The sequence below is a fragment of the Notolepis coatsorum genome (assembly GCF_963971535.1).
Source record: "Notolepis coatsorum genome assembly, chromosome: 2".
Classification (NCBI taxonomy): domain Eukaryota; kingdom Metazoa; phylum Chordata; class Actinopteri; order Aulopiformes; family Paralepididae; genus Notolepis; species Notolepis coatsorum.
Genome location: NC_140166.1, coordinates 28610274 through 28754452, shown reverse-complemented (window position 1 = coordinate 28754452; position 144179 = coordinate 28610274). Strand labels below are relative to the sequence as shown.

Genomic DNA, 144179 nt, shown 5'->3' with positions numbered 1-144179 from the left:
AACTCACCATTCCGGTGCAAAGAACAATCTTGTGGTCAGACTCCACGACAGTACTCACATGGATCCGGTCTGATTCGTGCAGATACAAGGTCTTCGTGGGAGTCAGAGTCACAGAGATTCAAGATTTAACAGAAGTAGCAAGCTGGAGGTATGTGGACACAAAACACAACCCAGCTGACGTCATCACCCGGGGAATGTCCCTGGATGACCTCACCCGTCACAACCTATACAGTGACGGGCCAGAGTTCCTCAAGCTCCCGGAAGAAGAGTGGCCTACACCCACCCCACGGGAAGCGAGTAAAGAGGAGGCCGAAAACAAGAAATCTATGTTCTGTGGATTGAACACACTCGTCTCCACAGACCCCGACATAGACGATTGCCTCACCCTAGAGAGTGCGCAGCTAAAGACATTCCTGTGGCACCACCCAGAGGTTCAGCTCACTACTGACATTACAGCAGCTGACTACGAAGAAGCAGAACTTCTTCTACTACAACGAGCCCAGAGAGACTCGTTCCCCTATGAGCTAGACTGTCTACAGGGAACAAAGCCCGTCCCATCAGACAGCAGACTGCTCCACCTAGCCCCCGAGAGCGACGCCCATGGTCTCATCAGAGTGGGTGGTCGTCTGCGGAGAGCTCCAGACTTACCGGATGACGTCAAGTACCCGATAGTCTTAAACAGCCGACACAAGGTCACAGAGCTGATCATAAAGAAATACGACGAGGATGTGCATCACGCCGGGGCAGAGAGAGTCTTCGCGGAGATCAGACGTCGTTATTGGATACTGCAAGGGAGAGAAGCAGTGCGGCGCTTCCAGCGAACCTGTCTAGACTGTCGTAAGTGGCGAGCGCAGCCCAGTATACCCCGGATGGCTGACCTACCTCCCTGTCGCCTCCGACTCGGCGACAAGCCTTTTCACTCCACCGGTATGGACTGTTTCGGCCCGCTGTATATAAAGAAAGGAAGAGGAACCGAGAAGCGGTGGGGTATTGTATTCAAATGCATGACCACCCGAGCGATGCATATAGAACTCCTTCCAACCATGAGCACAGACTCATTCCTTATGGCCTTCCGAAGATTCACATCGCGGAAATGCAAACCGTCTATATTATTGTCTGATCACGGGACAAACTTCAAAGGCGGAGAAAGAGAGCTGAGAGAGAGCTTCCAAGCTATGGGCCCAGAACTTAAGACCCACCTCGCTCCATCCCAGATTGACTTCCAGTTTAATCCCCCGAACGCACCTCACTTCGGTGGAACTTGGGAACGAGAAGTACGTTCAATAAAGACAGCCCTGTACGCCGTGCTTGGGGCCCAGACCGTGGCGGAAGAAGTCCTAATGACAGTCCTCACGGAGATCGAGGGAGTATTGAACTCAAAGCCCCTCGGTTACGTCTCAAGTGATGTAGCAGATGTCGACCCAGTCACCCCCAACACACTCTTGATGGGGCGGCTGGACCCCGCGCTACCACAGACAATGTACAGGCCTGAAGAAGCGAACGGCCGAAGAATGTGGAGGTACAGTCAAGTATTGGCTGACAAGTTTTGGAACAGCTTCCTACTCCACTATCTACCGTCTCTACAGACCCGCCAGAAATGGGTGAAAGAGAGAGACAATTTGACAGAAGGAACAGTCGTCATGATTATCGACCAGTCACTACCCCGAGCTATGTGGCCGGCTGGCCGCGTAAGCAAAGTGATCACCGGTGCCGACGGAAAGGTCCGAGCAGCCGAAGTGCTCGTCCAAGGACGGATCTACACCCGACCCGTGGCGAGGCTAATAGAACTGCCAAGGCTCCCCGATACTATCGATGACGACCATGACCCCATGACTTTGTGAACTGCCCGACCCCTCACAACAGACATTGAGTAGTGGACAGTGCAGTTAATCTGTCTCTGCTTAGCTAATTAGGTGGGACTAATTAGGAGGCGGCTGTTACAAAGGATCAGATTAAACCGAATATATATATTTATTGATTGATATATATTGCATAGTATTTGTATATCGTTTGATATCCCTTGTATATTCCTTGTACATATACACGGAATGTCCCTTTAGCCTAGTACAGACCATAATATTTCATTCTCCTATTGGACGGCGGTCCACAGGCGCCAGAGCCATGCCTCCGGAGTCAGGTTCAAAGTCACCGTCAAGACATGTCTGTACATGCCCGGCCTTGCCCAGGGATACGAGACAGAAATGAGGTTGGCACTAGATTGTTCGCCGTGCATATAAATATGGCGCAGGTGAATACAGAAGTAGAGTTACCCAATAAGTTGAAGCCTCACCCACGATACTCCGTGCGGTGAAGTATGGCCTGTTTGGCCCCAAAATAGAGCATTGAGACCGCGTGCGAATTAATAACTGAATTGTCAGAGTTTGGCGCTATACCGTCGAGTGCGACATATTTCTATTAAGTCAGTAATAGTCTATTTGTGTATAGTGTATCGTGCGGCTAAAGTTCTACAGTGACCAGCATCACCAACGCTTCCTCGTACCAGCTAGAGTGCTTATCCAGGCTGGGCTGCTTTCATGGCGCTTTCACCCGAGGAGACCTAGACGAGAACCGTGTGGACATGTACACTGGATTAATCTACCCGACGACTACATAGCCCTTTGCGGCTGGATTATATTTGTTTTGGTCCTGTGATTTATGGAGCGGAGAATCGCCGACGCCTACACGTGTTGGATTTACCCTGTGAGGAGACCAGTCGAGTCTGCGCCTCAGAGAGCCTGAGGCCGGCTAGCTTTCTTCACTGTGGAGCTACAGTCTACGGAGAACAGCTGTATTCGTCTGTGGATCAAGAGACTATTGCACCGTCTCCTGTACTTGGAGTCTCCTTAGTCATCGTTGACCAGACTCTCTACTACCGACAGATCCTCTACCCCTGCTGGCTTACAACCGGGGGGACCCTTCCAGTATCTCCCGCTATATATTACTAGTGTACCATAGATATAATTCCCTAAGATTCAGGTTGTATAATTACCTCCTGCGTAACCAGAGAATGGACATTCATTATTGATTTGCCTACGCATATTCCTTTGCCTTATAAGCGCATCCAAAGTATAATAGAGAAGTATATTATGTACCTTTTGCTGCAATAAATACTTGATTATACCTTTGTGTGGAACCGATTCAATGTGGGAAGTGTTCATCATATTTATATATCATGTACTGTATGGCCAGTAATTAAAGTACATAAAGCGGTAGTGGTTTAATGATACCATACTTATCAATACAGTCAGGGAATTGTACCCCTCAGTTACACCGTGACAATTAAAACTCTTGATTTGACTTAACTTGACTTGTACCTAGCTGAACTTCTCCATGTTTCCACCCCAGTTAGAGCACCGAGGTCATCAAATAAATTACTTTTAGATGTCCCAAGGTCTAGGCAAAAAACAAAAGGTAACCGAGCATTTGCAGTGGCTGCCCCTAAATTATGGAACAGTCTTCCACTGCAAATTAGATCTGCTCAGACCCTAGACAATTTTATGGCTCAGCTAAAGACTCACTTATTCTCCTTGGCGTTTTGAGGCTTAGTAAGCCATATATCTCTGGTCGTGTCGTGATTGTTTTTAATGTATTGCAGCTTCTGACTTTGTGTACATACTGTATTTGAAATGTTTTGTATTTCTTAGTATTTTATATTGTTTTAATATAATACAGCTTACAATACATGTGTGTATTGTATTTTGTATATATAGTCTTTTTTGCGTTTCTCAGTTTTGTATTATATTTTTAGTCATTTTCTATGTGCTATATTGTGAAGCACTTTGTTACAACTTCGGTTGGTTTTAAATGTGCTATATAAATAAAGTTGACCTTGACCTAAATTACTAGCTATCTTGGGTAGGCTTGGGACACACTGCTTTGAGACAGGATGGAGGGAAATATACATGTGTGTATTATGGGTATGTATATTATAGAGGTAGAAATATGTAGGTATATTTGTGTAGGTGGGAATGCTTTGGAGGACGGACCCAATCTCAAGGTTATTTATTTTTAAGTGTTTATTTTGTCTGTACTGTCATATTGTATTGCTGTTGGCAATAAAGTAAAAAGAAATTAAAAAAAGAAGATAAAAGAATAATAAATATGCTACCCTCTCTTTCCTATAGCGATAGCCATGCTGAATCAGTGCAGCTTGGGTGGGAGGCAGGTTCTCGAGGGACCTGGTACCATTAGAGAAAAGATGATGTCTGGCTTCATCTACTCGGCTGGAGCCACAGCTCTTGCTGTACATGATGATGACCATATGCTCCAGTCAGGGGCGTAGCTGTAGATTCTGGGCCCCATGAAAGAATGTATTTGTAGGCCCCCAGTGAATGCGAGTGCGCATAAGCGTGCAAGCAAAACATTTTTTGGCCATTTATTTATTGATGAAAACGCATAATATGGTTTTTACCTATACATTCGGATCAGCAGTTCAGCACCTGCACTGTTGGTGGGTGAGCCTAGTAAAGGATGTCGCATTGCGTTCATCTTCAATGAATGGACCAATGCAATAGTCTACCAAAGCCCCCCCCCCTCTCTCTATATATCTCACACACACACACACACACACACACACACACACACACACACACACACACACACACACACACACACACACACACACACACACACACACACACACACACACACACACACACACACACACACACTTCAGAAACAAACATAGTATCAATGAGAGCATCAATAAATATACCTGAGTGATGTCTAGTAAAAAAACAAAAAATTTAAAAATATTCTGGCCCCCCCCCCCCCCCCCCCCTGGGCCCTTGCAATCATCCTAAGCTCCCCCCCCCCAGCTACGCCCCTGGCTCCAGTCTTTGGACATGGACATCTGCGTTGATCTGTTCAGGCTCCAAGGTGAGGGCGACCAGGGTTTCTGTCAGATCCGGTGTTGCCTCCCAAACTGCCCATGCACTTCTTTTCCCATAGCCCAGGAAGGCTGATATTGTATCGCATCCTGTTAGCGTGTGGAAGAGAGGTAAGGCCAGTGACTTCTGGGGACCAAGAGCATTGCAGATCTCGTGAACAGGAATGTCCCGGTAGTCTTTCCACATGCAAAGCCAATACAGAGCTCTGTGAGGCCTAGTGTGACTCAGCATCGACGGGGCACCGGTCGAGAGAGTGAACAGTTTCAAATACCTCGGAGTCCACATATCCGAGGATTTGACATGGACCACACTACATTGACAGTGTAGTGAAGAAGGCACGGCAACGCCTCTACTTCCTTAGGCGCCTAAGGAAGTTCAAAGTGAGTCAGAAGATCCTTAAGAACTTCTACTTGTGCACAATAGAGAGCATCCTGATTGGTAACATCACCTCCTGGTTTGGGAATAGCACCGCACACGACCGCAGCAGACTACAGAGAGTGGCCCGTTCAGCCGAATGCACAATTGGAGGTGGGCTTACCACTCTCCAGGACATTTATAACAAGCGTTGCAGGGCCAAGGCTAAGAGAATAATCAAAGACTCTAGGCACCAAAACAACTGCCTCTTTGAACTGCTGCGGTCAGGCGTCTCATGGCCAGTACAGAGAGACTCAGAAGGAGCTTCTATCCCTAGGCCATCAGGATGCTCAATGACAATGACACTATGTAACAACCCATCAGCTACACTCACTGCACACACATCCACATGTACACACACTCACTTTAAACAAACACTCACCTGGGCGGCTGGGTGGCGCAGCGGACATTGTGCTCGTCACCAACGCAAGAGACACCGGGTTCGACTCCGGCTGTCGGCGTTGCCTCTGGCTTGGGCCAGCCGTCATACTAACTCAATTGGCAGAGTTAGCGGGTGGAAGTCGATGGGTGGTAATCTGGACGTTGTGGACAGCGACTCCTACAGGTCGGTTGGGGACGCCTGCACAGCAGAGACAGGAAATGGCGGGGGTAGTGTGAGCCTCCCACACGTTACACCTCGCCAATGAGAGTCCGCGCTGGCAGGTGAAAAGATGTGACAGGCTGCCTCCACGTGATGCAAGGGTTCTATCCTCCCTACAAACGGCCAGTGGGGGGCATATGCGAGCAACGTTCAAGACAGGGGAGGGGAGAATTGGCACAGTGGAATTGGGATGGGAGAAAAATTTAAAAAGAGGAGAAAAAGTGGATAAAAAAAAACTCACCTTACCACTCACTTTACTCACTTAGACACTTTAACACACTTTATTATCTATTATTAAAGAGATTTGCACTACATTCATAACTCATTTGCACCTTACCCTAAGTTTTGTACCTCATCTCATTTCTGCATTGTACCTCACTGTTACTCATTTTACTCTGTATTGTATATTGTATATATGTATATTGACTGAACATTCCTTTACTTACTTTTTACTTACTTCTTAATAACCCTTGGTTGTAAATGCTGGGTGGCTCCCTCTCATTTTCAAACCTGAAGAATTCTGCCATGTCTGCATCGGGCCGGGACTGAAGGGAAAGGAAAAGAGTCATGTTGTGCTTGTGAACGGCATTCTTTTTTTTTGCGTTTGGCTTTTGGGTCAGGTCAATTGGCAAATGTGTTTGTCCGTGGAATCGTATCCAAAACTGGCTTGGTGACCTTGTCAAGTCGCTCCTCTACATAAGCTGAATGTAGGGCTATACCAACTTCATGAACCCTTGCGAGTGATTCAGCCACTGCTGTTTCCATAATGTCTTGTGTGTCGAGTGCTACAAGGTCATTATTTGGTAGAAATGGATTTCTCCATAACCTCTGTGAAGGATTTGACATCTTTCCTGAACATGACCTGCAAAGCTATGTGCCTCTTCGTGATGAGATGTTGACGATGATGTGCTGCTGTTACACACAGCTTCAAACTCTTGCACCAACCTGGGGGGGGGGGGGGGGGGACTGTACATTGGAGGGGGTTGCGTTAGGACATTTACAGGGACCAGTTTAGACTGATGACACACTGAGACATTTCACTCCATTCTCTGTAGAAGCAGGGCCCGTGAGAGATAGCAAAACCATAACAATAGATAAGGCAAGCCAGGCACAGAGCTCATGATCGGCATTCCGAGCAGAGTGCTAGTAATGTGGTAGATGGGTCAAAAGCGGTTGCTAGGGTGAGGAACCAAAACAAAGCGAGAGAGACAGAAAGATGAGACGGTTTAGGTGCTTTCATATGTGAAATGTAAATACTTTGATTTCAACAGATTTAAATGGGTTCATGGTCTTATTAGTAACATGTTATACAGATCCTCCACCTCATACTCCTTATACTACATCATTATTGGAATTGAATTTTGAAACCTATGGAACCCGTTCTAGTGACTGGCTGGTCCTTAACTCATTCAATGCCAGAGGGCGCTGTTTACTGTTACTGTTGAAAGGCCAGTGCTTTAAAGTATAGGAATACTTGGCAGTGTTTGCAGGGCTAAAACTATATTATATATTATAGCTATGGATATAATAATATTGCCCATTTGACATCGAGTATCTATCGTTCAATTTGTGAAAAAGAAATAATTCTTTCATCCATACATTCCCGTTGTATACCGTGGTGAATATGAGTATAGTTTTAGAGTAATCCTATAATAGGGATGGGAAAAACTCACAAAATTGCTATTCAATAGTCACTGGAAACTATTCGATTACTAATTGAAAATCAAAAAATTAACACATGATTTTGTTTTTACAGTACTTAATGGCGAATGTGAAATAATCAAACAAGCGCGCTAGCTGGCTGCTGTCATTGCTAAATATATATGTGCGAGTCGCATCAGGCTAATGTTATTTCCAGGAAGTATGTATTCCGTAAGTTACATCGTTGATGCTTGAAATGTCTGAGCTTCCACGTTAATGTATGTTTAAAAAAAGAAATTTTATCCACTTTTTCTCCTCTTTATTTCTCTATTTTCCTCCCATCCCAATTTAGTCGTGATGCCAATTCCCCCCTCCCCTTCCTGGTCGTTGTGCGCATGTGCCCCCCACTGGTCGGTCTAGGGAGCTCTGAAGTATATCACATGCTTCCTCCGATACATAGGAGACAGCCAGCAGCCTCTTTTCACCTGGCAGCGAGGACTCTCATTGGTGAAGTGTAACGAGTGGGAGGTCACACTACCATCACCATTTCCCTCCCTCGCTGTGCAGGTGCCCTGACCGACCTGTAGGAGTCGCTGTTTACAACGACCAGATTACCACCCACCGGCTTCCCTCCCGCTGACACTGCCAGTATGACAACCGGCCAAGCCGGAGGCACCGCTGACAGCCGGATTCGATACCAGTGTCTCTGCGGTGGTAGACAGACGCTTAGTCCGCTGTGCTACCCGGCCGCGCCTCGTATGGTTTGGTTTTGACTTAATAGCGAACGTGAGATAATCCTGCTGTCATTGATAACAGCTAACGCTAATGGACCAAGCTAGCATATTTCCGGAAAGAAAAACATTAATTCTGAAAGTTACATCACTGATGCTTGAAATGTGTGAGCTCAGTGAAACAACGTGGCAAACGTACAAAACGTTGCTACCATGTAACATCTCCAGTCTCCAGTGTTGGGACTAACGCGTTACAAAGTAACGCGTTACAGTAACGAAGTTACTTTTGGCGAGTTCTAGTACTCTAACGCATTACTTTTGAAATTCAGTAACGCTACTTACGTTACTGAATGGTTCGTCACTGCGTTATTTGCGTTATATACGGCGTAGATTGATAGCGAGCGGTAGTGATTATTATTATTATTATTATTATCCTCATATCCTCTCTGGCTGCGGGGAAATGCTGTGCTGGGGGCGTGTTTTGTTTACTATTCCTGACTGATAATGGCAGCGCCCAGCGCCCTCGCGTATTTCTCTTTTGTCGAGCGAAAAGAAAATAACGTTTTAGTTATGTCATTTGTGTTTTGGCTCAAAGATACTGGAGTCTAAGTTAACGTTAACTACCAGGACTCATCCAAATCCACTCGCCACCCGCGTAGAATGATACGAGGCGACACACAGTAAATGGGACGGAAAACTATTTCCAACTACTTGGAGAGAGAATAGTACAACATGGAAATGAGATAAAGAAAATGTTGCTGCTGGAATAACGTTACATCTCGACAGACACTGGTGAGGTGAGTGCAGTGATGTGAATGTAAATGAATGGAAACTCAAGTTGATCAACGAATCTCATCAATACTAATCAAACAATATAAATATAGTCCTTTCATGCACAATTGATATCCTAACTATTCTAACGTTGCAATGCACGATTGATATCTTAAACAACGTTGCAAGACGGTTTATTATAATGAAACGCTCCGGCGACAGATATCAAGGCTGTTCAAGCACTTATTTTAAACCTAGAACCTAGACGTGCATGCGCTCAACCTAAACGTGCACGCGCGCAAACTAAACGTGCATGCACGCAACCTACAACGTGCCTGCGCTCAACCTCCCCGAGCAATTAGGCACGGTGCATTTCTTATTACGTCGGGACATTTGTGTTTGTGTCCGATTTGTGTTTGTATCTCTAGACCACATTGCTTAGCAGAGTTCAGTGATGTGAATGGAAACTGTCAAGTTGATCAACCGAGTTTGAGTATCTGCATGGGAGCAATTTTTTTATTCTTCAAGTAACTAAATAGTTACTTTTCACAGTAACGCATTATTTTTGGGTGTAAGTAACTAGTAACGTAACGGAGTTACTTTTGAAATGAGTAACTAGTAAAGTAACTGAGTTACTATTTTTCAGTAACTAGCACAACACTGCCAGTCTCTCTTTCTTCATATTTAAATTCTGTTCTCCCAGCTGTTAATGGACTGTTATTCTATCTGGCTAGCGAGCAGTACCCAGCATGCCGTTCAGCCGTGTAACAGTTAATAGGGTCCCCTCTCAATACATATTGTCGGTGCCGGTAAAAACAAAGGACATTTTTTTTTTTTTTTTTTTTATCAACTTTTTTTTAATCCACTTTCTATTTTGCTCCAATCCCAATTCCACTTTTGCCAATTCTTCCCTCCCCTGTCTTGAACGTTGCTCGCATATGCCCCCCACTGGCCGGTTGTAGGGAGGATAGAAGCCTTGCATCACGTGTCCCCTCCGATACACGAGGAGGCAGCCTGTCACATCTTTTCACCTGCCAGCGCGGACTCTCATTGGCGAGGTGTAACGTGTGGGAGGCTCACACTACCCCCGCCATTTCCTGTCTCTGCTGTGCAGGCGTCCCCAACCGACCTGTAGGAGTCGCTGTCCACAACGTCCAGATTACCACCCATCGACCTCCACCCGCTAACTCTGCCAATTGAGTTAGTATGACGACTGGCCCAAGCCGGAGGCAACGTCGACAGCCGGAGTCGAACCCGGTGTCTCTTGCGTTGGTGATGAGCGCAATATCCGCTGCGCCACCCAGCCGCCCTTTATTTGCATTTTTTATATTCTATTTATTTTTGGGCTTTCTGTATTTTTCACCCATCCCAATTTAGTCGTTATGCCAATTCCCTTCCTGGTCGTTGCGCGCATTGCCCCACTGTTGGCCTGGGGAGGGTGTAGAACTACCACATGCCTCCTCCGATACATGTGGAGTCGCCACTCGCCAGCCACTTCTTTTCACCTGACAGCGAGGAGTTTCTCTGGGGGAACGTAACGCGTGCAGAGGTACACACTATTTCCCCCAGATCCCCTCCCTGCTTAAAAGGCGCCCCGACCAACCAGTAGGAGTCTCAGTTTACGACACGTACCCCACCGGCTTCCCACCCGCTAACACTGCCAATTGTGTTAGTAGGGACGACTGACCAAGCCGGAGGTACCGCTAACAGCTGGATTCGATCCCAGAGTTTCTGCGGTGGTAGGCGAGTGCTTAGTCCACTGCGCTACACAGCCGCTCCATTGAAGGCAACGTTTGTCAGCATGTGTGAGCGCGTGCATTTCTAGTCAGTGACATGAGCTCCAAAGGTGTCTACTGGGAACAACTAACCACCAGCAGGGATGTACAAAGTACCCAGAAATTGTACTTAAGTGAAAGTATGGATGCCGTCTCAAAATCGTACTCAAGTAAAAGTCAGAGTATCTGGCTAAAAACACACTTGAGTAAAAGTCAAAACTTTTCTACTTTTAAATGTACTTAAGTACTAAAAAGTTAAAGTAAAAACCTTTTTTCCCCCGTCCTCTTCATCACTCGTACTATCGTTTGTGGCCATCTTCTGTAGCTTGTCACTCTGACGGTCTATTCTTCTGATAGCAGGTGTTTAATCAAAGATCCCCGCTTTCTAGTCTTGCACAAGGACCAATCGGCATGGGTGGGTTAATTTTCCATTGATGGGGATTTGATTGGCTGTTTTTAAATAAAGTGTGGCCACAGGATTAATAGCGTTAACGAAAGGTTATCCTATAACCTAGTAATATGAATACTGGCAGAGCGTCTCGCTCTTTGCCATTATGAGATATCTCTTATCTCCTAGCACCTACTGTGCTCACGAACAAACAATTGCACTCACATGCACATAACCAGGCCACGCCCCCGGGTCCTACTATATGACACCGGACATGGTCACACTCTACCTTCCTCAGAAAAAGTTTCCAACATTGAAAACCCAACCAAGGGACCTCAGGGCGCTAAGAGCGAGATGCTCTGCCAGTATTCATATAACTAGGTTATAGGATAACCTTTCATTATATTATCATACTGGTCATCGCGTCTCGCACTTTGCCATTATGAGATATGGGACAGAGCAGACGCGTGTACCCCCTGAGGGCCCGTAAGCCCCACTACCAGGGAGGAGGGGAGTCCTGTCCACCCAGCCGTCCTAACGAAGGGGGGGAGGCAGTCAACTCCACCAAAGTGCGAAAAAGGGGGAACCAGAGACCCCTGAAAAATGCACAGCACAGGCGAGACCACGTGTGACACATCACCCCGTGGCACACACCTACACCCCCCTGCTAGCCCACCAAAGGCGGGACGCAGGAGAGGTCCCAGACCTCAGAACCGCCTGGGAGACAGAACCCCCAGTCATGTCCACGAGGGAATGAAGGGACCCGGGGAGGACCAGGAGGCCCAGCACAGATGTCCTCCACCGAGCCCCCCCCTAACAGGGTAGCAGCCCGAGGGGGGACCTGTCCAGCCAACGTGCAGCAAAAGGCAACGCCCCCGCACAACCAATGTGACAGGTGCTGCTTGGACAGCGCCTCACCCGCGCAAGGGCCACCGTAATAAACAAACAGTTGAACGGAAGCCCTGAGAGCCCGAGTCCTGAGGTAAACCCCCAGTGCACGGACAGGACACAACAGGTGAAGGCCCGCCTCCAACTCACTAGCGCGAGGAGGCGGACGAACGCCTGAACCACAATATCCCTGGAGCGAAAGAGCTCCGGATATTCTTTGGCACGAAGACTGGATTAGGCCTCAGAGTCGCACCGCTATCGGCCAAATAGACAGGCACTCAGGCCGCACCGAGAGAGCACACAGCTCACCCACACGTTTAGCGGAGGTGATGGCCAAAAAGAACGCTGTCTTCAAGACAGCAGATCCAATGGCGCCTGCTCAAGAGGCTCAAACGGGGCCTCCGACAACCGGCCCAGGACCAGTTGGAGGTCCCACTCGGAGACAGAGAATGTTCCACAGGCTTGAGATGCAGAGCGCCTAGCAGGAATGTTCCATGAGAGGGTGGCTGATCAATATTGCGCCCCCACACTCGACCATACACCCCCCCCCCCCCCCTCGTAAGCCGCGGTAGAGGACGGAGCGCGCGCGTACCGGGTAGCGTCAACCACAGAATAGTCAAGACGCATCCCCACCAGATTCACACTGTCAGCAGCCAAGCCTAGAGGCTGCCCCAGAACAGGAGGCAGAACAGAGTTCCGCGTGGCTGAGAGAGGGTGACCACGGAACAGGCCATGGCGGGGCTACCAAGAGCTGAATCAGGGCCGGTGACTACACAGCTGAGCTCCGGCCCGGCGCAACCAGGACCAAGTCCCGCGCTCCCAACGTACCCGCCCCAACAGCTGAGCTATCAGGTGTAAGGGGGGGAATGCGTACAGAATCCCGGACGGCCACGGAATCGGTCCCAGACCTGCCAGACTATGTCTGGACGTAGTCCCTACTTGTCAGGGTGAGGACCGCCTCGCGACATCACACCTGCACCGACATTCTCCCTGCCGGGGATGTGGAGAGCCCTCAGGCAGAGCAGATGGAGAATGCCCATAGCCAGAGTCCGACCGCCGCCCGGTGCAGACGGGGGGAGCGCACTCCTCCCTGTCCGACAATATACAACGCTGACGTCGTGTTGTCCGTCCTGACCAAAACATGCTTGGCCACCACAAGGTGGTCGAGCCGTTTGAGGACCAGAAGGACTGCCTTCAATTCCAACACATTGAATGTAGCGCAGACCGGGCAGCATGGTCTTGCCAGCTGCCCCCTACTGTGTTGGCCCGACATGTCACCCCCCCATCCCATGAGGGAGGCGTTGGTGAAGACCGTGACATGTGACAGCCTGCTGCCCACGGGGACCCCGCAGGTGAGGGCACCAGACCCTCCCCAGAAGACGAGGTCCCCCAGTACTGACATGGGAACCTTCAGCCACTTCCACATGTCTCACACCGGGTCCATTTCCATACTGGAAAAAACCCACCTCTGTATCCTCCTCATGAAGAGGAGGCCAAGAGGGACCCCAGCAGCAGGCGCTTCACGGACAGCGCCGTAACCATCCTAGGACGGAACCTCCAGAGCGCGCCGAGGACCCAACCACTCGCCGCCGCTCCGAGAGGGATGCCCATATAGACCTTGAGCTTAGAAAAAGCCCAAGTACTCCACCCGTTGACTGGGAAGGGGAGAACTCTACTTCCAGTCTACAGCAAAACCCAGGCTGGTGAGACACCACCTGCCTGGTATGAGACCTGGCGATCTACCCTGACCGGCCAAAGGACCAGAATGTCGTCCAGGGCAGAATAAAATTTGTAACCCCCGACGATGCAGAGGCCCCAGCGCGGTCTCCACGCACTTGGTGAAGATGCGGGGAGCCAGAGAGTAGCCGAACGGCAGCCTCTGGTACCCGTACGCTAAGCCCTGCAAAGGAAGCGTAGGTAAGCCCTAGGATGGAAGATTGGGATGCGAACACGCATCCTACAGGTCTATGGAGCTGAACCAGTCCCCCACCTGACAGCGTCTAACAGGCGGGAGACGGTCAACATTCTGAACCTTCCATGGGACAGGTCCAGTATGGGTCTGAAACCCCCCCCCCCCCCCCCCCAGATTTCTCAGGCACCAGAGAATACCGGGAGGAAACGCCACGCATCGTGTCCTCCTTTGGGACCACGACGATGGCTTGCTTCGCCAACAGAGATTGGATCTCGTCGGCCAGAGCTGTCACTGCTGTTGACCCTGACAATAGGGTCTGTACCTAACCTGAAAATGGAGGGTGGGGTTGTGCAAACTGCAACACAAGTCCCCGCCTCAGCGTTCTCTCCATCCACCTCGACATATGGCACTGCTGTAGCCATATGTGATGATAATTCCAAGCGCACCCGCCGCCACTTGACGCTGGTCCGCCAGGAACCGTAGATAGGCAGCCCGGTCCCACCCGCTGTGCGTTGCCAACCCTGGACTCGCCAAACGCGCGAGCAGGGCGTCTCGTGGAGCTGGGATATCGCACCCTGACACTACTAACGAGGCAATCGCACCCAAGGGGGGACCCCGACAGAAAGGGCCGGTTTGATACGGGGGAAGCTGACATCACACTGAGTGACAAAAGCTCCCCCACTGAACACCTCCCCGGCATGGATTGCTGAGGAACTGTTCTACAGCTGGACATGCAAGGCGTGAGGTCCCCACACTGTCCCGTCTCCCTGTCTCCCTATGACTTGCTGTCCTGGAGTGTTGACCGGAGTGTTGGACGTCCCGTGACGAAGGCCGGGAGGTTGCGACCCCCTCTGCGTGCCCCCCTGTCTCCGGAGGTCTCGTAGTGGTGACCGGAGTGCCGGATGTCCCGCGATGATGTCGGGGAGTTCGCGACCCTCTCTGCGCCGCCCCTATCTCCCTGTCTCCGGCTGTCCCTGAGCAACGACCGGAGTGTTAAATGTCCCTTGACTAAGACGGGGAGGACGTGACCCTCTTTGCGCCGCCCCTGTGCCTCAAATAGATTCGCTATCAGCTCTATCTTTAATCTTTAAAAATGTTCAGTTGCTATCGCTATTAGCTCTATCTTTAATTTTTCAAAATGTACAGTTGCTATTGCATGCACTCATCTGTGTTCCACTACACACATGAGTGCATGCTTACCAACTGTCCGTCTGCAACACTACTATCACCAACATCTAAGAAGGGAGATCCCCCCTTGAATGGCCCTTCTAAGGTTTCTCTCCTCCACACTGCCTGTGGAGCTTTTTTCCCTATTGTTAGGTTTTAGTGAGTTTTTCCTTACCTTCGCGTGGGGTATGTCTGGGAGTGCTTGCATTCTTTCATTTATTTGCATTCATCTAAAAATGTTTGGACCTTATGGTGTTCTTGTTCTGTTCTTGACTTATTGTTATGTTTTCTTCTTGACTTGTTTAAAGAAGATCTGTACGGCCCATGGGGACATTAACGTGTGTTGTCGGGCCCTATAAATACATTTGATTTGATTTGATTTGATTTGCCCGATAGGTTGGGTTCCACACCGTAGCCCTGCAGTGATATTACTACCACCCAAATCACGCACACCTGACTGACCACCGCCGGTCTTCCGGCCATAGGAAGCACTAACGTGATACCCGGCCTGGCGAGGGCGGGGCTGGGGGAACTTGCGCTGCGACCCCCTGGGCCTCGAGTTCCCCCGCTGACAACCTTCGTCGTTGACAGACACAACACCAGGCTCACCAAACACAGACGCAGAACGTGTGGCGTGGGAGCCGCTTGACAGCACAGCATTCTCACGGACAGACCCAGGCCTAGCCAGCAACTGGGTGTCAGCCCCTGTCCCCATGAGAAGCGAAACGTGGGGCCGCTCGTGCTTCACTGAAGGCACGCGGCCCGCAGCCAAAGGGAGCAAATCAGAGCCTGTATCCCGCTGGTGTTGGGGGGGGGAGTGACCGGAGAGCGAGCTAGACACAGCTAGACGGCAACGGTTTTTTAGGGCGTGCTCATATAATGTAGCCAATCCCTCGGCCGCCAAGGCTGTCGGCCTTGTGATCACCTGTTGTCTTTGTGTCCAGGGTACCTCAGGCAGGGGAAACATGGCCGCTGGTTGGGGGCCTTGCCACAGCCGCTGGCGAGGCCGCGCCCTCACCTCTGGCTGCACGGTGTGAGGCGGTGTGGGGCCTAGGTCAAATACCGCCCGCGCTCCTGCGGAAATACCAAAGTCCCCCCGCGGAGAGGGGAGCCCTGAGGAGGGAAAAAAACATATCTCCTCCTCAAGGGGAGACTGATCCAACCAAAGATGTCTGTAAACAAGCGTTGACAGCATCCTAGCCCTCCCTGCGGTTATAGCTTGCGGCTAGGTCAAAAGCTAATAACCTCAAAACCTTGCGCGATGTTTCAACGTCGGCTGGCCCTAAGGCCCCACCACCGACACCATTTTTAACAGAAAAAACAGCAATTCGAACAATGTTGCTAGTCGCTGCTAATTCTATACCGCAGCACAATTGTTAAGGGGATGCAGACCAGAGAAAAACACCAGTCCCGCACACAATTCATAGATTCACAAAAAGCACACCAGCCCTGGGCCTCAGCCCATCCACCCATGAAAATGGTAAACAAGCCCCCGCTAAACCCCCAACATTAGACACCGATTGACCGTCAGCATGAATGGTTAAGAGGAGGGAAGACCTTTTAGACAGCCATCGGCGGGGAACCAAGAACGGAAACCCAGCATTGTAGCATTAGCATTAGCCGCGCGCACTAGGATAGTTGGGAAAACACCCAACACAGAGTCATGACGACCATGTTTTCCCAAATATCCTGCCCCTCGCGCCAATACATCACACGGCTGTCTCACGAGCAGTATTACTCATGCTAGTATCAATGCCTAACAACGCACGCCTACCTGTGCGCGACGTAGCTCGACTGCTAACCGTTGCGCGATGTCCCTCAGTCCGCTGTCACGAGATGAGGAACCCCAGGATGCGCTGGTAGGATGTGCTGAGAAGATTCCAGGGGCTGGAGAACCTCCGGCGAAAACCCAACATTGTGTAATTTCTTCCTGCGTTTCATAACAACTAGTTCACAGAGTGCACTGCAGCATCCATGTTGGAAACAAAAAAGAGGAAGGTAGAGTGTGACCATGTCCGGTGTCATATAGTAGGACCCGGGGGCGTGGCCTGGTCACATGCATGTGAGTGCAATTGTTTGTTCGTAAGCACAGTAGGTGCTAGGAGATAAGAGATATCTCATGATGGTAAAGAGCGAGACGCGATGACCAGTATGATAATATAACGTTAGTTCAGCCAGACAAATATACTAATTAAAATGGTTGGACCTGCAAGATTTGTACTTTGTACTTTGTAGGTCTGCATTTTAAATGTAAGGAATAAAAAGTTTCTTTAAATTTCTAAAATGTAATTGAGTAAAAGTACAAGTATACAAATAAAAAGTGCTTAGTCCACTGCGCTACCCAGCCGACCAGGAAATCTCTTTTTGAGACAAAACGATATTCGCATACAAAAATGACTATTCAAAAATGCCCATTCTGAGAAGATAATGACCTAATCTGAAATGTGTTATAATAAGCATTTCCTGACAAAACCTTGAGTAAAGTACATTGCTACTGGATACCCAAGGGCGTAGGTGAGCAAACACAAATGCTGTTTTTTGAGCTACAAAGATCAGATGATCCTTTAATGTTTCTTTAATTAACCTCCTGAACTGATGCATTTGGCCTTCATGTGCACTTGCTGCATACAAATCGACAATCGAGATTAAGTTAGCATATAATAATAATAATAATAATAGTAGTCGGTAGGGGTGCACGATATTGATTTTTTGACCCCGATATCGATACCGATAACTTTCTGCTCCTCAAGGTCGATACCGATACTGATAACCGATATATATATATATTTATTGTATTATAATATATTCTTTTTGTATGTATATTCCTGTAGTTTTTACCTAACCAGATTTATCATGACATGAGCGTTACTACTATGAACAAAACAAAGTCAAGAGAACAGTTTTGACTCTTCAAATAAAGTGACTATATTTATTTTTCCAAATAAATATAATTTGAGTCAATCACAAAATTCACAATCCGTCAATGTCATTAACAATGTGTTTCCCTGAACAATAAGTGAATTAAAAACCAACAGGTATTGTGCTTTGTCATTAGGGATGGGTACCATTCACATTTGAACCGATACGGTACCGGTACCGGTACCTGTGAATCGATACCGGTACCCAACGGTACCTTTTTTCGGTACTTTAGTCTCTAAAAATGTAATCTACCTACCGCAGTTGTAAAAAAATAAAAATCCAAATTTCAAATAACCACATTTTTTTATTTTTTATAATTTTTTTTAACCTTCTTTCTCCTATTTTTCTCTGATTTTCTCCCCGTCCCAATTTAGTCGTTGTGCCAATTCCCCCCCTCCCCTACCTGGTTGTTGTTCGCATGTTCTCCTACGAGTCGGTACAAGGGTGTCCTGATGTCGAACGCACGCTTCCTCCGAGACGTGCGCCGTCAAGCCAGTGACGCTCTCTCCACTTGGCAGCGAGGACTCTCATTGGTGGAGTGTAACGTGTGGGAGGGCACGCTATCTCCACCAAGTCCTGCCCCGCTTGCGTCTATGCCAAATACAACGCAGTTCGGTTTCCGGGTTCCTCTGATTGGCCACTAAGCCCACGTGACCGCGGCTAGCACGCCCCCCTTATCGCCCGCTGCCGCGCTGTGAAGCGGAAGAGCCAGCGACGCGACGCGAGGCGGTGGTTTCAGCAGCAGCGGCCGTCTTCTTCCGAGGCGGCTCGTTCTTATTAATCCCTAATGTCATGTATGTGTATGTCATAAATGTCGATATGAATTGAAAATGGGGGACCCTGATGTAAACAAGACGAAAGTCTTTCTCTGGTCTGCATCCCCTTAACAATTTTCATTCATTCATTTCTCCCCCACTACTCCCAAAAGTAACACTAAATAGATAAAGTACAACAACGCCAGACTCAAGAAACTGTGTTCCCATTGGATGTGTTCTCATAAACAATGTTTGTTTACACTGCACACGACACTCGAGGCTGCATGGCATGGGTGTAATCTCGCCTCTATCAAAGAGGTTGCGTTCAGGAATCGACGTTGTGATGTCCTACGGATCTTCCTCTCTAAAAGCCTCCACGCAATACAGCATGTCTTGAATGTTCAGGCAGGAATTCACCGCAAGAAAATGTGTTGCTAATCTTTGTTCAGTACAATATGAGACTCGAACCAGGTGAGAGCTTTTCCCAGTAACACCCAGATGGCCAGAGAGGCGGTTGAGGAGAATGGAGTGAGAGACCGTGTCAAAAGCCACAGACAGATCCAGGAGGATGAGGAGGCTGATGTGACCGGAGTCTGTGGCAATGAGGAGGTCATTGGTGACCTTGGTGAGGGCAGTCTCTGTGCTGTGGTGTTTCCTGAAGTCAGATTGGAAGGGTTCAGAGTGCTCATGGTTGGACAGGTATTGGTGCAGTTGGGCAGCCACTGCTCTTTCCAGGATCTTGTTTAGGAAAGGAAGGTTGGACCAGAAAGCGGACAGTGATGGGTACACAGTACATTTCGCAGAGTAAATTTTACTCAAACTGAGTACATTTTACTCAAACTGATTAAATTTTACTTAGTTTGAGTAAAATGTACTCAGTTTGAGTAAAATTTACTCTGCAAAATTTACTGTGTAGCCTTCGGGATAGGTGTTAGTTGGACAATGCCTAGGCTACTTGTCACTGTCCGCTTCCATTCATTGTGCTAAGCTAGGCTAACGTGCAGCCAGATAGCTTTCTACTGAATGCACAGAGAGGAAACTGGTATCTATCTATTCTAGACGATAAGCGAATTTCCCAAAATGTTGGCGTGTATTTTCTCGCTGGTGTTCAGCTTAATTCTTGTCCCTCTTCACACGTTTGAAATTGAGCTGTAAGATATTATAGAAATACCATGTAGGAATTCCATTTTAGGGTGTATTTTCCAACCTTTAACACATTCAGCACCATACCGACTTTTCTCAGGTTTCGCCGCCATGCGTTGAGCGCCAGAACCCCCGAAAACCCGATAATACTCAGGTTTTCATCGTTTTTTCTTTTATTCGATTTTAATATTCTATACAGTCTCACAGACCTCGGTGTATCATTGAGACTCATTCTGAGACCTCGAGATTGCAATGTCGGCCGAATCCTGCTAGGTGGCAGTATCGCCTACGCTTTGAAACCTTATTTCACACTGTGTGTTACATTTTATATGGTCCGGGCGGAGAATGGGACCCGGGCATGTGAAAGGCTTCATTCAAGCCACTTGAAACGCGCCCAGCACACTTGATGCATAGTTTGTCTATACAATATTCACCACGGGATAACACGCAAACTTATACATGCAAAATTTAACTCTTTTTTACATGTTGGACGAGAGATAGTGACTGTCAAATGAGCCATAGTATTGTCTCCATTATCCATAGCTATAATATAGAATATAGATATAGCTCTGCAAACATCGTGAAAATGACCATCTTTTTAAGCGTGGCCACAGGCAGTGCAGATGGGGAGATAGCGTGGCGCTGAAAGTGTTAAAGTGGCAGTAGGCAACTTCTGTTGAATTAGTAAGAGTGAGTTTACCTGCACAGCAGAAATAGAGCGAGCTCTGCATCACTTTCCCCCAGAATGTCAAAAACACCTGATTGGCCAAAAACAATAGCAATAGCTTCCATCAGTAACCAATCAGGTAGTGTTCCCGGGGTTGCATCAGTAAACCACCACCTCGTCAAAAAGTACACACTGTGCCAAACCACCTGCCGACCAGAGGCTGGGAAATACTTATATTATTTATATATCTTATTCAGCTTAAAGCTGTTGGTGCCTCTGAGAGTCTGTGGAAAACCGTTGTTGGTCTTTGGCAGGTAGATGTCGCTAAATTTAGTTTTACTATCGCTAATCGTTATACATTCCAATTCATATACTTTGGACTTTCATATATTTGGACCATGTCTTTTTTTCATCATCTGAAGAAACTTGAGAAGTTTGAATGGCTTTTCTCATTTAGACATCTTGGAAACTGAGATAACCTAGACTCTTTATTTTGACATCGGTGGACGCCGCCGACAGAAAGTGTAAATAGCGGGCAAGGATTGTGAGAAATGTAGTAAACTGGCACGAGAAATGTAGGAAATTGGTATACGGTGGTACGCTCGATTAAAAGGTGGGGCGTACTGATGTTATACAAGGTGGGGCGTACTGATGTTATATGAGGTGGGGCGTACTGATGTTATACAAGGTGGGGCGTACTGATGTTATATGAGGTGGGGCGTACTGATGTTATACAAGGTGGGGCGTACTGATGTTATATGAGGTGGGGCGTACTGATGTTATACAAGGTGGGGCGTACTGATGTTATATGAGGTGGGGCGGACTGATGTTATACAAGGTGGGGCGTACTGATTGTAACTGAGGGGTACAATTCCCTGACTGTATTGTTAGATATGATATTTAATACCACTACCTCATGTACTTTAACTTCTGGCCACCCAGTACAAGATATAAGTATGATGAACACTTTCCCACCTGATGAAACGAATCCACACAAATGTACCAAATCGAGGGTTTAATACAGCAAAGGGTGTATACAACGATCACTTAATTACATTTATGATTTGAAATATGAAATATGCACTTTTATGGCAAATGAGTATTCGTAGGTAAATCAACATTGAATGTCCAATCTCTGGTTGCGCAGGGAGTAAGTATACAACCTGGAATATTTAGGAAACGATAGCGATGGTACTTAAATGATTATAGCTGGATACACTAAGGGGGGGGGGGGTCCCGCTGGTTGTAAGACAGTAGGAGGGGGGGGTTAGAGAAGCCGCTGGCGGTATCCCATCTGGCCGACGGTGTCTTGGGAGAATCCAAAGTCTTGGACACGGTGCCCACAGAACCTCGGGCCGCAGACAAATACAGCTGGACCCTCTGTGGAACGGTATCTGCCGGTCCACAACGGAGAGACGTGAGGCGACCTCACGTGTAGAGCGCCGTCTCACCTGGAGTCCTCTCCGGGGGGTAATTCCAACACTCCGCAGTGTTGGCCTTTATCCATGGAATAATCAAAGCACACAAAGCATAATCCAAGCCGTGGAAGGCTCGCCGTCGTCCGGGTAGAGTAATCCAATATACAGGTCCAGTCGCTCTTGGCCCGGAGCTCCTCGGATGCAATCACCACTAGGGGTCTGACCAGCCTGGTTAAGCGTCCAGATAACGTCAGGAACGATGGGGGTACTGATAACTTTAGAACTCTAACCGAACGATGCACCATACATAAATAGACTATTATTAGCTTAATAGAATACGTCCAACTCGACGGTATAGTGCCAAACTATGACTATTCAACTATTAATCTACACGATATCTCAATGTCTATTCTGGGCCAAGTAGGCCTTACTACACCGCACGTGCGTCGTGGGGAGGCTTTGCGTCTGTCACTCTGTTGGAGGGTAAAGAACTGGACTAAAAAGAAAGTTCTACTTTACTTGCGCCATATATATATGCGCTATGAACAAATAGTACCATTCGTATTTCGCCCGACATATTACTGCACGGAACCGGGGGTTGCCTCGACATGTTAGGCGGCACGATTGAACTTGGACCTAGGGGTATGGCAACCTGGCGCCAGGTTCTCGTCCAATGGTAGAATGAACTATTATGGGCTGTTTAGTAGAAACGGGGATATTCAATGCATATTGTACAAGGAATATACAGGGGATATCAAACGATATACAAATACAATTAAATATATATATATAAATAAATATACATATTCGGTTTAATCTGATCCTTCACAACAGCCGCCCCCTAATTAGTCCCACCTAATTAGCTAAGCAGAGACAGATTAACCGCACTGTCTACCACTCAAGGTCCGCTGTAAGGGTCAGTCAACTCACAAAGTCATAGGGTCATGGTCATCATCGATAGTATCTGGGAGTCGGGGCAGTTCTATGAGCCTCGCCACGGGACGTGTGTAAGTGCGCCCTTGGACGAGTACTTCAGCTGCTCGGACCTTGCCATTGGCACCGGTGATCACTTTGCTTACGCGGCCAGCCGGCCACATAGCTCTGGGTAGTGACTGGTCAATAATCATGACGACTGTTCCTTCTGTCAAATTGTCTCTCTCTTTTACCCACTTCTGGCGGGTCTGTAGAGACGGTAGGTAGTGAAGTAGGAAGCTGCTCCAAAACTTGTCAGCTAGTACTTGGCTGTACCTCCACATTCTTCGGCCGTTCGCTTCTTCAGGCCTGTACATTGTCTGGGGTAGCGCGGGGTCCAGCCGCCCCATTAGGAGTGTGTTGGGGGTGACTGGGTCGACATCTGCTACATCACTGGAGACGTAACCGAGGGGCTTTGAGTTCAATACTCCCTCGATCTCCGTGAGGACTGTCATTAGGACTTCCTCCGCCACAGTCTGGGCCCCGAGTACGGCGTACAGGGCTGTCTTTATAGAACGTACTTCTCGTTCCCAGGTTCCACCGAAGTGGGGTGCGTTCGGGGGATTAAACTGGAAGTCAATCTGGGCTGGAGCGAGGTGGGTCTTAAGTTCTGGGCCCATAGCTTGGAAGCTCTCTCTCAGCTCTCTTTCTCCGCCTTTGAAGTTGGTCCCGTGATCAGACAACAATGTAGACGGTTTTCCTTTCCGTGATGTGAATCTCCGGAAGGCCATAAGGAATGAGTCTGTGCTCATGGTCGGAAGGAGCTCGATATGTATCGCTCTGGTGGTCATGCATTTGAATACAATACCCCACCGCTTCTCGGTGCCTCTTCCTCTCTTTATATACAACGGGCCAAAGCAGTCCATGCCTGTGGAGTGGAATGGCTTGTCGCCGATTCGGAGGCGACAGGGGGGTAAGTCAGCCATCCGTGGTATGCTGGGCTGCGCGCGCCACTTACGGCAGTCTAGACAGGTTCGCTGGAAGCGCCGTACTGCTTCTCTCCCTTGCAATATCCAATAACGACGTCTGATCTCCGCGAAGACTCTCTCTGCTCCTGCGTGGTGTACATCCTCGTCGTATTTCTTTATGATCAGCTCTGTGACCTTGTGTCGGCTGTTCAAGACGATCGGGTACTTAATGTCATCTGGTAGATCGGGGGCTCTCCGCAGGCGACCACTCACTCTGATGAGATTATGTGCGTCACTCTCTGGTGCCAGGTGAATCAGTCTGCTGTCTGATGGGACGGGGTTTCCTCCCTGTAGACAGTCTAGCTCATCGGGGAACGAGTCTCTCTGGGCTCGTTGTAGTAGAAGAAGTTCTGCTTCTTCGTAGTCAGCTGCTGACATGTCAGTGGTGGACTGAATCTCTGGGTGGTGCCGCAGGAATGTTCTTTGTTGCGCACTCTCTAGGGTAATGCAGTCATCTATGTTGGGGTCTGTGGAGGCGATAGTGCTCAGTCCACAGAACATAGGTTTCTTGTTCTCAGCCTCCTCGTTACTTGCTTCCCTCGGGGTGGGCGTAGGCCAATCTCCTTCCGGGAGCTTGAGGAATGCTGGTCCGTCACTGTAGATGTTGCGACGGGTTAGGTCATCCAGAGACATTCCCCGGGTGATGACGTCAGCTGGGTTGTGTTTGGTGTCCACATACCGCCAGCTTGCTTCTTCTGTTAATTCTTGAATCTCGGTGACTCTGACTCCCACGAAGACTTTGTATCTGCATGAATCAGACTTGATCCATGTGAGTACTGTCGTGGAATCTGACCACAAGATTGTTCTATGCACCGGAATGGTGAGTTCACGTTGGATTAACGTGGCTAGATGCGCTCCTGCGAGGGCTGCGCAGAGTTCTAGACGTGGGATAGATTGTTGCTTACGTGGGGCTATTCTTGAGCGGGCCAGGATGAAAGCAGTGTGTATCTTTCCTCCCATCTCTTGGGCACGCAAATAGGCCACCGATCCGTAGGCTACTTCGGAGGCGTCGCTGAAGACGTGTAGCTCAATCTCGCATGTCTCTGGCCTCACTGTGGATGGGAAGTAGCTGCGGCGTATATTGACACCTGGGAGTGAGCGGAGTTCCGTCTCCCACTCTCTCCATGTTGAGGCAAGGTGTGCGGGTATTGGGTCGTCCCAGCCCTGGTCCTTGTCCCATAGTGCTCGTACAATCATCTTTGCCCTGGTGGTGTAAGGTAGAATACATCCCAACGGGTCATATTGTCTGGCGAGTGTTCTGTACACACTCCGTCTGGTGGTCGGTATCGCCGCCGACCTTCCCTGCTCTGGAGCCAAGGGTTTGTGTCTATAGTGGAGCGAGTCTGTTTTGAAGCGCCAGACTAGTCCTAGTGTCATTTCTTGGGCTTCTCCTGGGATTGTCGCCATCCAGGTCTCGCTGCTGGCAGCCTTGTCCGCGGAGGAGAGGCTGCGCAATACGTGCGGGTCGCTGCTGGCCCACTGCCTGAGATCAAAGCCGCCTTTGATTAGGGAGGCGCGTAACTTGATTAGGAGAGCCTCGGCTTCTTCTTGAGTCGAAACGCTTTGTAAACAGTTGTCCACGTAGAAGCTGTTCTTCACACTGTGTTGGACCTCTTCATCTGCTGCTGGGTCCTCTGTGACGTGTTTCTGTAGTGCAAAGGTAGCACAGCACGGGCTGCATGTGGTTCCGAAGGGGAGTACTTCCCACTGGTAGATGGATGGGTTCTCATCTCCGATCTTCTCTCTCCATAGGAACCGTAGCAGAGGCTTGTCCTCCTCTACTAGTCTCACCTGCAAGAACATCCCTTTGATATCCCCGCTTATAGCCACCTTGTCCTGGCGGAAGCGCAGTAGCACGCCTAGTAGGGAGGGGCCGAGTGTGGGGCCGGGCAAGAGCTCTTTATTCAGATTTTGGGATCCGATCTGGTAGCTGCAGTTAAACACAATGCGATCCTTGTGATGCGGCACGTACCATGATTCGGTCGTCTGATCGGCCTCTTTAATGTCAATCTTTGTTACGTGTCCCGCTGTGATTAGCTTCTCGATCTCAGCTCGGTACACACTCTCTTGAGCGGGGTCTTTGGCTAGGCGCCGCTCTGTGTTCAGTAGATAGCGCTCCGTTGTGTCTTTCTTTGCGTGAAAGGTGGGCATTCCCTCTCTCCTCAGGAGTGGAGTTGCGTATCTCATCACTCCGCCGACTGTGACTCTCTTTGTCCCCTGCTCGAGTAGGTTGATGGCGTAGATGTCTTCTTTAGAGCGAATATCTTTCTTTTCGTTCTTAAAGGGCATTGTCTCTAGGGTCCATAGCCTCTCGACATGCTGCAGGAGAGTGGTGTCTTCTTCTGTCGTTCTGGAGTGGAAGCAGCTAGTGGCTGCTGTTCGGTTGAGAGATTTAGCGAGGGGGCCTTGGAGGGTCCACCCTAGGCGGGTCTCGACTGCTGCAGGACAGCCTCGGGGGCCTGTATGGACCCGGTCAATCGGGACTATGAGTTCTGCATGGTCGGAGCCTATCAACAGGGTCGGGGTAGCGCCGTCTATGAGCGGGATAGGTAATTGGCGCAGGTGCACATATTTATCCATCAACTTGGTGACAGGGTAGGTGTACTGCGATAGTCCTATTTCTTGGCTGGTGAAAGCATTTGTGATCTTGTACCGTCGCTCTGGCTGCCCGTTGGCTGCGATGGTGAAGGAGACATTCTCGCCCTTTATCGTCTTTAAATCTCTTCTTATTGTCCGAATCGTCATTTCGTTCTTGCTCCCCCGCAGTCCCAGCTGGGTCGCAGCGGAGGCGAGCAGAAGGGTCTTCTCTGACCCGTCATCAAGGACGGCGTAAGTGTCCATGACTTTATCTTGGTAGCTCAATGTCACTCGGACTACCTTTAAGAGCACTTGGGCTCCGCTGCTGCTGGCGGGGTCAATGTACATGACACTTGCCTTGGTGCCGCTCCGTGGTGCAGGTATAGGCCGTCTTCCGTTACTATCGTGTAGTATATCTAGATGGGCTCCATCGCACCGGCTGCACCTTTTCTTTAGGCGGCATTCGGCTGCCATGTGGGGCCACGCACATCGATAACAGCGCCGGTTGGACTTTATCCATTGACTCACTTCTTCTGCATTCATCTTTGTGAATGAGTCACATTGTGACAGCCAGTGTTCTTTCTCACAGTAGGGACACGCTATCTTCCACTTCTCTTTTCTCGAGGGGGTGCTGTGACTCTTACTGCTCGGTACTGACTCTGATTGGTGCATGACAGTCACCGATCTTCTTCCATCATTTATTCTCCTGGGTCCCTCTCTGGAGCTTGGCGTGCTCCGCCCGAAGGTGTCCAGTCGTAAGCTGCTGACTTCTCTCGCCAGGAAGTCGGCTAGATCAAGGAGGGATGGCTCGGGGCCGTCGGGATCCCGGTAATCCCTCTGCCGCCTAAAGCGCTCCTGTCTTGCGGGTGGCAGCTTCTCCAAAATCCTCTCGACGTTAGAGTTGGCGTATAGCTCATGCATGCCCTTCTCCCGTTGCGCTCCCAGCATCCCCACCAGGGACTGCACTTTGATTGACAGGTCGTCTAGTGAGCGATTGTCTGTGGCTGGGGGTAGGCGATCAATATGCCTTATCTCCTGGATTACGTAATCCCATATACGTCCATATCTCTGATCCAGCGCTGCAAGGGCCGCTGTGTATGGAGTCGAAGAGGTAGCATAGGCTAGCGCTATATTGTGCGCTCGCGGTACTTTCAGGTGCTTCAGTAATATTGCATACTTGTGGCGTTCATCAGCGACATCCACCATCATTGTCTCTAAGCACATCCGGAGCTCCGTGTACTGTGCTCGACTCTCATAGGCGAAGTCTGGGAATGACGGTGTGGCATTGTATGACGCCGTGGATGGCTGATACATCGGCGAGCGTTGGGGGAGAGACCTCCTGGGCGAGTCCCCTCTTGCGCCTCGCTGTGGGCTGGTACTGGCAGGGTACCATGGCCCGCTGGTCCAGGTACTGTTCCTCGGGGCTGGTCGTGCGTCGTGCTCACCCGTGAATAGAGTCGGGGGTCTGTAGCGCAGCGCCGCGGGGGTATAGCCTGGACTGTATGGGACCTCCTGGTCCGGTGGAGTACTGTGCTGTCGTCGGGCTTGGTTCTCCTCTTCTCCCTCTTCTTCCTCTATCAGATCTTCCAGATCCTGTAATCGTCTATTTAGCTTCTCCGCAGTGTATGCCGTTCCTTCCTTGTAGCTGGGTCTCGCTTGGACCGGTATGGGAAGGGGGTCTGCGGGGGGTCTAGACTCGGTCTGTTGGTCAAGTTCAGGGTCGCTTGCTCGTTGTGGTGACGCTGCTCTTGACTGTTGTCTCGACGAGTTCCTTGAACCCCTGGCGGAGGGAGAGGGAGTTGTCCTTTTTATCAGCTGCTCTATTAGTTGCGCTTGTAGTCTGTCGCGCTCTGCGTCTCTTTGGGCACCGGCAGCGGCACGCTGGGCGTCGGCCCGGTCTCTTGCCATATTCTCTTCTGTCTGGAAGCGTCTCATCTCCAGACGTGTGCGCTGTTCTTCGCTCCGTTGCTGTGCTTGGAGGTGTTCGCGCTCGCTGGTCGCCTGTGCTTGGAGACGTTCGCGCTCGCTAAGCGTCTGTGCTTGGAGCCGATCGCGTTCGGTAGAGGCTGTCAGGCTTACGAGGAACGCCTGTTGTAGTATCCTCTCCGCTTCGCTGGGGGAAGGCGGTTGTGGAGGTGAGCCGCTCCTGCGTGAGCCGCTCCTGGGGGTACTCGTTGGGGAGTCCTGGAGCTCTAGTTCCTCGGCGCTCTCCTCCTCTTCTTCCGTGCAGAGTTCTCTCTCTGTAGGGTTGTCTTCCTCCCGGGGCTGGTCGGGGACTACTTCTTGAGTAGTGGCGGGGGGTAAAGGCATGTCAATTCCCTCCTGGTCCCCACCGTGAGCTTGGTCAGTTACATTAGGACCTACTAGGGCCTCTGTGGTCGGGGAAACCTGGTCGTTAAGGTCAGACATAATTTTACTTTCTACTTTTACCGCGTTTACCGTTTGTCGAAGGCTAGGTAGTTGACTGACAGTGTAAGCCTCTAAGTACTGAGGTGTCTGTCGTCTGCGCCGCGGGCGTTCTAGGTTAGGAGGATCGTTTCGTGGAGTGTTCATCATAGGCCATTTCGATATTAATAACACTATATTAATATTACACTAGTTACCATCCGGCTCGAAGGACCAATTGTAACTGAGGGGTACAATTCCCTGACTGTATTGTTAGATATGATATTTAATACCACTACCTCATGTACTTTAACTTCTGGCCACCCAGTACAAGATATAAGTATGATGAACACTTTCCCACCTGATGAAACGAATCCACACAAATGTACCAAATCGAGGGTTTAATACAGCAAAGGGTGTATACAACGATCACTTAATTACATTTATGATTTGAAATATGAAATATGCACTTTTATGGCAAATGAGTATTCGTAGGTAAATCAACATTGAATGTCCAATCTCTGGTTGCGCAGGGAGTACGTATACAACCTGGAATATTTAGGAAACGATAGCGATGGTACTTAAATGATTATAGCTGGATACACTAAGGGGGGGGGGGGGGTCCCGCTGGTTGTAAGACAGTAGGAGGGGGGGGTTAGAGAAGCCGCTGGCGGTATCCCATCTGGCCGACGGTGTCTTGGGAGAATCCAAAGTCTTGGACACGGTGCCCACAGAACCTCGGGCCGCAGACGAATACAGCTGGACCCTCTGTGGAATGGTATCTGCCGGTCCACAACGGAGAGACGTGAGGCGACCTCACGTGTAGAGCGCCGTCTCACCTGGAGTCCTCTCCGGGGGGTAATTCCAACACTCCGCAGTGTTGGCCTTTATCCATGGAATAATCAAAGCACACAAAGCATAATCCAAGCCGTGGAAGGCTCGCCGTCGTCCGGGTAGAGTAATCCAATATACAGGTCCAGTCGCTCTTGGCCCGGAGCTCCTCGGATGCAATCACCACTAGGGGTCTGACCAGCCTGGTTAAGCGTCCAGATAACGTCAGGAACGATGGGGGTACTGATAACTTTAGAACTCTAACCGAACGATGCACCATACATAAATAGACTATTATTAGCTTAATAGAATACGTCCAACTCGACGGTATAGTGCCAAACTATGACTATTCAACTATTAATCTACACGATATCTCAATGCCTATTCTGGGCCAAGTAGGCCTTACTACACCGCACGTGCGTCGTGGGGAGGCTTTGCGTCTGTCACTCTGTTGGAGGGTAAAGAACTGGACTAAAAAGAAAGTTCTACTTTACTTGCGCCATATATATATGCGCTATGAACAAATAGTACCATTCGTATTTCGCCCGACATATTACTGCGCGGAACCGGGGGTTGCCTCGACATGTTAGGCGGCACGATTGAACTTGGACCTAGGGGTATGGCAACCTGGCGCCAGGTTCTCGTCCAATGGTAGAATGAACTATTATGGGCTGTTTAGTAGAAACGGGGATATTCAATGCATATTGTACAAGGAATATACAGGGGATATCAAACGATATACAAATACAATTAAATATATATATATAAATAAATATACATATTCGGTTTAATCTGATCCTTCACAACACTGATGTTATACAAGGTGGGGCGTACTGATGTTATATGAGGTGGGGCGTACTGATGTTATACAAGGTGGGGCGTACTGATGTATACAAGGTGGGGCGTACTGATGTTATACAAGGCAAGGTGGGGCGTACTGATGTTATACAAGGCAAGGTGGGGCGTACTGATGTTATACAAGGTGGGGCATACTGATGTTATACAAGGTGGGGCGTACTGATGTTATACAACAATATCAGTAAGGCCTGCATCAGGCCTACAGTAGTATAGGCAAGCACTGTAGAACTTGATGCTTGGTAAATACTGCAGGAATATATATATCCAAGTATTATTCAGGATGCTGGGATTCTGATGTGTTTGTTGTTGGGCGAGTGCTCTGTGTAAACTCCTGGTTACTCATGTATCGTATCAGGATATGAAAATGCATATAATCGTCTTCTCCTCCTGACTAAGACCTTACCTGACCTTAACTCATATCCTTCTCCTCCTGACTAAGACCTTACCTGAACTTAACTCATATCCTTCTCCTCCTGACTAAGACCTTACCTGAACTTAACTCATATCCTTCTTCTCCAGACTAAGACCTTACCTGATCATAACTCATATCCTTCTTCTCCAAACTAAGACATTACCTGAACTTAACTCATATCCTTCTCCTCCTGACTAAGACCTTACCTGAACTTAACTCATATCCTTCTTCTCCAGACTAAGACCTTACCTGATCATAACTCATATCCTTCTTCTCCAAACTAAGACATTACCTGACCTTAACTCATATCCTTCTCCTCCCGACTAAGACCTTAACTTAGGTATGAACTCGTATCCATGATATTAATGTATGTAAATACACTCATGTATCTGGTATGGATTTTCTTTCTTTAAAAATGTGTGAATCAAAGGGAAATAACAAACAATTTAATAAATAATAATAATAATAATAATAATAAATTATTATAACAATAATAGTAATAATAATAGTAAATATCATTTCCCCCTCCAGGTCTAAAATGGACGAAGGACTTGAGAACAACCTCACGTATGTGTACGACAACTGGACCTTCTCGAACGCCTCGAGGGAGCACTTCACCCCCAACCAGAACAACATCACCTACGTGGGATTTTACCTGCACCAGCCGGCCATCGCCGCCATCTTCATGGTGTCCTACCTGCTGATCTTCCTGGTGTGCATGGTGGGGAACGGCGTGGTGTGCTTCATCGTGCTGCGGAGCAAGAACATGCACACCGTCACCAACCTGTTCATCCTGAACCTGGCCGTCAGCGACCTGCTGGTCGGGATCTTCTGCATGCCGACCACGCTGCTGGACAACATCACCACGGGTGAGCTGCTGTCTGTGACGCTGTCATGGCAATAATAATAATACAACTTTATTTGTATAGCACCTTTCATACAGAAACTGCAGCTCAAAGTGCTTCACAACAGAGAAAAGACAGGCTTAAAATGAGCACATAAAGTGCAGACATATAAAAATCAAATCTTTTCACATTAGGATCTAACTAACATCCCAACAGGCCACCTTGTTCATGGTTTGATTCAGTTTTAAAAATAGACAATAATAAAAAGAGTAAGATAGAATAGACAGAGTAAAATAGTGCAATAGTGCAATGCAATAAAAAAGTAAATAAAAAAAATTTAAAATGGTTCTGGATTACTGTTTAAAACAGTTTAAAGTTGTCATGGCAATAGGTCGTTGTACTGGGAGACAGGGCTACTAGATTATGGCCAAAATCCTCATCACGGGGCGGCCCGGTGGCGCACCACCTTACATTTTTACATTTAGTCATTTAGCTGACGCTTTTATCCAAAACTACTTACATGTTCTGTACAACACGTCAGCAGGAAGGTTACGGCACGGTGGCTCAGTGGTTACCACTGCTGCCTCACAGCAAGAAGGTCCTGAGTTCGAACCTCTGCAGGGGGACTTTCTGTGTGGGAAGGGTGCGCTTGTAACACAAGACAACATGAGAGCAACACAGTATGTAATTTTATCTTGATTATCTTGTTTTCATGGTCGTAGGAAGACAAAATATGAATTGAAATTGAAAATGGATTAATAGCCCAGCCCTACCAGCATATATATTTATTTTGTTTAATTTACACTTTTTCCTATTCTCACACTAGTGCTCGTTTCTTTATGCTTTCTCTTTTGTTGTTGTTGTTGTTCTTAGCTATTTTCTATTTAAATCTTTCGAAAATGTTGTTATGTATCCCACTTACTACTGCATGTACATATTTGTGTTTTTTATTACATGTATATGTTCATACATACCAAATATTTCGCCGGTTTTATTTTCATTGATTATCCATAGCAACACTACTATCCCCCCTTGAATGGCCCTTCTAAGGTTTCTGTCATGCTTTTTACATAATTGCTAGGTTTTTAGTGAGTTTTTCCTTACCTTTGCTGGGGTATGTCTGGGAGTGTTGTGTTGGATTTCATGATGTTTTTTTTGTTCTTGATTTATTGTGATGCTTCTTCTTGACCTGTTTTAAAGAAGACTTGTCCAGCCCATGGGGACATTAACGTGTGATTGCAGACTTTACAAATACATTTGATTTTAAATCTTATTTGAATGACGAGTCACAGCAAGGACGTTTTTTTGCTTTTGCTGTCGCAGCCCCTGACCTCTGGAACAGCATCCCCACGCCCCCTCCATCGAGTCTTTTAAATCTAAACTCAAAACTCATCTATACTCCCTAGCCTTCCCTGACTCACTCTGACTCTTGCCTGTTTGTTTTGACATGTTGTTCCGTTTCTTTGTTTGTCTGTTGGTTGTTTATATGTTCTGTTTATTTATACTTTAACACATTGGGCGCCAGACCCGAGATATCCCGGGTTAACTCGCCAACGGTTGAGCGCCAGACCAGAGATTTCTCTGGGTTTTGATTAGGGATGTCCGATATTATCGGCCTACCGATATTATCGGCCGATATCGGCATTAAAATGTGATATCGGAAAATATCGGTATCGGTTTTCAATTTAATTTTTTTATATTTCTTTTTTAATTAATTCTTTTTACATTTCTATAACCTTTATTTACCCAGGCAAGCAAGTAAGAACAAATTCTGATTTTATTTATTGTCAAAAGTATGCATAATGTTGTGTTAATTCCACAACAAGAGATATGTAATGTTAATTACCTGAAATTATTCCATTTTGGGGGGGGGGGGATCCTGCATATATCGGTTGATATCGGTTGATATCGGTATCGGAAATTAAGAGTTGGACAATATCGGTATATCGGTATCGGTAAAAAAGCCAATATCGAGCATCCCTAGTTTTGATCCTTTGATCTTTTTCCTCTGATCCCCGTTCTAAATCATCATCTGGATCATTCTAGCCGTCCCTGGCTCGTTTGTATATGTTTGAATTGCAATGCTGATCGACTATCACCAGGTGGCAGTATCGTCTGTGTCTGAACTGGAATGGCTTGGTGTTGATACACAGCCTCCTTTTTTCCCCCTTGGTAGTGGCCCCTCCTCCTGCTTGAACAGAAATTCACATTTATTGCCTCGAAATTCCGTTGCCTAAGCGTATTTTACAATCGAAACGTGTATAGATATATACACTGGTAATCGTGATGGCGATGCGATCACTTGGAATTATAATTTTTTTAATACCTTCTGGCTAAGGTAAGGTATATTCTATGTCTATTTTACCGAATCTGAAACGTGTTTTTCTAACGATCACAGTTCTGTGTTTCACCGGACGTAAAACATGCCCCCTTGATGATTTTGTGAAGGTATACATGTTATATACCTTTGATTTGGGAGTATTTGGGGGTTCAGGGAATCAACCAGAACGGCTTATTGCACATAACGTTTTATCTCGCAATATATGAAAAAAGACTGGATTATCTTGGAAATGCGCGATGTTTAGCGTGTAATAAACTACAAACTACAGTGTGTAGAAACAAACAATTTTTCCATGTTACACTACAAGTAATGTCTGTCAAATTAGCCACACCATTGTCTTCACAGCTATAATACAGAACACACAGAGTGCAATACCGGCCGCATCCTGCTAGGTGGCAGTATCACCCACCCTTTGAAACCTTATTTCACACTGTGTGTCACATCTAATTTCGTCCGGGCGGAGAATTTAGACCAAGCCAAGTAAATCGCTTCATCCGACCACTTCGAAACATGTTCAGCACACTTGAGGCATATCTTGTGCCACTTCATGTCAGGGACCCGATCGACACCAATACTGAAAATCGCGATCAGACAATTGGAATATTCTTTTTGGGATACCTCCTAGTAAAGGTAAGGACTATTATGACATCAATCCTACTTTGATCCAACAATGATTTCACATCGATCGCAACTATCATAACGTACTCCAAAACGTATGCCGTTGCTGACGATCAAAGCATCAAAAAACTACCCCCCCCCCTTTCATGCATTCATGATGAAACATAATACCTATTATATACCTTTGATTTGGAAATAGTAGCGTGTTCAGGCGAGCAACGCGAACGCTTTTAGCTAAATTCACATATCGCTCCATAGCACGGTTACCAGGAATTAGCCAGGATCACTCTTAAACTATACAATATTCACCACGGTATAACACGCAAACGTATACATGAAAAAATTTCTTCTTTTTCACATGTTGAACGAGGGATAGTTAATGTCAAATGGGCCGTAGTATTGTCTCCATAGCTATAATATAGAATACAGATATAGCCAGGCGGTCAGGTGGCGTAGCGGAGATTGCGTTCGTCACCAACGCCGGAGACGCTTCACCAGCTTGGCTGGCCGTTCACACTAATACAATTGGCAGTATTAGAGGGTGGGAAAGCTGGCGGGGTGGGTCCGGGTCGTTGTAAACAGCGACTCCTACAGTTCGGTCGGGCACCTGCTCAGCACGGATAGGATCTAAGGGGGGTAGTGTTATCCTTCCACACGTTACACCCTCTCAGTGAGAGTCCGCGCTGCCAGGTGAAAAGAAGCGGTTGATTGGCTAGACGTGTGTCGGAGGAAGCACGTGATAGCCTCCACTCTCCCAGACCGACTGTGGGGGGTAAGTGCGCAGCGACCAGGAAGGTGATTGGGAATTGGCATAACGACTAACATTGGGATGGGAGAAAATCGGAGGAAAAAGGAGGGGGAAAAAAATCAAAAAAAAAAAAAATATATACAGATATAGCCCTGCAAACACAGCGACACACAGTGAAAATCCCTATCTCTTACAGCGGTGGCGCAATGAGTACAAGGATGGCTTACACGGCTGGCGCTGAAAGTGTTAAGAGCACTTTCTTTTTTATTAGGTACGCGACTCACTGTGAAGCACTTTGGTTGACAAGTGTCATGTTTAAATGTGCTATACAAATACATTTGATTGATTGATTCATCATCTGCATTTGGCAACACGAGTTCCCGATACTGGCGATGTCACGGGACAAATACAGATACCGTTACATCCCTATGAATACAAATGTTATCTATAGCACCTTTAACTGGCTGATGCCTCTGTCATGGACTTATATGTGGACATTTCATTGGTGAGTCTAGGAATATAACCTGTTTTCTGATTGGTCTGTTCTGTTATCAATTGGGACCCATATCTGTGAAGCTGAAGGTCTTGTGAATCAGGAGAGTCCAGTTGCATTCAGGTGTGATGATGCCCTCCCCCACTGCCTTGTAGATGTAAAAACATGGATGCACACCGATTTCCTTAAGTTAAACTGCAATATGAAATCCTTATCACTGGCCCCGAGATCCTTCACCAAACACACTCAAGGCTTCTCCTTCTGGGTCGACGGTTCCACTGTTCCCTTGCTCCAGCTCCTATAATCTTCCTCCAGTGTCTATAACCTTCCTCCAGCTCCTATAACCTTCCTCCAGCTTCTATAACCTTGGTGTACCAGAAAATACCCCCAAAATACCCCAAAATACAGTATTGTATATTTGCATATCTTGTATGTCACAAATGTAACAGTACTGTATATCTGTATGTCATGTATGTCATAAATGTCATGATTAGATTAGATTAGATGATTAGATTAGATTTTTATATCTGTATCTGTATGTCATAAATGTCATTAATGAATTGAAAATGGGGGATCCTGATGTATATTCTGGTATTTTGGGGTATTTTGGGGTAGTTTCTGGTATTTTGGGGTATACTTTGGGGTATTTTGGGGTAGTTTCTGGTAGTTTCTGGTATTTTGGGGTATTTTGGGGTAGTTTCTGGTATTTTGGGGTATACTTTGGGGTATTTTGGGGTATTTTCTGGTATTTCCTGGTATTTTGGGGTATTTTGGGGTAGTTTCTGGTATTTTGGAATATACTTTGGGGTATTTTGGGGTAGTTTCTGGTATTTCCTGGTATTTTGGGGTATTTTGGGGTAGTTTCTGGTATTTTGGGGTATACTTTGGGGTATTTTGGGGTAGTGTCTGGTATTTTCTGGTATTTTCTGGTATTTTGGGGTAGTTTCTGGTATTTTGGGGTATACTTTGGGGTATTTTGGAATAGTTTCTGGTATTTTGGGGTAGTTTCTGGTATTTTGGGGTATACTTTGGGGTGGTTTCTGGTATTTTCTGGTATTTTCTGGTATTTTGGGGTATTTTGGGGTAGTTTCTGGTATTTTGGGGTATACTTTGGGGTCGTTTCTGGTATTTCCTGGTATTTTCTGGTATTTTGGGGTCGTTTCTGGTATTTTGGGGTAGTTTCTGGTATTTTGGGGTATACTTTGGGGTATTTTGGGGTATTTTCTGGTATTTTCTGGTATTTTGGGGTATTTTGGGGTAGTTTCTGGTATTTTGGGGGATACTTTGGGGTATTTTGGGGTAGTGTCTGGTATTTTCTGGTATTTTCTGGTATTTTGGGGTATTTTGGGGTAGTTTCTGGTATTTTGGGGTATACTTTGGGGTATTTTGGGGTAGTTTCTGGTATTTTGGGGTAGTTTCTGGTATTTTGGGGTATACTTTGGGGTATTTTGGGGTAGTTTCTGGTATTTTGTGGTATAATTTGGGGTATTTTGGGGTAGTTTCTGGTATTTTCTGGTATTTTCTGGTATTTTGGGGTATTTTGGGGTAGTTTCTGGTATTTTGGGGTATACTTTGGGGTCGTTTCTGGTATTTTCTGGTATTTTCTGGTATTTTGGGGTATTTTGGGGTAGTTTCTGGTATTTTGGGGTATACTTTGGGGTATTTTGGGGTAGTTTCTGGTATTTTGGGGTATACTTTGGGGTATTTTCTGGTATTTTCTGGTATTTTGGGGTATTTTGGGGTATTTTGGGGTAGTTTCTGGTATTTTGGGGTATACTTTGGGGTATTTTGGGGTCGTTTCTGGTATTTTCTGGTATTTTCTGGTATTTTGGGGTAGTTTCTGGTATTTTGGGGTATACTTTGGGGTCGTTTCTGGTATTTTCTGGTATTTTCTGGTATTTTGGGGTATTTTGGGGTAGTTTCTGGTATTTTGGGGTATACTTTGGGGTATTTTGGGGTCGTTTCTGGTATTTTGGGGTATTTTGGGGTAGTTTCTGGTATTTTGGGGTATACTTTGGGGTATTTTGGGGTCGTTTCTGGTATTTTCTGGTATTTTGGGGTAGTTTTTTGGGGTAGTTTCTGGTATTTTGGGGTATACTTTGGGGTATTTTGGGGTCGTTTCTGGTATTTTGGGGTAGTTTCTGGTATTTTGGGGTATACTTTGGGGTATTTTGGGGTATTTTGGGGTATTTTCTGGTATTTTGGGGTATACTTTGGGGTATTTTGGGGTATTTTCTGGTATTTTGGGGTATTTTGGGGTAGTTTCTGGTATTTTGGGTATACTTTGGGGTATTTTGGGGTAGGTTCTGGTATTTTCTGGTATTTTCTGGTATTTTGGGGTATTTTGGGGTAGTTTCTGGTATTTTGCGGTATACTTTGGGGTATTTTGGGGTATTTTCTGGTATTTTCTGGTATTTTCTGGTACTTTTGGGTGATTAGTAGGACCCATTGCTAGAGATCAATGATTTGTTTTTGTTTTATATTGTTTGTATTTACATGTTCGAAATAATGATTTCAAATCAAATCAAATCATTATATAGCAGCTTTTATCCAAAGCGCTTTCCAATTTGTTCCTCACATTTGACCCATTCACTCACACATTCACACACCGACGGCGGAGGTAACTATGCAAGGTGCCAACCTGCTCATTGGGAGCAGTTAGGGGTTAAGTGTCTTGCTCAAGGACAATTCAACACACTGCCCGGGAGGCTTGTATCCTTTCGGCAAGCAACCCTCCCTTCCGCGTTGCTCTGATTGGCCGAGCGCGCGCATGAGCCGCGATAAGCCCCTCAGCCATTAACTCGAGTTAACCTAATTTATACAAATGGAAGTATTGATTTCGCCGTAACAAATCATTAATCGCTACATTTCTTTACACATATGTTGGATTATGTAATTGGTTTGTCATGACAAACCAATAAAAAATCGCGAATTAACCAGTGGTTATCCTATTATATTAACATAGCTACAACAACACACAGTAACGTTAATATAATTACATGCATCATTGTTTACAATGAACGGTGGGGCTAATCGAAAGGACTGTACACGGATAAGTTAAACTAACCTAAAGTTAGTTGTTCACCAACAATCTACAGACACCAACAAACACGGAACCGGACTGTTATATTAAATTAATTGATTGCTGTTTAACTTGTCCGTGTCCAGTACTTTCGATTAGCCCCACCGTTCATTGTAAACAATGATGCATGTAATTATATTGACGTTAGTGTGTTGTTGTAGATATGTTAATATAATAGGATAACCACCGGTTAATTCGCGATTTTTTATTGGTTTGTCATGACAAACCAATTACATAATCCAACATATGTGTAAATAAACAACATATTCCAGTTAACGGTATATTTTTTTAATGATTTGTTACGGCGAAATCAATACTTCCATTTGTATAAATTAGGTTAACTCGAGTTCTATTTCATTATGGCTGCCGCTCAGCGTCATCTGCACGCACTTCACTTCGTGCACGAGCACTGAATAAAAAAGTCCACAATGTACCTTTACATCCCAACATTCATCTGGCCACACCCCTATCCGCTTACCTTCATAAGCAGGTGTGTGGTCACCTACTCGCCTCCTTCTTCACTTTCACCACAAGGAAGTGCCTTCGGTAGATCCCACACTTGACGAGGTTGTTAGCTGAAGAAAGTTGAGACGTGTTTAAATTTTTTCTTGCTTTTTTCTTCTCTCATATATTTCGAAAGAAAAAAGCATAATGTCTACTTCGGAGGGTCGCGCTCGCAACGCCACTCTTCACCAGCGGTTCTCCATTGCCTCCTCTGTCGTGCATCTTGGAGCGGGGTTGAGGCCTCTCTCGTGGTCGGCAACCACGCCTGGTAGGCGTCCGATGGGTAGTTTGCCTCTCCAAGGAGCTGGTGCACCAGTGCCGTCTCCTGTGCGATGGCCTGGTTCCGGCTCTGGTTCCTCTGCTTCCGGGGAATCGTCCGCTGTTGGGCGGCCGGTTCCTTTGGTTGCGGGGGATTTGAGACACAAACTTTTTGTGTCAGCTCGCTCCTGTCGCAAGATGGTGGCTTGCAGATGCGAACGGCCTGGTTTTGGTGAGTTGCTGGAGCCAGATGAGGATGCGTCGGTCACTACATGCCCGATGGAGACAGAGGACTACATGATAGAGGCGGACGGGTTCTTGTTTGAAGGCTCGGTGGAGACATGTCCCCTGCCTGTCCAGGTAACACTGGAGGGGGGTGAGATGTCTTCTTGGGGTTCCCCGTCCGAAGATGTTGGGTTAGAACCTCCGACTCGGCGGCGGGATGCCCTACTATCAGCCACATCAGAATGTGGCTCCTTGACCAGTAGTATGTGAGGGACGCGGGCTCGGAGGAGGAAAGTATGCAGGGGGAGCTGCATGCTTTGTTTCCCGAGCTCATGGCGGCGGCGGCAGTCGCAAACGGCGTGCCGCAGCCACTGCCTGTTCCTGTCCCTGATGATCTCATAGGTCATCTATGGCAACGTCGCTCGGTGAGAGGACGTTGTCTACCCATTTTTCCCCTCAATGGCGGCCTATGTCCGTCAGGGCCAGGTGGTCTCCCACATCATGGGCCTTACTCCCGCCTACGCGCAAGTCACGCGGGTGGCGGGTTTGGTAAACGGCATGAAGGAGGGCATGCCACGGCTTGATAGGCCGATGGCGGCGCTCCTTTGTCCTGAAGTGGTGTGGGAGCCGTTACGGAAGCCGGGGTCCCCAAGGGAAATCGGCGAGGCGGTTGGCATTTTGGAGCGACCAGTCATTTATCACCGGAACACAATCTCTGGCTGCCGCTTCTAACATCGCGCAGCTGGCGAGATTCATGTCCGGGATATTGACGGGCGGCACGGAGCTGACTGATTTACAGCATGATCAGCTCGCCCAGTCGGCAGGATCCATCCTGCATCTGACTCAGCCGCAGGCTATAGCCGCTGGGAAAGTGCGCGCCCTGGCCACTCTGATCCAGCGCCACCTTTGGCTGGAGCAGGCGCGTGTGCCGGAGAAGAAGAGGACTCCCCTTCTGACGGCACCCCTCTCCGATGCTGGACTATTCGGGTCAGCACTGCAGCTGATGACCTCAACCTGCAGGGAGATGCAGGAGGAACGCTCCGTGCTCCAGCCTCATTTCCCCCCGCCCGATGTTGCCGGTGGAGTCAGACGGCCGCCACGTCGTCAAGGTCCCTCCGCCGTGGGCGCCGCTGCCACCACCGCCACTGCTGGACCTTCAGCGAAGAAGGCCAGGAGGAGAGAGGGCGCCTCCGCCACTGCAGCCGGCCCATCTACGCCTGGAGGCGACGGTAGGGATCGTCGAGACCAGCCGCCGATCATTTACCGTCCCTCCGGAGCTCCACGGGGTGGAAAACCCCGAGCGGCTCGTGGCAGGCGTCGCTAAAGACTTCAGTGACTTTTTCCCTCTGTGGTCCCCCCCTGTTTCCCTTCCCGGCCCCTCTATGATTTTGTTCGAAAATAAAGAGTCCCCTCTAAAGGGGGACTGTATTTTTTGTTAACAAACTGTGTTTATTCACCAAACATATGATGGGGTTGCAACGTGTGAATCTTTCGCTAGTATGGGTTGATAGGAGGGCTAGATGTTACATTCATGTTAGAGCTTAAGCAAGGCCTGCAGCCTACACTCGGTTGAAAAAGGTTTTCTTCTGCTTCGACCTGAATCTCCACATAAAGGTAGAGGTTAGTTGTGTGCTCTGTTGCTTACACAGTGATATTGAGCTGCAACACTATTGTGTTGGTTTGCAGTAATGCTCGTATGAAAACGTACCGCGGCTCAGCCGCTCTCTCTCTCTATCAATTTTTTCTGTGTTACAACATGGATGCGGGTGTCGGATTCACACACACACAACTTGGTCTTGCTATAAACCCTGTTCACAGATGTGTCTGTGGTTAGCGTGCATTGTATTAGCTTGCACTATTCATTAGCATTGCTACTAAAGGTATCATATGGCTATTGTTGTTGTCGTACGCAAGGGTTGGGCTTGTGAGGGGGTGCCGGATAAACCCCTCCTTCCCTCTTCTGATTGGTCAGGGGGTTTATTGGACTCTTTTTTCGTTCAGTCAGGGCCAAGCTGTTAGGTGGCTTGGCAAAGAGGCGGGGGGGGGGGGGGGAGGGTTTCCCAGACTCTGCACCCATCACAGGCGTTTGAGTCTTGGGTTTCCCCCCATCATAGCACACGTCACTAGGCGCGTTGCTATTGGACGATGACTTCCGTGAGTTTAGACCCGTATGTAGGGTCTGTTGTTGTCAAGTTGTCGGGGCAGAGCGTAAGAACTTACTGTTCTACTACGCTCGATATACGCGTAACTTGAGTCGGTTGGTCACATGACTCAATGTTACCGTGACTTTTCAATCTATGGCTCACGTGGGAAGTCTCTCTGAGGAGTTCCGTCTCTCCTATGTGGTGAGAATGACGGGATGTAAAAATGTAAAAAAGAATTACCCTCGGCTGCGTCATGTGGGATTCATGCCAGTCGGTGTTTCTTTCTTTTTTAATAAAAAAATAGTGGAGAATATGAAGCATGACAACCTTCTTGTCGTTCTCCCAGTTGCCTTGAAGGATCAATGTGGGGTCTGGTTAGACTGTCCATTGATATGTTTGGGTCCCGACGCATACATAGTGCTAGGCTCGGGGTGTTTTCTGTTAAGAATCATGCGGGTGGCTAGTACGCCTTGGTTACTTGTTATTAAAACAGCGTTTTTATAAAGCAACTGGGATGGGGGATTTTTTCCTCTTCCGAGAGCCTGTTACTGGGTCTCGACGGATTCTCGTTCATATCTGGGGGATGTTAACGGAATAGATCAGAACATAGGTAGAGGGGTCTCACGCCTTGGGGTGGGCCACCGAGCGCGGTGTAAACAGGACCGTCTGGGTGGCGCCCTCTTTTCATGTTTTAGATCAACACGCATATCTGCCCCTTCTCCTGGAGTAGGCATGTCGGCGTGGTTAGGGCACGGGACTGGTTCTGGTCACGCTGGTCCAGGTCAGTTACCCCGTTGTCCGCCGGGGATGCAGATCTGCTGTTCTGGTACCCTGAGGGACTTGTGCTTTTTTCGGGGGGAAAAATGCCGGGTCGGCCCGGGTGTCACGGGGTTAGGCGTTATGGAGACCCTTTGTTGGGTACATGTTGTACCTGGCACTATTATAAGGGGCTGGTTCTCCTTTCTTTCGCTCCTCTCTCATGCATGGCGAAGAGGGGGCTGTTGGGGTGGTCTTCTGGACCTCCTCTGGTAACCCTGTGTGCTTCCCGAGCCGCCGGGCCCGGTCCGAAGTAATGTTTCGTTGAAACCGTAGGCCTGGGATAACCCTTTTGGAAACTGAAACATTTGTACTGTGGTATAGCTGGTGTATACCCGCAGGTGTGTTTTGGAGTTTGTTCTTGAGGGGTTATAGGAACAACCACCGTCTGTGTACCGAGAGGGTGGTTGATTCCCTGGTGTGTTGGAGCAGAGTCAACTCCCGGGTTACCCGGTTGAGTGTGCCCCTGCACGTTCATGACGTCTGCCAATCGTGTCAGCCTTCTCTGCCTCGACCCCTCTGGGTGGGTTTTTTTTGATGGAGGCTTTGTCATGGTGCTCAACAACGCCAGCATACGCCCCTTCTGCCGGGGGGGCTGTTTTCAGTTGACCCCTTTTGGCGCCTGTCTCGTCCGCAGTGCTCCAGGCTCAGGTCTACAGCCTGCTGCCTGGTTTCCCCGGTGCACTGCCTGCTTCCGTTGGTTAACCTTTTTGAGTGCTTACGGCCATGCTGACTGCCTGTGTTACAGGGTCAGTGTGCCAGGCGGTGTACTATTGGGGGGAAAGGGCCCGCTCTTGGAGGGGCCCTATCCGAATACGCTGGCGATGTGGGGGGCGGTGTCACTAAGTGACTGCCTGGTGGGGTCTTGATGCCTGGCGTCATTGACCTCTCCGGGCGTCATTGGGATCCAGTCCCTTCAGTGGGTCTGGGTCTTCCTTCGCGCTCCGCTGCTACGGCCTTGCCACGGGGTTGGGTTTGCTCTTGACCCCGTGATTTTGGGGGCAGTAACAAGGGTTGTTCCTTCCGTTCGTTCCCTGGTGGCATGCGGGTTGTGCGTGTGCGTAGTCGTGGGGTCAAGCCACGATCTGCTCACCCTGTGCGTTGAGTTGCTTGAGTTCCTCTTTGCACGGTCGGATCCGTCTCCCTCCCGTAAGCCTCCAATAGGGAGGGTATCCTCCATTAGGGAGGGTCGGGGGGCTCGGTCCTCCCCGGTCTGATGGTTGTGGGGGGCCTCAGTGGGGTACATTTGTCGAGCTTCAGGCTCCCGCTCAGCTCCTGTAGTGCAGATGACGCTGAGCGGCAGCCATAATGAAATAGAATGTAAGGTTATGTATAAGTTCTATGAATTATGGTGACGCTCAGCGTCGGACGCCACTGCGGCCCTTGATCTCACCTTGTGGTGAAAGTTTGGGAAGGAGGCGAGTAGGTGACCACACACCTGCTTATGAAGGTAAGCGGATAGGGGTGTGGCCAGACGAATGTTGGGATGTAAAGGTACATTGTGGAATTTTTTATTCAGTGCTCGTGCACGAAGTGAAGTGCGTGCAGATGACGCTGAGCGTCACCATAATTCATAGAACTTGGTTATATACATAACCTTACGTTAATGGCTGAGGGGCTTATCGCGGCTCATGCGCGCGCTCTACCAATCAGAGCAACGCGGAAGGGAGGGTTGCTTGCTGAAAGGATACAAGCACCCGGGAGGAGTGGGAATCAAACCGGGAACCTCCGGATTACCAGATGACTGCTCTACCCCCCCCCCCCACACACACACACACACACACACACAACACAATACAGCACAGCACAGCACGGCACGACATGATACACACAATACGGTGGCACAGTGGTTAGCACTGCTCCCTCACAGCAAGAAGGTCCTTGGTTTGAACTCCGAAGAGTTAACTTAAATAAAACTTTACTATTATTATCATCTCCTCCAGGTGGAAGGAGTATTATATTTGATTAAAGGACTAAAACATGTCCCCTTTAAATAACAAAGATATCAAACAAAACTGTACACTGTGTTGTTCAAAGCTATGCAAGCACAGCGAGTCTATTAATGAGCTATAATTTCAGCACCACTGAGAGCGGACAGCGCACTCACACTCTGCCTTCTGAAAAACACAGATTTGCATGAAACCATTTGATAATGACTCTATTTGCCAGGAAAGTATGAATGATTCTCTCTGGTGGCTCAACATCATAGGCTGTAGTGTACATGAAATAAATATAAAATGTACACAGAAAGGAAATGTTAAAGGGGACATATTGTATAAACACATAATTTAAGTTGTTTGCCAGATTATGTATTCTAGCAGCCTCTATATCTCTCTGGTTCAGTCCTGTTCTCAATGGACTGTTTCTGTGCTTGTAACAAGCAAGCTTCTTTTATCATAGAAATATGATAATTATCGTACATGCAGAAGTGGTGTGCGAGCCTGTATTATATAATGAAATTCAGATCCAACTTTTCAGACTAGACACTGCAGATCAAATATGACTCAATATCCAACAATAGCATTGCAATCTAGGTGTTAAAATTTTTGTCTGAAACATATTTTAGGTTCAATGTTAGGTAGAAGATTTCCGTGTGAGCTGCCGTCTTGTACATGCACATTTATCAAGATATCACACGCGTTATTAACTACGGCAATTCTGAATGGCCGCCCGCTCATTTCAAAAGGGAGGGTTTTCGTCATTTTATGCCTATGTTCATTTTATACAAATTTCTGTGGGGCACTCTGGAATGTGGTCCATGTGTGAAAAGTGCTATATAGATAATTATTCATATTTATTAAGGTGGTCAATCATTTTCACCATCAGCGGTGACTGGTGCGTTCAGGACCTGACCAAAACGGACGTGGTCACTCGTCCGAACGGCTTGTCAAATGACGCTCATCGGGTGTTTCGTCTTGTAACTCGAGAATGGAATCACGCATTAGGTTGAGTGAGGTGACGATCGAAAGGTGGCAAATTCAATTTTCCAACAATGTATTGGTTGACCGGCAAAAACACAGCCCAGAGCCGGAAGATGAGGGCAAAGTACTGCGACGTGTGCGCGTGCGTGTGTGACGCCCCACAGGCGGGCCCGATGCTTAAGTGGCTAAGGGTGTGCCTGGAGCCTATTATATGTTGATTGCGCTGTCAGAGCTTTTACCACAGCAGTCCAACCCCAGGTCTCGCACAATCTTTACTACACATTCCACAAGGCTTATACCCGTGTGGCTATGTATGGGCTCAAATTCGAGGAATCTTTCAACTACTTTTCTCTCAGCACTGACAAATCGGACAACAAATGTGAGCTGGTCTATGTGAGATAGATCTGAACAGGTTAAAAGACGACATAGACAAGAAAAAGCATCTCGACAAACTTTGGTCTATTTGCTAATTCTGAGGTCCTTCTTTCAGTATCATGTATCATATGATTCAGGAGAACCTTTCTTTCTGGCACAGTGTAATGTCACCATCTTGCATTGCCTTTATGTGAACATGTCATATTTGACTCAAATAAAAGAAAATGCCCAATGAAAGATAACTTGAGTCACCAGGGAATATTTGTTTCTTCAACTTGGAAATGTGCATTTACATGTTTTGAACCTCTGCATGAAGTTTGGTAGCAAATGCACTGTTTCAGCCTTTTACTTGGACATTTTCCTTGGTGTTTTCTTTCACCAATCAATGCAAAACTTGTGATTTGTTGGATAACTCCAAAGTAACTCCCAAGTGTCTTTTTCCAAATACACATTTTCTTAGAATAGATCTTTATTTGTCATTGTTGGTACAACGAAATTTGTTAGGAACATCACCACTGGCATACAACATAAGATATAACATGTGCAAAATAATAATGTCAATTATTTGTTGACTTGCAATGGATGAAATAGTGTATAGTGCAGCAATGCAAGTCCGGTTCACAGTTATTGTTGTAATGGAGAAGTGGGAGTTATGTCACCGGGGGTTGGGGGGTGCGAGGGGGGTGGGTTGCGGGGGGGGCAAGTTGATGTTGATCGTTGAGCAGCCTGACAGCCCGTGGATAGAGGCTGTTGGTCAGTCTGCTAGTTCCGGACTGGATGGATCTATACCTTCGACCAGAGGGCAGCAGTTGAAAAAGATGGTGTGCTGGGTGGTACTGGTCCTGTAAGATGTTATTTACACGACGTAGGCAGCGGGAGGTGAAGACTGTGGAGATATCTGGGAGGCTAGCTCCAGTGAGCCTCCTTGCAGCCTTGACCACTCTGTGGAGGGCCTCCTTCTCTGCCTTGGTGCAGCTGGAAAACCACACCAGTAGTCCGTACGTGAGTACACTCTCTACTGCGCAGTGGTAGAAGTTGGCCATCAGTCCCTGTGGGAGTTTAGCCCATTTAAGCTTCCTCAGATAGAAGAGGCGCTGCTGTGCTTTCCCCACAGCAGAGGTAATGTTGATCCCCCAGGACAGGTCATCAGACATTGTCACGCCCAGAAACTTAAATTTTTAAACCCTCTCCACCTCCTCATTTCCAATGAGGAGTGGAGAGTGGCTGAGGTCACCAGTCCTGTGGAAATCGATGATCATCTCCTTGGTCTTCGTGGGGTTGAGAGCAAGGTTATGACCATCGCACCACTCCACTAGTCGCTCAACCTCCCTCCTGTATGAGGTCTAGTGTCTCCTCTGGGAGATGCCTGGCCCCTGAGGGTTAAACTCAGCTCCTTTCATCAACAGGATACGAATAAATAAACAAGTAACAACATGATTTTCTCACTATCCGCAGAGGGTTGGGTACCTCTCCTTCAAAGCGGGGCAAAGTGTCTCAGGTTGGTAATGAGAGTACGGGCTCATCGCAGCACAATGACTACAGGGGGGTCGGGTCCTCCCCCAATCGCTGCTCAGCTTGTACGAGTCATCAGACCCTGGGCCACCGAATCCTCAGAGCTCTCTCCTGCGGACCGTGACATCCAGACCAGAGAGACACGAGAGCAGTCCCCCCAGCTGTAGTTCTCATTAACAGCTGAGCTGAATAGCATTCTCCACCACACACAGCTTATCTTCTTCCCTGTATACAGTCTTTATAGAACTCTTGCTATAATTTTGTTCATATTTCATTTTATTCCACCTTTTTATTTTATTGTTTGTCCGTTAATGTCGCACCGAAAATGACCAAATAAAATTCCTTGTATGGGAAAGCTACTTGGCAATGAAGACCATTCTGATTCTGATTTAGTTTTTGTTACTATTTTTGTAAGTCTTAGTGACAGTATACAATTCCTCTGAGATATCGTATGGTACTTTTGTTTATACAGAGTGTGTGTGTGTGTGTGTGTGTGTGTGGGGGGGGGGGGGGGGGGGGGGGGTAATCTTAATTAACCGTTTTTTCAAAAAGAAATTCCCATTTTGGTCCATAATGTAAAAGAAAAAGCATTTTCAAAATAATCTTTAAAAATTAAAAGGAAACTTGTTTGTTATAGATAGGCCCCACCATACGTATTATCACTAGGGCTGCAACGATTCGGCGACGTCGAAATTCCATCGATTTGCATATTCATGACCGACACATCGTATTTGTTACTTTTGTGCCGTCCTTGCCATGGAAATGGAAAACATTCAAAGTCATAACATGCGCAACGTGCAATTGTAATTTCATGATAGACACAGACCAGCGTGAACCATACATTACGCACAATTGTCATTTAATAATAGACACGGTCCTTCAATAACACGCAATTGTCATTTCATAACAGACACAGACCAGCGCGGAGCTTACATTTTTTTCTTTTTTTGTATCCACTTTTTCTCCTCTTTTTCTATTTTTCTCCCATCCCAATTTTAGCCGTGCCAATTCTCCCCTCCCCTGTCTTGAACGTTGCTCGCATGTGCCCCCCACTGGCCGGTTGTAGGCAGGATAGAAGCCCATCGCATGTCCCCTCCGATACATGTGTAGGCAGCCAGTCGCATCTTTTCACCTGCCAGCGCGGACTCTCATTTGGCGAGGAGTAACGTGTAGGAGGCTCACACTGCCCCCGCCATTTTCCTGTCTCTGCTGTGCAGGCGCCCCAACTGACCTGTAGGAGTCGCTGTTTACAACGTCCAGATTACCACTCATCGACTTCCCACCCGCTAACTCTGCCAATTGAGTTAGTATGACGGCCGGCCCAAGCCAGAGGCAACGCAGACAGCCGGATTCGATACCGGTGTCTCATGCGTTGGTGACGAGCGCAATGTCCGCTGCGCCTCCCCGCCGCCGAGTCGGAGCTTACATTTTAGAAGCTATGACATCTAGCTCTTCAGCCCTGCGTTCGACAGCCATGTGACGACTGCTCTCATGAGTCGCACTGTTTCTATGTGCAGTGAAAACTCTGCGAGCAACGGGTCCAATGCGTCTAACATTGGTATGTTTTGATTTACAAGGCCATTCTTGGTATGGTTCCGATTTATTTATTGTCTCTTTTAATGTTGAATGGTGGAAATTACAATCTCCATTCGAAGGATTTTATGCACTTTGCTGTTCCCAATGTCCGAACAGAAATGGGAAAGAAGCTTTTAGGTTTTCCGCACCTACTGCATGGAACAATCTCCAGTCCGATCTGAAGATTCAAAGCTTGGTAACACTGAATGTATTTAAGGCTATGGTGAAGCCTATTGTAACCACGTTTTCTGTGTGCAAATGTTTTATCTGACCATTTTGTAGTTTTGATCTGTAATGTCTATGTGTGTATGTTGAAACTTTGTGTTGCTGCTATTCTTGGCCAGGTCTCCCTTGTAAAAGAGATCCTGGATCTCAATTGGGACAAACCTGGTTAATTTTTTTTTTTTTTTTTTTTTTTATTAAAAAACATGCTTTGCATCCTCGCTATTCCTTTATGCCCACGTTACGGTAACAACCTTAACTAACGTTAGCTGCTACGATATTGCAATATATTATCTTTTTTCAACTGCAAAATGATGTCCCCAACTGAAAACTTCATTATCTAGTAATAACATTTGTCTATTAACCTCATTCCAATATATATATATATTTTTTAATTAACACTTGTCCTACTATAATTTTCTGCTCTGCCCTGCCTGCTGCGATGCCATCTGAGCCGTTTCTGTGGATTTGTGGATTGGATTTTTGACAGCTGTCACTCACCCCGGCATTACTTGTCTTCCGCCTATCTATCAATGAGTCTGGTGTATTTCACAACACGTTGAATGTGCCGCATTGCGCCATGTTTGTTGTGGTTAGCTTAGCCACCAGTTTGTCTGCTAGCAGCCCTGCTATACCAGCTGTCACCGTTGAAACATTCCTGTTTTTCTATTAGTTTCTCCCTGGACTTTTCCTCTGTACTCCTGCTATGGACTGAAACAATGACTTTCGGCTACTCCCCCTCAGATTTGTACAGTTTACTACCCCGGTAGTAAGCCCCCTCCTGCACTCCTATCACGCCGGGATAGGGATCATTTGTCGGACAATCTACTGTTATTGTAGTCCCTGCCTTACAGTCCCCTTTAACCATAACAACCATGGCACAGACGCTAACCTTAACAACCTCAAACACCTTAGCCAAGTCGGACTCTAGCAGTCTCTCCTCTTCCCAGAAGTTTGCACTCCTCAACACCAGGTAATCACACATCTCCCTTCATCAATGACATACTCTTGGATAATGATTTGGATGTCTCACTGAAGCCTGGGTCTTGCCGTTCTTCACCATGACAACTTTAAGGCGAGTGCTGTCCCCCTCCCTCCTGCTACGTCCCCCTCCCTTGTTTGAATGCCTGGCCTTCAAACGGACTGGCCCTCAATCTTGTGCCTATAGCCATCCTGGTCACACCCTCCTCTGTGTTCATATCAGCTGTTAGACGTGCTCACTTCCAACTCTTCCACCTCATGCATCCTCCTCCTCTGGGACACACACACACACACACGCACACACACACACACACACACACACACACACACACACACACACACACACACACACACACACACACACACACACACACACACACACACACACACACACACACACACACACACACACACACACACACACACAGGCAGCTAGAGAGAGAGTTTGAGTCTTTATGGACAGATAAAATAAAATAAGCTTGTTTCTCAGTCTTTAATAACACATCAATCCCAGGTAAGTGCATACATGTGCGCATGCATGAACTTGCCATATATATGCACGTATGGTTTATATATGCGAGAGCCCTGCATATGCACATTCAAGTTCAAGTTCACATGCAAACCCATGTGTAGGAAAATAAGCAGCTGCCTACCAGTGAGGCTGTAGGCTGCCTTCACTCAAACTAAATAAAATTTTAAAAGCCGTGCAACAGCCAATGGCTGTTCAAGAGGTGATTTGACATGCTAGCTGTCATAGGGGTGTGCAAAAAAGTCGAATTACCAAAAATAACCTGTTGGAGGATTTCAACAAGATAAATGCAACAACAGTCAGTGCAAAATATGAAAAGCGAAGTTTAAAAAAAGAAAATAATAAAACTATTTTGTGCCAATGAAAGTGCTGCCGCGTGGTACGCGTGCCTAGAGTTGCCGACCCCTGCATTATAGCATGGCAGCATTCTGACTGGACACAAAAAGAGCATTTTCTGTGTGTGTGTGTGCGCGCACGCTCTGGTTGGGTTTCAGATCATCCCTGATTAACATACAACCAGCTGAGACCATCAGGTAGTCACTTGCTCTCTTAGCTGAAGTGACCTCTTGGAGGAGCTAGAGGTATAGCCTTTATAGCAGGGAGGCTAAACTCTATTACCAAGGAGTCCAACATGAAAAATAGAGATTGTGGGCAGGACATATAATAATACTTAGGAAATGTGCATTTCCCTGAGCTCACTATCTTAATTGGTAATTTAGTTAAGATTAGCACTAAACAGGTCCTCAGCATCTATTTCTACCGCAGCTTTCACAACTATTTCCACTGTTTTGATTTCAGACTATAATGATGAATTGGCAACAATTCCGTTGATAAAGGAAAATTGGACTCAAACAGTGCCTGAGTGAAAACAGAGGGAGGAGAGATGTTCACAGTGAGAGTACAGAGGAAAAAAAGGAAAAATTAAAAGCTAAATATTGGGTCCTCCTCCAATGGCCCAAGAAAGCAGGGTTAGGCTGTTGACTAAGAATACGATGCAGATAACGCTCCGTGCGTTTGCTTGAAAAGTGGAGACATTTGTATTGCTGGGCAGTGAGACGGAGGTGCGTTTGATTTGTATCACAGGCCAGTAGAAATGAGGCCAGGAGAGGAATTGATAAGAGAATTCAGTCTGGGGGCCGGATGAACACACCAGGTGGGGCGTTGAGTTTGACCATGATGAATTGAAAATGGGGGACCCTGATGGAAACAAGACGAAAGTCTTTCTCAGGTCTGCATCCTCTTAACAATTGTATGTATTGAGCTGTACTGTACTGTACCCATTCTGCAATCTGTTAATAAACTTTTCAATCAATCAATCAATCAAACCATATCTATAGACCACCGCAAGCAACACTTCCGATATTCTGATATTATGGGAGAGAGAGCGGGGGGAGAAAATGAATGAATGTGGATGAGAGCCTTGACATTAAGTGGTTGTAGCTACGGCTCTGGGGGTGCTGGAGACATGATCCAATAGACTTTTTTTTTTTTTATCCACTTTTTCTCCCATTTTTCTATTTTTTTTTTTCTCTCATCCCAATTTTCATAAGTAGCCGAATGCTGCTTTAAATTAACTCTATCCTGGCCCTGCAGTGGTGGAGTGACCTTCCTGCCAGTGGACCAGTGGACCAGTGAAACCAGAAGAAACCAGCTCAGACTAGAAACACACTTAATCAAACTGTAAATAAATGAATACATATATTCCAACAGCCATCAGACTATGCAACGACTCACTGAGCACACAGTGACAGTACAAACTCTGGTAATCTTCCTGGACCTTTTGATTTATGACTTTTTACTGTTACATAAAAATAATCTACATCTATTACTTTACATTTAGTGTATATAACTGTATATATTGGCTGTATATTTTAGAATGTATATACATATTTTAGAATGTATATCCCAGACTGTATTTGTATTCTTATTTGTGATTTTGCCTACTGAATGTTTGTTGTGAGCGATCTGTAGTGTTTCCCTCGGGATCAATAAAGTACATCTATTCTATTCTATACTGTATATATATACACACATACATTATATATATTGTGACAGACTCGGGGGTGTTATGAGCTGTCACCAGATTGGAATGAATAATAATTGTCCGACAGCGAGCGTCGGTACACAGGGATAGATTCTCATACTGTACGTTCCAGGGCTGATCCGGGTGAAGAGACGTCGGGCGAGCATGGGTCAGTTCCAAAGCGGGTTCTCAGACAGTCGGAGGGTCGGGCACACAGCAGGGATCTCGTTCCAAAAACATACATGTCATACACAGCACTTTGTTAGATACAGACCAATCGCTTCTTTTCTCTCTCTCTTCTCTCTCTTCCTCTACTCACTCTCTCTCCTTCCTCCTCTCTCAGGTGTCAACGTAGTTACTCCACTGCAGTCCTGTCTAGCCTTACATCTTCTAGTCTAGTGTGAGCAATTACGCTTTGATTAGGCTCACCTGTTCCCGTCTGGCACAGGTGCGCTGTGTTGGGCTGATACGCTCCGCTCACCAGTGTGTCTCAACGGGTTTCCTAATGGGCATGTTCCCGGCCTTCCAGCAGCTCATGGGCCTCATTCAACAATACTCTCTTATTATGTTTCTTATATTCTTGCTTACCTGTCTGTTAAGAGAACAATAAGAAAAGCCACCGCCACATTCATCAAGCCGTTCTTAACGTCGAAATCTGTGCGTACCCAGGAAATTTGCATGATGAATCCCACTCATTCTTAAACTCAAAAGCGTGTTCGCGCTAAATTCATTTGCATGCAGACACGCCCACAATCTCCTTATAAGGCGAATGAGGCGGGTGTAAAACAGCAGAGTTTCGCCATCTGATCCCTCTCTGATATATTCAACAGGAAGCACTTTGCGATCTCAAAATGACACACACACACACACACACACACACACACACACACACACACACACACACACACACACACACACACACACACACACACACACACACACACACACACACACACACAACACACACACACACACACACACACACACACACACACATGTCTCACGACTTGCGACTCAGTGCATGTGTGTGTGTTCCTGTGGGTCGCTCATCGCATGTGTGTGTGTGTTAATCTGATGACAAATAAAGACGTATACCTGTACTTATACGTATACATACTGTTGTATAGTGCGAAATAAATCGTTCCAGCAAAGTAGGCTTTCAATACTGAACGACTGGCTGCACGCTTGTCAAGAACCAATGGCGGCGTGCAGTATACTGATATATATATGCCGCTGATCCATATGCAATCTCCTTTCAGAGAGAGATGACTGTCACCAGATCTGTCACCTGTCATCTCTCTCTGAAATGTCCGTGACTAAAACTCAGAGTGCGCTCAGAACTTTAGGTGTGGAGCAGAGTTTTGATTGATTGATTGATTGAACATTTTATTAACAGATTGCAGAATTGGTACAATACAGTACAGCTCAATACACACAATTGTTAAGGGGATGCAGACCAGAGAAAGACTTTCGTCTTGTTTACATCAGGGTCCCCCATTTTCAATTCATCATAACATTATGACATACATGACATACAGATAGACAGTACTGCTACATGTGAGAAGAGCATTTATGCAGGTGAACACCAGAAAAGCTGCTGGCCCAGATGGAATAACAGGACGCATACTTAAGTCCTGTGCTAACCAGCTAGCCCCTGTGTTCACCGCCATATTTAATCGATCCCTGGCGGAGTCAGTGGTTCCTGCCTGCTTCAAGATGTCTACCATCATCCCTGTACCAAAGAAACCCTCCCCAACAGGTCTCAATGACTACAGACCGGTGGCACTCACCTCTGTGGCCATGAAATGTTTCGAGAGGCTGATCAAGGATCACATTTGTGCCTCCCTCCCCAGTGATATGGACCCTATGCAATTTGCATACAGGCCAAACAGGTCCACTGATGATGCGGTCTCCCAAGTACTGCACAGCACCCTCTCTCACCTGGACCGACAGAAGGGGGGCTATGTGAGGCTGTTATTCATTGACTACAGCTCAGCGTTCAACACCATAGTCCCCACCAGACTGGTGGACAAGCTGATCGAGCTGGGTCTGAGCTCCGCTCTGAGCGCCTGGATACTGGACTTTCTGAGCGAAAGGCCCCAGGCGGTCAAGGTGGGGGGTCAGACCTCCAACACCATCACCCTGAGCATCGGGTCCCCCCAGGGCTGTGTTCTGAGCCCTCTGCTGTACTCACTATACACACACGACTGTGTGGCCAAGTTCAGCTCCAACTCCATAGTGAAGTTTGCGGACGACACAGTGGTAGTGGGGCTGATCTCGGACAACGACGAGAAGGCCTACCGGGAGGAGGTTGAGGTACTGGAACGCTGGTGCCAGGACAACAGCCTGCTCCTGAACATTGGTAAAACCAAGGAGCTGATCGTGGATTTTAGGAGGAGACAGCAGGAGACACACACACCACTGAGGATAAACGGGGCTACCGTGGACAGGGTGAGCAGCTTCAAGTACCTGGGGGTCCACATCTCAGAGGACCTGACATGGACAACACACATAGACTCAGTCGTAAAAAAAAAGGCGAAGCAGCGCCTCTACCACCTGAGACAGTTAAGGAAGTTCAGAGTATCTGGGAAGATACTCCAGTCCTTCTACTCCGGAGCTGTAGAGAGCATCTTGACTGGAAACATCACTGCCTGGTATGGCAACAGCACGGCACAGGACAAGAAGGCCCTACAGAGAGTGGTGCGCTCAGCCGAGCGTACCACGGGTATTACACTACCAACCCTGCAGGTCCTATACAACAAGAGGTGCAAATCCAGAGCCTGCAGGATAATGAAAGACCCTCACCACCCCAACAACAGCCTGTTCATGCTGCTGCGGTCAGGCAAATGCCTCCGAACACCAGCAACTAGGACAGAGAGACTTCGGCTCAGCTTCTTCCCCCAGGCCATCAGAGCCTTGAACACTGAACTCTCCACACACAAGCACACATGAGCACACACACAACACACACACTGTACACGCTCACACACTAGCAGCCACTTTAACATGAGCACACACACACTCATGCTGCACACGCTCACACTTATGGACACTTTACAGAAGGAAAGGTCACTTTAAGAATAGTATAGCTTGAGATTGTATAATATAGCATTGTATAGCAGTGTACATAAAGACCCAGTGCCTCATCCGTAGCTAACAGTGTACTGCACTACCACAGGACCTAGAATGTCCTACCATGCTCTGTAAATATCTCATGTACAGATACCGATATGCCTACTTTGTTTACTTGTTTATTGCACTATGTCGCTCTATTGGTTGGACTCTTATTATTATTACTTGTATTATGCACATCGTTGCGGGCGAGACCCCCTGCATTTCACTGTATACCTGTATGCTGTGACAAATAAAACTCTTGTATCTTGTACATCTATACAGAGAAGAGAAGAGAGGAGAGGAGAGGTTGTAAATATGCGTTATATGCGTACGGCCTGGGCAGCCAGCATCTGTTCTAACAGCAATATATAATCCATTTCAGAAGCAGAACGCACGCAATAAGTTATAATAATAATAATAATTATTGAAAAGTTCTGCATCGGTTTATAAAGTCGTATTTGGGGGTACTGTATTTGGCGGCAATTGACCAATGGTTTGCTTTCAACCCATGAACTCCTTCCTCTCTCACCATTTTATATATTTATTTTTACTTGAGCTACTAAAACTGTATTGTATTATATTGTTTGTTTTGTAAAGTGTCTTTGAGAATTAGGAAAAGCGCTATATAAATCGTATGTATTATTATTATTATGAATGGTAGGCTTTTTTAAATGTTTCTCATCTGGGTAAGCATTTCTTATTTCGGTAAGAGTGCTCTCTGTTCTTGCCTGAGAAAAAAGCAACAATAAGAAAACGTTGCTGAATCCCAGGTAAGAACAAAGTAAGAGGAAATGCTAGTTAAGAACTAAATCTGTTCTTATATCGCTTCATGCATGAGGCCTGTCTTGTTCATGTTGACAGCTGTGAGGGTCTCTGGTCAAGCAGCTCAATGTCTTGTCTTGTTCATGTTGACAGCTGTGGGGGCTCTGGTCAAGCAGCTCAATGTCTTATCTTGTTCATGTTGACAGCTGTGAGGGTCTCTGGTCAAGCAGCTCAATGTCTTATCTTGTTCATGTTGACAGCTGTGAGGGTCTCTGGTCAAGCAGCTCAATGTCTTGTCTTGTTCATGTTGACAGCGGTGAGGGTCTCTGGTCAAGCAGCTCAATGTCTTGTCTTGTTCATGTTGACAGCTGTGGGGGCTCTGGTCAAGCAGCTCAATGTCTTATCTTGTTCATGTTGACAGCTGTGGGGGCTCTGGTCAAGCAGCTCAATGTCTTATCTTGTTCATGTTGACAGCTGTGGGGGCTCTGGTCAAGCAGCTCAATGTCTTGTCTTGTTCATGTTGACAGCGGTGAGGGTCTCTGGTCAAGCAGCTCAATGTATTGTCTTGTTCATGTTGACAGCTGTGGGGGCTCTGGTCAAGCAGCTCAATGTCTTGTCTTGTTCATGTTGACAGCGGTGAGGGTCTGTGGTCAAGCAGCTCAATGTCTTGTCTTGTTCATGTTGACAGCGGTGAGGGCTCTGGTCAATGTCTTGTCTTCAAGATTCAAGAGGTTTATTTGTCACATACATATTAGGGCATAGGCCTACAGTGAAATGCGGGTGGCCATGCCTGCTTTGATTGTGCAATAATACTAAATAATAAAATAGACATAATAAACAGGTAATAAAATAGACATAAAATAGGCATGATAAAATAGACATGCTAAAGTCCTGTTCAATGTTCTGATGGCCTGGGGGAAGAAGCTGAGCCTTAGTGTCTCTGTTCTTGCTGCATGTGTGCATAGGTGCTCGCCTGACCGCAGCAGCTTGAACAGGCTGTTGTTGGGGTGGTGGGGGTCTTTCATTAGTGTGTTATATAGGACCTGCAGGGGTGGTAGTGCAATACCCGTAGTACGCTCGGCTGAGCGCACCACTCTCTGTAGGGCCTTCCTGTCCTGGGCCGTGCTGTTTCCATACCAGGCAGTGATGTTTCCAGTCAGAATGTCTTGTTCATGTTGACAGCTGTAAGGTCTCTGGTCAAGCAGCTCAATGTCTTGTCTCCTTTTAACAGGATGGCCATTTGGAAGCCTGGTATGCAAGATGAGCGGCATGGTTCAAGGCATCTCCGTGTCCGCATCCGTCTTCACGCTGGTCGCCATTGCTGTTGACAGGTAGATATGGTGATATTTCTTTTTTCCTTTGCACTGCATATTTCATTGCATCTTCCATCATGTAAATCTGCCTGACACCTTCCAGTTAGTAATTTCATACCAACTGCATATTAACACATCAATGAACTCTTTCAACATGTTTCAAGAAATTAATTTTTACAATTTATTTTGAGCGTTAATTAAAAAAAAATCTGCTGAACCGCCTGTACCTGTGATTAATGACAGATGTGTGTGTGATTAATGACAGATGTGTGTGTGTGATTAATAATAATAATAATAATAATAATAATAATAATAATAATAATAATAATAATAATAATAATAATAATAATAATAATAATAATAATAATAATAATTAATAATAATAATAATAATAATAATAATAAATCAAATTTGTATAGCGCCTTTCAGGAAACCCAAGGTCGCTTCACAGTCAAGAGGGCTAGGGAAAGGGGGCAATAGGGGAAAAAGGGGGGGGGGTGAGGGCAGGTAAAGGGATAATGAATCCTAATCTAAACTATCTAATGGGGAAAACGCCTTGGTGAAAAGGTGCGTTTTGAGAGCTGTTTTGAAGGTGTCCAGGGTTGGGGCGATTAATGACAGAGGTGTGTGCGATTAATGTTTCAATCACTGCCTCAGCGAGTCATTTGAATAGCCGTACTTTAGTTAATAATAATATTCTTTAGAAAAAAACATTATAATATGTCAGGGCCACAATTCCCCAGATGTCACTCCGCTCCACACATCCTCCAGATGACGGGATTCATAAGTAATCCTGAGGTTTAATCACTTAGGTTTGTCATCCCACCACGGATGGAGGCTCAATCTGCCCTTACGAAAGTGGCTTTAATCCCCCAGTCTGCTGCTGGCAAAGGGTGCTGTGAAGGGGTGAATAGCGGTTCTCCCCGCTTTGTGCAATAAACAGAGTTGACATCCTGCCGCTTTGTACCCGTTTCCCCCCCACGATTTGGACGTGTGACGTGGCCCTGCATCGTTCCGATGTAAACATTGCCTCACGTGTCTCTCTCCATCTAGCTGTGAGAGGGCAGATGGAGCCCCTTTACACATCAAATAGTCAAAGCCACGTTTGCCATCATCCGCATGGTTAGAATTAGATTAGGTCGGGCATCCCGGAGGAGGGTGAATGTGCTTGCAGTGTCGTGAACGTCTCATGACCTTTCCGTCACATGTCGTTCTATTTTTGTCGGTGTCTGTCTCTGTGTTGTATTTGCGATCGACCCCGCAGCTCCGTCATGGATGGTAGAGGTCCCTCATGCTCGTGTCCAATGAGCCAATGGTATAGGAAGTCAATTAGAAAAACTAATACGACTAGCAAGGCCCTTGTTTTTTTAAAATAATACACCTACAGAGCTGTTCGAGAGGTGTGGAATAACAGTATTGCTTTTCCCCAAAAAAATTGTGATTAATTAATTGATAATTTAAAAAAAACTGTTGTTGTTTACAGGTTGGCTGCATGTATCCCCTCCTTACTTCCCATTTCCCCACATGGAATTCACCTGGTTGGATAAATGACCAATGCTGGTGCTCTAGGGCGATATCTAGAAATCTCCACATTCACCATTTTTCCGTTCGGTTGGCATTGATTGATTGATTGAAAACTTTATTAACAGATTGCAGAATGGGTACAATACAGTACGGCTTAATACAAACAATTGTTAAGGGGATGCAGACCAGAGAAAGACTTTCGTCTTGTTGACATCAGAGTCCCCCATTTTCAATTCATCAAGACATTTATGACATACAAGATATACTGTTTATGAGAAAGAGATCATAAAAAAATATATACATTCGAGGGGGAAGAAACTGTACATTGGAGGGGGTTTGGTGGGGGGGGGGGGGTTTGGACAATCACCGGGGCCAGTTTCGAATGGCAGCCACCCGTAGGTGCTCTTTTGAAGGAGGGTAGGGACATGTTGATTGACGTTTCAAGTCTCTCTGAAACTGTCGAATGGATCCGGTTAATACGATTTATTAACTCAGAATGATCGGCTTACACTGGAGGTCCCCTATGTACAGACCCAACTTGGAAAATCAGCCTTTCATTATAGTACCCTTACTACATGAAACAACCTATAACGCAGGGGAAGTTTAGAGGTTTACTTGCAGGCCTGCCTGCAACAGTCTGTAACTGTTTTTGATATTGTACTTATTTTATGCCTATTCTTAAGTCTGCAGGTTTACATTGCACTACTTTTATTGTCTTTTATACCCATTATGTCTGAAATGTACGCTATTTTTATTTTGTCAATTTGTGTGCTGATTTTATGTTCACTCTGGACTGCGGTCAATGTGTGAAGAGTACTATATAGATAGTTATTAATATATTGTTATATTGTAGAAATGTGTGCAGTGAAATGTCTGTAAAGTCTCGACGACATTGAAAATGAGGGTGACCTCAATTGTAATCTCGAGAATAAATAAAGGTTGATGATGATGATGATAATCTCTACATATTTACACTGAGAATACCGGTGAGATTGAGACTCTACATAGATAACTTTTACAGGTGGCACGGTGGTACAGTGGTCGCCTCACAGCAGGAAGGTGGGTTCGATTCCCGCTTGGGGACCAGGTTGCCAGGTACCCAGGTGGGGTATCACCCAGGCCTTTCTGTGCTGCCAAGGGTGTCCCCTCCAGAAAAAGAGATGAACCCAATGGAAAAACATGCAAAACAGATCGCTAACACTGTCGCACCCTGACGACGACGGACAGGAGCACTCGTCTTTGAGGGGGAAGGTTGATGGGATGGGTTTAAGCGCAGAGAGGATATTTGATCGGCGACCCCAAAAAATTAAGTAAATAAATGCATGCGTGTGTGTGTGCAGGGGCGTGCACAGACAATTTTGGGGGCAAGGGCTCAAGGGGTGGGGGGGGGGGCATGTGGGGTATTTTACAAGTTGATAAGGTAGAATCTTTCGTGGATAATAGTATACATTTCCATCTTCATATTTGAAAAAAAAGGGAGGGGCACTTGGGGCAAAAGGGCAGGAGCTCAAGCCCCCCTTCGGCCCTATCTGTGCACGCCACTGTGTGTGTGTGTGTGTGTGTGTGTGTGTGTGTGTACCTATGTGTGTCAACCATCTCACATGTGTGTGTTCGCTGCATGACAATGTAGCAATGTGTGCTATAAATAAAGACTTCTTCTACATATTTACACTGAGAATACTGGTGATACTGATACCTTTGTACAAGTTGCATAATGTAAACCAGGCTGTAAACAGAGAACACCCACCAAACCAGAACACCACCAGGCTGCTGTCAGGATTGGGGGGGTGTAGGACACACATGCAGACACACAAACGAGGGGAACCACTGGAATCGATGACATAGGGCACTGAAATCGAAACACAAGAACACTGAAATAAATAAAAATGTAAATGGGGAGAAGACCCAAATGAACCACCCCTGCCTAGCAGTTGAAAACAACATGAAATTATATGAAATGAACAAGCATCTGAACACAGGAAACCAGACGCTGCACACCGGACACCAATCAGGTGGCATTCAAGCCCACACACCAATCAGGTGGCATTCAAGCCCACACACCTGCCATGCTGCATGGCACTTAACGTTAGGTTATGACTATAACCAAGTTCTGTTAGTATAGCGACGCTCGGCGTCACTCTCTGCACTGTCCTCGCACACGTGCACACGTACTGAATAAAGACCACAATGTACCTTTAATCCCAATATTTGTCTGACCACACCCCTATCAGCTTACCCATATAAGCAGGGGTGGGGCCACCCACTCGCCTCCTTCCCAAGCTTTCACCACAAGGCGAGATCAAGGGCTGCAGCGGCGTCGGACGCCGAGCGTCGCTATACTAACAGAACTTGGTTATAGTCATAACCTAACGTTCTGTATCGTATTAGCTCTTGCTCGGCGTCACTCTCTGCACAAGGGAGGCCGAGCGAGAGCCATCGGCCGACAAATACACCCCGCTGAAAGCCCCCCACAACCCTCAGAACAGGGAGGGCCGAGCCCCCCCGACCCACCCTAATGGAGGGCACCATCCCTATTGGGGGCTTCACGGGAGGGCGACGGACCCGACCGTGCGAAAAGGCACTCAAGCAACTCAACGCACAGGGTGAGCAGACCGTGGCTTGACCCCACGACTACACACACGCACAACCCGCATGCCACCCGGGAACGAACGGAGGAAACAACCTCGTTACTGCCCCCAGAATCACGGGGTCAAGGGCAAACCCAACCCCGTGGCAAGGCCGTAGCAGCGGAGCGCGAAGGAAGACCCAGACCCACCAAAGGGACTGGACCCCCTGGAACGGGCGCCCGGAGAAGTCCATGATGCCAGCATCAAGACCCCACCAAGTGGGCACTTAGTGACCCCGCCCCCCACATCGCCAGCGTATTCGGACAAAGGCCCCTCAGCCGAGCGGGCCCTGTCCCCCCAATAGTACACCGCCTGGCACACTGACCCTGCAGAACAGGCAGTCAGCATGGCCGTAAGCACACAAAAAAGGTTAACCAACGGAAGCAGGCAGCGCACCGGGGAAAAAACAGGCAACAGGCTGTTAACCCTAGCCTGGAGACTGCGGACGAGACAGGCGCCAGAAGGGACAGCTGAACACAGCCGCCCCGGCGGAAGGGGCGTATGCTGGCGTTGTTGCATGACCAAGCCTCCATTTAAAAAAAAACCACCCAGAGGGGTTGAGGCAGAGAAGGCTGACACGATTGGCAGACGCCATGAACGTGCAGGGGCACCCTCAACCGGTGAACCCGGGAGTTGACACTGCTCCAACACACCAGGGAATCAACCACCTTGGTGTTACCCAATGCGGCGGTTGTTCCTATAAGCCCTCAGGAAAAAACTCCAAAACACACCTGCGAGTATACACCGGCTATAACGCAGTACAAGTGTTTCAGTCTTCAAAAAGGGTTAACCCAGGCCTACGGGTTGACGAAACATTACTTCGGACCGGGCCTGGCGATACGGGAAAACACAGGGTCACCAGAGGAGGTCAAAGACCACCCCAACAGGCCCCTCTTCGCCATGCGTTAGAGAAGAGCGAAAAAGAATGGAGAACCAGCCCCAAGCACACCGTACTAGGTATTCCCAGGCGGTCTCCCAACCAAGTACTAACCAGGACCAACCTGTGTAGCGGCCGAGATCCGACGAGATCGAGCGTGTACAGGTTGGCATGGCCGTAAGCCATTACGACAGTGCTGAGTAAAAAATGTACCCAACCAGGGTCTCCATAGCACTTAACCCTGTGACACCCGGACCGACCTGGCATTTTTCCCCCTGAAAAAAGCCCAAGTCCCTCAGGGTACCAGAACAGCAGATCTGCATCCCCGGCGGACAACGGGTTCAACTGATCCGGACCAGCGTGACCAGAACCAGTCCCGTGCCCTAACCACGCCGACATGCCTACTCCAGGAGAAAGGGCAGATATGCGTGTTGATCTTAACATGAAAAGAAGGCGCCACCCAGACGTTCAGGCGAACCGCGCCCGGTGGCCCACCCCCAGGGCGTGAGACCCCTCTACATATGTTCAGATCCATTCCGTCATCATCCCCCAGACATGAACGAGAATCCGTCGATAACCAACCCAGGTCGTGGGATGTGGTCGTCGGAAGAGGAAAAACCTCCATCCCAGTTGCTTTATAAAAACGCCGTTTTAACCTCAAGCAACCAAGGCGTGCCAGTGCCTGTTTACAGCGAGCTAGCACTATGCGTGCGTCGGGACACACCCACATCAATGAACAGGCTATTTAGACCTGTCATTGAATCCCCAAGGCGCCCAGGGGAACGACAAGAGGGGTGTGACACTTCCTAACTCCAACTCTTTTTTAATAGAAAAGAAGGAAGCAACAACAGTATGTATCCCAGTCTACACAGCCGGGGGTAAAAAAATTTCACATTTTTACATCCCACCACCCTCCCATAGGAAGGAGACGGGAATCCCCAGAGAGACTTCCCACGCAAGCTGTACAGATTGAAAAGAATATATTGCACCTTGAGCCATGTAAAAAATTGGTTTTAGGGCTCTCCGGGGAAGAGGCACTGAACCCATACACACTCAATAATCGAATTGAATCGAATACATACACAATAGAATAGGAGGGTCCACTCACCTTGACAATCTGAGGAGGAGGCTCTGTACTCTGAAGGAGGCTCCCTCACATGGAAGGAGGAGTCCGAACTCACAGAAGGCCCGAATAGGCGCTTGGTGAGGAGGAGCCCTGACCACCCCCCCGAAAACAGATCCATCACATGGACCTGAACAGCACACGGAAGTCCTACCAACAGAGACGCGCACGGTGACGTACTCTATGGCGGGGGAATTTCTGCGGTGCACACGCCCAATATTCCAGGCCGTGGGACCAGGAAACTCCCTCCCCCCCCCCCCCCCCCCCTCACCCCGTAACGTGCCGAACCGCAACGTGACAGGAACCTTGAAGGACAGGGGGTGTACCCCTGAGGCCCTGACCAACAGAAAAAAGGGGGAGAGGAAAGGTTACCAGTTCACCCCTTTACGACCCCACACCCATGATACGATGTAATGACAAAAAGAGAGTATGACACAGTCATAGTCAGCTCTATGAAGCGTTTGACAGCTTCACACAGCGCATGAGCTAACCTGCTATCTGATTTTTACTAAGGAAAAAACACATAATAGAGAGGGCTCTCTAAGAGCCCCGGTCCAAACTTACACATGTGCTTCTGTGGCCAGTCCAACCCAGTTGTAGGTCACATGACACACACAACCCATCATCACCTACAAAAAATGGCAAAAACACTCTACAGAGGAACGCTGTTTTTCATAATGAGAGAATACATAATTCTCGATTAGTATCGGCCACAGGCCTTGCTAAGCACACACGAAAGCGACCAACAATCTTTTCTTTTAGGAAAATAAAGTTACTCCAGCAGATTTAGCACAACCTCAGCAATCAAGCTAAGGGTTACATCGTATCCATACCACACAGTGACACAATGTAGTGCAACAACATGTCCACTCTGATAGGAGGATGAAGAAGTCCCCAGGGAACCGGGGGGAAACACAATCCTCCTACTTTACCCTTAATACGGCCAGTTAAAACAGGAAAACCTGTTAATATGTGAACACTGTTTATTGTCATTACAGGCTGAGAAAAGAATATTCTTTACTCATTTGTCACTAAGCATAGCTTTATAGGTTAGTTAACCCCCTTAGCTGTGAGTACACGGTACATATAAACACACATGATGTTTCTCAACACAACAAACCAGATCATTTTCACATCTGAAACAACAACCCGATTTGCACGGAGAAGCTAAATACCTAGTGACAAGACAATTCACACACAACTCGCGTCGTATCCTAAATGTAGTGCAGTAACACTCGTTTTGGAAAACATCGTTATTTACAAAACATTTAGAAGGGAAAGCCAGACGAAGTGTACAAGGTCTGGTCAGACCTGGCCTACCCGGAGCGTAGATCAATGAAGTGCAGTCTCAAGACACCGTAGAAAACACAGCCGTCCTGTGTTGTTCGATCTGGGCAGCGTCGCCGCTCCAACCCGTCGCTACGGTCCCCTTTGTTGACGCAGGCTTTGCCGTCCTGGCCCAGGGCAGGTTCGACGAACATCCTCTGTCAAAGATGACGTCGTAGTCAAGAGTGTTTAAAACATGTTATAATCAAAGCACGTTCAACAGAGTAGCATTAAGCTAACGGCCGCTCCAACCGTCGGTCGCTACTGCCCCTGCCCGCGAGACGCCGAGCGAACGGCGCACGCGACCGGAGGGGAGCTCGCGGCGGCGCGCGAGGAACCGGAGCCACCCTGCGCTGGGCCTTGGCCGATAGCAGCAAGCTAACATTTCCTAGCGATCACAGCAGGGTAGCGCCGCAGCTAACAGCTGACTGGCTAACAGTAGGCCCAACCTAGGTAGGTCACGCAGTGATCATAGCAGGCTAACGCCGCAGCTAACAGCTGACTGGCTAACCGTAAGCTAAGCAGCTATCACCTGAACTTGTACACAATGATATAACACTCACCCAGACAGGCCGCCGTTCTGAAACCCTCCTCACTTTTTAAGAGAAAAGAGAAACAAGATGTCAACACAGTTTTACAACAGTGATTTTACCAACACCCGACGGAGCCAGCACAATACCAAACTGGCCTGTGTAGCTGACTTGAACACAGATCTTCCGCTATCGAACATCTATGCCCATATCTCCTCGTGAAGGAATACTCTCATTTGGATATGAAAGAAGGGGCTACACGGTGACAGAGAGATATCCACTCATCCAGAAAACACAGGGATCACCAGTGTTAATGGTCGCGTCCCACTAGTTAAAACTATAATGGGCTTCAGACCAAGGTCTTCTGTCGCCTAAGAGGCTGAACAAAGGACCCTAGCCTGGGGCCGGTTTTCATAAACATTGTCAATTAGCCCCCATAGCACTTACAGACAAGTGGAGCCTGCCAGCAAAACATAACTCACCAAAACCTGGAACCCACCGCTTCTCACAACACCGGCGCGTCCTACAGCCCAGCTGTGTCTTTACCGCAACCAGCACACAGCAAGGACTGCAGTTGGAAAAGCATGTAGCGGCGCGAACTCCCAATACGAAAACCGGTGGAGGATTTTTAGAATGATCATCATCTTCCAGACACTCCAGTACGAAGACAATATCGCCGTATTTTCTCGAAAATAGTGAGAGAGAAAATAAAGATATGATGTCAACGTATCCTTGCTTTCCAACTCTTCTCCTACCATCACATCACTTCAAGTGTGGGGATCTACCGAGGCACTTCCTTGTGGTGAAAGCGAGAAGGAGGCGAGTGGGTGGCCCCACCCCTGCTTATATGGGTAAGCTGATAGGGGTGTGGTCAGACAAATATTGGGATTAAAGGTACATTGTGGTCTTTATTCAGTGCGTGTGCACGTGTGCGAGGACAGTGCAGAGAGTGACGCCGAGCGAGAGCTAATACGATACAGAACTGTAGTCAGATCACAAGAGAAAACTCAAAATACATCCAAAGCATGCAAGGATTGATTTATGCAAATCAGCCCGACCAAGTATTGAGTGCATATAGTTTTTCGACATTTCTGTAATACATATTTTGTATTGGTCTTAGGGCTGGGCGATATGACCAAAAACGTTATCGCGATAAAATTATAAAATAATTTTCATATAATTCGATATCGATAATTATCGTCGATATAATGTCTGTCAAGTTTAATTAACTTCTTATGCTGCTGCGAATGTCTCAAGTCGAGTTGATGTCGTCATCAGTCCGCGCACGTTAGCAGCAGCCGACAAGCGGAGTATCTCATGACAATAAATATGACACTAAAACTCTCTTCCGCCACAATATATTGAAACGACGTCCACTGTATAACCCCACACTACTTAAACGTGGCCTCAGAATTCAAAACACACACATACTCGGCACGTAAATATATAAAACAACGCCGTGCAAGCTAATTAGCCTAGCAAGCCTTGTTGTTGAGTCCTATTACCTCTGGGTCTCCTTCCGGATCTCGTTCGCTCTCGGCCATCTCCTTCACTGATTGGTTGTTAGCTGTTGTGCGTATGCACGTCACGTCATCACGTAACGTTGGTTGTTGTTAGTGAGTGTGGTGAGCCGAGGCTGAACGGAGCCAAGCTTGGAAATCGATATATCGAAACTTTGCGACCACGTTTCATGTTTATTTCGAGGAAATAATTTATCGCGATAGTTATCGTTATCGTTTTATCGCCCAGCCCTAATTGGTCTTATGTAATCCAACTTTCTCAGATACTGAATTTTCATCAGCCGTAAGCCATAATCATCAACATTTAAAGGAATAAAGGCTTGCAATATTTCACTGTGTGGATCTATATAATAATGATCTTCACTTCTTGAATAGAATTACTGAAATAAATTACCTTTTCCTCACCATTCTAACTTATTGAGATGCACCTGTATATCCAATTGAAACATGTGCAATTGCAGTGTGCCAAGCATTGCATGATCGCAACCCCCACAAATGAATCACCCCAATTTATTCACAGATGAAACGGATTGCGAGGCGGAGCTGTCCCCCCCCCCCCCCCCCGTTCCCCAGTGCTGCTCCCCCCGTCCACCAGTGCTGCTCCCCCCGTCCACCAGTGCTGCTCCCCCCGTCCACCAGTGCTGCCCCCCCGTTCCCCAGTGCTGCTCCCCCCGTTCCCCAGTGCTGCCCCCCCGTTCCCCAGTGCTGCCCCCCCCGTTCCCCAGTGCTGCCCCCCCCGTTTCCCAGTGCTGCTCCCCCGTTCCCCAGTGCTGCCCCCCCGTTCCCCAGTGCTGCCCCCCCCGTTCCCCAGTGCTGCTCCCCCCGTTCACCAGTGCTGCCCCCCCCGTTCCCCAGTGCTGCTCCCCCCGTTCACCAGTGCTGCCCCCCCCGTTCCCCAGTGCTGCCCCCCCCGTTCACCAGTGCTGCCCCCCCCCGTTCCCCAGTGCTGCCCCCCCGTTCCCCAGTGCTGCCCCAACGTTCCCCAGTGCTGCTCCCCCCGTTCCCCAGTGCTGCCCCCCCCGTTCCCCAGTGCTGCCCCCCCGTTCCCCAGTGCTGCCCCCCCGTTCCCCAGTGCTGCCCCCCCCGTTCCCCAGTGCTGCCCCCCCCGTTCCCCAGTGCTGCCCCCCCCGTTCCCCAGTGCTGCCCCCCCGTTCCCCAGTGCTGCCCCAACGTTCCCCAGTGCTGCCCCCCCCGTTCCCCAGTGCTGCCCCCCCCCGTTCCCCAGTGCTGCTCCCCCCGTTCCCCAGTGCTGCTCCCCCCGTCCACCAGTGCTGCTCCCCCCGTCCACCAGTGCTGCCCCCCCATCCACCAGTGCTGCCCCCCCCATTCCCCAGTGCTGCCCCCCCGTTCCCCAGTGTTGCCCCCCCGTCCACCAGTGCTGCCCCCCCCGTTCCCCAGTGCTGCCCCCCCATTCCCCAGTGCTGCCCCCCCGTCCACCAGTGCTGCCCCCCCGTTCCCCAGTGCTGCCCCAACGTTCCCCAGTGCTGCCCCAACGTTCCCCAGTGCTGCCCCCCCGTTCCCCAGTGCTGCCCCCCCCGTCCACCAGTGCTGCCCCCCCCCGTCCACCAGTGCTGCCCCCCCCGTCCACCAGTGCTGCCCCAACGTTCCCCAGTGCTGCCCCAACGTTCCCCAGTGCTGCCCCCCATTCCCCAGTGCTGCCCCCCCGTTCCCCAGTGCTGCTCCACCGTACCCCAGCGGTGCCACACGTGCACCCAGTGCTCGTGGCTCCATGGCCCAGGCGATGCTGGACAGCCAGGAGCGGGTCGCGGACCAGTGGCGATGGAATACCTTACGGCTACCGTGGCACAATTCCCTGACACCCTTGTTTGAGTATCACTGAAGTGATGTGTTTATTTATTGGTATAAATTGTAAACGGCTATCTAATAATAGTGACAGAAGCAAGCAAGTCAAATTCAGGTTGAAAGGATTTATTCACCCCATACGTGCAACTGATTGCTGCCGGACTAGGACAGCAGCACGTATGTTGTCCGGGCCCATTAATGGGTCAGGACGCATGTCCTAGTCAGGTGGTTGTTGAGGTGGCTGGAGGGGTAGTGGGACACCACTTTTCTGTGCGATGTTGTGCAGGACGCAGCAGGCCATGATAATCCTACACACCTGAAACTAAAAGAATAAATAAGCCACAATTAATGACATGCAGCCAACAATATGATTGTATTGGCCCGAGGTGGGCACTCTAATGTTTTAACATGACCAAAACAATTCATCAGGCTTGTACAGGAGCTTGCCACCTGCTGTGTCCAAACACATCCAGCGTCTCTTTAACCTGTTAAGCTGTAGCCCTCTTTAACAACCCAATTGTGCGCTCAGCGGTGGATCGGGTTCACGCATGGCCCTCGTTGTAGGCCACCTCCTGCTCTGTCTGAGGGTTGGTGAGTGGGGTCATCAGCCAGGGGGCCAGCGCATATCCACGGCCTCCTAATAAAACAAGTCATTAGAAGAATAGAAGCATATACTGTTGCACAGACGATTCATTACGCACAGATCCTTACCAATTAGCCATGCGTCTCCTTGCTCGAGGCGCATACCCACACAGCTGTTCTGAAGGATATAGGAGTTGTGTGCACCTCCTGGGAAGCGGGCGACCACGTTCAGTAGGTGGTTCTGGGCGTCACAGATGATCTGGACGTTAACCGAGTGGTATTGCTTCCTGTTCAGGTATGGAAACGGGTGCCTGGATGTGCACGTGAGTGCAATCGATAAGCGCCGATGGTGTTTGGCAGACCAGCAATGGCATGGAATGTTGTCGGAATATCTAAACTTAGATACACGAGAGTAGCTATAAGATATTAAAAGATAAGAGTTGAAACACTTTTGAGGGTATTTAATATAAAAAGTGAATGAGCAAAGCACAAGTTTACAAAAGCAATTGAACAGAGTTACAACCGGCCAGAGTCCCCTTCGTCTGGTGTCGTCTGCCTCTTATGGCATTCGGTCCTCCTTAAGGCCTCTGCATGCTACAGAAACTTCAAAGCAACTTCAACACAACATCGACAAAGCAACGGTGTTGCAGACACATTACCTTTATGCTTCTGCAAAATCAACGCGCAGCCTATGATGCAACAAAATGTACCCCGGATGTGCGGCTCGAGCGCGCCCAGCCCGCCTGAATACTTTGGGCAGCCGAAGGTGCGCACTCTAGCAATTACAAACGGATTTCCCTTCTCAACCATACATCGTTAGTATAATAATAGCCCTGTTTATGTTTGTTTTCGTTTGTGTTCTTGTATATAGTGTAATATAGTTATATCGCCACATCAACCCAGTCCATCCCCATTGTTTCCCCAATCTCCTTCCACGAATTCATCGTCATAATGCTATCCTTGTAGTCTTTAGACCCGCTATTATATAAATGTTGGTACTTTCGGACCTCCTCTGCAATACGTTCCTGCATTTGATTCATTTTATACAAACAATTAAACAAGTGTAATGAAACAATACACTAGCTATCGAGCTCCTGTCAGAAAGTTTTCTTTTGGTCTCGAGCTCCTGTCAAAGTTTTCTTTTGGTCTCGAGCCAGGAACACTAGAAGTGACAGACAGCCCCGCCCCCATTCACTACCAACCAATCACTGCTACGCAATACCAACGCAACGGGTCTTTAGATTAGATTTTGGACACAGGTACGCAACGCCCTCGCAACACAGTCTACAAGACTGTCTGCAACAGTTGCTTTGAATTTGCTGTAGCATGCAGAGGCCTTTAGTGTGTGGGTGTCTCTGTCCTTCAGTGTGCGTTTCTAGTTACAGTAAGTGTATGTGAAAATCTGGAGTCAGTCGTGCGTGCCTGCGTGTTTACGTGCGCATATGTGCGTGTGTGTGTCTTATCGATAAGGGTCTGTTTCGCCAACAGCTGGGTCAATGTGTGTGTCATCATGTCATGTGTGAAGTAGAAAGAGAGAGAGGGTGTGTGTGTGTGTGTGTGTGAGCATGTCATAGTGTCAGGAAGAAAAGATAAGATCGCTATTGTCTGTGCTTATCTAGGGAATGTCTTTGCACTCTGGCAGTTGTTTTATGGAGCTGTGGCCTATGTGCTGTGTTTTAATTTAGCATTGTGTGTCTTAGTTATTTAGCATTTTGTCATACTGTCTTCACCCGTATTTGCTGTTGGTCGGTATATTCGAATTGGATGTATCTCGTGGCCAATTGTATTATCCCACCCACGACTCGTGGGAGGCAGCGGCTGATAGAGGGCTGTGATATTCTCCCACCCTGACTCCTAGCTCCCTCTGGAATGTTCCAGTGGCTAAGAAGCCCAGAGTGGACAGTACCTGGACGTGTGGTGGCACAGGGTTCAAGTCAAGTCAAGTAAAGAGTTTTATTTGTCACGGCATACAAGTATACAATGAAATGCGGGTGGTCTTGCCCGCAACGATGTGCAATACAGTAGTACAACATATAATAGAATCCAATAAAACAACATTGTGCAATAAACAGGTAACATAGTAGGGCATATCGGTATTTGTACGTAGTTATTTACAGAGCATGGAGGACATGCTAGGTCCTTTGGTAGTGCAATACACTGTTACTGTTGCTATACTATTTTTAAAGTGACCTTTCCTTTGTGGCCATAAGTGTGGGCGTGTGCAGCATGAGTGTGTGCTTGCTCATGTTAAAGTGGCTGCTAGTGTGCGAGCGTGTACAGCGTGCGTGTCGTGTGTGTGCTCATGTGTGCTTGTGTGTGGAGAGTTCAGTGTTCTGTGGCACTCAGTGTTCAGTGTTCAAGGCTAGGGTTCGAGCGTCTGTTCCGGCTCCTCAGTGCTGGCTCCAGCTTCTCGCACAGCTTCATCAAGACAGGTCTTGGCAGCCTGAAGCGTCCTACTAGGTACGCGTCGCTCTCGACGAACAGACCCGCGTGGTCGTGGAACTGGCGCTCCCTCCTCAATGCATGTTCAGCGATGTCGTGCAGCAGCAGTACGTTTCCCATATTGTGTGTGTAAGCCTAGGGTGCAGAGTTGACCATTTAAATAGCGCAATTGGTCACTGTTAATTGGATGGCAGGGTTCAATCTACATGATTGCTGTTCGAGTCCACCTGCAAGGTCAAGGTTTTATTTGTCACACGCAACATCATAACGGTAAGATGAGCAGTGGAATGTTTATCCACTGGCTCTTGCAATGTCCAAAAATATAAATAAGAACAACAATAAATAACAGTTATCTGATTTATTTATTTATTCAAAGTAATTTGCAGTGTTTCTGTAGTGCTATTACATGACTGTAAATGTAAAACATAATTTTTTAGCATACAAATATTGTCATTTATTTATTATGATTAATTAATTCAAAGGAGGCCTGTAGAGTTGACATGAACGAAATCACCATGATTCCTCCCAAATAAAGCCCTTAACTCATTCAGCGCCGCCCGGATATGACCAAATTAGGGCTACCACGCCAGCGATTTAATCAATGGGAGGACGGGGACATTTGCGAGTGCTTAAAATATATCTTAAATTATGGCTATGGGTCTAATACACCCGTCGCTTATCAATGACTTGCTTGCAGTCAACATGTATGAAACGGATTGTTTTTTCATCGGTACATTTCCGTTTTATACCGTTTTGTATACGAGTATAGTTCTAGAGATTTCTAGTAATTCCAGAGAAAGACGCGATAATAGCCCTTTAGTGGAATACACAAAACACGTTGTAATTTTTCGGCTGATTTATGAATAGTTTTCAAATAAATGCTAGATTATCGATAGTATATGTGTCCTTATGCACGATACAAAAGCGGGCAAAAAAAACGCTTATCCGTGCATTGGTCGGCGCTAACGGCACGCACACACACACACACACTCCGATGGCGGTGAAAGGAACATCTGATTAACCCAAGATTCGTAACATAAATTCCTTACCTCACATCAGATGTTCTGCAAAAAGATTAATCCAATTCCTGATCGCCATTCCAAATATTAAATATCGATCGCGTCCATTGATCCAACGTTATAGTCCAAAACACATGATCCACGCTGCTCCCAGTCCCCCCAGTCAACGTGGTACAACGATACTGCATGCCCAAGAAGCAAAACCCAGACCGGACTTTTTTTTTCTTGATGCACATCCCCAGCCAATCCAATCCAATGATGTGCAATCCGGGAGACGATAGGCGGCGGTATTTGCCCTATTGCGAGCTCAGACCCATTCCCAACGATAACATCAGGTTGGATGGATGAAAATGAATGGATATCGCTAATAAAAGAAATAACGATTAAATCTCGACTATACTCGTGATTGGCGTTCAAGCGTCTGCGAGTTAACCCGACTATACTCGTGGTCTGCGTTCAATGAGTTAAGAACATGGCGCACGACTTCCGGTATGAGAGCGGAAGGGTAGCACGCATGCGGTGAGGCTCCTGGTCAAAAGAGTGAAAAACGGAGAAATAAAGACCCGAAAAGTGACGAAAAGTGATCAAAAATGAAGATGCAAACGAGAAGGAAGGAGGAGAAAACAATTATGAAGGAAAGAGAAATGGAGAACTCACAGGAAGAGGAGAGTTCGATGGAGCAGAACCCCCGAGGCGAGACCGAGAAGGAGCAGGCGGAGGAAGGGGGAGTCTCGGCTGAGACGGACAAGGAAATGCCAGGATGGGGCGTGCTCATGCAGGCCGGGATATTGGCGACCATAAAATTGAACTCGGACACGATGCAGGCGACCATAAAACTGAACTCGGACACGATAAGAAATGATATTGGGAAGTTACGGGAGGAATTGAGGAAGGAACAGGAGGACTTCAGAGGTGAAATGAATACAGAACTCAAAAGGGTGGATGAGAAGATGGCGGAACAGGACAGAAACGTAACAGAGGTACAGACTAGAACGGCGCAAACGGAGGAATGGAACACAGAGATACACGAGGTGTTAACGTGTGCGATTCAAAAACAAGAACAGATGGAGACAAAGATATCGGACATGGAGGGGAGGTCACGGAGGAATAACATCAGAATATGGGGATTGAAAGAAGGAGTCAAAGGGGAATCGGTGATCCAATATGTGGAAAAGCTTATCAAGGAACAACTGAAGGAGACGGGACTGGAAAAAATTGAGATACAGAGGGCCCACAGGGCGTTGGCTCCGAGACCGAAACCGGACAGACCTCCGAGGGCGGTGATTATTAACTTTCTGAGATTTGAGATTAAGGAATTGATACTCAGAACCGCGTGGACCAAGAAGATAGAAATCGAGGGGAAAAGATCACGTTTGATCACGATTACTCGACAGCGGTAGCAATAACACGCAGGTCCTACGCGGGACTGAAGAGAATTCTGAAAGAAAACGGAATGAAATTCCAATCACCCATGACCTCGCTAAGGATTCACTGGAAGGAAGGGACGGTGTAGTACGCGACGGCGCGGGAGGCGGCGGAGGAGATGAGGCGACGGGGGATGCAGATGGCAGAGGACGGAGAAGGAAGGGGACAAGAGGGCCAGACACGGAGCCTGTAGCAGAGATTGGAGAAAGCACGCAGATGGACCAGAGTAGGAGATCGAAACCCGGGAGAGGAGGGAGGAGAGAGGAGAAGGCCGAGGTGAGACGTGACAGACCGAAGGCGGAGACGGACGAGGAGGCCAGAGACGGAGAAGGAGAGGAGAGGAGGAGGGAGGAGACGAACGGATGAGTACACGCACAAGAGATTGAAAAAACTATCCAAATAGAGACAAAATATAGAAACTGAAATAACATATACATAAACACACATTCCCAGGTAGAGGCAGGATATAGGAACGAACATAACGTATACATGGACACATAATACACATGCTGATGGAGGAAATAAATGGAAATATAATTAGGTATGATAGACGGAACACAGAACATATTGAAACAAATACATAGACACACGCTGCGAGTAACACAGTTGGAAGGGATTAAGGGGATAAATGGACATCACATAGAAAATAGAGAGGAGGAAAAGAAAGTAAAAAGGGGTACACAGAAGACACAACACATGGGTTTGGGAGGAAGGAGGGACATTGGAACATATGAGCCACATTGAGAGGGACCTAGGAAATGGGGGTCTTTGATCAGAATGAAGGACAGAGCGCTTTTGACCAGGAGCTCGACAGCAATAAAAACAGTAAGAAAGCTGGACAAATATGACGAGCGGTTGGGGGTAAAGGTTTCAAACCCCCAAGCCGTCAGGAGGAGGCCTCTCACTAGGAGAGTAATTACTCCTCACCCACCAGCAGGGGACAGGGGGGGACACAGGGACCCCCCGAACGCCTTGGGAGCACTTTATGTAAAGTTTATGTTTTTTATTTATGTTAATCATTATATGTATTCGGTGAAGAGAGCGGAGGCTACAACCGGAGAGGGGAATTAATGTGACATGGGGGGGACTGACAGAAGAAAGAAGAAGAAAGATGACAATGGTTAAAGGTATAAAAATGATGTCGTTAAACGTTAATGGAATGAATAATACGATAAAGAGGGGCAAAGTGCTGTTGAAGTGTAAAAAAAGTGAGATGGAAGTGATTTTTCTGCAGGAGACACATTTGGTAGCACAGGATCATGAGAAACTGAAGAGATTTGGATATGAAAATGCATACTATAGTTCCTTTAAACGGAACCTGAGGAGAGGAGTAATCACGTTAATCAAAAACACAGTCAAATTTGAATTGATCAAGGAAGTAAGAGACAAGGAGGGAAGGTTTGTTCTGGTGAAGGGAAAAATGGAGGGTCAAATGATTACGTTAGTGAATGTTTATGCACCCCCAGAGAGTGAGAGGGATTTATATGAGACCATTTTTGATATGATAGTGATGGAACTAGAGGGGATATTGATATGCGCGGGAGATTTTAATGTAGTACTGAATCACGACCTAGACACCACGAGTACTAGAAAAGGACGGGCACCAATCAGTAGATATATGAATATTCAGATGACGGAAATGGGAATTACAGATGTTTGGAGGGGGATGCACGCCATGGACAGGGAATACACACATTACTCACACCCACACGTGACATATGCGAGAATAGACTACTTTTTGATGACGACGGGGGACAGTTACAGGGTATGGGAGAGTAGAATAGGAGTAGCGGACATATCGGATCACAGTGCCATATATCTGACAGTAGATCTAGAAGGGAGACGGAGGAACACGATCTGGAGACTAAATGTAGGAATATTAAATAACAAGGGGGTGGTGAGTCAGATCAAGGAGGAGATAGCCAGGTATAAGGAAGAAAATGACAATGGGGAGGTAGATCCGAACATTCTATGGGACACACTGAAGGTGGTGATAAGGGGGAAATTGATGGAGAAGACAGCAATGCTGAAGAAGGCCAGAACGGAGACATATCACAATCTGATAGGGAAGCTGAAGAAGCTAGAGGGGAGACACCAGATATCAAAAGAACAGGAAACGCTCGGAGAAATCAAAGAAGTAAAGGCCAGGATAAATAGGGAATTATTGACGGAAATAGAAAAGAAAGCGAGGTTCATGAAACAAACGTACTATGAAGGGGGACCAAAAGCGACCAGACTGTTGGCTAGGAGAATTAGGACGCAACAGAAGTTGAACACGATACACACAATAAGGGATACAAAGACTAATGAAATATTGAGAGACCCAGCTGAAATAGAGAGGACATTTAGAGAATACTATGAGAAACTATACACACAGCCAAAAGCAGCGGGAGAAGAGGAAATAGAAGCATATCTGGAGAAGCTAGAGTTACCATCGATAGGGAAAGAACAGAATGAAGAATTAAATAAAATAATTATGGAACGAGAACTGGAAGAGGCAATTAGTAGAGCTAAAAACAACAAATCTCCGGGGAGCGACGGATTCCCATCGGAATTCTACAAGACATTTAGAACGGAATTAGCACCCATGTTAGGGGCGCCGTTCAGACACACGATGGAGGAGGGCAAAATGCCCCCCCTCGTGGAAGGAAGCCATAATCACCACGATACCGAAGGAAGGGAAGGATAGAGAACTGTGTAGTAGTTTCAGACCTCTGTCCATACTCAACGTGGATTACAAGATGTATACATCGATAATATCAAAGAGATTTGAGACGTTTATGCCAGACATTATAGATGAAGATCAAACTGGATTTATTAAAGGGAGACAGACACAGGACAACGTGGGAAAGACATTACACATAGTAGAGGAGATACAAAAACAAGGGGGTAGCGCGGTACTGATTAGCCTAGATGCAGAAAAAGCATTCGACAGTGTGAGCTGGACATTTTTATATAAAACATTGATGAGGTTCGGACTGAACAGGAGGGCGATGAAGATGATCAAGGCGCTATATCAAGAACCGACAGCGAGGGTTAAGGTGAATGGCAGCCTGACGGATAGAATCAGATTAGAGAGGGCTACCAGACAGGGATGTTGTCTCTCACCAACGCTCTTCGCCGTTTTCATAGAACCACTGGCACAACTGATCAGACAGACCGAGGACATTAAGGGAGTAAGGATAAAGGGAACGGAATATAAACTAGGCCTATTTGCGGACGACGTGATAGTATACATGAGGCAACCAGACAAGAGCTTCCCGGCACTGATGGATCTACTGAAGGAATATGGCCACTACTCAGGATACAAACTAAACGTGACAAAGACACAGACCTTAGCATGGAACTATACCCCAACGACGGAAATTAGGGAACAGTACGGGATAAGATGGGACATGGACAAGATTAAATACTTAGGGGTGAACATCACGAGAGGGGTGGGGAAACTGTTTGAGGCGAACTATACACAGATAAATCAGAACAACAAGAGAGACTTAGAGAGATGGACAGTAATGCCCTTGGACTTCAATTCAAGAATAGAGGTCATTAAAATGAACATACTATCAAGGTTACTGTACCTATTCCAGTCACTACCGATACAAATACCACAGAATCAATTCAGGGAGTGGGACAGACTGATATCGAGGTTCATATGGGTGGGGAGAAGACCACGGGTCAGATATAAAACACTACAACTACCAAAGGAAGAGGGAGGGATGGCAGTACCCAGCCTACAAGATTATTACTATGCAGCACAACTGAGAGCAGTGACGTGCTGGTGTAACGACAGATATGAGGCAAGATGGAAAGACATTGAAAAAGAAGGGGAGGGATACAAGGTACAAGCTCTGGTGGGAGATAGGGAACTATTTAAAGAAAAAGAGGGACTATTAGATCCAATCACCAAATGCACCTTGACCATATGGAACAGAGTAGTAAAAACACACAAATTGGAAAAGCAGTCAGGGGTTCTGAGATGGGTAGCACATGACAAGAGATTCAAACCAGGGAGGTTAGACCATGGATTCAGAAGGTGGGAGAGGGGGGGGGGGGGGGGGGGGCAACAGCGATATGCAAAATGATAGAGAAGGGGGAAATGCAGACACTACAAAAATTTAAGGAGAAATTTGGACTAGAAAACAGGGACCACTTCAGATATCTACAGGTTAGAGACTACTACAACAAAGAAATAAGGGGGGCCAAAGACAGAGAACAGAATGGAATAATCAGGATGATAGTATGGGCATATGAAGGGGGGCAAGGAAGAGTAATATCAGCAATATACCGAGCTATAATGAACAGCAAGGGACACACGACCGATTACATAAGGGAGAAATGGGAGAGAGAACTAGAGATAGAAATAACAGGGAAGGAATGGGGGAACATATGCGAGGTGCAACATTCAACAACAAAATCGAGGATATGGAAAGAGTTTGGATGGAAAAACATAATCAGATTCTTTATAACCCCAGAGCTGAAGGGAAAATATGCACCAACACAAAGAGCATGCTGGAGGATGTGTGGGAAGGAGGGGGCAAATCACACGCACATATTCTGGGGATGTCAGAAGCTGAAGGGGTATTGGGAGGAGATAGGGGAGGCAATGATCAGAATATTAGGATACGGGTTACCACAAACAGGACTGGTGCTTTACTTAGGAGACCTGACACGCGAGGGAATACAAGGGGGGGACAAATATTTAATAAAGATAATGTTGATAGCGGCCAGAAAAGCAATAACAAGACTGTGGTACAAAGAAGACCCACCGACAATAGCACAATGGGTAGGAATAGTGGAAGAGATACAGGATATGGAGAGGATAACACACATGCTGAGGTTACAGGAAGAGAAATTTGGAGAAAGATGGGGAAAGTGGGAGGATTACAAGGGGAACGAAAACGACATCACAGAGGAAGAACCAAATACATCACAAGAGGGCGAAGGGTAAAGGAGGAAAGAGGTTCAAAGAGGGTCTCTGAACCCATGTCACACACTTAATGTTTTAAAATTGTTTTATGTTTTTTTAAGTCAGTATTTTAATTTTTCGGCTTTTGGGCATTACATTTTTTCTTTATTATTTATGTCTGTTTAATAGTGTTGTTGATGTTATTGTATATGTTGTGTTGTTTGTCTCAATAAAAATTTAAGTTTAAAAAAAAAAAAAACATGGCGCACACCACTCTGTCCGACTTACGACTGCTCTTCAATCCTGCTCTTAGTTAAGACCGAATCCACGAGGAGGGACCGTTGGTGAATCCCAAAATTTTTCCGAAAAAGTCTTACGTTTTTCTGATCTTTTTAGGACATTCACCAATGTCCTAAGTCCATTGGTGAATGTGACCCAATGTTTTCTGGAAGACAACTCTCTGGTCAGACAGGAATTTCTTTGTGGATGATGTTGGAAATTGTGTCGATTGTTCCATCTTCCCTCCCATCAATTCTGAGCCGCCGATGTTTATCAAATAATATTGATAATTTAATAATTTAATAATGAAAATAAATGACAAATTTAATTAGATTAAAGGGGGTACAGTCTCACTTACTAAATGTCAAATGTAATAAGTTCGATTTTCAGGTCTCGATTCCAAAGAATGTCTAATGTAAACCAGGCTGTAACACTGACCAAACCATAGCACCAGATCCAGCGTTATTGTGTGTGATCCCTTGTCGTCCGTGACTACTGACTAAATTATCTGTGTATGACCTGATTCCTACTTTGGTTTATCTGCACTTTTCATTTATTAATTGATCCATTGGCTCTGAGCCTGGCTGTTTCTGATTACAACATACGGACTAAGCCTAGTTAGCTTGATACCGTTATCCTGATACAAACAGTCTCCTGTTCTCCCCTCCTCCTGTGCGGCTGTTTAAACAGCAACAGGAGGATATCCAGTATCCACGCTGGAGGAGAGAATTTCCACTTGTTATCAGATTAAGGAGGATGAGCAGCTACTGCTAGCTGTTTAGTTTAGTTTAGTTTAGTTTACTCAGTTTATTTGAGGGACAGTGCATATTAATCAACAGTTTATACATTTATAAATTAATACAAATAAAAAAAAATGTAAATATGCCAACATTAGCAGGGTTGCTAGTTTTCAGGTGTAGTCCCTGTGTTCTGAAGGTCCAGATTAACACATAGAGTCTGCGTTTATTATTTTGTATAACTTATATATTGTTTATATATATAAGATATATATCTTCACGTCATCTGTTTTACGTGCCAGTATTTATCATTCGCCTTTTGTATATGTTCCATTCTTAACGCCATAGGCGCCAGCGCGCGCCCCCTGTAGACATGTTCGAAACATGCCCAGGCAAGTCCTGAGAGAGTATACTGTTCTGTGTGGGTGAACAGACTCAGTCCACAGGTAACCAGCTACAGAGTGTGTTGTGGAGAAGACGTTTGGTGCAGTTGTACACAGACCGAAAGCAACGTATCGTTATAGAGAGCCGAACGGCTAATTAGATACAACTATAATATTGTCGAGCCACTATTGGCACAGTATAGTGACTTATAGTGACTTGTGTGAGCGAAGTAACGTATCGTTATAGTTGAACTCAGCAACGTCCCGGATCTACAAGACCCATTAAAGACTTTCTGCGGGTTAGCCTTAAGTACAAAAGGGGGCTAACTAGCTATCACCATGCCAACGGGCTTTTGGACTAATAGCTATTAATCCTGCCATTGGGCGCTAGGAATACAAGGACCGGTTCCGTACGAGACCCTTTCCTCCCCAGCGACGAACGGATTATCCTAAGTGTGTCTGCAGCCCTCTGGAGTAGGAACTCTAGAGCAGTGTTTCTCAACTGGTGGGTCGCGGGGCCATTTTGAGTGTGTGTAAAAAATTTAAAAAAAATAAAAAAATATTTTTCTTTTTCTTTTTTTTTTTACTTTTTTTTTTTACTACCTATCTTTGTGAAAGTGGCTTCTCAGCTCTGGTCCAGCTGAAGACAAAGCGGAGGAACAGATTGGACATTGAGCATGACCTCAGAGTTGCTTTGTCTACAATCACCCCAGACTTTGAGACTCTTGTCAGGAGCAAACATCATCCCCAGTTATCCCATTAGTCCCCTGCATGTTAAGCTAAGAATTCTGCTAAGAAGGATATATTATTTATTATTATTATTATTTTATTTCATTGTGTTTTTAGCCCTTAGTTGCACTTTTGTTGCAACCCCAGTTATCCCATTAGTTCCCCCAAACGTAGGTCTGTTATGTTAAGCTAAGAAATCTGCTAAGAAGCATATTATTTATTATATTTCATTGGGTTTTTAGCCCTAGTTGCACTTTTATTGCAATCCCAGTTATCCCATTAGTTCCCCCAAACTTAGGTCTGTTATGTTAAGCTAAGAAGTCTGCTAAGAAGCATAATTATTTATTATTATTATTTAATTTCATTGGGTTTTTAGCCCTAGTTGCACTTTTGTTGCAACCCCAGTTATCCCATTAGTTCCCCCAAACTTAGGTCTGTTATGTTAAGCTAAGAAATCTGCTAAGAAGCATATTATTTATTATTATTTTATTTCATTGGGTTTTAGCCCTAGTTGCACTTTTGTTGCAAACTCAGTTATCCCATTAGTTCCCCCAAATTTAGGTATGTTATGTTAAGCTAAGAAATCTGCTAAGAAGCATATATTATTTATTATTCTTTTATTTCATTGGGTTTTTAGCAATAGTTGCACTTTTGTTGCACTTTTTTGTGTTTATTTCATGTTTTGAAAGATTGCGTATTACTGCAAATATATTTTTTTTACATAAATCATAGTGGTTCAAAATTTTGGGTCGCGACTTAATGACTAAGGAAAATGTTGGGTCCCGAGGCTAGACCAGTTGAGAACCACTGCTCTAGAGGACCACCGTCTCTATCCACCATCTTGCTTTTCCCTGTTCGACGTGCTTCTTATCAATCCACTCCACGCTTCAATGGTCGAGTACTAGTAGTTAAAGACTATCGTTACCTCTGACGTTGTTGCCCTGACATTCCATTATTAAAGGAGAGCTGTGTTTATGGAATATGTATGTTGCTATTACTATTAAAATGCTTGTTCAACTTGTATCCCTGTCCCCGCGCCGTTAATAGAGTGTCCGCCATTTTGTGTACCTATACTGTCTGGCTAATTTAATATTCTGCATTAGTGGTTTAATCTAACATATCAATACAGTCCGGGTTGTGTAGCCCCTTAGCTACAATTGGTCCTTCAAGCCGGATAGTATCAGTAATAATAATTATAATATTAGTGATAAGATGGCCAGCGGCGGACACTCTCCAACCAGCTCTCCCCCATTACCGCGCCCTAGGCGCCAGCGTCAGCCCCCTCACCACTTGGAGGGCTACGCCGTAGATTTACCTCCTAGCTTATCCCAGAGCATGCTAAGCAGGGATAACCTTAGTAGCCCAAGCATGCCCAACCCTACCGATGAGTCAACCCTAGATGTAGAGACCCAAGCTAGTTTAAGTGAAACTGACTTAGCTCACAGGGGGGGACAAGCAGGGCATGACTTGACTATACCCATAGAACACCGCGCCCCCGAGGTGGACCTCGGAGCGCATGAAGCAAAGAACACCGCGCCCCCGAGATGGACCCCGGAGCGCATGAAAGTAAAGAGTACCGCGCCCCCGAGATGGACCTCGGAGCGCGGGAGAAAACAGAGTACAGCGCCTCCGAGAGGGACCTCGGAGCGCGTGAGAAGACCAGGTCACCGCCAAGCCCTGCCAACTCCAAATCACCATCATCAGCGTCATCCCCAAGCGAGGCCGACCAGAGGCTAGCGCAAGTCCTGATCGCCACGATAACCGCTTCGGCGGAAAGGGATCGCCTCCAGGGTGAGCGTGACCGCCTCCAGGCGCAACGAGAGAGTGTGCGTGAACATCTCAGACTGGAAGAGAGGCGCCTCCAGGCTCAAGCAACCATGGAACGAGACCGCGTCAATGCGCAGCGCGAGGCAGAACGAGACCGCGTCAATGCGCAGCGCGACGCAGCCAATGCACAGCGCGAGGCAGAACGAGACCGCCTACAAGCACAAATGATGGAGCAAGCGCTCCAGAAGGTGACTCCCCACTCTTCCACCCGGAGCTCCCGGAGATCATCACGCCAAGGGTCGAGGGCACCCTCCCCTCCCCGACAAAGCTACATGGGAACCCGCCTAAGGGAAGAACCTGCTTACGTTGCAGAGCAGCTAGCCGAGCGACTACAAAGCCTGACTGAGGACGAGGGAGGACAGAGGGCCCACCCGCACTACTCCATCTCAGACCAGGAGGCACAGCGCAGCCCCGGTCTAAGTCCCGACACGCTGCGTCATGAACCCCCAACACGTCCCAGTGGGGAGTTCGAGCACCAGACGGCACTGAGGAATAGTGCCTGGGAACCCACCCCCTGGTTCCCGCCCAGCACGAACCAATGACCCAACGTACAGGGAGACTTGCCACGGATGCCTCTCCCCCCGTCACAGCCATCCATGGCACCCTACATTGGGACACCCACATTCCCAGACTTCACAAGAGAAGACCGAGCGCAGTATACCGAGCTGCGTATGTGCCTAGAGACAATCATGTCAGGAGTACAGGACGAGCCATACAAGTACGCCATTCTCCTTAAGCATCTCAAGGTAACTAGAGCTCACAACATTGCGCTGGCATACTCCAATTCACAAACTCCCTATTCTGACTCCCTGGCGGCCCTCGACGGACGTTACGGACGTACATGGGACTATGTCATTCAGGAGATACGTGAGATCGAACGTCTCCCCCCGGCTAGAGACAACCGAGCCCTGGACAACCTATCCGTCAAAGTACAGTCCCTAGTAGGGATGCTCAGGTCCCAGAGAGAGAAGGGGATGTACGCCAACTCCAACGTGGAGCGCATATTGGAGAAGCTCCCCCCATTCCGCCAAGAACGCTTTCGGCGGCAACGAAACTACCGTGACCCGAATGGACCAGAACAGTCACTGCTGGATCTTGCTGACTTCCTAGCCAGGGAGGTTAGCAGCCTAAGAATCGACACCTTCGCATGGGGTGGCTTGAACTCTAAAGAGGGACAGAGGAGGGCTAAAGACCAAAGCAGGCCCATCACAGTGATGCACCAGGCCGAGTCGGTGTCACGACAGAAGAGTCACAACCCCCCCGCCAAGGGGAAATGGAAGATCGCATGTCAATACTGCGACAACGAACACTGGCTGTCACAGTGCGACGCATTCAAGAAACTGACCACCGTCGAAGTAAGTCAGTGGATTAAAGCTAACCGCCGCTGCTTCCGCTGCGCGCGCGGCCACATGGCAGCAGAATGCCGCCTTAAGAAGAAGTGTGGCAAGTGTGACGGCGCTCACCTCGAGGCACTGCACAAGAGCAACAAGCGAAACCCAGCTCCACAAAGCAACTCGAGAGCAGAAGTACTCTACATCGACCCCGCGAAGAGTGGGAGCTCCAGGGTGCTCCTCAAGGTGGTACGAGTACTCCTCAGTCACGGGGACAAGGTACTCGACACCTATGCCGTCCTCGACGACGGGTCGGAGAAGACACTCCTCCTCGCCTCCGCCGCGACCCAGTTGGACCTGCGGGGCCCAGAGGAGACCATGACTCTCCGTACCATTCGTCGAGACTTAAAGACAATCAAAGGTGAAAACATCTCGTTCACCATTGCAGCGATCGACCAGCCTGAGAAGCGGTACAGCATCAGCAAGGCGTTCACGAGCTACGACATAGGTTTGTCACGCTACGATTACCCCATCCCACAGCTGAGGGAAAAGTACGACCACCTACGCCAACTGCCCATACCGCTCATCAGCGGCGCTACACCGACCCTACTCATTGGCTCCGACCACGCGGACCTCATTGTCCCAACTGATACGGTCCACATCGGACCCAGAGGATGCCCAGCCACGGTTAAGACCCGACTGGGGTGGACGCTCCAGGGCCCCCTCTTCGGGCCTTCCAGCCGACCAGCGTCCACACGCTGCCTTTACACCAAGGCGAGCGACACAGACAACACTCTCCTACAGCACGTTGAGAGGCTATGGACACTAGACGCACTGCCATTCAAGAACGAACGCAAGATGGTTCGGTCCAAGGAGGACAAGTATGCCATCGCTCTACTAGAGCAGAAGACTACGAGGGTCGAGGTCGACGGAGTGCTAAGATACGCAACCCCACTCTTGAGGCGGGAAGGGATGCCCACTCTGCATGTGCCTAAGAGAGCGACACACCACTACCTACAGAGCACTGAGCGGCGCCTCGCCAGGGATCCCCCACAAGCAACAATCTATCGCGCCGAGATCGAGAAGCTGGTAACGGCCGGCCACATCAAGAAGATCGATGACCACAAGGCAGAAGGGACGACAGAGTCCTGGTACGTGCCCCACCACAAGGTCACCCACAACGGAGAGAACCGCATTGTGTTCAATTGCAGTTATCAGATTGGACAGCAGAATCTGAATAACCTACTACTGCCAGGCCCGACACTCGGACCCTCCCTCCTCGGCGTTCTGATACGCTTTCGTCAGGACAAAGTGGCCATCAGCGGCGACATCAAGGGGATGTTCCTACAAGTTCGACTGATGGAGGAAGACAAGCCTTTACTGAGGTTTCTGTGGAGGGAGAGGCTCGACGACAAACAACCCTCGATATACCAATGGGAGGTACTCCCCTTCGGCACCACCTGCAGCCCGTGCTGCGCCACGTTCGCGTTACAGAAGCACGTGGCCGAAGACCCCGGAGCTGACGATGATGTCCGACACAGCGTTGAACGAAGTTTCTACGTGGACAACTGTCTACAGAGCGTATCCACGCCAGAAGAAGCAGAGAGCATCCTACTGAAGCTACGGGCTTCGTTAGCCAAAGGTGGATTCGACCTCCGAAAGTGGGCCAGTAGCGACCCTCAAGTTCTCCGGCACCTCCCTCCAGAGACTAAGGCCGCTAGCAGCGAGACCTGGATGGCGCACACCCCAGGCGAAGCGCAACAGATGACCCTGGGCCTCGTCTGGCACTTCAAGACGGACTCGCTCCACTACCGACACACACCTCTGAGGACGGATCAGGAGACGTCCACGACTAAACTGACCACTCGGCGGAGTGTGTACCGAACACTCGCCAGCCAGTATGACCCTATGGGGTGTATTCTCCCCTACACCACCCGGGCGAAGATGCTGGTGAGAGAACTGTGGGCCAAGGAGCAGGGCTGGGACGACCCCATACCCGAGCACCTAGCCACCACATGGAGAGAGTGGGAGGATGAACTTGTCTTACTCCGCGAGGTGGCCATCCCGCGGAGTTACTTCCCCCCTACCGTGCGATTGGAGACGTGTCAGATAGACTTGCACGTCTTCAGCGACGCCTCAGAAGTGGCGTACGGAAGTGGCACCTGAGAGCTCGAGAAAAGGGAGGAGAAGTCCACGTAGCCTTCGTCCTGGCCCGCTCGAGGATAGCTCCCCGCAAGCAGCAGTCGATCCCGCGACTAGAGCTCTGCGCAGCTCTGGTAGGCGCACAACTCGCCAAAATGGTGCAAAGTGAACTCACCATACCGGTGCGTGAGATCATCCTATGGTCAGACTCCATGACCGTGATCACCTGGATCCAGTCCGCCTCCTGTCGGTACAAAGTTTTCGTCGGAGTCCGAGTAACCGAAATCCAAGACCTGGTAGGAGCGGAATGTTGGAGATATGTTGACACCAAGCAGAACCCGGCGGATGTCATCACACAGGGGTTGTCCCTAGCCGACCTCACCCATCCTAACTCATACAGTGATGGCCCAGAATTCCTCAAGCTCCCGGAGGAGAAGTGGCCTATCTCCACACCGCGTGAGGCGAAACAAGACGAGTCAGAAATATAAGGGTCCATGTTCTGCGGGCTGAGTCAAGCCCCGGCTCCAACGGGCCCGGACCTAGACGACTGTCAAACTCTGGAGAGTGCCCAGAAAAGGACATTTCTATGGCACCACCCGGAGCTCCCCCCCACCACAGACATTGATGCATCTGCCTACAAGGAAGCGGAACTTCTTGCGATGCAGAGGGCGCAGAGAGACTCTTTCCCAGAGGAAATAGAGTGTCTGATAAGGGCAAAGCCAGTCCCCTCAGACAGTCGACTCCTCACCTTAGCCCCAGAAATCGACGCCCAGGGCCTCATCAGGGTGGGTGGTCGGTTGAGACGGGCCCCGGACTTGGCCGAGGATGTTAAGCATCCCATCGTCCTAAGCAGTTGACACAGGATAACAGATCTGATCATTCAGAAATACGACGAGGTGGTGTGCCACGCGGGGGCCGAGCGAGTCTTTGCGGAGATCCGACGGCGCTTCTGGATACTCCAAGGGAGAGAAGCTGTACGCCGATTCCAACGAACTTGCCCGACCTGTCGCAAGTGGAGGGCACAGCCTATTATCCCGAAGATGGCAGACCTGCCTCCTTGCCGCCTCCGACTCGGCGAGCGGGCTTTCCATTCCACGGGCGTGGACTGCTTCGGCCCATTCAACGTCAAGAGAGGAAGAGGAACAGAGAAGAGGTGGGGCATCGTGTATAAATGCATGACCACCAGAGCTTTTCACATTGAGCTCCTCCAGTCGATGAGTACGGACTCGTTCCTCATGTCATTCCGGAGGTTCCAAGCGAGGAGAGGGACCCCCTCAGTGCTATTGTCAGACCAAGGGACAAATTTCCGAGGAGGAGACACGGAACTGAGAGCGAGCTTCCTGAACATGGGTGAAGAACTCAAGACTCGCCTTGCTCCGGCTCAGGTCACCTTCCAGTTCAATCCTCCGAATGCCCCCCATTTCGGGGGAACGTGGGAGAGAGAGGTCCGATCAATAAAGACTGCTATGTACACCGTACTTGGAGCCCAGACAGTGGGCGATGAAGTCCTGGCTACGGTCCTCACCGAGATTGAGGGAGTTCTGAACTCCAAGCCCCTCGGCTACGTTTCAAGCGACGTAGCTGACATCGACCCCATCACCCCAAACTACCTCTTGATGGGGCGGCTGGACCCAGCCCTTCCTCAGACTGTGTACAGACAGGACGAGATGAACGGACGGAGAATGTGGAGACACAGCCAAGTACTGGCTGACCAGTTTTGGGCCCGCTTCCTCCTACACTACTTACCCTCCCTTCAAGCCTGTCAGAAATGGGTGAAAGAAAGGGACAACCTGACCATGGGGACCGTCGTGATGATCATAGACCAGTCACTACCCCGAGCTACGTGGCCAGCCGGCCGTGTGAGCAGAGTGATCAATGGTTCGGATGGGAAGGTCAGAGCGGCAGAAGTCATCGTCCAAGGGCGGACTTATACCAGACCAGTAGCTAAGTTGATAGAGCTTCCTGCGTTCCCTGACCCCCCTGACGACGACGATAACCCATCGACTTTATAGGTTACTTCCAACTTCCCATAGCCTATTATGGAGAAATTGACTTGACCTTAATATTAATCTGTGCCCCAATTTTTATTTGCTAATTAGGTTCGGACTAATTAGGGGGCGGCTGTTCTGAAGGTCCAGATTAACACATAGAGTCTGCGTTTATTATTTTGTATAACTTATATATTGTTTATATATATAAGATATATATCTTCACGTCATCTGTTTTACGTGCCAGTATTTATCATTCGCCTTTTGTATATGTTCCATTCTTAACGCCATAGGCGCCAGCGTGCGCCCCCTGTGGACATGTTCGAAACATGCCCAGGCAAGTCCTGAGAGAGTATACTGTTCTGTGTGGGTGAACAGACTCAGTCCACAGGTAACCAGCTACAGAGTGTGTTGTGGAGAAGACGTTTGGTGCAGTTGTACACAGACCGAAAGCAACGTATCGTTATAGAGAGCCGAACGGCTAATTAGATACAACTATAATATTGTCGAGCCACTATTGGCACAGTATAGTGACTTGTGTGAGCGAAGTAACGTATCGTTATAGTTGAACTCAGCAACGTCCCGGATCTACAAGACCCATTAAAGACTTTCTGCGGGTTAGCCTTAAGTACAAAAGGGGGCTAACTAGCTATCACCATGCCAACAGGCTTTTGGACTAATAGCTATTAATCCTGCCATCGGGCGCTAGGAATACAAGGACCGGTTCCGTACGAGACCCTTTCCTCCCCAGCGACAAACGGATTATCCTAAGTGTGTCTGCAGCCCTCTGGAGTAGGAACTCTAGAGGACCACCGTCTCTATCCACCATCTTGCTTTTCCCTGTTCGACGTGCTTCTTATCAATCCACTCCACGCTTCAATGGTCGAGTACTAGTAGTTAAAGACTATCGTTACCTCTGACGTTGTTGCCCTGACATGCCATTATTAAAGGAGAGCTGTGTTTATGGAATATGTATGTTGCTATTACTATTAAAATGCTTGTTCAACTTGTATCCCTGTCCCGCGCCGTTAATAGAGTGTCCGCCATTTTGTGTACCTATACTGTCTGGCTAATTTAATATTCTGCATTAGTGGTTTAATCAAACATATCAATACCGTCCGGGTTGTGTAGCCCCTTAGCTACACCCTGGGCTAGATGTTTAAGCCAGAAAAGAAACAGAAAAAATGGAAAAAAATAGAAGGATATTAAAGCTAATATAAAAACAGTTTAAAACATATTCTGTACATCCACTCTCTAGTCTAGGCATTTTGTGCATCTATAAAAAAAAAAATCAAAAATAGAATAAAAATAAAAACAGTGTAGGCTACAGGGACAAATCAAAGCTATACATGTATAAACACTGTATAGGCAGGCACACATTTGGCAGGCACACCATATGATAATCACACATATGCACACATATACATAATCATAAATCACATAACCACATAATCACAATAAGGACAGTCAGGCTAGTAGGCAAGCATACTGGGGCTGGGCAGCTGGACTGCGATGTGACTTGCTAATGGTTATATTTCGTATCTGGCTTATCGCGTCCCGTTCTTAAGCCTATTGAGATACCCCTTATCTCCTGTACCTACTGTACTCCACCACGAAAACAACTTGTACACCCATACCTGACCGGGTCCCGCCTCTATGGAGGCGTAGCCTATAAGACCATGGCCATGGTCACCAACACACCCTTCCTCTATTTTCGTTTGTGGGATATTTGTAGATATATCCTGATGAAGAATGTGCTCAGTCAACCGAGGCTTGGATAATAACAAGGGTTTATTAACCAAACAGAGAGAATTACATAGAGAAAATGGCTGAGGGCTTCCCCCCAGGTGATCAGCTGAAATCCCCCAGGTAAGAAGACCCGGATAGATCTCAAGAGGAGATCTATATAGGTAACAGGGGGGGGTGTGGTCCCATTTGATAGGTCAGATGGGGGGAGGGGGTACAGGTTTGGGGGACACAGGGGAGGGGGGTGTCTTATTCCACAGAGAGGGGGGGGGGGGCACAGGTAAGGGGAACATATTTACATGAGGACATATTATACCACAATACTCACTTTTCTTTCTTATAATGTGGGTGAGATTAATGTATAATATACCAGGATTGTTTGGAACAGGTAAAAGTGGGGACCGATGTAATCCATCGGTTATCAGATAATGAATAAAATAGAAAATAATTAAAATAATGAAAATTTTGGCCAATGTGATCTGGTTGTTGGCATAACAGTTTAAAATAGAATAAAATAGAATTATTTACATACATGATTCATGACATGATCGACTGGACTGCGGTCTGTGTTATTTTGATATCAGAGATGTGGGAATAGATATCACCCTTTTCTTTTATTAATCGCTCAAAATACCTATATCAATGAGTGGTCCTCAACTCTGATATCAAACAACAATTAACATAATCATTAGAAGCTATCGCTGTGCAAATATCTTGGCATACCTTCAGTCGTTCATGTCGTGATTCAGGGGAGCTAATGCCATGGTTGTACATACAGGCATCGTAATAAACAAATTAAATACATGCACTGTCTCTGTGTGGTCAGAGTGCACAGGGTGAAAACACAAAATCGTGTGCATAATTATTAGGAATAGGATTTACACATAAGCATTAACTTAGTGGCTAATGTGTACAAAAACATTTAAACCGTTAATCTAGTGGTTTGTATAAAAACTGATATAAAAGGTGATTATGATAATCGTTATGCATTGTTCTAGTATTTTGCTGTGGTGTATACTATCAATGGTCAAAACAAACTTGGTGTCTTGGAATAAACCAACTGGTTCTGTCTTGTTAACAATACAATTTTGCAATGTGACTCTGTGATCATTCCTTATTGTTATTATAAATTGGTTATTGCAATCTTATTGGTTGTATTTCATCATATTCTTAGTTCATAATTTTCTAGATACATATGAACTTTGTGAAACAGCTCTTGTTTGTGAATCTGACAGTTGCTGCGTCGCTGTTGACCATCTGTTCTCTGCCAGGGATGTGTCCTTCTGTGGTGACCTGCTGTGTGTTGAACGTATCGTACATTCAGTTGATGTTTCTGTGAGCCTGTCGTGTGGCAGTAAGACAGTAAAAAGTAAATAAATACATAACAATTTTGACAATGTGTGTTCAGAAGTCTCTTGGTCCACAGGTCTCATTTGCTATGTGTCTCTTCTTGACGATGCAGTCGGGAATATTCACTGGTCGCCGTCCATTCCCTGTCAAGGGTCACTTGTAGCAGTCAACTATAGTGGTCTTGCAGACTCTTTTCCTGGAGCCTGCGCTGCTCTCCATCACCACCACATGTCTGCCACTGTGCTCACGCTTGACCTTTATCAGGCCTTGAGACATGGCGGTAGGGTGGTCTTGAACGTGCTGTGTGGTGGTTGGTCCCCCCGCTCCCCGTCATCGCGGTACCAGAGGGGCGAGGGTTTGCTGGTGTAGTGGCCTGTCTGTAGGACGCTCTCTCTCACACGGATGACAATCTTGTCATGGGAATCCACCTTGATGGTCGGGGACTTCAGTTCTCTTTTGCAGATTGTCTGCCGCGGGTCGCTGGGGTGAGGCTGCATGTCGTCCTTTCTGTCTCTGCTCCCCTTCCTTTGGGGACGTCTGTGTTGTGTGGGCTGGTGGTTCTCCCACGGTTGTTGTCGTCGCCCCTGGTTGTGTCCGCAGCTCCTTGGCGGCGTCTCTGGTGGTAGTATGCTGTCGTGGGTCGCTCAGGTCGCTGGGTTGTGTTCCTCCTTGCCTGGTCGCACCGTCGTTCGTGGTTCAGGTCACGCGTCGTCTCACTCGTCCTGTCCTCTCACCAATTTATGATCTGAGGATGATGAAAACTGCCTTAGAAAACCTCCTCACATAAATGATTCAACGCCTTTCTGCTAAAGAAGAAAATCATTTAGGGTTAATTCAATTCATAGTTTTTTTATTGTGTAATACCATTATGCATGTTCTTTATTTTACTTACCATTGAGTCGATGCATCTTCGTACTAACCTGTCCTTAACGGTGTTTGGGTCGTGACCTCTCTGGTTCTCTTTGCAATTTTTTTTGCCGCTCTGTAAGCATAGAGAAAAACACACAACAAAAACCTCTAGGCAGCCAGGTATTTTGCATGGAATATACTCATTCATTGTCTCGTCTATCTAAGTAGTATTAATTAATTTAACCTCTAATACACCAAGAATAAAAATCTACCTCTAACTAACCTTATTGTCATGCATTTATCCTAATAAACTAACCTACACTGTGGCACTCAACACTAATAAAACGAACCTACACTGTGGCACTCAACACTTTGATGAACATTGTTACTCAGCTGATAGAGTTGTGCCCTGCCTGATGTCCTGTCGCACAGAACCTGTGCGTCGCTTTGGATAAAAGTGTCAGCTAAATGACCAATATTGATGTTTCACTGGTGTTCTTGATATTTGCAGTCATAGAAATGTATTCGTTTGTTAAAAGGAAGAGTCATGCATGTTATTAGTTAGTGGAAAAATAGAGTATTTTCCTGACTGCATTCATCAGGTACCAGTGAATCATGGTGTTCGCTATGGCAAGCTGGTCTTAAAACATTTCATTCAGTGCATTTTGTGGTTCTCTGTTGTTATCCATTGTCAGATGGGTCTCTGTGGTAACAAAGAGAAAATCTGCTTCTAAAGCGATACTTCCTACTATACTAAGTATAGTGGAGATGCTAAGTTGAGTCTCTATAGGTGTGGTCAGAGTCCTCTCTAGGCATTTGCATTGTCTTTCAGCTCCACATCGTCCTCAGCTGATTTTCGTGTTCAAATGTAGATTATTTTGGGGTCTCAATTTAAATGATTGTAGCTGGTCTCACTTTGTGTCTTGTCTGTGTTCAGATGCAAATCACTGGAGTTTCAACTTTTGTGATACAATGTGTTTACACCCCATTCTGCATCTTGACCCAGAGCCAGATCTCTTGGTTGTCTGTAAACACAAACACATGTTAATTTCCCACTCTTTTCTTTTATTCTGGGTGAATCCTCTTTGACTGTCTGTGTGCTCAACAAACATTAGCTAGTCCTTCTCTATTTCATCATCTCACTCATCAATGTTACTGTGGAAAAAGAGGAGGCATGATTTTGGCCTCATTTAAACATTATCTGCATTTATTCATTATCTCTAAAGAAAGGTTGTTATTCTTTCTTTAGCTTTTAGATCAAATCTATCCAATTGATTAGAATCCCTCCTTTTGTATCACAAACAGTACTGAATTTGCAAATCTGGTATGTCATAAATGTATAGATGTAGCAGTACTGACTATCTGTATGTCATGTATGTCATAATATGTCCTGATGAAACAAATCTGGTATGTCATAAATGTATAGATGTAGCAGTACTGACTATCTGTATGTCATGTATGTCATAATATGTCCTGATGAATTGAAAAATGGGGGACCCTGATGTAAACAAGACAAAAGTCTTTCTCTGGTCTGCATCCCCTTAACAATTGTGTATTGAGCTGTGCTGTATTGTACCCATTCTGCAATCTGTTAATAAAGTTTTCAATCAATCAATCAAAGCATCTATATTTATGGTTTTCATACTCACCGGGGAAATCTGTTGTGTTGACGTTTGATCCGTTACGTGTCGTCAATGCAATGTTCGGTTCGTTTCTCCGGTGGTCTGGGATAATGCAACCCGCATCTCGCCACCGCAACTCAACATTTTCCAATAGCAGCGCGCACATACATATACAAATAAAACATATACTACAAGTGGATTTCACGCACCTTCGGCCTTGGGCACATTAAACTTTACGTTTGCCTATGGATAGTTTAATATAAAATCATAACTTAACGGCGCGCATAGCGTGACGTCATCGCTCCATGCGACGTTCGTGCGTTCTCATTCGCCTCGGAAATAACGCTTTGCAATTCATACAGTATTTTTCCCACGAGCTCTCAATAGCCTGGAATTCCTATACCAGCGTTTTGTTACCGAATGAACGCGCCTGTGCATATGTGAAAACGTAAACAAACTGAAACGATAAAACTATACTTCCTCAAATGGTCGTTCCCGTGGGCCGGTTTTGTTGATTCCGGAAATTACTATCCTAGTTTGTCGCGTGAACTGCACTTCAATGTTATTCTCTATATAACGGTACTAGTCTCTCAATGCTCGGCGCACGCAAATACAAACGAGACTTTAAACAGACAAAACAACAATAATACATATAAGTTAACGTGCGTGTATATCTGACTGTATTGGACCGCTGTACGTTTAGTCGGCCAGCATCTGCTGCGACAAGGCATTAACCCCTTGATATATAACTACACATCGTTATTAAAGTCATAACGACCGAACCTGACTTCGAAATTTACCAGCGATATATTAGATTATATATACCTTTTAATCATACTCTCGGTCCCTGGACCCGCGACTAATGTCCCGTTAAATGTACATTCACGTACTACCGAGGCATCGCAGGTCATCTTCCCGCTATCTGTATAATCATTTGGTTATTTCAATCCAAATACATCGTTTTCAGGAATGGAAGAGATTGTGGGCTTAGTTTGAGGTTGAAACAATGAACATTTTGACGCTACTCTGGTAATTAATAGGTTCCAATAGAGTAGCGTTTTCCAAGGATATCACATCATAATAAGCCCACGTTTCTTGCCTTGTTGCCTATATTTTAGCCTGCATCAGCTAGACTTGGGTTAGCAAACCAACAACCTTATTTTGTGCCCTAACTTTCGGTTTGGCAACAGCTCAAATCCGGGAATAGCACAACAACCCATCCTCTCAGAACATCTGTCCAGATAAGGACCCAGGTACACGCGTTTCCCCGGTACGATTCTCAATACAGATCAGATATATTAATGCACATTATTCTTACTCAGCCATGATCTCAATATTTGACAACATTCTGTAATGTTCACCTGGCACAGAGAAAAGCGGGAAGGTTTTAATTCCTTGCCATACAATTTTGGTCGACCATCCTATTATACTCACTTTTCTCTGTATAGTTGAAACAATACAGCACGCCGGTAGGACGCAAGAGTCCGTCACAAGTTCGTAGACGCCAATTGTGGGATATTTGTAGATATATCCTGATGAAGAATGTGCTCAGTCAACCGAGGCTTGGATAATAACAAGGGTTTATTAACCAAACAGATAGAATTACATAGAGAAAATGGCTGAGGGCTTCCCCCCAGGTGATCAGCTGAAATCCCCCAGGTAAGAAGACCCGGATAGATCTCAAGAGGAGATCTATATAGGTAACAGGGGGGGGGTGTGGTCCCATTTGATAGGTCAGATGGGGGGGAGGGGGTACAGGTTTGGGGGACACAGGGGAGGGGGGTGTCTTATTCCACAGAGAGGGGGGGGGGGGCACAGGTAAGGGGAACATATTTACATGAGGACATATTATACCACACGTTCCATCATATTGGATGCTGTGCACCTTATGTAACTAGTAGTATGAAAAAGATTGGAGGAATTGCGTAATGTTGAAAGCTTACCGGAGGTTTGCGTGCCCCTGGCATCTTCGAAGCATGTTTCAGCGACACGACGGGCCTGTGTTGATGTTTCCTCATCTGACGACAGCAGATCGAGGGGCAGCGTACATGGTTTGGCTATCGGGCCGGCATGTACAACCAAGTTTCTTTCAAGTTTCTTTAATAGTTGTCATACAGAAGTACAGAATACTTTTATACAAAATGCTTCTTACTGTTACGCTCCAGAGACTGTGCAAGACAATATAAGTATGAAATAAAATAACATAGTATAGCATGTAAATTAGAAGTAAAAAAAAACGAGGTCACAGTGTTCAGTATAGACATATGTACAATGTTCGATGCAGAATAGACGTAACTGAGTTACCATATAATATACAATACTATGCAGTGTACTAATATACAATACTATATAGTGCAAGGCAGAAATGGGATGAGGTGCAATTTAGGTACAATTTACAGTAGGTGTACGAGTTGTAGTGCAAATCCTTTATCAATAAATATATAGTGTGTTTGTGTGGTTTAAATGAGTGGGTGTGTGTGCTGTGTGCATTTGATGGTTGTTGCATAGTGTTTATTGTTCGTTTAGCAGCCTGATGGCCTGGGGATAGAAGCTTCTTCTGAGTCTTTCTGTGCTCGCCTTAAGACTCCGGTATCGCTTGCCTGACCGCAGCAGTTCAAAGAGGCAGTTGTTCGGGTGGCTCGAGTCCTTAATAATTCTCTTAGCCTTCCCCCTGCACCGCTTGTTGTAAATGTTCTGGAGGGTGGGAAACCCCCCTCCAATTGTGCGTTCGGCTGAACGTGTCACTCTTTGTAGTCTACTACGGTCTTGTGCAGTGCTATTCCCAAACCAGGAGGTGATGTTGCCAGTCAGGATGCTCTCTATTGTACATGAGTAGAAGTTCCTAAGGATCTTCTGACTGACTTGGAACTTCCTTAGGCGCCTGAGGAAGTAGAGGCGTTGTCGTGCCTTCTTCACAACACTGTCAATGTGTGTGGTCCATGTCAAGTCCTCGGATATGTGGGCTCCGAGGTACTTGAAACTGTTCACTCTCTCAACTGGTGCCCCGTCGATGCTGAGAGGGCTGTAGTCCTTGACCCCCGACCTCCTGAAGTCCACAATCATCTCTTTTGTTTTGCTGACGTTCAGGGAGAGGCAGTTCTCCTGACACCACTGTGACAGATTCTCTACCTCTTCCAGGTAGGCCCTCTCGTCGTTGGCAGAGATCAGGCCCACCACTACTGTGTCATCAGCAAATTTGATGATTGTGTTGTTGTTCCGCTGTGCCACGCAGTCATGTGTGTACAGGGAGTAGAGGAGGGGGCTCAGAACACAGCCCTGGGGGGCCCCTATGTTGAGCGTGATGGATGAGGAGGTGCAGTTGCCTGCTCTTACCACCTGGGGTCTGCCCGTCAGGAAGTCCAGGACAACGGTGAGCCCTGTGTCATCAGGCACGGGTATTAGTGTTAGTAATGCTGGGTTGTTTGTTACACAACCATGTTGTGTGTCGGCGCCAGGGGGGGATGGTTTGGTGAACGTTCACTGAGGTGAACGGGTTCCAAACGGTCCTGCAAGCGTGCTGTTAAACAACTAATGCTAGCTACATGCTAATACTAATGCTACATGCTGAACACTACTGCTATGCTGTTCTAATGTCTCCGCCGTGAGATGTTGTCACTTCTCCCTCCTCTTGCCCGGTTCATCAATGAAGGTCAGTCGATAGCTGTTGTGGGGGTTTTGCTGAGTCCTATTTACCTGTTTACGGGTAAATGGGTTGACAACAGGGTAGGCCGTGGCTAGGTAGCCTAGCCAGGTACGTTACCTTTGTGGTCCGGCGGGGTCTGTTGAACGATGTCCCCATCTGGGAGCCGATGCGTGAGCTCGGCGGTGTAGCAGTAGAGCTATACTACTGCAGGATGGGACTTAACGGCGGGTTATGGCTCAGCTGGCTAGTTCCTATCCACATTGATGTCGGGTAGTGGGGCTATGGGTCCAGCCGACATTGTAAACATGTTGCGTGTTTTTTGCGCAGGCGATTGTTGATCTGGGTTCCACATCGCCTCACGCTAGGCTGTAGTAGTGTAGGGGGCTACTGTTTTGTTCTGTCACTCTGCTATGAGAAGGTCTGTCTATGCTACAGCTTTCTCTCCTCTCAACCATTCATGCTGACGGTCAATCGGTGTCTATTGGGGGAGTATGCAGGGGGGGCTTTGTTTACCTTTTTTGGTAAATGGGCTAAGCTAGGGCTGGTGTGCTGTTGTGAATATTTTGAATGAAGGCGGGACTAGTTCGCTCTGGTCCGCCTCCCCTTAACGTGTGTATATGGGCTTGCTCATTCTACAGTATTTTGTGGTTTAGTTCTTTTATTCATTTAACCCTTTCATGGTGCACACCACAGTGGAGGTTGCTGTTTGCAACCACCAATGGTGCTCCGTGTTAACATCAGTCCTTTGCTTTTGACATATTGAAACAGTGCCCCGCCCGGCCGACGCCATGGGTGGATCGGCCTGGCGAGTGGCTGGTGGGCTGCTAAAGCCTGTACCGCCACGGTATGGAATGGGCAGCGATTAGAACTGTGTTCGAATTGCTGTTTTTTTCTATCAAGAATATTGTGTCTGGTGGCGGGGCCTTGAGGGCCAGCCGACGTCGACACATCGCGCGAGGTTGTTGACGTTATTAGCTTTGACCTAGCCGCAAGCTATAACCGCTCAGGGTTCCCCTCTCCGCAGGGGATTTTGGTCTTCTGCTGGAGCGCGGGTGGTATTGTCCTAGGCCCCACACCGCCTCACACCGCGCAGCCAGAAGAAGAGAGAGCACGGCCTCGTCAGCGGCGATGACGAGGCCCTCGACAGGCGGCCATGTTTTCCCCCGCCAGAGGTATCCTGGGCGTTGAATCGACAGGTGTCCACAAGGCCGACAGCCTTGGCGGCCGAGGGATCGGCCATGTTGGATGGGTTCGGCTTGAACAACAAGCCGTCACCGTCCTGCCGCGAGCAGCCCGCTCTCCGATCACTCCCTCCCCCAACACCAGCGGAAAAAGTGGGCTCTGATTGTTTCCTTTTGCTGCGGGCCGCGTGCCTTCGTTGAAGCGCGGGCGGCCCCACTTTTCGCTTCTCATGGGGATAGGGGCTGACACCCAGTTGATGGCTGAGCCTGGGTCTGTCCGTGAGAATGTTGTGCTGTCAAGCGGCTCCCACACCATAAGCTGTGTTGGTTGAGCCTGGTGTTACGTCTGTCAACTATAAGTGTTGTCAGCAGGGGGGCCCGAAACCTTTTGAGGCACACAGTGCGGCTTCCCCGGCCTCGCCTTCACCAGGCCAGGTATCATGTTGGTGCCTCCCACTCCTGAAAGATTGGCAGTGGTCTCGCAGGCAAGCGTGATTTGGGTGGTAGTAATATCACTGCAGGGCTACGGTGTGTAGGAACCCATGGGGTCCTTACACCTTGCATGTCCGGCTGCAGAACAACTCCTCAGCATGTTCTGGAGGGGTGTTCAGTGGGGGGGCTTTTTTTCACCTAGAAAGCCCCCCGTATCAAACCGGCCCTTTCTGTCGGGGTCCCCCCTTGGGTGCGATTGCCTCATGGGTGGTGTCAGGGTCAGATGTCCCGACACGGAACGCTCTGCTCGCACGGTTCCAGGGTTGGCTACGCACAGCGGGTGGGACCGGGCCAACTATCTACAGTTCCTGGCGGACCTGCGCCACATGGCGGCGGGTGCGTTGGGAGTGTCATCACATATGACTACGGCAGTACCATATGTCGAGGTGGATGGAGAGAACGCTGAGGCGGGGACTTGTGTTTACACAACCCCATCCGTTTTCGGGTTTGGTACAGACCCTATTGTCAGGGTCTCCAGCAGTGACAGCTCTGGTCAACGAGATCCAATCTCTGTGGATGAAGCAAGCCATCGTCGTGGCGTTCTCCTCCCGGTGTTCTCTGGCCTGAGAAATCGGGAGGGGGGGGTGTCAGACCCAGGCTGGACCTGTCCCATGGGAAGGTTCATCATTTTTTGGATCGTCTCCTACCTGTTGAACACTGTCAGGTGGGGGTCTGGTTCTCCTCCATAGACCTGTAGGATGCGTATGCACATCTCCAATCTTCCATCCTAGGGCTTACCTACGCTTCCTTTGCAGGGTTAGCGTATGAGTACCAGAGGCTGCCGTTCGGTTTTCTCTGGCTCCCCGCATCTTCAACAAGTGCGTGGAGGCCGCACTGGGGCCTCTGCGTCGTCAGGGGTTACGGAGTGTATTCTGCCCTGACGACGTTCTGGTCCTTACCAGGCAGGTCCCTACCAGCCTGGGGTTTGCTGTAGACTGGAAGTAGAGTACTCCTCTTCCCAGTCAACGGTTGGAGGGCTATGGGCATCCCTCTCAGAGCGTGTTGCCAACACGCTCGGGAGGTTCCGTCCTGGGACGGTTACGGCGCTGTCTCACGTCACGTTTTTCACCGACGCCTCCCTCGCTGGTGACGCGTCGGGCCAACGCAGTAGAGGGCAGCTGGCAATGTGTTGGTATTGAAAGCGGTCCTTCTGGTCCTCAAACGGTGTTGATCAGGACGGACAATGCGAGTCAGTGTCGTATTTCGACAGACAGGGAGGAGTACGCTCCCCCCGTCTGCACCAGGCGGCGGGCGGCTGGCTATGGGCGTCCTCCATCTGCGCGGCCTGAGGGCTCCCCACATCCCCGGCAGGGAGAATGTGGGTACAGGTGTACTGTCGCGGGGCGGTCCTCATCCTGACGGGTGGGGATTACGTCCGGACATAGCCAGGCAGGTCTGGGACCGATGCCGTGCCGCCTGGGATTCTTCCCCATACATCTGTTAGGTCAGTTGTTGGGACGGGTACGTTGAGGGGCGCAGGTTGTTGATCCTGATGGTGTTACCATCCGGAATGCGCATGCTCCCTCCACTGTCACGCTTTATGCGGGCAGATGACGTATGTTCCAAGTGTGGTGTAAGGCGGGGGGCCGGGACCCAGTCTCCTGCCCCCTGGATGCTGTCCTTAGTTACCTCCAGTCTCTCCTTGATAGACTGTCGGCTTCGACTGTGAGGGTATAGGCAGCAGCTATATCCTCCTATCATGAGGGATTTGAGGGGATGTCTTGTTCAGCCACCCTCTTGTGAAGCGTTTCCTGCTTGGCGCTCGACGCGTTAAGCCGGTGCAACGCTCCTTGGCTCCGACTTGGGATCTTCAATCGGTCCTCGTCGGTTGTCCTTGGCCCCGTTTGAGCCGCTCGAGCAGGCGCCGTTGGAACAGCTGTCGCTCAAGACCGCGTTCTTGCTGGCCGTCACCTCCGCTGAACGCATGGGTGTGCTTTGTGCTCTCTCGGTACGTCCAGAGTGCCTGTCTTTCGTCCGTTTGCGGTGCCACTCTGCGGCCTAATCCTGCCTTCGTGCCTGTCAATATCCGGAGTTCTTCCGCTCCAGGGATATTGTGGTTCAGGCGTTTCATCCGCCTCCTCACGCTAGTGAGTTAGATGCGGGCCTTCACCTGTCATGTCCAGTCCGTGCTTTGGGAATTACCTCAGCCGTACTCAGGACCTCGGGGTCACCGTTCAGCTTTTTGTCTGTCACGGTGGTTCTCATGCCGGTAAGGCACTATCGAACAACACCTGTCCCATTGGTTGTGCGAGGGCATTGCCCTCTGCTACACGTTGGCTGGGCAGGATCCCCCTGGGGGCGTCAGGGCGCACTCCACTCGTGGGGTGGCTGCCTCTGCCGCTCTCCTGGGAGGGGCTTCGGTGGAGGATCATGGTCCTCCCCGGGCCCCTTTGTAAGGTTTTACCTCATGGACATGACCGGGGGTTCTGTCTCCCAGGCGGTTCTGGGGTCTCTGGCCTTTCCTGCTTCCCGTCCTTTGGTAGGGTAGCAGGAGTGTGTGGGTATGGGCCACAGTGTGTTAGGTCACACGTGGTTCCGCCTGTGCTGTGTGTTCAAGGGGTTCTAGTTCCCTCTTGCTCGCACTCAGGTGGAGTTGACTGCGCCCCCCCTTCATTAGGAAGGATGGGGTGACAGGGCTCCCCGAACCCCTTGATGTGGGCTTACGGGTCCTCAGGGGGTACATCTGTCGGGTCTCGCGTCCGCTCTAACCCATATCTCAATAGGCTTAAGAGCGGGATGCGATAAGCCAGATATGAAATATAACGATATATAAGTTATATGAGTACTGGCTGAGCGGCCCGCTCTTAAGCGGCCCTGAGTTCCCTTTTGAGGGATCTTTTACTGGAACGGGATTTTGGCGAGGAAGGGTGTGTTGGTGACCATGTCCATGGTCTTATAGGCTACGCCTCCAGAGAGGCGGGACCCGGTCAGGTATGGGTGTACAAGTTGTTTTCGTGGTGGAGTACAGTAGGTACAGGAGATAAGGGGTATCTCAATAGGCTTAAGAGCGGGACGCTCAGCCAGTACTCATATAACTAGGTTATATACATAACCTATCGTTATGGTCACAGACCTGATTTTGTAACAGCCATGATTTGAGTGTGTGTGAAGGACCTGAGTGTATTAGTACTGCGGATGTGTGATGGGATGGTGTTCCAGAACTCTGCAGCTCTGATCGAGAAGGCTGATTTGCTAAATGCGCTTTTTCTACCTGGGATGATGAAATTTCCCTCTATTACTGTTCTGGTGAACCTGCTGCTTTCTGTTAAGAACTGTGAGAGAGGTGGTGGGGCTAGACCGTGTTTGATTTTATATATCAGACTGGCATCTTTTAGTTTCAGCATGTTTTCCCAGCTTAGCAGGGCAGGAGGATGGTACAGTGGTGGTGGCGAAAGGGTTTCTTGTCCAACACCTTCAGGGCCTGTTTATGAACTGAATGAATTGGTGTAAATGTGGTTTTGCAGGTCTGAGACCAGCTGGTTATGCAGTATGTCAAATGGGACATAATTACTGAATTGAAGTAGAGGTTGGCTCTTTCCATGTTGAGGCAGTCTTGGATGTATTTAAAGTTGGCTATGTTAAATTTTACAGCCTGTGTGACTTTTTTTACCTGTTTTTTGAAGGTGAGGTTTAAGTCCAAAGTTATTCCTAGGTATTTAAAATCTTTGACTACTTCAAGCCTCTCTTTTGCTGCAAACACGTCTGGGTCAGGTGTTACAGATGATCTTTTTTCGAAGAACATGCAGACTGTTTTCTTTGCGTTGAGGTGGAGACAGTTCTCCGAGAGCCATTTTACTGTGCGTGCCATTATTGCATTAGTTTGTGTGCTGCCTGAGTTTTGTTGTTTGCGTGCACGTAAATCACTGTGTAGTCTGCATACATCTGTATCTGGGCTGTTGTGCCAGCACAGACAGAGGGCAAGTCGTTTATGAACAGACTGAACAACAAAGGTCCCAGGATCGATCCTTGAGGTACCCCGACATCATATTTCAAGGGGGGTGATGTGATGTTGTTAATCCTGACACGTTGTGTCCTACCCTCGAGATATGATATCATCCCTTTTATTGCCGTGGGTGAAAAGTTTAACCTGGAAAGCTTGGTGGTAAGTAGGTCATGGCTGATGGTGTCAAAGGCCTTTCTCAGGTCAAGGAATACCGCTCCGACCATGCCACACATGTCCATCTTTGTTTTGATTGACTCCAGAAAGAAGCAGTTTGCTGTTTCGGTTGAGTGTTTCGCTCGAATGAATGAATGAATGAATGAATGAATGAATGAATGAATGAATGAATGAATGAATGAATGAATGAATGAATGCATGAATGAAAACTTTATTTAACAGATTGCAGAATGGGTACAATACAGTATGGCTCAATACATACAATTGTTAAGGGGATGCAGACCAGAGAAAGACGTTTGTCTTGTTTACATCAGGGTCCCCCATTTTCAATTCATAGTGACATTTATGACATACACAACATACATGACATCATGACATTTATGGCATAGGGACATACATGACATACAGGTATATAGTACTGTTACATTTGTGACATATATGATATGCAAATATACAGTACTGTTACCCATAGATCCTGACAGAGAGTATATATGATGGGGAGGAGACTGTACATTAGAAGGGGGTGGGTGGGTGGGAGAGAAATATACATACGGTGGGGAGAGAATATATACATACGGTAGGGAGGAGACTGTACATTAGGAGGGGGTGGGTGGGTGGGAGAGAAATATACATACGGCGGGGAGAGAATATATACATACGGAGGGGAGGAGACTGTCTATTAGGAGAGGGTGGGGGGGTTTGGCCATTTGCGGTGGCCAGTTTCGAATTGCAGCCTCCCGTAGGTGCTCTTTTAGAGCGGTTTTGAATGTGGGTAGGGATTCACATTACTTTACAGCTTTGGGTAGGGCGTTCCACATTGATGTGGCATAATTGCGAAAACGTGTTTAGTCCCTTGTTTGAGCCGAATCTGGGTTTAACATGATTTGTTGAGCTTCCTCTGGTGTAGTGGTCGTGGTATTCACTGACCTTTGGGAAGTATTTTGACATGTACATGGGTACCTTAGTCGTATAGTGTATCTTGTAGACCAGGCCCATTGCAAGTTGCTGTACTCTGTCGTCTACTCTAAGCCATCCTAGGTAGTCAAAGTGGGCAGGGGTGAGGTGGGTTCTAGGAGTAAGGTCAAGCAGTAGTCTGACCAGTTTGTTTTGTGATGTTTGTAATCTTGTTTTTAGCGCCGCATAGTCGTAGTACCTGCATGGGGTGGAGTGAGAAAGGAGTGTTATTAAGGTGAGTGATGAGTTGTTCTGCAATGCACTTCTCTGTTATCTTTGATACTACTGGAAGAATGCTAATAGGTCTGTAATTGCTAACCTCTGTAGCATCCCCTGCCTTGAAAATCGGAGTGATAATGGTTGATTTCCAGGCCTGTGGGAACATGGCGTCTCGAATGGAGGTGTTGACCATTTTGGTGATGGGGCTCACTAGAGACTCTCTGTGATGTTTGAGGAAGGAGGAATCCAACCCAAACACATCTTTAGCTAAGGAGCTTTTGATTGTTCCTAGAATTCTGGGACCTGGGGCTCTGAGACTTCCTTCATGGAGAAGACCGGTTGTGTTTCATCGACTGGTGTTGTATGTAGAACATCAGTGGGCGGGGAGCTGGCTAGTGTTTTACTGACTCAACAAAGTAGGTGTTAAAAGTTGTCGCTACTTGTTCGGGGTCTTGTGTTACACAACCGTTTAATTTAAGTTCTAATATTTTTCCTGTGTTTTTTCTGTCTTTCCCTGTCAGTTTCTTTATGTTCAAGTTTCTCAAGTTTCTTTAATAGTTGTCATACAGAAGTACAGAATACTTTCATACAAAATGCTTCTTACTGTTACGCTCCAGAGACTGTGCTAGACAAGATAGTATCAAATAACATAGTATAGCATGTAATTTAGAAGAAGAAAATGAGGTCACAGTGTTCGGTATAGACATATGTACAATGTTCTGAGTTACCATATAATATACAATACTATGCAGTGTACTAATGTACAGTACTATATAGTGCAAAGCAGAAATGGGATGAGGTACAATTTAGGTACAATTTACAGTAAGGTGTACGAGTTGTAGTGCAATCCTTCATCAATAAATATAAAGTGTGGGGAGTGGGTGCTACAGTGTGTTTGTTTAAAGTGGGTGTGTGCTATAAAGTGTGTGGAGTGGGTGCTACAGTGTGTTTGTTTAAAGTGAGTGTGTGCGTGTGGATGTGTGTGCTATGTGCGTTTGGTGGTTGTTGTTGTGTAGTGTTCATTGTTCATTTAGCAGCCTGATGGCCTGGGGATAGAAGCTTCTTCTGAGTCTTTCTGTGCTCGCCTTGAGACTCCGGTATCGCTTGCCTGACCGCAGCAGTTCAAAGAGGCAGTTGTTCGGGTGACTGGAGTCCTTAATGATTCTCTTAGCCTTGCCCTTGCAACGCTTGTTGTAAATGTTCTGGAGGGTGGGGAGCCCCCCTCCAATTGTGCGTTCGGCTGAACGTGTCACTCTTTGTAGTCTGCTTCGGTCTTGTGCAGTGCTATTCCCAAACCAGGAGGTGATGTTGCCAGTCAAGATGCTCTCTATTGTACATGAGTAGAAGTTCTTAAGGATCTTCTAACTGACTTGGAACTTCCTTAGGCGCCTGAGGAAGTAGAGGCGTTGTCGTGCCTTCTTCACAACACTGTCAATGTGTGTGGTCCATGTCAAGTCCTCGGATATGTAGGCTCCGAGGTACTTAAAGCTGTTGACTCTCTCAACCGGTGCCCCGTCGATGCTGAGGGGGCTGTAGTCCTTGACCCCCGACCTCCTGAAGTCCACAATCATCTCCTTTGTTTTGCTGACGTTCAGGGAGAGGCTGTTTTCCTGGCACCATCCCGCCAGGACCTTGACCTATTCCTATTCCATAACATCTTATTATTTCCTTTTGCTTCATTTATAATGCCAATAAAGAGAGCTGCCTTTGCGTGCCTCAGTTCTCTTGTTACTCTGTTCCTCAGGGTTGTAAATCTACATTTGTCATGTTCTTTTTTAAACTTGAGAGCTATTTTAAGGGCCTGATCTCTATCTTTCATTGATTTTCTTATACTGTCGTTTATCCAGGGGAGGGTGCTCTTTTGTCCACGTTTTGATTTAGTTTCTTTTAGGAAACTGTTCATGGTGGTCTTGATCGTGGAGAGGAACAGGTGACTGTCCGTTTCTACATCTGCTCCTGTTAGTATCGTACTCCAGTCAATTTTATTTATTGCTTCATCAAAGTCACATTGATCAGCCTTTGGTATTCTGAGATGGGTTTGTTTTTTGGAGGTAGACAGAGTAAATCTATTTTTGGATAGTTTTCTGGATACTAGAGTCAGGTTATGATCGGATAGGCCAGTGACAAAATTGAATGTTTTGTTGATCCTCTCTGGTTTGTTGCTGAACACCAGATCGATTTGGGTCTGTGATTTGGTTGTTATATATCGTAATAGCTTACGCTCTGCTCGTAGTGGAACATATCCCATATCCAGTCTAATACTGAATACATTTCTTCACATGTAATAATAATAACTTTATTTGTATAGCACTTTTCATACAGAGGTTGCAGTTCAAAGTGCTTCACAACAGTAAAAAATACAGGCATAAGCGGGCATAAAAAAGATAGACAGGTAGCAAGGTATGGCAAATCACAGTGTTTCACATTAGGATCTAGCATCCCAATAGGCTCTCCGCTTACAGTTTTCAGTAACACAAATAATAAAAATAGTTTAAAATGATTCAGTTTAAAAATAGTAAAAAAATTATAAAATAGAACAGACATAAAAAATACAGGCATGAGCAAGCATAGCAAGGTATGGTAAATCACAGTGTTTCACATTAGGATCTAGCATCCTAATAGGCTCTCTATTCAGTAATACAAATAGTCACAGTGTTTCACATTTGGATCTAGCAATAATAAAAATAGTTTAAAATGATTCAGTTTAAAAATAGTCATCAGTAAGAAGTAAAAAGTGCAATAACCGACACATGAATTTGATAGGCAGGGTATGGTAAATCACAGTGTTTCACATTAGGATCTAGCATCCTAATAGGCTCTCTATTCAGTAATACAAATAATAAAGTAGTTTAAAATGATTAAGTTTAAAAATAGTCTAAAAATTATAAAATAGAACGGACATACAACAACAGTAAAAAATGTAAATAGCAAGGTTACAGTAAAAAGTGTGAAAAATAGTTTAAAATGATTCAGTTTAAAAATAGTCATCAGTAAGAAGTAAAAAGTGTGATAACCGACACATGAATTTGATAGGCAGTGTAAAATAAGATAAAATTAGCATAGAAAAGTAGGCAGGGTAGGAATAGTGCAGGTAAGTCATTGAAATGCCTGAGCAAAGAGATCGGTTTTAAGCTGTCTTTTGAAGATGTCTAGCGAGTTGGCTTCCCTGATGTTTTGGGGTAGTTTGTTCAATGTACACACCCATCCGCCTGGCCACACCCCCATCCGCTCCTCTACATAAGCGGGGATGTGGCCATACTAACAGCTCCTTCCCTATTTTCACCACCGACAAGTGTCTGTATACACCACTTGAGTTTAGTGCCGAAATAGTTGTTGGAAAGGAGCTACGTGGACATTGTATCTTATTTTTTCTCTCTCTCGCCAATTTATGAGAAAAGCTAAGTCATAATGTCTGCACCTTCAGGGGGTTCGAACGCTCACCCTTCACCAGCGTTTCTCCATTGCTGCATCCGCCGTGCGTCGTGGGGCTGCTCTGACTCCACGGTCGTGGCAGTCAGATACGCCCGAGCGGCGCCCAGTGGTGAGTCTGCCTCTCCGAGGGGCCGTTGAGCCGCCGTCTACCGTGAGATGGCCTGGTTCCGGCCCTGGTTCCGGCCCTGGCTCGTCTGGTGCCTGGGGATTTGCAACGCAGGCTCTTCGCCTCTGCTCGCTCCCGTCGTAGGGCGACGAGCTGCAGGGGCGAACGGCCTGGCTTTGGGGTTGTGCTGGAGCCGAACGAGAGTGCTCTTGCCCTGTCTCCATTTCCGATGGAAACTGAGGATCACATGGAGGGGGCGAGAGCGCTCTTGTTTGATGCCCCAATGGATTCGTATTAGGGATGCACCGATATGAAAATTGGCCACCGATACCGATACCGATTGTTCAACTAACACAATCGGCCGATACCGATATCGATACTTGTGGCAAAAAAGAAGTATTTGTAATTTTTTTTTTGTAATGAAACTACTGTATATTTGTATGTGTATGTTTGTATTTGTAGGCCTCTTTACTTACTTAAAAAAAAGGAAACATCAAGAAATATGTTTATGGTATTAATTCCACCATGCCATGTAGCACTATCCCTCTCCCAGTATCGTCTGGCGGCCTGCAGATGGATACTATTCTGTCAACCAGAGCTCTCAGTCAATGCAATAGAACCATTTTGATTGACAGTCGATTCGGCCAATTACGCCACACCGCTAGCACCCACCTCCTGCTGTTCTTACCACCAATCGGCAAGCGTTTATTCATTTTCTACTTTCGGGGCATCTGCTTGCGACTCGAGAGCACAACAAACTTAACGTAGCTAATACGTTAGCTGCCCGGCCCGCCGACCAGCGCTCCACAACATGACCAAATGAGACATAATGATTTTACTGCAACAAATGTTATAATAAAACAAAGCCTTTCTATACATTTGTCTGGTTGAAAACTTTATTAACAGATTGCAGAATGGGTAGTTGGGTAAGGAATGAGCAACGGAATGGAACTGAGCTATGAACGGAGTAATGCCTTGCTTACTTGCTGTGTTCGGGTAAATAATATGCTGATGTTATATTGAACGTGTAACACTAACTATATAACGTTATTAACTAACTAGCTACCGTCCCGGGAGCTCACGTTGATACCTGGATGGTGCTAACTAACTAGCTACCGTCCCGGGAGCTCACGTTGATGCCTGGATGGTGCTAGCTAACTAGCTACCGTCCTGGGAGCTCATGTTGATGCCTGGATGGTGCTAGCTAACTAGCTACCATCCCGGGAGCTCACGTTGATGCCTGGATGGTGCTAGCTTACTAGCTACCGTCCCGGGAGCTCACGTTGATGCCTGGATGGTGCTAGCTAACTAGCTACCGTCCCGGGAGCTCACGTTGATGCCTGGATGGTGCTAGCTAACTAGCTACCGTCCCGGGAGCTCACGTTGATGCCTGGATGGTGCTAGCTAACTAGCTACCGTCCCGGGAGCTCACGTTGATGCCTGGATGGTGCTAACTAACTAGCTACCGTCCCGGGAGCTCACGTTGATGCCTGGATGGTGCTAGCTAACTAGCTACCGTCCCGGGAGCTCACGTTGATGCCTGGATGGTGCTAGCTAACTAGCTACCGTCCCGGGAGCTCACGTTGATACCTACTAACTGGCTACCGTTCTGTGATTTGTTTACTTGGAGGTTGAAGAAAGTGCACTTTTAGGTTGAAAGAACGGGGGCCGGGGGCGGCGTTGTGCAGGTCGCGACGCGTTTTGCCTTTTGACACGACACAAATTGATGGATATTTATCGGCTACTGCCATTGGCACATTCGAGCTTATCGGCCGATAGGCCGATTGCAGTCAACAAGGCACTTATCGGCCGATACCGATACCCGACCGATACATCGGTGCACCCCTAATTCGTATCATTCTCCCCCTCGGGGTGTGGCAGGGAGTGTTGCGTCTCCTTGGGGTCCCTTGTTCTCCGGTGTTGGGTTAGAACATCTGACCCTGAGACAAGATGCCCAGCTATCTGCTGCATCGGATGGTGGCGCCTGACATGGCAGCCTCCCGTACGTGAGGGCCGCGAGTGACGTGGAGGGAGGTACGCAAGGGGAGTTGCTTGCCTTGTTCCCTGAGCTCATGGCGGCCGTCGCAGCCGCTAATGGCGTGGCGTTGCCGCAGCCTCTGCCTGCACCTGTTCCTGATGACATGATAGGTCATCTCTGGCAACGTTGTCCTGTGAGAGAGACGGGCGTTGTCTGCCCATTCTTCCCTTCGATGGAGGCCTGGTTGTTTTTCATCGTATCCGGGGTGTGGGGTCATGAGGGGGTGAACTGATAAACCTCCCTCCCCTTTTTTTCTGATTGGTCAGGGGGTTGGGCCTCCTGTCCTTTGGGCTTCCTGTTGCGCTGTTGGGTCAGCGCGTCACAGGGTAGGGAGAGGGGGGGGGAAAGGGAGTTCCCTGGTCCCACACCATAGTTGGGCAGGTGGGTCATGGAATTCCCCCCGCCATAGAGTACATCACTGGGTGCGTTTCTATTGGCTGTGAGACTTCCGTGAGTTCTTTTCAGGCTCCATGTTGTGGACCTCTGTTGTTGTCAAGATGAGTTATGCGGTGCGTGAGAACTTGAAAAGAAGTTTTCTGCTCTGCGCTCTGTTGCATATGTCCTGAGCTTTTGGTCACGTAGCTCAATGTTACATATATCTTTTCAATTGTTACTCACGTGGGAAGTCTCTCTGGGGGTTCCCTGTCTCCTCTCTTTATACAGAGCAGGGTTGACAGGGGTGTTTTCCCTCAGACGCGTCATATGGGACCCATATCTGTGTCTCTTGGCCGGCTTCCTGCCGCTCTCCCAGGCGGCTTGGAGGGAATGTTATCTGGGTTACCATTGATATGTTTTGGGTACATAGTGCTGGCCCTGGGTGCTTCTGTGTGGAACCACGCATGGGCTTGCGCGCCTTGGTTGCTCATCATTGAAACAGCGTTTTTATGGGGCAACTAGGATGGAGTTTGTCTGTTCCGAGCGCCAGTGTACTAGGTTAGTCTCGATGAATTCTCGTTCATCTCTGGCGGGAGATAACGGAATAGATCAAAGCATTGGCGGAGGGGTCTCACGCTTTTGGAGTGGGCCACCGGGCGGTGCTTTTATGTTCTGACGGTCTTGGTGGCGCCCTCTGTGATGTTTTAGATCGACACGCGTACCTACCCCCCTCTTAGGACTGGGGATGGTGGCGTGATTAGGACACGGGACTGGTTCTGGTCGCGCCGGACCAGGTCAGTTAACCCGTTGTCCGCCGGGGCGCAGATCTGCTGTTCTGGTACCCTGAAGGACTTGTGCTTTTTCGGGGGTAAAATGCCGGGTTGGCCCGGCGTTGCAGGGGTTGATATTATGTTCGTGGTTATGTTACTGCGTGTTATCCTTCACTATTGCTTGGTCCATATTGTGTTGTACCTTGCGCTGTGCTAAAGGAGCCTGGTCCTTCTCCATTCTGCTGTATAGCCGGTGTATACCCGCAGCTGTGTTTTGGAGTTTTTCTTGGGGGGGTTATAGGAACAACCGCCTCCTGTTAAACTAAACATAGGGTGGTGGTTGGTTTCCAGGTGTGTTGGTAGCGGAGTCGACTCTCGGGTTAGGCCGGGCTTGACCCCGTCTGCCTGCGAGTGTGCCCCCGCACCCTTCATGACGTCTGACAATCGTGTCAGCCTTCTCTGCCTCGGCCCCTCTAGAGGGTCGTTTTTTTTGTGGAGGGTGCGACATGGTGCACAGCATACCGAACGCCCCTTCCACCGGGGTGCTGTTTTCTGCAGACCCCTTAGGCGCCTGTCTAGTCTGCAGTGCTCCAGGCACAGGTCGAGTCCTTTTGACCTGTTGCCTGGATTGAGGGATCAACCTCTTTGGGGGTTGTCTCCCCGGTGTGCTGCCTGGTCCCGCTGTGGGGGTGTAGCCTCTTTGAGTGCTTCAGGGCGGCGTGCTGTAGGGGGGAAGGGCCTGCTCTTGGATGGGCCCTGTCCGATACGCTGGCGATGTGGGGGGTGGTGTCACTAGTGACCGCCTGGTGGGGTCTCGATGCTGCGGCGTCGTTGGCCTCACCAGGCCCCCTTTTTCCGGGGGGTCCTGACCCTTCCTGGGGCTGGGTCCTCCTTTGCGCTCCGCTGCTACGGCCTTGCCACAGGGTTGGGTTCTTGACCTTGACCCCGTGATATTAGGGATTGTAACCCGTTCCCGTTCGTTCCCTAGTGGCATGTGGGTTGCGCGCCTGTGTAGTCGTGGGTTTTCTGTGGGAAGGTAAGTCCCACGATCTGCTCACCCTGTGCGTTTGAGTTGCTAAACCCTCTTCGCACAGTCGGATCCGATTCCCTCCCGTCCTCCGCTAGGGAGGTTCGGGGGGCTCGGGTCCTCCCCGGTTCTGATGGTTGTGGGGGGCCTCAGCGGGTACATTTGTCGAGCTTCCGCTCTGCTCAGCTCCTGTGTTCCACTACGAGCAGAGCGTAAGCTATTACGATATATAACATACGGTTATCCTATAACCATAGTTATATGAGTATAGCGAGCGCTCTGCCTGGATTCACTGAGGACCCCGTGGTCTTCGCCTTTGGTGGTGAAATACTTGGGAAGGAGCTGTTAGTATGGCCACATCCCCGCTTATGTAGAGGAGCGGATGGGGGTGTGGCCAGGCGGATGGGTGTGTACATGTGAAGAAATGTATTCAGTATTAGACTGGATATGGGATATGTTCCACTACGAGCAGAGCGCTCGCTATACTCATATAACTATGGTTATAGGATAACCGTATGTTATTCTGGTTGGTCCTTTGACCATCTGCACACCATTTTATTTGGTTGTGAGTTTCTTGAGAGCCTGTCTTCCATGTTTATCTTCCCAGTTTATATTGAAGTGCACACCATTTTATTTGGTTGTGAGTTTCTTGAGAGCCTGTCTTCCATGTTTATCTTCCCAGTTTATATTGAAGTCTCCCATTAGGTGTACTTCTTACTTCTAAGGTTACATTCTTTAAGTATAGAGTTTAGCTGGTAAAAAAATATGCTGCACCCCCAGCCTCCAGTAGGAGTAGCTACACCTCCCGCTGTGCTGCTGCAGCCCCAGCCTCCAGTAGGAGTAGCTACACCTCCCGCTGTGCTGTTGCAGCCCCCACCTCCAGCAGGAGTAGCTACACCTCCCGCTGTGCTTTCTCCAAGGCAGAGAAAGAGGCTCCAATTCAGGTGTGCTGTGCCCCTGTCTACTCGTGGTGGGCTCCTCCACAGTCATCATATAGTAATTTCCAAGGCGGAAACCTGCTGCTACGGTGCTGTACATCAATGCCAACATCAAACTACTACTTGTTTCCTTCAGCAACCAGTTGTTGTTGTTGTTGTTGCAAATGACATCAAGCTCCAACAATCTGAGAAGCTGACGCTAGCCTTCCTCAGGATTCTCCAGGATAACGGCCAGCTTCCTTCTCTCTGCCACCACCTCTAGTTTAACCAGCTCGACTCCCACCACAGAGCTAGCCTTCCTCACCAGCTCAAGGGTGTCTCTTGAGTTGATGTAGCCCCCCCCCCCAGCATACAACGGCAAAGAAGAGGATGCTGACTACAGACTGGGGCTTAAGTTGCGTAAGTACCCGTCGCCGGTAGCCACATGAACACTAGGGGCAAGTTAGATAGCTTCGTAGTTAGGCAGTTAGTGGGGAGATGTTTTTTTGCATGTTTTTCCCCATTGCTCTGTCCTTGTGTTGCATAGTTTGGTCCAGCAGGGCAAACGTTGAAGATTGTTGTATCCATTGTTCCTCTGAGCAATCGTTGGAGCAATGTACAAAGGTTAACTACTTAAGGATAAGGGCCGTCACGCACCCGCACGCTCGTCTGCTGGCTCCATTTGTTGGAAAGTTGAATTTTCCGCCTTTCAATCGCCATCTCACTCAACCTATCGCGTGATTCCCTTCTCGAGTTACAAGACGAAACACCTGGCGAGCATCATTTGACAAGCCGTGACCACGTCCGGTTGTGAATGGTCCTGAACTGACCAGTCACCGCTGATGGCGAAAATTATTGACCACCGTTGTAGCCAACGAGCGTCTGCTCCGAAAGCGATCTCAGACGGGCGCTGTGGGGGAAGGTGACACAAGAAGACGAACAAGTCTTTTGCAAAATGAATGGAAGTGGACAGCGGATAATCACAGTAGATAATCACGCAGAATTTTTACCGGTAAAACAAAAACCTTTGTGAAACACACATTTTCCATGGAGCACTTTGGGGGGGGAGGATGACGATGAAGCGCAGAGAGGATATTTCATCGGCGACCCAAACAAATTAAGTAAATAAATTGCACAGACAATTTGGGGGGCAGGAAAACACAAGAAATGGAGAAAATAAATACCCAAATGAACCTAGCAGTTGAAAACAACCAAGAAAACAAAAGCCCTACAGACAGAGAAAACCCTAGAAACATGAACTTGGGACACTCCTCTACTACTGAGGGAAATCATGAAATGAACAAGCTTCTGAACACAGGAAACCAAGCCTATTTAAAGACGCTGTACACAAATCAGGTGGCAATCAAGCCCACACACATGCCATGCCGCATGGCAATTAGCAATTAGTGTCTGGTGATTGACAGCTCACAAGAGAAAACGTACGGTTATGTATATAACCATAGTTATATGAGCATAGTGACGCTCAGCGTCATATTGCAATACTCTTCATATCCAGTATTGAACTGAAATACATTTTCACATGTACCTTTACATACCATCATCTGTCTGGCCACACCCCCATCCGCTACCTACATAAGCAGGGGTGTGGCCATACCATCAGCTCCTTCCCAATCTTTCACCACAAGGCAAGATCAAGGGGTCCTCAGTGAGTCCGACGCTGAGCGTCACTATGCTCATATAACCATGGTTATATACATAACCGTACGTTATATATCGCATAGCTCTGCTCAGCGTCATATTGCAACACAGGAGCTGAGCAGAGCTGAGCTCGACAAATGTACCCGCTGAGGCCCCCCACAACCATCAGAACCGGGGAGGACCCGAGCCCCCCGAACCTCCCTAGCGGAGGACGGGAGGGAGTCGGATCCGACTGCGTGAAGAGGAGACTTCAGCAACTCAACGTACAGGGTGAGCAGACCGTGGGGCGTACCCATGACTACACAAACGCACAACCCGCATGCCACTAGGGAACGAACAAAAAGGAACAAACCCCCGTTACCACCCCTAACATCACAGGGTCAAGAGCAAAGCCCAACCCCGTGGCAAGGCCGTAGCAGCGGAGGGTGAAGGAGGACCCAGACCCAGAAGGGACTGCCCCCCCCCCCCGGAAAAAAGGGGGCCTGGAGAGGCCAACGACGCCACAGCATCGAGACCTCACCAGGCGGTCACTAGTGACACCGCCCCCCACATCGCCAGCGTATTCGGACAGGGCCGATCCAAGAGCAGGCCCTTCCCCCCTACAGCACGCCGCCTAGCTCACTGATCCTGGTATACCCAGGCAGTCACCCATCCAAGTACAACCCAGGCCTGAACCTACACAGCCTCTGAAATCGAACGAGATCGGGCGTGTTTCAGGTTGGCATGGCTGTAAGCTCGAAGCACTCAAGAGGCTACACCCACAGCGGGAGCAGGCAGCGCACCGGGGAGACAACCCCCAAAAAAGGTCGATCCCTCAATCCAGGCAACAGGCACTCGACCTGAGCCTGGAGCACTGCGGACTAGACAGGCGCCAAAAGGGGTCTGCTGAACAGCACCCCGGCGGAAGGGGCGTATGCTGGCATTGTCGTTCACCATGTCACAGCCTCCACAAAAAAAACCTGACTCTCTAGAAGGGCAGAGGCAGAGAAGGCTGACACGATTGGCAGACGTCATGAAACGTGCGGGGGCACACTCAAGCGGTCTACCCCGAGAGTTGACTCTGCTACCAACACACCAGGGAACCAACCACCCCCTTGGTTCAAACATGAGGTGGTTGTTCCTATAACCCCTCAAGAAAAAAACTCCAAAACACAACTGCGGGTATACACTGGCTATACCGCAGTACAAGTGTTTCAGTTTTCAAAAAGGGGTTATCCCAGGCCTACGGGTCGACGAAACAATTTCGGACCGGGCCCGGCGGACCGCGACGTACACAGGGATGCCAGAGGAGTTCCAGAAGAATCACCTCAACAGTCCCCTCCCAGCCATGCTTAAGCAGGAGAAGAGAGGGGCAAAAAGAATGGAGAAGGACCAGGCCCCCTTAGCGCAGCGCAAGGTACAACACAACATGGACCAAGCAACAGTGAGGGGTAACACGCAGTACACAACCACGAACATCTCCATAACGTCAAACCCTGTAATACCCGGGCCGACCCGGCATTTCCCCCCCCGAAAAAAGCACAAGTCCCTCAGGGTACCAGAACAGCAGATCTGCGTCCCCGGCGGACAACGGGTTAACTAACCTGGACCGGCGCGACCAGAATCAGTCCCGTGCCCTAATCATGCCGCCATCCCCAACCCTAGGAGGGGGGTAGGTACGCGTGTCGATCCAAAACATCATAGAGGGCGCCCAGGGCCGCCTCAGGGGGTGTGCGAGCAGTGCGGACAGGGCCTCGCGGGAAGGGGGGCCTCGCACAATTTTTTTTTTTAAATAAAAAAAAAGTTTTTTATTTATTATTTTTTTATTTTTATTTTTATTTTTTTGCGAGGCCCCCCTTCCCGTGAGGCCCTTTTTCATCACAGACCTAAAATCTAGTTTTGCTTATATGCTTATATATTTCACATTAGACACGTTTGTAGAATGTGTCTGACTTGTTCCTGGCTCTGAGGCTCTGCAGGCAGCTCTGATGCTCTGCAGGCAGCAGAATTGGTTTCAATGAGGGGAGGGGTTACAGGTAAGGTAGCGTCTGTTGAGTTCATTGTGTGTGTCTGTGTGCGTGCCGGGGGGGGGGGCGTGAACCGACTCATTGCCAGACGTGAGCGATTCGACTCACGCTCACGGCAATGAATCGGCTCTTATGAACGAGTCGCTCATGACCAACCCATCACTAGCGTCTGACTATTTCGCGCGTGCAGCATTGGAGGTTATGCCAGCCAAGATGAAGAGGACATCGTTCGGCAGATGGACTGAAGATGAAAGTTGTTGCATGTTAGACAGTTCAGTCAGGCTAGCCATCCCGGCTAAAGACAGGGACAGCTAGTTAGCTTTAGCTACGTTATAATATTGAGTGCTAACGTGTGGTTCAGTCGGGATATAGCCATGATGATGTCGGCTAGTAGCTAGCTTAGCTAAAGGCTAACTAGCGTTAGCTAACCTAGAGACAGCGCGTGCAGCATTGTTATGCCAAGATGAAGAGGATGGTCGTTCGGCAGATAAACTTCGTCAACTCCACGCGGTTGTCTCCATCCTCTTGGACGTTTGGTGAGTTTTTAATGCACTCTATTCTATTCCCGCCGTGGATATCTCTCTCTCTCTCTCTCTCTCTCTCTCTCTCTCTCTCTCTCTCTCTCTCTCTCTCTCTCTCGGGAGCCAACCGGGCCGACTAGCTGTTGTAGTACTAGTAGCTAACGGTGTGTGGCCTGGACTTGTTGCCGGCACTGCTATGGTAAACACCACTCTGTAGTGGGACGTGTATTGCCTTCTTTTTCCCTTCTCTCTTCGTATGAGAAGAGGAAAACACAGCGGCTGTCTGAAGTGTTGGCCTGTATTGCTTTTCTCACGTTGTACAGTTTTTCAGTGGTAGCCGCATAGCTTGCTTCTGCGTTAGCTAATGGTTAGCGATAGCCGGGTTGAGCTAACTGTTAGCCAGTTAGCTGTTTAGCTACGACGTTAGCTGCCGGCTGCGCTCGGCTGGGAACGTTAGTTTGATGCTATCAGTTAGCCTAGAGTTAGCTGTTAGCTTGTGCTACGACCATTGACATTAGCCGTGAGAATAGGAGGGGGCCCTGGCACTCTGACTACGACATCATCTTTGACAGAAGATGTAGTCGGGCCTTCACCATGACAAGGCCCCGGCCATAGCTTCTTTTTGTCCCGCCAGCGAGAGGCCTTTCGTCAACGTGGAGACCTGTGTTGCGGCCTTTCGCCCTGCGTTCCTTGGTGCAGGTAAGATGTCCATTGGACATTACCCCACTCTTCCTTCCTTCCCCTCCCAAATGTTTTGTTAATAACAATGTTTTTTTCCAGGCAAAACATATGTTACTTCACAACATTTGGAGATACAACATGTGCTGTGTGTGAATTGTCTTGGTCGTTTGTGTAGCTTGGGTAGTGTTGGCCAAAGCTGTGTGTGGCCTGGTGTCAGTACCTGGCTACTCTATTTGCAGTTAGCCTATTTAGCTGATGTCGGCCCTTGGCTCCTTGCTACTTTGTTTTCTCTGGTATAGACCCTCTTCTCTTTGGATTTAAGTGTTGATCTTTGTCCTTTTGGATCTATGTATATTCATGTTGCCTTTGTGAAGTTATCTTTTCCTTCTGTTTTGTTCTTCCATTAAAAGTTGAATATCCTTTAGGGGCTCATCTTTGCTTATCTCTCTCTCATACATGCTCTCTCTCTAACACACACACACACGACACACAGACATGCTCTCTCTCTCTAACACACAAACACACATGCTCTCTCTCTCTCTCTCTCTCTTTCTCTCTTTCTAACACACACAGTCTGCCTATGGCGGCCTTTCTCGATGGCTAGGCTGTGCTCGCTGAGTCTGTACCTAGTCAAGGATCTTCAGTCACAGTGCTCAGGTATTCTGCCACTGTGTACTCTCTGTTTAGGGCCAAATAGCATTTCAATTTCTTTCCAATGTGTCTCTCTCTCTCTCTGTACACTGTATATTGACTGTAGAACGGGAGCTCTCTCTCGCTCTCTCTCTTACTATATGTTGACTGTATCATGCCCAGCCTCGGGCAGCGCTATTATTTAAGAATATGTTGACTGTATGAAAAAAAAAAAAAACGCGTTTAAATCTCGCACAGGGCCTCGCATTTCTCCCAGGCGGCCCTGAGGGCGCCACCCAGACAGTCCCTTTCGTACCGCGCTTGGTGGCCCACCCCAAGGGCATGAGACCCCTCTACCTATGCTTTGATCTATTCCCTTAACATCTCCCAGATATGAACGAGAATTTGTCGAGACAACACTGGCGCTCGGAAGAGACAAACTCCATCCCAGTTGCCCCATAAAAACGCTGTTTTAATGATGAGCAACCAAGGCGCGCAAGCCCATGCGTGATTCCTATCAGAAGCACCCAGGGCCAGCACTATGTACACGTCGAGACCCAAAACACATCAATGGATAGTCTAACAAGACACCAGATACCATTCCTCCAAGCCGCCTGGGAGAACGACAAGAAGCCGCTTTTTTATTTTTTATTTTCTACAGAAAAGAGAAAAAAATACGGCCATGGGTCCCATGTGACGCGGCTGAGGGGAAAAAACAACACCCCGTCAACCATACTTCATAAGAGGGGACGGGGAGCGACGTACCCTATGACGGGGGGAAACCCATGACTCAACAGACCTTTAAGGCGAGGAGTCAGGAATCCCTAAACAATACCCCGTCAACCTACTCCATAAGGAGGGGACGGGAACCCCCAGAGAGACTTCCCACGTGAGCAACAACTTGAAAAGTTAATGTAACATTGAGCCACGTGACCAAAAGGCTCAAGCTACATATATATATCGAGCGTAGCAGAACTCTTACGTTCCTACGCCCCGCAACACCAACTTGACAATAACAGAGAACCACACATGGGGCCTGTAAAGAACTCACGGAAGTCAGCGACCAATAGAAACGTGCCCAGTGACGTATTCTATGGCGGGGGGAATCCCATGACTCAACCGACCATGATAGGTGAGGAGTCAGGGAATTCCCTACCCCCCCCCACCCCCCCCCCCCCCCCTCCGTGCCGTACTGACCAATCAGCGCGGCAGGACCGAATGAAAGAGGGCCAAACCCCCGACCAATCAGAAAAGAGGGAAGGAGGGGTTTATCCGGTTACCCCCTCACAAACCCACACCCTGTATACGATAATAATAAACAGCCATGATGATACCTTATGTAGCCAGCATGCTAATGAAACAGCGTATATCCTAACAGGATAAGCTAACCCAACGCACGCTAGCTACAGACGACAACACGTCTGCAAACAGGGTTTATAACAAGGCCATGTTTTATGTGTGAACACGACACCCGTGTTTTATGTTTCAAGAAACACATAAGATCGAGAGAGAGAGAGGTCTATAAGACCGTGGCACAACTACACACACAAGTACTTCTGTAGGCCAACACTACAGTGTTGTGGCTCAATGCCACTGTTTCAACGTAACAGAACACACAACTAAACCTCTACCTTTATAGGAAGAAACATAATTCTTCAGGACGAGGAAAGAAAAAGCCTTTCGACCGAGTGTTAGCTACAGGCCTTGCTAAGCACACATATATATGTAGTGACCAGCTAACGACTAAAAGTCTAGCTCTCTTATCAACCCCACAACTAGGCGAAGGTTCTACACATCGTATCCCCAACATATGTAGTGAATAAACACACAGTTTGTAACAAAAAAGTCCTAGGAGGGACTTTTTATTTTCAACAAAATCATAGTCAAGCCGGGGAAGGGAACAGGGGTAAACAGGGGAGGGAAAGTCACATCAGCGGCGCCTGCCACGAGCAGCTTGCTGGATGCCACCACGGGGAGCTTTAGCCCCGGAGGGACAGTACTGGGGTGCCTGGCTTCGATGATCCCTACCGTCACCTCCGGACGTGGGTTGGCTGGCTGTGGTGGTCGAGGCACCCTCTCTCCTCCTGGCCTTCTTGGCCGAAGGACCAGCAGTGGCGGCGGTAGTGACCCGAAGAGCCCAGCATCGGAGAGGGGGGCCGTAAGCAGGGGATGCCTCTTCCTGTCCGGTACTCGCGCCTGCTCCAGCCAAAGGTGGTGCTGGGACAGAGTGGCCAGGGCGCGTATCTTCCCGGCGGCTATTGCCTGCAGCTGAATCAAATGCAGGATGGCTCCAGCCGCCTGGGCGTGCAGGACTTGTTGTTGGTCGTCCAGCACCATACCGCCCGTCATCATCCCGGACATAAAACACGCTAGCTGCGCAATGTTGGATGTCGCAGCTAGGGTTTGAGTCCCGGCGATAAACGACTGGTCACTCCAGTTGGCCAACTGCCTAGCCGATTTCCCGTGGGGAACCGGCTTCCGCAACATGGCTCCCACACCACCTCAGGACAAAGGAGAGACGCCATCGGTCTATCAAGCCGAGGCACCCCTTCCTTCATTCCGTCGACCAAACCCGCCACCCACGTGACTTGCACGTAGGCGGGGGTAAGACCAGTGATGTGGGAGACCACCTGTCCCTGACGCACGTAGGCCTCCATTGAGGGGAAGAATGGGCAGACAACGCCCGTCTCCCTGACAGGACGATGTTGCCATAGAGATGACCTATCAAGTCATCAGGGACAGGGGCAGGCAGTGGCTGCGGCAGTGGCACGCCATTAGCGACGGCTGCTGCCGCCATGAGCTCAGGGAACAAGGCACGTAATTCCCCATGCGCACCTTCCTCCACTAAGCTCGCGTCCCTCACATACGAGAGGCTACCACTCACTGTAGCGCCAACATCCGATGTGGCTGATAGCAGGGCATCTCGTCGCTGAGTCGGAGGTTCTAACCCAACATCAGAATACGAGGGACCCCAAGGAGACATACCACCCCCTGCCACACCCTGAGGGGGAGAGTGATGCGTCCCCACCGGGGCGTCAAATAAGAGCGCCTCTGCTCCCACCATGAAATCCCACCATTGGCCACGGAGAAGCAGAAGCACCCTCTTCTGGCTCCAGCAGCTCACCAAAACCAGGCCGTTCGCCCCTGCAAGCCACCCTCCTACGACGGGAGCGAGCAGAGGCGAAGAGCTTGCATCTCAGATCCTCTGCTACCAGAGGAGCCGTCGACCCATTGGCCGACGGCCCCCCGGTGGCGGAGGAACCAGAGCAGGAACCAGGCCATCTCACAGGAGATGCCCTTGGTACACCAGCGCCTCGGAGAGGCAAGCTATCCACCGGACGCCGATCGGGCGCGACTGACTGCCACGACCGCGGAGTCAATCCCGCCCCAATACGCACGGCGGAGGCGGTAATGGAGAACCGCTGGTGAAGGGTGACGTTGCTAGTGCTACCCCCCGAAGAAAACATTATAACTTAGCTTTTTTCTACTTAAAATTGTGAGAGAGAGAAAAAAACAAGAGATAATGTTAACGCAGCTCCAACTTTCTTCAAAACAATTCAGCAAACTTAAAGTGGTGTAAACAGGCACTCAACGTGGTGAAAATTGAAGAAGGGACTGATGGTATGGCCACACCCCTGCTTATGTAGGTAGCGGATGGGGGTGTGGCCAGACAGATGATCGTATGTAAAGGTACATGTGACATTTTATTTCAGTTCAATACTGATTATGAAGAGTATTGCAATATGACGCTGAGCAGAGCTATGCGATATATAACCCAAAATACATCCAAAGCACACAGGAATTAACTAAAACCAAACCCACATAGACCCTGATCCACCACAGCTGCTTCCAGACAATGGATATAAATACAAATTGGCTAAATGATGAAACAACCTTTTTTTGTATCACATATCTTTTTTGAACACAAGTAATCTTTTCCAAAAAGAGACATCTTCCCTCCCATGAACTCTGAGCAATCAATGTTTATAAAATAATATTGATAATTTACAAAATACATTACATATATCCACATGCATAAATGCATACATACTGACAATCAATTGGGGGAATATCTTTTGAAAATGGGTACAGTCTCACTTGCTACAGTGAATGTCAAACTTAATTTAAGTTAGGTTATCAGGTCTTGATTCCAAATAATGTAAGAAATGAATCCCTTTTTGGTCATTTGTCTTGTTTGATTATGTATGTAAGCCTTTTAATCACTAAACAAGAAGAAAGTTATTAATCCAAGGGTGCAAAGATGGACAACAAACACTTTTTGTATCAGGCAAAGGTCAAAGGTTGACCAACTTTCTTTTATGAGTTCTTAGGGCCAAGGTTTTCTGCAAGACAACTCTCTGGTCAGACATGAATGTATTTGTAGAAGATGTTGGAAATTGTGTCGATTTTTCCTTTCCAAAAGTATTTGGAAAGGAAGAAGGAGTATTTCCAAATACTTCCAAATGCAAATTTGTTTTTCGGGGGTTACATACATTCTCATATTGTGGATCAATTTAAATGTACTATTAATAGATAACGTTTGTGCTTGATAACAAGCCTTTTCTCATTCCTGCTCTGTAATATCTGTCTGTAGATCCTCTATCATCCCTGCTCTGTAATATCTGTATGTAGATCCTCTATCATCCCTGCTCTGTAATATCTATCTGTAGATCTTCTATCATCCCTGCTCTGTAATATCTGTCTGTAGATCCTCTATCCACACCTTCTATCATTTGAGGATTCTGTAGACACCTGGATTATGTAGATTATTTCCTTTAGCATAGGGCTCTGATTTAGCCAGTTATTCAATAATACTTAATATATGACTGCATTTTTGCAAGAATCTGAGTGAAGATATTTAATAACAAATACAAAATAAAAAATGTATTTGATTTAAATAATGAGTTACCCCATATGGGGGAAGATTGTGATAACCCTGTTGATTCACTAAACATGTCTTGTGATTCATGCCAAGATGTAATTGTGGTTTCAATGAATAGATTATCTATGTTCTGCTCAATTCTTCTGAGCGAGTCAGAGATATCTGTCCAGAGTCAGAGGAGAGATATCTATCCAGAGTCAGAGTAGAGATATCTGTCCAGAGTCAGAGTCTAGAGATATCTGTCCAGAGTCAGAGGAGAGATATCTGTCCAGAGTCTAGAGATATCTGTCCAGTCAGAGGAGAGATATTTGTCCAGAGTCAGAGGAGAGATATCTGTCCAGAGTCTAGAGATATCTGTCCAGAGTCTAGTGATATCTGTCCAGAGTCTAGAGATATCTGTCCAGAGTCTAGAGATATCTGTCCAGAGTCAGAGTAGAGATATCTGTCCAGAGTTCGGCCTCTGGTATTGTTTCTTTCTATCTGGACCCATGGAAAATAAAAAAATAAACTGAATAGTTTTAAACCTCTTTAAACATAAGCTGCATAATGTAACCAGGCTGTGAACACCAACCAAACCAGCAGCAGATCCCGTGTTATTGTGTGTGATCCGTCTTCCCTCTCGTCAACTCTGAGCCGTCGATGTTTATCAAATAATATTGATAATTTACTAAATTATAATAATAATGGAAATAAATGACAAATTAAATTAAAGGGGATAAAGTCTCACTTACTAAATGTCAAATGTAATAAGTTCGATTTTCAGGTCTCGATTCCAAAGAATGTCTAATGTAAGGGCTGTAACACTGACCAAGCCACCAGATCCAGCGTTATTGTGTGTGATCCCTTCTCGTCCGTGACTACTGACTAAATGATTCCTGGATTTTGGACTTTGGTTTATCTGCACTTTTAATTTATTAACTGATCTATTGGCTCTGAGCCTGGCTGTTTCTGATTACAACATACGGACTAAGCCTAGTTAGCTTGATACCGTTATCCTGATACAAACAGTCTCCTGTTCTCCCCTCCTCCTGTGCAGCTGTCTAAATAGCAACAGGAGGATATCCACGCTGGATGAGAGAATTTCCAGATTAAGGAGGATGAGCAGCTACTGCAGCCCCAGCCTCCACCTCCAGCAGGGTGGTGGGCCTGGAGCTGACACTTTGATTTTGAATACAGGGGGCCAGTACTCCGGGCAGGTGCTCCGGAGAGCGAGGCCCAGGGAGAGGTGTTAGTTGGACAATGCCTAGGCCAGGGGTGGCCAACCGGTCAGAGACTAAGAGCCACAAAAATGACTGTGGTACCACAAAGAGCCACACCATATATACCAGCGTTTCTCAACCTTTTTTTCAGTCATGGCACCCTTCATGTGTTTATATAGGTCTCACCCTCTGGCCTCTGAAGTTGCTAACGTCTTTTTTATTTGGGCCTCACAGGGTTAAAAGTACCGTGTGAGACCCACGGTTGCAAAATTACAAAATCACTTTTAGCCATTTAAAAAAAATAATGTTTATTTAAAAAAATTTAAGCACATGTATAGTCAATTGGTCCTGTTGTTCAGCCTCACAATGCTATTTGATAGTAAATGTGTTTATATGTCCTACCCTCTGGCCTCTGAAGTTGCTAATGTCTTTTTAATTTGGGCCTCACAGGGTTAACCTCTTAAGCCCGAGATATACAGTAAAAGTGTATATTTTCAGCATTACGTTTGTTTACCAATTATTTTAACTGTTATTAGTGAAATATAAGATTATAGAAATCTCAGGACATTGAGTCGGAAACCGGCGCATATTGACAGGAGGAAGTGGCACAGCCAAAAGTGAGTGTAGTCTTTTGAAGGAAGAGACTCAGGGCTTTCGAATTTCGAAAAACTACCCTACCCAGCTCACACCAGCCCCTGTCAATCATCTGACTTCTGGATTTACTTTTTTATTTCTCTTATTTTTTGGGATTATCTCCCACAAACCTGAACGTTATTGCCATCAAACAGAACGCAGTTAGTTTCTCTACGTTTCTGTGAACGTCTTGCAAAAAACAGTGTTGCAATATGATGAAAAATGGTGGAGAAATTTACATTATAAAAAAGATGGCAGAATTCAGTACTGTATCTACAAAACCTTCTGTTTAATCATCTTCCCTTTATTCATTTGCTTAGATTTTTCTGGTCTGGTAAATTTTAGCATGGTGTTATTCACAGTCAAAGATAATTTTTTTTTTTTAAATATAATTAATATTCTCCTTTGGTTCATTACAATTTACTCAAGCCTAGTAACAGACACACTATTTCTGACACTGATCCATATATGTCCCTAGATTCAGATACCAAGAACATGCAAATGGACCATTTAAAAAAAATTGTAAATGTTTATTCTACGTTCTTATGGAATGAGCGACATAAAAAAAAAGTTTAAAAATAAAAGGGTAAAAAAAAAATATATATATATAATTTTTATTTTTTTTTATGGGTGGAAGAGCCGCACATTGACGGGCAAAAAGCAGCATGCGGCTCGCGAGCCGCGGGTTGGCCACCCCTGGCCTAGGCTAACCGGCACTGTCCGCTTCCATTCATTGTGCTAAGCTAGGTGCAGCCAGATAGCTTTCTACTGAACGCACAGAGAGGAAACTGGTATATCTGCTTGTCTCTCTCTGGCGAAGACGGTACGCTAATTTCACAAAATGTTGACGTGTTCCTTTAAAAAGTTATGTTGGATCCACTTCATTTGTGCCTCCTTTTTGTCCCTCCGCAGATTCCGATGCATCGTCTACCCGTTCAAGCAGAAGCTGACGATCTCCACGGCCACGTTAATCATCGTCGTCATCTGGGTTCTGGCCATATCCATCATGTGTCCCTCGGGGGTCATGCTGCAAGTGACCAAGGAGCAAACCATCCGTGTGTTTCTGGGCTACGGCAACAAGACGAGCCCTTTCTACTGGTGCCGGGAGAACTGGCCCAACCAGGAAATGAGGAAGATCTACACCACGGTTCTGTTCGCCAACATCTACCTGGCGCCCCTGTCCCTCATCGTGGTCATGTACGCGCGGATCGGCATTACTCTGTTCAAGACAGCTGTCCCGACGGGGGGCAAGCCGGGTCACGACAGCCACCACACCGTGTCGAAGAAGAAACAGAGGGTGATCAAAATGCTGCTGATCGTGGCCTTGCTTTTCATCCTCTCCTGGTTGCCCCTGTGGACGCTCATGATGCTGAGCGACTACGCCAGCCTGACGGAGTATCAGTACAGGATCATCAACATATACGTTTACCCCTTCGCCCACTGGCTGGCTTTCTTCAACAGCAGCGTCAACCCCATCATCTACGGCTTCTTCAACGAGAACTTCCGCCGTGGGTTCCAGGCGGTGTTCAAGCTGGGCCTGTGCACGGCGGAGGGCCAGAGGAGGACCTACTCGCACAGGATGCAGGGGAACTCCGTGCTCCCGGCGAACCCGCGAGCCTCCGCCTTGGAGCCGCTTTCCCTGAACAGCCTGGATAATAGCGACTCCCGGAGACTAAACCACATCAATGAACAAGACTTGGTCATGGAAGACCTGGAGAAGGTTTCTCCGAGCAGCGGGGGGGTGACCACAGTGTCAATTTGAAGGAGCCTCCCATATGTAGACGTTATTAAAGGTGATAGGCAAAGGGTACTCGAGGTCAAAGAGACACGAGCAGTCCTGTATAAGTCCTTAGTTGATTCAAATTAAGTGTTAAGGGTCAGTTGACTTAAGCTCTTATTTCTTTAAGCTACTTTTTTCTTTTTCACACATCTCATGTGGACAGTGGTGTCATTTAAGCTCAGAGTATTCCAAGCTTATTTCAAAGCGGAACAAGAAAAACGGCAGGCTCAGAAAAAATTTGCTTTTCTATTTTTACACATATTATGTCAGGCACAGGAGGCACTGATTGTATTCATTTACTCTCATGCACCACTGAAAATAATGACTTAATCTACCTCATAATGTATTCATCCCTGGAATGAAAAAACATGGTATTTAAAAAATTATAATAATAATAGAAACTGTATGATTTTATGCACCATTCCATTGGAAAGTAGATTAGGTGGCGGACCTTTGCCTATCATCTTTAAGGTGTACAATCTATGTTGCACATATTGTGCTGTTAATGCTCTTGCTACTCTGTTAATCTGTATAGTGTGTACAAAGTCAGTTCAACAGGTTCTTTATGTGTGCTACATCCTGAACAAGCTACTACATAACTATCGATACTACTGATAACACTTTCTTTGTAACAAGTTTACATCGCATTTATAAATAATACATATTTTAACCCTTTCACTGCCACACGACAAAGGGTTAACCCTTTCACTACCACACTACAGACGGTAGTGAAAGGTTAACCTTCTGTAGTGAGGTAGTAAAAGGGTTAAGATGTACTGTATTACGAATTAACTATTGAGTACCTCAGATGAAGAACCACAGTCCGTTTGACATTTTCAGAGGAACAATGTTTTCAAACTTTATTATCTAAAGATGGTAAGGTAAGAGTGTTGTGTTCATTCATAGTTAGACAGTAGATGTTGAGTACTTTATTATGTAAAGATGGTAAGTTAGAGTGTTGTGTTCATTCGTAGTTAAAGACAGTAGAGGCTGAGTACATTCTGGTGATATATCACACACACACACACTCAATTAACAACAATGTGGATTGATTTTAAAACTGCAAATACATAGGCTGTCCAAAGCTGTTTAAACCGACTTATATGGTTCTTCAGTGTGAGGGTTCAATTGGCAAATACTGATGCTTTATAACAGCATCCATAAACATTTATGTAATATGGTTACATAACAGATTTGAAAGGAAAAGTTCCCTCGAACTAATACAGCTTTCAATTCCATGCACTTGTAAATGGACTTGCTTTATTCACGTGATGTGTTCAAATGTGGGGAGACTTATATTTACTGGACATTTTAGAGCATATTCATTACTCTAATATTTATGCTTGTGATGAAATGTGCTTACCATCTTCTTCAGAGTCAGACAACAAGATAGATAGCAATTTCCTCTCTGTGTGTTCAGTAGAAAGCTATCCGGCTGCAAGATAGCCTAGCTTAGCACTAATTAATGGAGGCGGATACGGACCAGCTAGCCTAGCTGTTGGCCAAAAACACCTCTCCCGGAATTTTAAGCTGGGCTAGTGGTCCGTATCTGCTTCCATTCATTAGCTTTCTACTGAACACACATAGAGGAAATTGGTATATATCTTCTTCTTCTTCTTCTTTGACTCTGGAGATAACGGTACGTGCATTTCCCATACTGTTGTCATGTTCCTTTAAGGACTTAAGGACTGTGCAGCAAGACACAATTATGTGTTTAACCTTAAAGGGTTTCAACTCTGAAATATGTATTTGACTTCCTTTCAGGAGGTACTACGATAATAAGCAGTTGGACTCCGTTCCAGAGCTGAGATCCGTAGGCCCACTGGGACACCTTGGTACACCTCCCCACTGACACAACAGTGGAGTTGAGTCCCGGGACCACTGACACAACAGTGGAGTTTAGTCCCAGGACCACTGACACAACAGTGGAGTTTAGTCCCAGGACCACTGACACAACAGTGGAGTTTAGTCCCGGGACCACTGACACAACAGTGGAGTTTAGTCCCAGGACCACTGACACAACAGTGGAGTTTAGTCCCAGGACCACTGACACAACAGTGGAGTTGAGTCCCAGGACCACTGACACAACAGTGGAGTTTAGTCCCAGGACCACTGACACAACAGTGGAGTTTAGTCCCAGGACCACTGACACAACAGTGGAGTTTAGTCCCAGGACCACTGACACAACAGTGGAGTTTAGTCCCAGGACCACTGACACAACAGTGGAGTTTAGTCCCGGGACCACTGACACAACAGTGGAGTTTAGTCCCGGGACCACTGACACAACAGTGGAGTTGAGTCCCAGGACCACTGACACAACAGTGGAGTTTAGTCCCGGGACCACTGACACAACAGTGGAGTTGAGTCCCAGGACCACTGACACAACAGTGGAGTTTAGTCCCGGGACCCACTGACACAACAGTGGAGTTTAGTCCCAGGTCTCTTTGCTTGGGGGAAGGGAGGTATTGAATGTTGAGCTGTAGTCATTGAACAACATTCTCACATAATAAAGAACCTGGTCATCCTTACAACCGTCTAAAGAACCCAGGCATCCTTACAACCATCTAGAGAACCTAGTCATCCTTACAACCATCTAAAGAACCTAGTCATCCTTACAACCATCTAAAGAACCTAGTCATCCTTACAACCGTCTAAAGAACCTAGTCATCCTTACAACCATCTAAAGAACCTAGTCATCCTTACAACCATCTAAAGAACCTAGTCATCCTTACAACCGTCTAAAGAACATGTAGGCATCCTTACAACCGTCTAAAGAACATAGGCATCCTTACAACCATCTAAAGAACCTAGTCATCCTTACAACCGTCTAAAGAACCTAGTCATCCTTACAACCGTCTAAAGAACATGTAGGCATCCTTACAACCGTCTAAAGAACCTAGTCATCCTTACAACCATCTAAAGAACCTAGTCATCCTTACAACCATCTAAAGAACCTAGTCATCCTTACAACCATCTAAACCTAGTCATTCTTACAACTGTCTAAAGAACCTAGTCATCCTTACAACCATCTAAAGAACCTAGTCATCCTTACAAGTTACAACTGTCTAAAGAACCTAGTCATCCTTACAACCATCTAAAGAACCTAGTCATCCTTACAACCATCTAAAGAACCTAGTCATCCTTACAACCATCTAAAGAACCTAGTCATCCTTACAACAGTCTAAAGAACATAGTCATCCTTACAACTGTCTAAAGAACCCAGGCATCCTTACAACCGTCTAAAGAACCTAGTCATCCTTACAACCATCTAAAGAACCTAGTCATCCTTACAACCATCTAAAGAACCTAGTCATCCTTACAACCATCTAAACCTAGTCATTCTTACAACTGTCTAAAGAACCTAGTCATCCTTACAACCATCTAAAGAACCTAGTCATCCTTACAAGTTACAACTGTCTAAAGAACCTAGTCATCCTTACAACCATCTAAAGAACCTAGTCATCCTTACAACCATCTAAAGAACCTAGTCATCCTTACAACCATCTAAAGAACCTAGTCATCCTTACAACAGTCTAAAGAACATAGTCATCCTTACAACTGTCTAAAGAACCCAGGCATCCTTACAACCGTCTAAAGAACCTAGTCATCCTTACAACCATCTAAAGAACCTAGTCATCCTTACAACCATCTAAAGAACCTAGTCATCCTTACAACCATCTAAACCTAGTCATTCTTACAACTGTCTAAAGAACCTAGTCATCCTTACAACCATCTAAAGAACCTAGTCATCCTTACAAGTTACAACTGTCTAAAGAACCTAGTCATCCTTACAACCATCTAAAGAACCTAGTCATCCTTACAACCATCTAAAGAACCTAGTCATCCTTACAACCATCTAAAGAACCTAGTCACCCTTACAACAGTCTAAAGAACATAGTCATCCTTACAACTGTCTAAAGAACCCAGGCATCCTTACAACCGTCTAAAGAACCTAGTCATCCTTACAACCATCTAAAGAACCTAGTCATCCTTACAACTGGTTATTCATTATTCTCCCAGTGTGCATGTCAGAGTGATCAGGAATGTATAAACACACGTTCCCACCACAACATGGCTGGCTGTCCATGTTATGGAAGGCTGGGGTCAAAAAGGGTAATGCGATTAATTGCATACATCTTTTGTATGTGTTAAGGTTTTCAAATGAATCAGAATATTTTCTTTGACAATAATTGACAGCCCTAATTCAATTACTGTAGGTACAATGAAAAATGTACTTGCAGGCTCCCAATAGTACAATGCAAATATGTGTCAAACAGATCCGGTGTTCCTTTATTAACCCCCTTGGGGAAATTATAGCAGCACATGGGGGGGGGGGGGGGTACAGGCAGTGTATGTATGTAAAAAAGTATTTTTACTAAAGTACTGTACTTAAGTACATTTTCGAGCTACTTGTACTTTACGTGAGTATTTTCATTTTATGGAACTTTATACTTTTACTCCACTACATTTCAAAGGAAATATTGTACTTTTTACTCCACTACATTGATCTAAAATGATTTTGCATAGAAAACATAATATATACAAAATAAAACATTTATGAAGATTATATACTTTCACATTTGAAGCCTGTCAACTTCAAGAGGACATAATCAGAGCAGCATAACTGGACCATAGGGCTGACCCCTATTAATCGATTAGTCGACTAATCGGTCGAAAGGGGCCGTAGTCGACTGGCCAACCTCTTAGTCGAATATAATAATATATATATATATATATTTTTTTATCATTTTTTATCATTTTTTTCAAAAGAAAAGAGGCATAGAAGCGTGGCTAACGCTAATGGCAGGCATACCAGAGGCTAACTGCCTACAAAAACAGGCACAGAGGCACTGAAAGAGGATTTCACCCATCTAATGAACACACTATACTAGACAAATATCGAGATGTATCCATCAGTGGACCAATTGCATGCTTTTGCAGAGGACAAGAAGCCTTCAGTCGACTCCTTCAGACATTAAGCACCCCCACAGCCCAAATGGAATGATAAAAAAATAATAATAATAATAATAATTAAATAAAAAAATTAAAAATATTATACTTTTTTTTTTTTTTTTTTTTTTTTAAGTCGACCAATAGTCGACTAACGGCAGATTTTGGCCAATCCTAGTCGACCATCCAAATCCTTAGTCGGGGACAGCCCTACTGGACCACATACCATTTTAAGTACATAACCTTTGATCAGAGCAGCATAACTGGACCACATTTTAACACAACCTATAGAGGTCAATGGATACACAAACGTCATGTAGAATGTGTACTTTTAATTTAGATACTTAAGTATTCAATAGCAAATACTTGTCTACAGTAGAATTTGAATGGAGGACTTTTACTTTTACCAGAGTACTGGAACTGTGTACTTCTACTTCTTCCACCACTGGGTACAGGCAAGGTAATGGAAGTGACAATAAAATAATTGGATAGAAAATACTATCTTCTCTAGAGGCCATCTCGTGAAGCCTTGATGACTGGGTGACCGATGGTCTGACCTAAAAACACCTCTGTGTCTGACCTGAAATGGCCTCCGCTGCGCCGTGGGAGAAACGTCATAACAAACTCCATTTTGTTCCTAAACTGAGTTCAACCGGGCGTTGGCGTGAGTTCAATGTTTTAAAACGCCTTTAAATTGTGGCACGGCTACATAATTTAAAAGCCCAACATGTTTGTGACCAGCTGGTCTTCATCAGAGCATAATCACAATAAGAGTTATGCCCTGATGAAGACCAGCTGGTCAAAAACATGTTGGGCTTTTTAAACGATGTAGCCGCACCACAATAACAGCTTTTTAACGTTCCCACTAGGATCCCTTGCCTCTTGTTCCTATTCCTGTTTGTTCCTGAGCAGGAAGTAGCAAATATTTAGAACTAATAGGCCACTTCACACATTCGTCATACATATTTATTGTTCACTACTGTGTCGTGAACATGAGCCAGTTATAAATTAGTGATGAACCACAACATTAACCAGTTATAAATTAGTCATGAACCACAACATGAGCCTGTTATAAATGTGCCATGAACCAGTTATAAATTAGTCATGAACCAGTTATAAATGAGCCATGAGCCACAACATGAACCAGTTATAAATGAGCCATGAGCCACAACATGAACCAGTTATAAATGAGCCATGAACCACAACATGAACCAGTTATAAATGAGCCATGAACCAGTTATAAATGAGCCATGAACCACAACATGAACCAGTTATAAATTAGTCATGAACCTGTTATAAATGAGCCATGAACCAGTTATAAATTAGTCATGAACCACAACATGAACCAGTTATAAATTAGTCATGAACCACAACATGCGCCTGTTATAAATGAGCCATGAACCAGTTATAAATGTGCCATGAACCACAACATGAACCAGTTATAAATGAGCCATGAACCACAACATGAACGAGTTATAAATGAGCCATGAACCACAACATGAACGAGTTATAAATGAGCCATAAACCACAACATGAACCAGTTATAAATGAGCCATGAACCACAACATGAACCAGTTATAAATGAGCCATGAACCACAACATGAACGAGTTATAAATGAGCCATAAACCACAACATTAACCAGTTATAAATGAGCCATGAACCACAACATGAGCCTGTTATAAATAAGTCACGAACCACAACATGAGCCTGTTATAAATGTGTCACGAACCAGTTTTAAATGAGCCATGAACCAGTTATAAATTAGTCATGAACCACAACATGAACCAGTTATAAATGAGCCATGAACCAGTTATAAATTAGTCATGAGCCACAACATGAGCCAGTTATAAATGAGCCATGAACCACAACATGAACCAGTTATAAATGAGCCATGAACCACAACATGAGCCTGTTATAAATGAGCCATGCAAAGGTTGTGTCATTCCCGTTATTTCATTTGATCTATCTATGAAATAAGTTTGTTTATGTAATGGATTCGTAAGCTATGTGTCTTTGTGAGCTGTTGAATAATGTGTTTTTCAATATTTAAAAAAATATTCTGGGGTAGCGTCCTGGATAGCAACTTAAATGGGGGGGGGTTCTATTTTGGGAACATTTATTTTCAAAATCTTGCATCTATCTACCTGTGAAAGAAAACACATTGTACTACTATTGTTGTACTACTCACATAATTCCATCTCTTATTCATGACTCAACTTGGGAATTGTCACAATTCATGTGGCAATGTGTGGCCCCAACGTAACCCCGATTTGACCACTTTGGCGGCGGAGCAAGTTGAGTCCTATAATGAGGGCTGTCATCTGTGAATAATTCATATAAACTAACCTAAATTGAAAATAAATTCCCGTCACTCTTCTTTTGGATGGATGGCTTTTGGGGGCCGGGGGGCGGGGTTTATTGTATGCAGAACAATGTGTCCAATGGGCTCAGGGCTAATGAGCCATGCCACATGACATGTGCCACAGTCCAATTATAATCAGAAGCTCAGCTGGCCTGCTGATTGTGAATATTATGTCCTGCTCACCACTCCACTGAACTCTAGTTCAACCTTCATATCTTGTACAGTCTAACCATGGAATATAAAGAGAGAGATTATAGTTATAATATTTATTTATTTTATCCAGACAATATGTTATATCCAGTTATATAGGAGACAGTCTAACTATGGAATATAAAGAGAGATTATAATTATCAGACAATAACAGACAATATGTTGTATCCGGTTATATGGGAGAGAGTTGCCACAACTGTAATTATTATTATATATATTAAAAAAAAATCACAGATTTACTCAGAGATGGTTTTATCATAAGGTATAATATGTTCATACAAATAACTTGCATATGTCTGCAATCATAAACTACTTCAAATCCCAGCATGTAAAGCACAAGGCATGAGGAATTTGGTTTTGTGATATATTTTACAGAAATATAATTTTTACCAGTAATGTTTTGGTTGTCATCCAACAGCATTCTTACTTTGATAGGGTTGAATTTCAAACCATTGTGTTGTGTTTTTCAAGTTTCTTGATATAACAGATAACCATGTTGCTTATTCATCACTGCCAGAAGTATATATATATATGTCCAACATATTTGAATTAACATGTTTAACTGCAACATTCACAGCCGTTCAGAGTATCTGGCTAAAAACACACTTGAGTAAAGTAAAAAAGTTTCTACTTTTAAATGTACTTAAGTACTAAAAAGTAAAAGTAAAAATCAGCATGGGTATGGGCCGGTTAATTTTCCATTGATGGGGATTTGATCGGCTGTTTTTAAATAAAGAGCGGCCGCAGGATTAATAACGTTAACGTTCGGCCAGAGAAACAAATATACTAATTAAAATTGCACTTTGTACTTTGTAGGTCTGCATTTTAAATGTAAGGAGTAAAAAGTATGTTTTTTTTTCTCTGAAATGTAATTGAGTAAAAGTACAAGTATACAAACCCAATAATACTTGAGTAAAGTACAAATCCCCCAAAACAGTACTTAAGTATTGTAACGAAGTACAATTATTCAAGTACTTTACACCCCTGGATTTGAGGCAGCCTTATGACATAATGTGGTCTTAGCACCAGAACAAAATGTGGGTGTGATGCCACAGAGTTGAATGTACAACTGTATTCTTCAGTGCCTGTGGTCTAAGAAGCAGAAGGTACCATGTTCTTGCTGCTCCAAACCTTTTCTTTCTATATCTTTTTAGTAGATGAATGTCGGTGAAGCCCCCAGTGTTGTAGGACTTGAGTCCTGGACTGATTTTCAGGACTCGTGACTCGACTTGGACTTGAGCACTGATGACTCGCACTTGAACTGGGACTCGAGCATTGACCGCATTCGGACTCGGAAGGTGCAGACGAGGACTCGGACTTGTTCATTGATAAATACAGTTTTCTTTTCTTTTTTATAGGCCCTAATCATTTGGCATAAGTTATTGATGGCTATATTAATAGACTCCCTTTGAAATGGTGACCACTGTGTCATTTATGTTTTATGTAGACCTTTTTTTTATTTGTATGTCAGCTTTTTTACTGCCAGGGTGGAGTGGACTCAACCTTGATGACTTGGACTCGTAATGGGGACTCGACTCTGGCTCTTCTTTGGTGACTCGGACTTGGACTCTGACTCGAACACCGGGAACTCGAGACTCGACTTGGACTCGAGATTTAGTGACTCGACTACAACACTGGAAGCCCCTTTTGAAAGTAAATAGACTTCTCTAGTCGTTGTGCAGTCTGCATGTGAATACGTTGTTGTGTTCAATGATTTTGTGCTTTTTACCTACAGTACATGGTATAAACTGACAGTGTTAAATAACACCCTGTACATTGACATTGACATGATTTATAATTTTTCTTTTAGAGGTAACTGAAGAAATAAAGGATGTCTGATGAAATTGTGAAGGGCTAATCATCGTATTGTCTATTTCCTCTGCTATTCACTATGTAACGGAATGAGAAATACAAATACTCAAACCAATAACCCAAAGAAATCTTGAATGGGACCTCTGTAACAAAAGTGTAGACCAAATGCAAAACAGAGAACACATGATTAGGAATTGTCTACAATATAGCAAACCAAGCCTAACACCATATTACACTATACATGTAACTATATTACACTATACAAAATGGGAAAGGTAATGATCTAGAAGCAGGTCATTGGTATGAAGTAGTGGTCGACTGATATGGGTTTTCCAACAGGGCGGATGATGGCCGATATCGTTCTTTTTTCTGATGAAATACAACGATTTAATAATAACAAATGAGACACAAAATGACTGAACTTCAGGTCACTAATTGTTACGTCTCGGGGTATTGAACCCAATATGGAGTACAGAGCAAAGATAGACAGGTCTTGTTCAAACCCAGTCTTGGGTATATTTAATAAATATAGAATGGTTGAGTATCCAGGCAGGGGTCGATACATGGAGGGAGCACTCGTACAGTCCAGGGGCGTGCGCGGGACAGGAGAATCTGACAGGCAGGGGTCGATACACAGGAACAGAGTAGTCAGTCAGGCAGGGGTCAAAGCGGGTATAGGTCCTCATACGTTCCGGGAAAAGCAAGGAGAGTTTGTCAAGCAGGCAGGGGTCAGAGTACGTCTTTGTCGGGAGCCAGAGAACAGGGTGAAGAGCCAGGTAGGACTGCAGGGAAGGATGAGAACAAGGGTTAGACACGGTCGAAGAACAATGGGCTAGAGAACAATAAAGAGAGAGCAGAATAACACGACTAACTGGGAAATACAAAGTTACGATCTGTCATGACATCTGGGGCGGGGTTATATTACTGACGTAATTGGCCCACAGACGTCAATCAGCTGCTCCGCTGGCAGCGGCACACCTGTACTCTCCACCTGACTTAACGAGAGAGAGAGAGAGAGAGAGAGAGAGAGAGAGAGAGAGAGAGAGAGAGAGAGAGAGAGAGAGAGAGAGAGAGAGAGAGAGAGAGAGAGTAGCCAGGTAGGAACCGTGACACTAATGTTAGCTACAGTATATTAGCTAGCTAGCTCAGCTGGTTGATGGCAGCTAGGTTTGCAGTTGCACTTGTACAGTACTAGGAATTGAATATAAAATATTGCAGTATTTTCCTCTTCAAAATATATGTGGGTAAGCTAGCATGACTGGGGGTCCACATCTCAGAGGACCTGACATGGTCAACACACATAGGCACAGTAGTAAAGAAAGCGAAGCAGCGCCTCTACCACCTGAGACAGTTAAGGAAGTTCAGAGTATCGGGGAAGATACTTCAGTCCTTCTACTCAGGAGCTGTAGAGAGCATCTTGACCGGAAACATCACTGCCTGGTATGGGAACAGCACGGCACAGGACAAGAAGGCCCTACAGAGTGTGGTGCGCTCAGCCGAGCGTACCACGGGTATTGCGCTACCTCCCCTGCAGGCTCTATACAACAAGAGGTGCAAATCCAGAGCCTGCAGGATAATGAAAGACCCCCACCACCCCAATAACAGCCTGTTCCAGCTGCTGAGGTCAGGCAGACGCCTGCGAATTCTAGAGACTAAGACGGAGAGGCTTAGGCTAAGCTTCTTCCCCCAGGCCATCAGAGCCTTGAACAATGAACATTGAGAGACACAGAAACTGAACTATCCACACACAAGTACATACACAACACGCACGCTGAGCACGCTCACACACTAGCAGCCACTTTAACACTCATGCCGCACACACGCACACTTATGGCCAGAGGAAAGGCCACTTAAAATAGTATAACATCAGGAACAGTGTATTGCACTACTAAAGCTAACTAGCATGTCCTATATGCTCTGTAAATACTAATGTACAGATACCGAGATGGCACACCATGTACCTGTTTATTGCACTGTTTTATTGGATTCTATTAATATGTTGTACCACTGTATTTTATTGGATTCTATTATATGTTGTACCACTGTATTGCACATCGTCGCGGGCAAGACCAGCCGCATTTCATTGTATACCTGTATGCCGTGACAATTAAAACTCTTGAATCTTGAATCTTGAATCTTGAATGACGTGATTGGTTGCTTTTGATCTCTAGTTTCATATGACATAATGTCATCATTATGGCTACAGTAGCAGTAGAGATGGTGATCCCGGTATACTTCCTATTGGTCGACTCTAGTATGAAGACATGCTTATTGTGTCACAGCAACCAGGATTGTACAGAAAACTGCTGTACATTATAGTTTGTTCTGATGGCTGTTTGTATTTCTGTCTGTACTGTGTAGCACCTCATCAGCAGTTGTGATGGCAACAGTGGAATGACCGCATTCCTACATGATATTTTATAATGGTACCAGCCGTGTTCCTACATGATATTTAATAATGGTACCAGCCGTGTTACTAAATTATATTTAATAATGGTACCAGCCGTGTTACTACATGATATTTAATAATGGTACCAGCCGTGTTCATAGTTATAATAGTGAAGTCCCCCACTGCCCGCATCTTGTATACAAAGTCTTGTTAGCACTTTATGTTGAGAACCGACTGGGGTGACGCATACAGAGATGTGAACCTCAGGTCACTTGTTGTTCCATCCTGTCACGTCCTAATAGTACAGATGAATTATGATGATGATGATGATGATGATGATGATGATGATGATGATGATGATGATGATGATGATAATGTAATATATGAAGAAAAGGAAAAAAAAGGAAGGCATTGTTGTTGTCATCTACATAATTTCATTGAGATGTAATTAACACGACACAAGGATTCAATGTCCCCAATGACATCACTGCTGGCTATAGTCAAACTAATTTGTTCTCAATAACTGGCAAACTAAGGGCGGCTAAGTGGCGCAGTGGGCAAGGCGCTCGCCACTAACGCAGGAGATGCTGGGTTCGAGCCCAGCTCTCGGCGTTGCTTCCGCTTGGCTGGTCGTTCATACTAATACAATTGGCAGTATTAGGGGGTGGGAAAGCCGGTGGGTGGGGATCGGACGTTGTGGACAGCGACTCCTACAGGTCGGTTGGTGCACCTGTACAGCAGAATCAGGAAGTATCGGGGGCAGCGTGAGCCTCCCACGCGTTACTCCTTGCCGCTGAGAGATCGCGCTGTACAGGTGAAAAGACGGCTGCCTCCTCGTGTACCGGAGGGGACACGTGATGCAAGGTTTCGTCCACATTGCAGCCGACCAGTGGGAGGCATAGTCTAGCAACGTTCGAGACAGGGGAGGGTAGAATTGGATAATAGGAAATTGGGATGGGAGAAAAATAGAAAATGGGGAGAAAAAGTAGATAAAAAAATAATAATAACTGGCAAACTAAATGAATGCGTGCAAGACCGTTTTGGGTGTGTGTGAGATTATGTGCAAAATAAATTAGCATTATTTTTTAGTGAAGGGTAACGTTCTAAGTTTCCATTCACAATTCTATAAAAGAACATTCTTAATTGACCATAATTATTATATAAAGGGGCACTTCCCCAGTTCAAGCTTATCTCTATCTCAGTGCTTACCAACCTTTTTTGGGTCAGAGCCCCCCTATCTGATGTTCAGGTCCCATAACGCCAGGGGCGTCGTTTTGGTATGGCAAGGTATGGCACTCGCCATACCTTGGCTTGTGACAAAATCATCTAATTTGCGTGTCATTTGTGACGCGCGCTGCCGCGTTGTAGTTGAACGCCAGACAGAGGTGGCTGCTCTTTGTCTCCGAATAAACAACCAGGCTGCCAAGTACCCACCTGGCTATACCTGTCTTTGCATAACAATAGCTCAGGCCAATGTATCGTCACAGCCAATGTAAATAGTCAAGCAAATACATTTGGCCTATCTGATCAGGGTCTTCAAAATGTTTGGGGGTGCATACAGACAGTGAAATGAGGGTGGACTGGCCATGCCTGTGTGGAGAAGATTTGGTTGTTCCTCGAATCAGGACAAAAGGATATCGAATATTAGACACAGGACAATGAGTTCAAACATCATGTATGGTATTTATTGAATAATCAGAAAGCATAATTACATGAATTATCGGGTGGTCCATGGATCACGACAAGCTTGTTGACAGCAATGCAGTATAGCATAGTCGCCAAAGGAGCTCTCCTTTCCTCTATTCTAAAATGGTCTGATATACTGTCCGACCTAGGGTGTCTTCGCTGGCTGACCAATCAAGTGTGAGACACCTGTGTCCTTTCCCATATGATCCAGCTCGGACCAGGTCATAGTTATGTAACAGGAAAATGCACAGGCATCCCTCCCGGACCGGCCAGCCACCTTTCTGGAGATAAGGGGGCCCCTCTAACCTTGGCCTAAAAGTCTCTCAATGTAAAAGGAAACCATAGTGTTCTCAAATGTTTATGATACTGATTGTACTGTAATCCTATTTATCAATGACTTTTAACTTAATCAATGTTCCTAATTAACTAATATATTTATATATGATATAAGCCTAAAGTCTGACGTTAATTTCCGACATAATCCCTCCTGTGGTGCTCTTAACACTTTAACTGCCACACACGAGATATCTCGGGTTTATTAATATGTGGTTGAAAGCCACTCACGAGATTTCTCTGATTTTTTTTTTTTTTTTTTATCAGCCTACCCGAGTATACCCGAGCACCGCCGGCGATCATATGTGGAAAAAAGCGGCCCCTATCGTCTCCCAGATGACATAAGTGATTTTGGAATGGACTCAATGAAAATGGATTGGGAAAAAAATCCGGTACTCCACATTTTCCAGTCCACTGATCCAGCCGGGGTTACCAGAGTTCATTATGGATCCTCTGAGCGCCGCGGATCATGAGTTCTACTGTATACACGTTAGATCTATACACTTATCGATTTTTTCGAATGGTGATCAGGAATTGGAATATACCTGTTGGATACCATCTGATGTCAGGTAAGGAATCTATGTTATCAGTGTTAGGATAATCAGACTAATTTTGATGAAGTTATAAGCTGTTTTGTGAAATGGGCTCTTTCGGTTTCACTGTAAAAGTCCAAGAGGAAATCAATGCGGCGATTATCCGTGCGCGGCCCGAATGTGCTTGCGTGCACGTATAATATTGATCATCTAGCGTTTATTTGAAAACGATTCATAAATAGGCTGACGAATATCAACGTTGTGGAATATTCCAGTAAAAGACGATTTTCATAGAATGGTCCAGAATGAACTGTTTTTTATCTCAAAACGGGTGCTTTTCTAAATGCTCTGAAACGGAAATTAAGCGATAAAAAACCAATCTGCCTTGACAGCACTGACTGGAAAATAGTCTTTGATAAGCGACGGGGCAGATTAGACACATAGCCATAATTTAAAACATAGATTAGGCGATATTAACGTTAACATTGAAGTGGATGGTGGCATCAAGGGGGTAAAAAGGAAAACCCGGCGTGGCACTCAAAGTGTTAAGCACCAAATACATAACTAATTAAACGTATTAAACACCAAACAAAACAAAACATTTCTGACTGAGAGTAATGGCGTATGATAAAACATATTAGAATTATAGGCCCCCCCATTAATAATAATCCCCCTGTGGGGCTGTCCAGCCCCAAACATACAATCTAATTTGGACTTATAAATTGCAAACGCCCTTCCAATATATACATCAAGATCCATCAAGCTCAGTCAGTGGTAGCATCCTATGAAAATAGAAAACTAGAATATGACTAAACATAACCAGAATTAACGTTAAAAACCACACATCATATATAATTGTAATATCAGACCATCATCACGCTTACACTTAAAGTAATTTACTCATTTATTATGTCAGAGAGTGAGAGGGGGTCCACATCTGCAAGTTGGGGCGAAAACCTTTAAGTGTTAGATGTTGTGAAACAGGGTCAAATTCCCCAACCACCCTCAGATGTTTTTGAGCGGTAACATGACCTGTTTGCAGACAGGCACCCCCAACCACCCCCAATCAGGATAATCAACATGACATAGGAAACAACGAAATATTGCAAGAAATACGCTGTTTTTGTGGCCTATATGGCCTAAATTATGGCAAGCAAATAACGTCAAAAATGCTGTTTTTGTGGCCTTCATGACCTAAACATGGCAAGCAAGTAATGTCAAAAATGCTGTTTTTGTGGCCTTCACGACCTAAACATGGCAAGCAAATAACACATACATATGGATCCACCCGGAAAAAGATTTCAATAACCAACATGATGACAATCATTAGTATCACATCATACAATCATACATAATTATGTTCCAACAGTTCGTATGAGACAAGTCTTCATCCTGGTCGAATTCCCCACATAATCTTTCCTGCTGTGTGTGTGTGTCTAAACTTCCCTGGGGAATGGCTATTGAAGTGATG

General features: G+C 46.9%; 1 protein-coding gene across 1 annotated transcript; it reads left to right on the top strand.

Moving 5' to 3' along the window:
* Positions 1-31620: 31620 nt before the first annotated feature.
* On the top strand, positions 31621-128414 carry LOC311248833 (neuropeptide FF receptor 2-like; the record flags this gene model as incomplete). The annotated part of the gene is made up of 3 exons (XM_084338054.1): positions 31621-31951; positions 58402-58501; positions 127565-128414. The coding sequence occupies 3 exons, from the start codon at positions 31621-31623 to the stop codon at positions 128412-128414; spliced, it is 1281 nt and encodes a 426-aa protein (XP_084194180.1).
* Positions 128415-144179: the final 15765 nt, after the last annotated feature.